The sequence below is a fragment of the Neolamprologus multifasciatus genome, chromosome 17 (genome assembly GCF_963576455.1).
Source record: "Neolamprologus multifasciatus chromosome 17, fNeoMul1.2, whole genome shotgun sequence".
Classification (NCBI taxonomy): domain Eukaryota; kingdom Metazoa; phylum Chordata; class Actinopteri; order Cichliformes; family Cichlidae; genus Neolamprologus; species Neolamprologus multifasciatus.
In genome coordinates, this window is record NC_140455.1 from 51908 (window position 1) to 196086 (window position 144179).

General features: G+C 39.7%; 4 protein-coding genes and 2 long non-coding RNA genes across 10 annotated transcripts in view; 3 read left to right on the forward strand and 3 right to left on the reverse strand.

Annotated features, from left to right (window-relative positions):
* LOC146498612 (NXPE family member 3-like) overlaps positions 1 to 12077 on the reverse strand; it is an 18834-nt gene extending 6757 nt beyond the window's left edge. For both annotated transcript variants that reach the window (XR_014870128.1, XM_085137460.1), the window contains exons 1-7: positions 11986 to 12077; positions 11254 to 11427; positions 9708 to 10160; positions 7966 to 8258; positions 7630 to 7700; positions 5475 to 5681; positions 1 to 5387 (exon numbers count right to left, since the gene is read on the reverse strand). The exon at positions 1 to 5387 is cut by the window's left edge. Coding sequence is in view for 1 of the 2 variants with exons in the window: in XM_085137460.1 (XP_084993586.1) it covers positions 4831 to 5387; positions 5475 to 5681; positions 7630 to 7700; positions 7966 to 8258; positions 9708 to 10160; positions 11254 to 11367 (1695 nt within the window). In the remaining variant the exon portion in view is untranslated. The remainder of the gene's footprint in view (positions 5388 to 5474; positions 5682 to 7629; positions 7701 to 7965; positions 8259 to 9707; positions 10161 to 11253; positions 11428 to 11985) is intronic.
* A 5029-nt stretch (positions 12078 to 17106) lies between these two features.
* Positions 17107 to 82075, forward strand: LOC146498613 (anoctamin-4-like). Of its 2 annotated transcripts, XM_085137458.1 has the most exons (29): positions 17107 to 17655; positions 20421 to 20495; positions 31411 to 31635; positions 43116 to 43316; positions 44000 to 44148; positions 44310 to 44459; positions 45543 to 45643; positions 46268 to 46312; positions 46390 to 46521; positions 46742 to 46848; positions 47543 to 47598; positions 47776 to 47897; positions 48116 to 48250; positions 49279 to 49375; positions 50173 to 50233; positions 58118 to 58200; positions 59332 to 59472; positions 59677 to 59841; positions 60120 to 60156; positions 60250 to 60361; positions 61958 to 62015; positions 62665 to 62762; positions 63578 to 63720; positions 65228 to 65380; positions 65467 to 65614; positions 65700 to 65819; positions 66147 to 66252; positions 68283 to 68486; positions 71274 to 82075. In XM_085137458.1, the coding sequence occupies exons 1-28, from the start codon at positions 17430 to 17432 to the stop codon at positions 68472 to 68474; spliced, it is 3438 nt and encodes a 1145-aa protein (XP_084993584.1). In that variant the 5' UTR covers positions 17107 to 17429; the 3' UTR covers positions 68475 to 68486; positions 71274 to 82075. The 2 variants fall into 2 exon arrangements, with proteins under 2 accessions (XP_084993584.1, XP_084993585.1); XM_085137459.1 differs by lacking the exons at positions 17107 to 17655; positions 20421 to 20495; positions 31411 to 31635 and adding an exon at positions 33209 to 33740.
* On the reverse strand, positions 49833 to 55916 carry LOC146498614 (uncharacterized). Of its 2 annotated transcripts, XR_014870129.1 has the most exons (4): positions 54999 to 55896; positions 51867 to 51984; positions 51313 to 51456; positions 49834 to 51059 (listed from the first exon to the last, which is right to left on the reverse strand). XR_014870129.1 is itself a non-coding variant. In XM_085137462.1 (3 exons), the coding sequence occupies exons 1-3, from the start codon at positions 52006 to 52008 to the stop codon at positions 50920 to 50922; spliced, it is 426 nt and encodes a 141-aa protein (XP_084993588.1). In that variant the 5' UTR covers positions 52009 to 55916; the 3' UTR covers positions 49833 to 50919. The 2 variants fall into 2 exon arrangements, 1 of the variants encoding a protein (XP_084993588.1); XM_085137462.1 differs by having other exon boundaries at positions 49833 to 51059; positions 51867 to 55916.
* A 14107-nt stretch (positions 82076 to 96182) lies between the features above and the next one.
* On the forward strand, positions 96183 to 103946 carry LOC146498615 (amphoterin-induced protein 2-like). 2 transcript variants are annotated; one of them, XM_085137950.1, is made up of 2 exons: positions 96183 to 96720; positions 98133 to 103946. In XM_085137950.1, exon 2 carries the CDS (start codon positions 98212 to 98214, stop codon positions 99724 to 99726), a length of 1515 nt encoding a protein of 504 aa, XP_084994076.1. In that variant the 5' UTR covers positions 96183 to 96720; positions 98133 to 98211; the 3' UTR covers positions 99727 to 103946. The 2 variants fall into 2 exon arrangements, with proteins under 2 accessions (XP_084994076.1, XP_084994075.1); XM_085137949.1 differs by having other exon boundaries at positions 96191 to 96720; positions 98127 to 103946.
* A 24941-nt stretch (positions 103947 to 128887) lies between these two features.
* Positions 128888 to 132166, reverse strand: LOC146498616 (uncharacterized). The gene is made up of 2 exons (XR_014870141.1): positions 129801 to 132166; positions 128888 to 129644 (listed from the first exon to the last, which is right to left on the reverse strand). It is a non-coding gene; the product is annotated as an uncharacterized LOC146498616 (long non-coding RNA).
* Positions 132167 to 135839: 3673 nt separating this feature from the next.
* On the forward strand, positions 135840 to 139496 carry LOC146498617 (uncharacterized). Its single transcript, XR_014870142.1, has 2 exons — positions 135840 to 136930; positions 138388 to 139496. It is a non-coding gene; the product is annotated as an uncharacterized LOC146498617 (long non-coding RNA).
* Positions 139497 to 144179: the final 4683 nt, after the last annotated feature.

A 144179-nucleotide genomic window follows, 5' to 3' on the forward strand; every position in this document is an offset into this window, starting at 1 on the left:
TGCTTAGATGTGATTTCCCTGCCTACATAGATATATGTGTATTCTTCAAATAGGGCAATGTATTCCTCCACCTCAGTCATTGCCTCTTTGAGCCACTTTTTATAACCTGTACAAACAGGTCGTCCCCTGTCCCTTAACATCATTTCTGCTAAGAACATCAAGTCATCCCACAACAACAGGTAGGTGAAACTCCCACACTGAGTCAGTTTGAATGAGAACACACTAGTCACAACATTTGAAGGTGTAAAATGTTTCCATTCAAAGATCTGTGAAGGTTTCTTGTTTCCTTCTTGCTTGTATTCTCTTCTCTTTATCATGAAACACATTTATTAGTTTTTTTTAAAACAGCCAATGTATTACATTGTTACACTGTGATATTTTGTCATGATTGAGTTCCTGCATGTAAAAAAAATCATTTGTTGATGCTTTGTAGTAACATTATCAGTTAAAATCTATGCATGTATCCTTGTCTGTATATTCTCTGAAGCCACATTGGAGTCATTGCACGACCTTTTCCATTTCACTGCTGTTACTTTGCTTCATTGTATCTGTTGCCTGACTCTTTGTGCTTCTCTCTTTTTTTCTGTGTGCTCTCTTTCTTCCTCCTGCAGTGGCTGGGCTCATGATTGTGCTCAGGCTTTCTATTGATAAGGATATTAATAGGTACCAGTGACCAGAGAACATAAGGCTCCTTCACTGAAAGACCTTTATGCTTCTCATTAGTCCCATAGACTCATAGAAATAAGCTCTCCACAGTTTGTGTGTGCTTGTGTGTTGCACAAGATCTGTTTTCATTCATGCCTGTTGTTATTAAGCCTCCTAAGCTCCAAACCAGTAAAAGCAATCTTTGGAGGCAACACCCTTTTTAGTACCTTTCTGTATTTGTTTGTGATTGTGTGACACTGAACCACAGTGCTATGTTTATCCTCTGTAACACTCAGACGTTTCCAGATCAGTGTTTTCCCCCTCAGCTGTTTCTCACTATAGAGCAGGGGTAGGCAACCTTTCTGATGGCGAGTGCCATTTAAAGTTTCCTATTTTGCCATATGATTGCATTAGCAATAAATTTAATAACGCTCTATATTAACAGTTACACACTATATACAACCACTTTCTAGAATTATATTTGTTCGCAGATGTTGGCAGCTATCGGCGAATAGTTATCAGCTGTTTTGAAACAAAAGAAGACACTTTTTATCCATAACAAGAACTCCATAACAGCAAATGGACTGTACAACAGAAAATACAAATGCTATTTAAGGTCTCCTCACAAGAATGATAAGAAAAATAAACTAAGCCAATATGGCATGTTTGTTAATGGATTGGATTTATATAGCGCTTTTCAAGGCACCCAAAGCGCTTTACAATTCCACTATTCATTCACTCTCACATTCACACACTGGTGGAGGCAAGCTACAGTTGCAGCCACAGCTGCCCTGGGGCAGACTGACAGAAGCGAGGCTGCCATATCGCGCCATCGGCCCCTCTGGCCAACACCAGTAGGCGGTAGGGTAAAGTAGACCAAGGACACAACAACCAGGACAGAGAGCCCGGGGATCTTCCGGTTACAGATATGCTTCCCAACCACCTGAGCCACGGTCACCCCACAATACAGAGACACACGTGTTAATATGATCTCTGGTTTCCCACTCAGAGACACAGGTCTCCGAGTGTCCAGCATTCAGACGGCTACCTGAGGACACTCATGTGAGAGAAAATCTGCTCACAGATATGTAGAGCCAAATACTGTCAATAAGGCCTCTTCAATGTTCTGAAGACAGTTAAACTTGTCAGGTAGTGACGTCCAGCAGGTGAAAATGCAAGCTCCATGAACATGCACAGCTGTGGATTCCAGCTGCTTCGATGAGACAAATCTAGCTGCTCATTAAAGATTTCTGGTTTGATCAGAACATTGGTCCTTACACCTGAAAGTCCCAAAAATGCATTGTGTCTCGAGTCTACGGATGTATCCGTGTATCTCCGTGGTGCTGATGCTGTGCTGAGCGGAAAGCTCCTGAAGCTTTTGAAGTGTCGGAATGTGGAAAGCTAACAACATCCCTCTCACCAGTAGGTGAAGTTATTTTTAGCCAATTACAAGTTGAATCTGCTAGTTGGGGTTGTTAGCTAAGATACTGTCATTAAGAAGAGGCACTAATGTCTATAAATGTGTCTATGCGAGCTGATTTATGATGTGCACCGCTGGCCCGGCCATTTATTTTTTGATGCACCTTCTCAGATTAATTCACTGCATGTCGTGCCCAGGCCTGGACTAGGACAAAAAAACAGCCCGGGCATTTTGACTAGAGACCGGCCCACCAGGTATTACAGCCTTAAAGCCTTTGAATGAAAACAAACGCTGTTGTGACAGCGATGTACACTGTCTTGTTGGTATATGTATGATTTCTATACATTTTACATCAGATAAAAACTTTGGTTGTAAGATTCAGATAATTATTTAATAACAGCCAGACATTTTAAATGAAAATAAGAAAGTATTTCTTTGTGCCCCCCTTTCCCTGTTAATGCCCAACCTGGCCCCCCTGGCAAAACTTTGCTAGATCCACCCCTGCACAGTTACCAGCTGTCAGCTATTTAGAAAAGGATCCTGGTGTTATTAGCAGTGTTGGGACCAGTGTTGGGTAAGTTACTTTAAATTAGTAACTTAGTTACATTACTAGTTACTTCTATCAAAAGTAACTCTGTTACTTGAAGTTACTCGTTACTTTCAATGTAACTTGTTACTAGGGAAAGTAACTTTGGTTTTACTCAGAATTCTCTTGTTAATGTGTTGCTTCCGTAACTGGATACCCAGCGAGATTGCCAGTCTTCGCGCTTGCTTACTTGCCACAAGTGCACTGTGCCACCTACCAATAGAAAGGAAAAAATAATCTGCATATTTCCACGAGAGAAATCCCACGCCTGGACCGTCATTGACTGCTGCCATGATTCTAGCCTACGTCACAGCGTCATGTGCGCCTTTTACATCCAACACAAAAACTGCAGTCGTGGTGCTTTCGATTGTACTCAGAACTCTGAAATTCTGCCTTCTGAATAGGAAGATGTAGGTAACACCAGACTGCAGATGAGCTGCATACAGGGCTGGACTGGGACAAAAAATTGGCCCGGGCATTTTGACTAGAGACCGGCCCACCATTATAGGAAAAATCATAAAGCCTTTGAATGAAAACAAACGCTGTTGTGACAGTGATGTACACTGTCTTGTTGGTACATATGTATCAATCTATCAATCGTTTGTTGTAAGATTCAAATAATTATTTTTTTAAAGCTAGACATTTTAAATGAGAATAAGAAAGAAAAGTATTTCCTTGTGCCCACCTCTCCCTGTTAATGCCCTACCTGGCCCACCTGGCAAAACTTTGCTAGACCCGCCCCTGCACAGTTACCAACTGTCAGCTACCTAAAAAAGGATCCTGGTGTTATTTGTCTCTCAGAAACAGTTCATAACTTCCCTTCAACTCATTCATGTCACCTAAAGGGTAAACCTGTTTCTCCATCACCTGTTCAGCTCTGATGATTCAGTAAGGACATCTCCTGGTTTCATCTTCATGTTTCCCTCTCACCAGATATACAAACCGATATCAGGACCAGCAGCTTTTACAGCTGTGGCTCCAGCAAACATCAGCTGATACTAGAAATTAATATTAAATAAATTCTAACAACAGCTGATAAAGGTTAAACATGCTGCTGTTGTTTAGCACGACATCTGCTTGTTTCCTCTTTCTGGCGCAAAGTGGGCGATAAACAAACAAGAGAGAAAAGCCGATCAGCTGATCATTGATCAGTTTCATGATTGAAGTAGCAACAGAAGAGGGAGGGGGAGAGAATGAGAGAAGAAGAGGCAGCTGTGCAGCAAAGACACAGAATAACTCCAGCTTTGTGTCTTTTTCATTGTAGCTGAAGTCCAGGACAAACTGCTCCCTTCTTAGCTCAACACGAAACGCGTAATAATTTCTCTGAATGCGGGAGGATTCCATCTTTTTACGGAACAGTTGGCAACTCTAATAACTAACCTTATGACTAAAATAAAGTTCACTATCAGTAACATCATAGCACCCACCCAGCTGTATAGAAACTCTGTCATGCTAGCTAGCACGCAGTACGAGTTATTGTAACTGACTGTAAAAAGTCAGCACAACAAAAATAAACTCCACCTAAACTTGGTTTATATCTGACCCAGATAGACTGCAGGTCATAACTTCTTACCTGAAGTTCAGTTCACCTGATGCTCGGACCGGCGGGCACCTCGGGTCTCTCCTCGTCCTGCCTCCGATCTCCCTCATCCACCTGCTGGCCTCCACCACTTGTTAATTTTACTGAATCTGTGGAAGCTCCGCGATGCCACCACCAAACAACTGAGTTATTTTTACACACCGACCAATATCTGGCCAATCCACCACCTTTCATTGTTTATACCGTTACAAAAATAAAATAAAATAAATCGTCGGTCCACCGAGCAAATGGCCGATGGCCAGTCCAGCTATAGCCGTGCCACCAATTAACCCTTCAGGGTTAACTGCCACAGTTGGCACGCGTGCCTAGGGTTGCTGACCCCTGCGCTATACAAATACAGGCCATTTACCATTTACCACTGCTAACTAGGCAGCTCATTCTCTTTCTATGAAGATATAAAACATCTCGAGTTCACCTTAAATATGTATAAACCAAATTCTAATGGATTGTTAACACAATCCCAATCCTACACTCTACTGTTTACTGTAGTTAATTTAGTTCAAGTAGATGGTAAATAAATGTGTGTGCATAGACTGCTACCCCCCCCCCCCCCCCCAACACACACACACACGCACACATCTAACCATCCTTTTCAGGGCATATGTACGACAGGAGAACATTAATCATGTTCTTAATAATGGGAGGTTGTGGGTGGAGTTCTTGGGGCAGGTGGTGGGCAATGACCATCTCCCAGGCATTCACCAGATGGACATTCAGTCCTTTGAATATGGCCTTGAGCACTTTGAGTTGCTGCAGCGTGTACCAGTCACTGTTAGTAGATGAGTGAAGGAAACATGTTAAAGATTTGGGGTTTCCGGTCCGAATAACCACCAGTGTGTCTGGAGCCCTGGACAGCAGCCGCACCACTGCCCTGCGGATGGACAACATCCGCCGGATGTAGAACTCCAAGGGAAAAGTGGCAAAGTGTGCCCAGATTCCAAGTACTACAACAGTTTTGCTGCCTCCAACCATGTTGTCTAACTCGTTGGCAATATAATGCATCTCAATGGCTGGGACAGTAGTGCTCCGGAGAGGAGGACCGTGGCAGCGGTACTTCACCATGATGTTGTGTGTAAAGTTCAGGGCCATGAAAGGTCCAGCTTGTTTCTCACTATTCAGGTCAAACTCCTTGAGATCTGAAAGTATTACAGAGGAAATAATGCGTGTGATAAGGTGTCTAAAGAAAATCAGAGGGGTGCCTGAAAGGGTTGTGGGGTAGTTACCTGGTAATGTTGCTGTAAGGTGTTCAAACCACTGCCTAATGGTGGAGTCTCCATACATATGAACCACCTTGCCTTTCAGGCACTGAGTGATGGCCGAGGAAGTGTTGAACTGACGAATTTTTGTGCCACCTAGTCCTTGCCAAACATCTTGGTAGTAATAGCCCGAGGGTCCAGACTCCTCACTGCTGCTCTTCTCCTCTGACTGTCCTGAGAACAAGTCAACAGACACGCTATATGACTATTTTTGAGTTATTAACAAGAAAAGACCCAAACAAACTCTTTCTTTTACCTGTATGAGTGAATGAAATTTAATATTACATATAATTGTAATTTTATAAGACAGCTGGTTGCTGTAGTTTTCTAACCTCACTCAAGTTGAAGTACAGTTAGTTTGTTTATGACTTTTTTTTAGTCCCAAAAAATATAAGTACAGTACACTGGTGATTACCTAATTTAAATGTTTACCATCCACTGTTTAAGATCATCTTATCATGCTTTTATGCACCACTATGACTACTGCTGCTGTTATTAGATCACTTCCTGGAAGTCCAATCACTTTCATGTGCAATCTTAGAAACGTGGCGTCAAACCAGATACTTATTCTAGATGGCATTATTTTGACCTCCAGTGACACTGTAAGGAAACTTGGAGTCATGTCCCTCAATGCACATATTAAACAAATATGTATGACTGCTTTCTTGCATTAGTGCAGTATCTCAAAAATGAGAAATCCTGTCTCAGACTGATATGGAAGAATTAGTTAATGCATTTATGAATTCTAGACTGGACTACTGAGATTCATTAATATCAGGATTGCCTAAAAATCTCAGAAAAGCCTTCAGTTGATCCAAAATACTGCAGTGAGAGTACTGACAGATACTTAAAAAAGAGAACATATTTCTCCCATATTGACTTCTCTTTATTGGCTCCGGTTACAGCCTTAATCAAATTTAAAGCCCTCCTCCTCACATACACGGTCTGGAATTATCAGGTCCTCTCTTATCTCAAAAACCTCATAATACCATATCACCACAATAGAGCACTTCAGAGACTGCTGGTTTATTTGTGGTTCCTAGGGTAGAACAAATTACAAAAATAATTGCCTCAAGCCACTTTGTATGGTAACGTGAAGTCCCTACAATAATACAGAGAAAACCCCAACGATCAGATGACCCAATAGGAGCGAGCACTTGCTGACAGTGGGAAGGAAAAACTCCCTTTTAACAGGAAGAAACATCCAGCAGAACCAGGCTCAGGGAGGGGCAGACATCTGCTGTGACCAGATGGGGGTGAGAGGATGAGGACAATATAAAATACACGCTGTGGAAGACAGTCAGAGATTAATAATAACTAATGATTAAATGCAGGTGAGTCAAAAAGAAAATAGTGAATCATAGGAAGCCCCAAGCAGCCCAGACCTATTGTAGAATAACTAAGGAAGGCTTCAGGGTCACCTCATCCAGTGCTAACTATATGCTTTAGCAAAAAAGAAGGAAAAAAGCTTTCAGGACCCACCTTTGTGGAATCAACTCCCAGTTTGTATTTTGGAGACAGACACCCTGTTAAGATCCAGCCGTGACCCAACACTTTTCAGTTAAACTCTCTGTAGTTTCTAAGCCCTTCCTCCAAAATTGTAGATAAAGTGGGAGGTCAACCAGGAGTTGTACAATAATCTCCTAAACCGCCCGAGGGAGAACATTCGGCAGACACAACCTAAACCATGGGCCTTGACGGCACACTAACATGTCCTAGAATGGAGGGCATTGAAAACACAGGAATTTTTTTTAACTACACAGACATATCTGACCCAAAATAAGTGCAAGGGAACAGAATGGGACATCCAGGGAGCAATCTATAACAAACTAAATCTTTGAAAATGGGCTTAAGATGCACAAAAAGACAACACTCAAAAAGATGGATCAGCCTAATATAAATCAGTTGAGGTCAGTTCCCAGAACTTTCTGATCATACCTCACATTCTTATAATAAACCTCTTTATTCTGGGAATAAGAACTGTTGAAATTCATTTCATCCACATGTTATGAACTATCCATGCAGAGGAATAGTTACACTGTTAGTAGTTAATTCAACATCCATGAACTATTAAATGTTCTATAAATGTTTATTTAATATAGGTGTTAACATCTGGCTTTACCTTTCATTTTTGGAAAAATGGTGACCCCTGCAGGTCCTGAAGCTCGAATGGAGACTTTCAAGTTGACGCCACTGAGGCAAAGCACACACAATAAAAGCTCTTAAGAAAAGTTTAAAAGGTTTTTAAACTAGAAATTTATTAGAGACGGCAGGTAGCAAAAACAGATTAAATCATATTAAACATTAAATAGTTGACAGGGAAACTGGCTGACACACAACAGTGAAGCATTTTCCAGCTGGAGAAAAAGATAGTTCCCTCTTTTTGCTGTGGAGAGTAAAACAAAGAAAAAGATTGACGTTTATACTTTTACACTAAGGACATAAAAGAAATCGTCACCTCTGAAAAAGCTTCTCCATGGTTGTGATGCTTTGTTGATATCCTCCATTGAAGTAATTCATTCTGGCATCACAACTCAGGTTATCTGGCTTGTAGCAGAACCAGGGCTCGCCTGTATGGAGGTCAGTGTAGTTGCACAGAGACTTCTGGGTTGGACGCAAACATATGTTACAGGTGGTAGTTTCAGTGACTGAGCCTGACTGGAAGACGCTCTTAAAGAAAATCCTGTCAGGGTGTTCTCTGTTCAGCCTGCGCAGCTCCATGACCGCCTCACTGGGGTGAACCAGTGTCACCTGTAGAAAACAGACTCAGAGTTTTGCAACCAGATTTCAGAGAAATACGTATAATTACTACAACCTTTGAATACAGCATCTTGATTCATGCTCAATCATCCCAGTAAGGAAATCCCAGAAAGTTGATTCAGTTCATCTGGATGTTTTCAGTGGGAGAAACGTTTCGTCGCTCACCCAAGTGACTTCTTCAGTCTCAGCTGACTGCAGGTTTCCCCAACCTTATAAAAAGGGCATCTCCATGAAACTGAAGAAGTCACTTGGGTGAGTGACAAAACATTTATCCCACTGAAAAAACTACATACAGATAAATGGAATCAACTTTTGGGGAATTTGCATTTCTGGTTGGTGGTAAGTAATTCATTCAGATTATATGCTGGCAAAAAGAAACAGTGCCAATGGAAAGAAAACTTTAACTTTTGTCAGGGTCAGCATTCCATTCCCCTGGTTCAAGTAGCATTAAAGACTAACTATTTAGTAAGGGCTATTTACAGTGGGTGGAGATACACAGCAAACGACCTTGGGTTGGAATTTAACCCATCTGCTCTATTTAGCCTTGGAAGACATGGTTGCCTAAACTGGTGCCTAAATTTCTTAGCATTTTATTAGAATTGTCTAACAGCTATGGCTCAGTGGCAAAGATGAGTTGGCTATATTTCATAAGCAAGCTATGATCATTAAATATTGCAGCAAAGGTCTGTTGGGGAAGCAGCAAAATAATTTGTTTTGTAACAGATAGAATTCTTGTTTCCGTTAAAGCATATTTTGTCATCCAGCCCAAACCCAAGCTAGTGGAGACTCTGGAGGAAATAATTTGTTTTTAAAGCTTCAGCTTTTGGCATTGAGGTCATGACTATACCTTGCTAGTTAGCAAGGAGCACCATACTTTGCATTCATTACATGGGCTTACTACAAACATGCTAACTTTAGTGCTAATAGTTTTCCCCTTCTGCAGAAACTGAACACGATCTTGAAGTATAACCCGAAACCACATTCCCCCTCCATTACAGTTGCCATTAACACAAAAATAAGCAATATAAACATCACAATCTATGAGAACTTTGGAAGTCAGTCTCAGTTCCTTTTGGGGAACACATTTTTGCGGCACCTCCTCATTAGTTTCTTTTTTCACCCCCAGATTGCTGCTCAGTATTGCATAAGAATGAAGTGACTGTTTGGTCTTAGCATTTATCCTAATGTCAATAGCTAAAAGTAGGGGTAACAGACAAATTTGCAAATTTGCGAAGTAGGTTTCTTTATGCCAACGCCAACAGGAAGCTAACATTTTACATCAGCTTGAAACCTTACTTTACTATTAAGTCTTTGTCTAGAGAAATGGGAAGATCTATTTTTCTAAACATTTCAGTGACTGAAAAAAAGAAAGAAGGGATGTTGATGTTTAAGCTTACAATGCCTTCAACCACATGTAAAATGATACATTTTCTTAATCACCTGGACTTCTGCACTTCCTTTCCAGAGTAACAAGAATACAGCTGTGTAGGAGCCATTTAGATGATCCACCACTTCTCCTGCAACACCCGCACCGATAGTTGGGTTGTGCAGCCGGGCAAATAAAACGTCTCCTCCAAACTTTTTTGGTCGGCCCTGAAAGTCCTTCATGTTAATCATAACCTCCAGCTTATCTCCTATTCGCCACTGGCCCCCTCCACTCTTTGGAAGAATGGTGAAGGTGCTGTGGTCTGGATCACTGGTCTTTTCCAGGGAAAGAGGAAATGATAAAGGTGGCGTTTCAGGCCAAGTAATAGACTCTAGCAGGAGGTCTTCTTCTTGAGCCTCCTTAGGGGACAGCAGTTTTAACTTGCAGAAGTCATAATGCATGTCAGTAGACAGGGTAACAGCGGCAGGCCTTGAGAATATGCTGATGGTCTTCATTTTATTCTGAAACTGCAATATTAATCATTGAATTAAAACATGCAATACAATTCAGTACACCTAGAATCAACATGTTCCATTATCCAGTTTAAGACAATGAAATCTGAAAAGGGCTCTGAGAGCTGGAAACAAAAACATTTCATACAAAGCAAAAGTTGCAGATTTTGAAGCTGCTTAGTTGCCATGGTAAATTTTAAAAAGAGGTAAATACTAAACATAGTTGAAAACTGTTAAAAATTCTTCTCATGTGATAAGACAACAAAGCTATTCTTTGTACATAAATGAATAAATAAAAATCCTTAAAATATATGCATTACCAATTTAACTAAGCCAAGAAATACACAGATACAGATTACACTCCGCTCTCTATGATAAGGGAAACTAAATGCAGTTGTAACAAATGTGGTTACCGGCAGAAATGTTGCCTTTCAGAAAATCACCAGGATTTGAATCTTATAATACCAATGTTTATAATGTGAGATACAAAATTGATTTAAATTGATTACTAGCTTACAACAGGGTTGCCAGGTCAGGGTGACACATCCTTCCTAACAAGAACTAAAGGACTAAAAAAAATAATTAAATAGAAATAAATAAAAAAGTAAGTTTAAAAAGTAAAAAAAGTTATCTCGTGTTGCAGATTAAATATTAGTATATTTAGTATTTTTGCACCACCAACAAGATGATTGTCGAAGGGCTACATCCAAAAACATGACTATTGTGGGGAGTGGTTTGTGGCTCCGCTGCAGGGGAGGGGTAGAGCAGTGGGTTTTCAGGGTGTGGTGAAAGATGGAGGCTGATTCACACACCTGACCTCATCATCTAATCATGTTTCCCCTTTTAAGGATGTTTCCGGGAGAGTGGTGTGTGCTACTTTAAAACTGGAAAATAAAGGATCTTTAAAAACTACAATTCTGTGGTCATCGGCTCGTTCATTGTCACATTTACCTATTTAATCTAAAACCTATATAGCAGATGAAAGTCGTGTGAAAGCACTATATGACCTGAGAATTGCATCTGACACATCATACCTACATTATTCATTTAATCTTTTTTTTCAACACAAAAAACTGTAGTCACTAATTAGAAAAACACAAGTTCTTACCTCCAGGGCGTTCATGATAAATAACACCAGGAAAAAAAGAATGAAGAAAAGGAAAATCCAGGCACATTTTGGGAGTCTAGTAAAGGCCTGTCGTTTACAAACTTGGAACTTCATGATTGGTAAACAGTCCACATCTCTGGCTGCAGTGTTGCACTATGACCAGTTCACCAGATACTAGATGTTATGAATGAAATTAAAACAAAAACAATAACAAAGTATATTCAAAGTATATGTTAAAAAACAAAACAAAATGCAGTTGCAAATCCTCTCTCAGTTACAAACGGTTTAATTACTGAAACCAATATATTCTGTTAAACTGACATTATTTATTTTTATTTTTTTATTGACTCATCAGAATGTGCAGCTGTGGAGGACGAAAGTCTTGATGTAAGTAGCAGTTAATGTGTAAAGAGTTGTAAAGACATAAACTTTTTTTTGATTTATCAAACAAGTGGAAAAGAAAAGTCTGGTAGAGATCGTAGAAATAAATGCTCCCTAATAAATGTCCTTGGTTCAGACATGTGTCAAAGATGTACACGTCTACAGTTTAAGGAACAAATGAGTAAGACACAAGCAGAAGTGAAAAGGGCAATATTTTTCTGTAGAAAAATGTCACACAGTGTAAAATCGCACAAAATCCCCTACAAAGCACACAAGTACATTAATAATGTATTGTAATGCTAAACGAATCTCACTTTCACATTTACTTCTCAAGTCTATAGCACATCTTACCTCGACAGAGGAGATTCTTTTAGCGAGAACCAGCGCTGAAGCTGATTGCATTGATTTGCTGTTTGCCCAGTTGTGACACAATGAATCAAATACATACTAAAAGTTAATTATTATCCAAGAGCGACTGTACTCTGTCCACTGCAAATTAATGCAAAGGGGAAAATGCAAATCTTCCCCTGAATCCCTGGTAGTCTTTTTCTTGGCCCACCCTGTTAAATTTACTGAAGTATGATGTTTATACTAACCTTACACTTTGTAAATTTATAACATAAACAAAAAAAAATCAGAGTGAAGTCATACTTTTTCACAGCAATGTAGTTATGTTCAATCCTGCTCTGATTTTTTCTCCTCACTCAAATGTTTCTGGTAAAAATCTCTGTGTTGATGTGCGCACATCTTGTCATGGTTTTAATTGAATATGTAGGAAAAGAGTTCATTAATCCTGTTCTTAATAGTGGGTGGTGGTGGGCGGATGCTGTGGGCCAAGCTCATCTGCCAGGCGTCCACCAGATGGACATTTAGTTACAGTTAGTAATTGCCTCATCAAAGCTTTGTGGTTTACAGTCCGAATGACTACCAGTGCACCTGGAGCCGTGGATAGCAGCTGCACCATCGCCCTGTGGATCCTCTGCAGCAGCAGCTGAACAAAGACCTCAGCAGGCACAGCTCACAGCAGTACATCACAAAGATATTGTTTGCATAGTCCAGAGCCGTAAAGGTCCAGCTTGTTTCAGACTTTGCCTGTCAAACTTGTTGAGATCAAAAAGTATTGCAGAGTGTGGAAAATATATTCTATAGAAATATATTAGCAAATGTCATATTAATCCAGCAGCTAATAAAATGTGCATAATCATGTGTTATTATTATAAGTGATCTGCTTGTAACAGCATACGTGGCTGCACAGAACAGGATGTACTCAGGATGTGCTATATACATCATAGTGAGAGACAGTTGAGATAGCTTTCTAAGTGTTATAGAAGATTGCCGGAAAAAAAATTACATCTAACTGTCACTAACTGTAACTCATGCATGTTATGTTATCTGCCTACGCATGAAGGGGCGTGAACCTTGATATATAAAACTGTGTATCTAAGTGCTTCCTCTTTTAGATCGACACAGAAGGTAGTATTGTGTACATCTCCACATGCATGTGCTTAATAAATGATTGTTGATTGACTGGACCTGCTCTGAGTATTGGTTGTTTGTTCTCAGCCCAACATCAAAGAATTTGGGACAAGAGGGAAAAGGTTAAGCTGCAGTGTGTGAATAAAAATCAAATTCTTGTTAGAAAGATTTCAAGGTAGTTCTGCTTTAAGGTGTTCAAACCACTGCCTGATGGTAGAGTGCTGAACTGAGGACCTGTGCCACCTAGTGGTCTCTGCAGGGACTGGTTACTGGAGAACCAACAAGCCAGATGTTTTAACACAGGTGCACGTCATTGCACGATCTTCTCATGCAAAGTGGCATGTATTACAACTGAGCAAGCACAGCTGACTGGTGTTTCATTGGAAACCGTGGCTAAAGTGCTGTCATACAGATTCTTAGAAAAGATCCCAGTAAACACATTGGAAATTGCAACATCCCCAAAAAAGAAAAAGTGCAAGAGCAGCTCATCGTCATGCTGCTGAAAATGTCAGCGCAGGATGTGATCAAACTCAAGAATATTCTGTCAGTGATTACAGAGAGAAGGATATGGAGTCATTCCATAAACCACGAGAGCGAATGTACATTTGTCAGTTGTGTGCTGCAAAAAGAGCCAGACACTTATAAAAAATAATAGTTTGGTTATCCTTCATCATATTATTGAATGACAGGCAAGTACAAGTGTGCCTACAAAGGGCAGAGGTCTGACCCTGATCCGATCAGTCTTCATCTCTGGTTGATTTTTGTGGTTGAGTAAAAGGAAAATTAATTAAGTGACATAAACAAACGACAAGTCTTTGAGTATAACAGAAATTCAGTCCACTAAGAAATTCTCTGAAATAGATCAGCTATTAACTGAGGCCCCAACAAGAGTTTGGACCTTTTCTAACATAATGTCAATATTTGAATAGATTTTGACTCCACTGTCTGGCACCACAGTTACCCTTAAAAAGAGCACATATGTGTTTTCAGTCTCAGGCACATGTCTCTCTGCTCATGGTAAAACTTTTCTGCCCTAATTTAACCAGCTGCATTTTTACGATAGCTGCCTGTTTGGATCTAGTTCATGTGAATGTTGTTCAGCCAGTCAACTGAGCCATTTGTTGGGCCATGAGTCAATGCTGACATCACAGTTTAAATTAATTGCACAGTTCATTTTAAAATTGTAATTGGCAGCCAACATTAAAATACTAATCAAAGTTTTTTTTTTCTTTTTTTGTTGCTGTTTTTAAAAATTGCAGCTGTTAAATTTGAATGTTTGGATTTTAAAAAATCGATGGATGGATGGAATTTAAAGTAGTTCAAACAGCAGATAGTTTCACAGTGTTTGCACTGACAGCAGATTTGAACATTGTGTAAAATATAAATAAAAGCAGAATGCAATGATCTGCGGATCTCACAAACACAATAAAAAAAACATGAGGAATATTAAAATTTCAACTGAAACATTTACTATGTAATGAAAAATATTAGACTATTTTGAATTTGATGGCAGCAACACATCACAATAATGATTAAATGAAGGAAACAAAAAGACTGGAAAAATAAATGGTACTGAAAACCAGCGGGGGTTTTGCTGTTAATTGGGTAAAATGCCATCAGGTCAGTTCGTAGGATGATTTGCTCCTCCAAATATGGAAACAGAGCTAAATGCCCCCCAAAAGATGAATTATTACATTACACACTTTTCCAATCTAATTCAAACTAAATCTATAGTAAGTTTGTATTGCTTTCATCTTTAACCCATTTATCGTTGGGTTGTACAGAATACAGGGGACGGACAAAAGATTTTAAACACTCTTTGTTGCTATAGCTATTTGCTGGTTAGTGTGTTTTCTTAAACTCTCTCTCTCTCTCTCTCTCTCTCTCTCTCTCTCACACACACACACACACACACACACACATGCACACACACACACACACACACACACACAGAAATCACATGTACTACCCCAAAAAACTCTCTTGAATCATTGCTGTTAGACATGGTGACAAGGTTAGATATAAAACTTGAAATGATTTAAGGCTAAACACACCGAAGCTGACATGCTGCTTTATTACAGAGCAGCAGATTGGACCTTGCTCAGCTGAGTCTGGGCCACATTCTGCTTGTGAATGTGGAACAGCATAAAGGATCTCTGCAGTAGTTAAGTTATTATCCGACAGATCTGGGCTGTTTCCCTTGAGCCAAAGGGACTTCCTCGAGTGAAGTGTTTTCTACCTCAAAGGCTCATCAGTTTACACTGGAATCCATTTTTTGTTTATTATATTTAATTGCCATTATGATTACACAAGTTTGTACTGATTTTAGCTTTAACATCCAGTTTGGATCAGATTTTGCACTTGTGCAATTATTTTGCAACTCTCATAAGTCCATGTTTTATTCATAACAGAACACAGAAAACATATCAAATGTTAGTTTTGAATTTGATGAGAGCAAAAAAGAGGACAGGTTTGGCCTGTGTTTACCACTATGCAGCATCCCCTCTTCTTTCAATGAAAGGTTTGCACTGCAGATTCTTCTACTATGATGACATACTGCAGTATGCAGTTTAGCATTGTGTTGCTGAAATATGAAAGGCCTTCCTTGAAGAGGAGGTTGCTAAAACTTGTGTATAAGCTTTCAGTAGTGATGGTGCCTTTTCAGATGTGCAAGCTGCCACTTCCATAGGCACTAATGCACTCCCATGCTACCAGAGATGCAGGCTTTTGAACTGAGTACTGATAATGAGCTAGATGCTTGGTCTCCTTTTTAGTCCAGAGCAGAGGGCAGATCTAGAGAAACTTTTTAGGGCATCATGAAAATCAGATGGAGTAGCAAAATACAAGCTATTTCTATACACATTCTTTAATATGTACTATATATGATTAAAATATATAAAGTGCAGTAAGTATATTCATGTTTCATATAGACAAACTCTGTGACTTTCTTATTAAAATTAGCCCAAATAATAAAGCATTTGTATTTAAAAATGACGTAAATGAAATGATATGTCAGTTTATTTAACAAATAAGCATACAATCAAAAAAGTATAAAGTCCAGAAAGCCAAACGAGGTGGATCGATTAAAAATGAATTTAAAATTAAGAAATGTAAAAAAAAAATAGCATTTAGCCTTCATTGACATTTGACATACTCTCTCAACTTTTCTGAAATTTTGATGTTGATGTATTGATGTGATATAATTTTTAGGAATGTGTGTACAGCTTCCTAACAGGCTGCAGCCTCTGCTCCCCGTGCATGTCAATGATCCTTTGGCCAGTGTTACAGCTCAGTGCTTTTCCTTTTTTGAACTAGTTTTACCATCACATGTTGGCCGATATCAAAGTCAGTTAGTTCTCCGTCCTGATGAAACATGATCTTTTTATTAACTTTATTGCTGTTGTTCACACATGAAACCATGGCCCACCAATTCAATTCAATTCAATTCAATCTTATTTATATAGCGCCAAATCACAACAACAGTCGCCTCAAGGCGCTTTATATTGTAAGGTAGACCCTACAATAATACATAAAGAGGAAAACCCGAAAGTCATATGAACCCCTATGAGCAAGCACTTTGGAGATAGTGGGAAGGAAAAACTCCCTTTTAACAGGAAGAATCCTCCGGCAGAACCAGGCTCAGGGAGGGGCGGTCATCTGCTGCGACCGGTATTAGAACATCTTAGGGCTGAGGTATATAACAAAGCCTCATCCTCTGGGTTCAGATCTGAAATTAGTGTGTGTTGATTAACCGAAAGTCATGCATTACTCATCTTTTTATTTAGTTTTCATTTCTGCATGCTGAGCTGCTGTGTGGTCATTCCTACAAAACATTATCCTCACTATCCTCCTCCGATTGATCGACCAGTCACAGCTCAAATTGTCTCTCTAAAAAACCCAAGCACCCTGTGCCAATGGATACTGGCTGGATGTTTAAAAGTTTAGTTCTGGTGTCGGCCTCTGCTTTGATTCTCTAAGTCCAAGATACTGACAGTGTTACAGGAAGGAATCTAAATTGATCCTATGATCGATTGTGGGACTTTAATTAAATATTTATTTTAGTATCATTGTTATAACCCCTAAGAACTTGACACTGCGACCTCATTAACCACGTGAAACAGCCACGCCTGCAGTCGTGCGTAAAGACTGCAACACTAACCGCTTACACGAGCCGAAAGAGGCTGACACGATGGAGCCGAGGTGAGTGCGGGGGACAGGTTAGAGTAGGTGGGGTTAATGTTGTTTGAGGTACAGGACAAGTTGATGCCTCCTCATGCCGAACCCATGCGTAATAAGTGCGATCGTCGCCGGTGAGGAGGATGCTGGATCATGAGGCTGGAGCTGACATGCGACTGGTCCGTAAGATCAACACAGGCATGAAGATCCACGCCGGGGGTGAGCACATGGGCTGCAGCAAGGTGGAAGACAACCAGGACAACCAGGTCATCTGTTTGCAATGTCAAGATGAGGTGATGCGGGTTTGCCCGGGGAGTCCGCGCAGTCCTCGCCGCGCTATCGCGACGCGCCTCTCATCCGGATCCGCAGGTAACGGCAAGCAATGCAGCACACGAGGTTAGAAAGAAAGCGCGACGCATGCTGTCAGCTGCAAGCCTTAATAACACTGTTTCTTCCGTTCATATCGTCAATTACTCCGATTTCAAGCTGAAATGTGGGTGTGGTGATCCACTGTGCTCAAAGTGAGTCCACGGGACGACCCAAGGCACACACACAGTAGTGGAACACCTCGCAAATTCTCACAGAGCAGACAGCGAGAGCTGCACTACCACAACACATACTAGTCCTTTTTTATTTTAAATATAATTGCATGTTGTACAAGAGATACACTGCCTCCGAGTACGGGTGCTATTTTTTCAGTGAACATTTTGCTGTGGTGTAATTCATTCATCTGATGTTAAATTAATGATGTGGCTGGAAGCTGCTCAGAGGCTGATATGGTTTGTTCAGCGGTGTGCTCACTCCAAAGCCCATAGCTTTGGAAATAAATGATACCTGCAGCTTTATCTCTACACCGGGACGGAAATGTGTGTGCTTAAAAATATTCCCAGTCGGTGATAAATGTCTACACTCTGCTGCATTTGCTCTTTTTTGATGCATTTGTAGGTGTTAGATAGGAAACTAAAGGAAATTAGAGTTTGTTTTTTTTAAAGTTGTCTTAGTGCTTAAATGAGAAAAAGCAGTTCAGGTGTTCATTTATCAGTCCCAGGCAAAAATGTTGGGTGGTATCTTTCAGGAGGTGACTGCAGTGCCAGAGAAAGTCTTCTGCTCTGCTGAGGCAGATTAATGACTTAACCTCTGTCTCCCAGAGGAAAGTTGGTGTTCCACATCAGGCCTTCAGTTTCCACTGTCAGGTTTATCTTATTAATTGGAGCCTCGGTTAACAAAGCCCCTCAAAATCTCCTCCCACAAGTTTTTCAAACTGCGCTAATCCAAATAAAGGCGCAGATAAGGTTGCTTAACTTTTTTTCTTTTCTTTTTTTTCCACTATTTTTGCTTTTGCAGAGCTCTCCCATAGATTTAAATGACAGATTCTGTGAGTGCAAATTGTCTCTGTCTTATAACAGTTCTGACAGTTACACTGTACTCTACTGGACTGAATTATTGTTGAGTTGCTTATTGTCAGTGATGGTATGAAGAGAGTGCTAAAAAATAGAAAATATGAGCACATCTATAACCTGCAAGAGTGGTTGGGTTAGGTTTGCCTTTTTATTACAACCAAAACTGTAACATTAAGTGTACACCTACTTTTCATCAAATAGTAATGCACATTGAAGCCATGTCTTAAATCATGTTGCTGGTCACATGATGCACACAGAACATATACATTAAACTCATGGTGTTCATTTTGCCATGATGTAATTTGGCTGCGAGATCAAAACAGTAGGAAAACGTACTTCAAAAGAACATTTCTGTGGTAAACACTGAACAGCTAGCTGTTGGCTAGATAGCTGCTCTCTGGGAATTTGTCATTGTCGTTGCTGTTATGATCCAGTTTGAATCAACACTTGATGTACTGAGTGCTTTTGTATTTTCTGTTTAACTGAATGTCCTCTTTAGTCTATTGTTTTGTTACCTTTTTGATGCAACTGATCCAATATTTTATTTATCGTATTGAACTCATCGTTTTACCTGTTTTGTATGCTATAATGCAGGAATTTCACAACAATTGGGATCAATAAAGTCCTTTTCATCTTATCATATCTTATCTTATTGTTACATAGCACCCCAACCTTTTGTAAATCGATACACAACTTAGCCAATAATTTTATTCTTGTTTACACTTATATTGTATATTGTCAAATAAAATAGTATTTAGCAGTGTAAGTAGCTCATATGGTGATTTATGCTTTCTATATAGTTAATTAATGAATAGCTAAAGGACTTAAAAACCATTCTGTTTTTCTTTGATACTGAAAATGTTGTTTTTTCCTTGGAATAATAGGATGAATGAAAGAGAGAATCAAATGAATCATAAACTCTTGATTATTATTATTATGGGTATCAACAGAAGCTTTCATATTTAGTGCATCCCTAGATAGCATTTAACAGGCTTTCCATTATATATGTGGCTTTAATTGTATTAAATATGAATAATATTGTTTCAGATGTGCCACTTGGGTCAAACTTGTACTATTATAGCAGTTCAAAAAGAAACTGAAGTTAAATTAATGTAAAAGTTGTTAATCATTAATCTTTTTTGGTCAGCATCACAAAGACTGCAAAAAGTACTGCAAAATGCTTCACAGTTAGATCTTACTCCATTCAGTCTCGTATGAGTTTAATTATTTTCTCTTTGTTTTGTCCAGCCTGCCCTGCAGGGAAAAAAGGTGAAAATCACTTGCAGTATTCGAGGCATTATTTCTTAAACATTATCAGGCTCTTGGAGAGGTTTTCTCCCTGTAATCCACAGAGTTCTACCACAGTGAAAGCTTTTATTCCCTCTATATAAATCGGTAGACAAAGGCAATAAAGCTGTCAGACTCATGCATTTTATTTCCCTACCTCTGCCAAGGTCAAGAGTTTCCTCCCCTTGTGTAGCTCAATGTGGATCAGGGCACTAACATTGCAGGATTACGGGTTTGATTCCTGTAACGCTGCTGGGTCATGGATTTTCACAAGCCCCCAGGAAAAAGGGAAGCTCAAAAGCTTAGTGGGCACATTTGAAATTGCAAGATACATGTTTCTCTGGGACTCCATGGTACTGATGGTCACCTGTGCTAACAAAAAAACTCTACCTTAGTTACACTAAATATTTGCCTTCACCTTATACGTGATGTCTTCTCCATTCACAGATCGCGAACCCAGCAGTAGCAGCTACAATGTCTCCTCAGGAACCTTCTACAGTTGTGTCAGTCAGATCACCATCGGTGAGTGCACTGCTTTTGAGTTGTCTCATGGTTCCTTCAGCGTGAGGATTTGGTCAGGAGATTTGGTATCTCCTGCATGTAGTTAGTCTTGTCTCCATGTTTGTTTACATTCTGTCTCACCATGTCCCCTTGTCTGTGCAGTGCCTCTGTGCCCTCTTGCTGTAGTTTCTCATTTTTCTCTCTCAGTTGTGTCTCCATGTTTACTTTTCCTTTTGTCTATGTCAAGTTTTTATGTCTCTGCCTCTCAGTTTTACTTTTCTAACGTGTTCCCCAGGTGTGTCCTCTCTACCTTGATTCCTTCTTATTGTCTGAGTCTGAGTAGTAAAAAAAGTGAAGCGTCCATGTGGACAGTTTTATGTTTGTACCTAACATTTTCAGAAAACTGTAAGCAAACTGTAAGCACCCCGGGCAAAACCCATCCACAGAGCTATTTAATCTAAGCACTGGCTTTACACTAAAGGGAAGTTCATTTCCAAACTCTGCAAAACATCACTGGACTTTATTTAACTGGGAAAAGGCCAACACAACACTCTCCTTAATCAAACACAAATGTTTATATCAAGCTCGAACATTTTGGACTTAAGGGCCACTGACTGAATACATTCATACAACCTGAATTCCAAAAAAGTAAATATAAAAAAATGCAAAGATTTATTTACAAATACCCCAAAACTAATATTTTATTAATAGAACTTAAAAAACATATCAAATGTTTAAACTGAGACATTTTACTTTTTCATGAAAAATATGATCTCATTCTGAATTTGATGACAGCAACATGTCTCTTAAAAGTTGGGGCAACAAAAGGCTGGAAAAGTAAGCCCTAAAAAGAAAAAGCTGCAGGAACGTTTTGGTAATAATTAGGTTAATTGCCAACAGATCAATAGCATGCTTGGGTAAAAAAGAGCATCTTAGACAGGCAGAGTTTCACTTATCTGCAAAAAACAAGAGCTGTCTACAGATTGTGGAACAAATTCAGTGTTTTTAAGTATAACATTCATTTTCTGTTTCATAATCTATACCATCAAACCCTAAAAAGATCCTGAAAGTGCTGTGCAAAAGAGATGAACACTGAAGGCTGTGATCTTCATGTCCTCAGGTGGCGCTGCATTAAACACAAGTACAGGCCTATCAAGGTCTATCATGCAATTGCTGCCATCTTCTCTGCATCTCACACTAGAACAATCTCGATAATAAATTTTTTTAAAAGGCAAAATTGACATGGGGAAAATTTTTATCATCATAAATAAAAAAGGAAGACAGAATGCGCATATTTACTTTAAATGTTTTAGCAATATAATGGGTGTTATATTTTATTTTTATTATGTATCAGTGCAGTTTAGTCCCGTATGGATTGTTAGAGTTCTGACAGCAGAGGGGTTAGGGGAAATTTAACTTGGGATTTGCTAAGCAGTAAGAAAATTAAAGATTTCTGCTGACCGGGAAGTTTGTTTGTATGTCCAAGGTTCTTGATGGAAAATTGTACAATGGTGACAAAGCTGTTCAACATAATTTTCCTGCCTGTCACAAAACTGCAACTGCCTGCCATTTGGAATATTGAGGCCTTGGCTTTCGACATTTTTTCAATGAATATTAACACAGTGTGTGGTTGGCCTGTAAGCTACTGTATAGGTTGTTGACAGCAAGGGCATTCAGACTGTGCTGCTGCTGCATGCAGGTGTTCCTCTCTTCTCGAGAAGCTAAATTTAAAAAAAACCCCAACTAACTAATGAACTGCTGAGGGGGAGCTTTGGACCGCTGAGACTCACTCTGTTGGTTTTCACAAAAGAAAGATCTATAGTCTTGTCCCACACTCTGACATCAAAAAGATTTACTGTGCTGCCTGTGATTTTAAAGCCCCGGCCTTTGTTTGAGAGGAAAATACAAGTCAGCATCACCGTAGGTTCTTAAAAGTTTTAATCGATTATAATCTCACATCAATTCTACCCTCCTTTATTGTTGTAGGAATCTACTGGGATAGTGCAGCTTATAGACAGAGCTAATATTCACCCTGAGGTAGGGATTCAGTGAAGGATGAAATAAAACATTAAATGCGTCATGCTGGAAATTTTAGAGCACTACTGCACTGAGGTTGGCTCTGCACTGGCCAGAACCAAAAACACAAGTTATCCTTTTTTTTTTTTTTTACAGTTTGAAGTGTGAGATTTTGCCGTCCGAGAGGATTCATGGTGTTTTGTAAAAATATCAGGTCATCACAAAATTCAAGTTCAGTACTTTGAGGAAAGATCCCCAGCTCTGCCATTCATTCGACTCTGCCCTCTCTATAACTGATCGCTTTTCACCCTGACTTCAACTAAGCAGTGTGACACAGCTAAGAGCACTTTTCACTCGACACGTTGCAAGAATTAAGCTGATATAAAGCATATACAGTAAGTGGCCCCAAAAAAGTCTTTGTTGGCACTGAATGAAATCTGAGAAGAGAACCACATAAAGTGGCATTTTTAAAACCCAGCAGCCTACAAGAAGTCAGATAAAGGACAACAGAACAAAAAATAAATAAATAAATGGATGAATTGATGAGGAGGGACAGGTATGTTTTTATACCACCAATGAAGTCCAGTGTTTTGACCAGCGAAGATGTTTATTGTCAGAGAAAGCAAGATGAACAGAGACAGTGCAGTCGGAGGGACAGGGAGCGATGGTGATCAAGTGAGCTAGAAAGTGAATAAAGAGAGGAAAGGGTGTTATGGTTTGTTCTAGATAAACAATTTAGGTTTGGGTAAAGACACAGGGTTGGACATGAAGGTGGCAGGAAGAATGAGTCGAGTAAAGTTTCACTTGTCTGACTCTTTTGTTTCACTTAATGCACCTAATAATCCGGAAAATACGGTTACTTCCGCCTTCCTTTAGTATGTCCAGAAGTCCAAAACATTTCGTCAACATTGTTGTGTTTGTTGGGGAGAAAACTTATGAAAATACAGTACAGTGGCCCCTCATTTATCTTGGGAGTTACGTTCTAAAATTAAGCCGCGATAGGTGAAATCCGCGAAGTAGTTAGCTTTATTTTTTACAACTATTATAGATGTTTTAAGGCTGTAAAACCCTTCACTACACACTTTATGCACTTTTCTCAGACAGACATGAACATTTCCATACTTTTCTCTCCTGTTTAAACACTCTCAAAGTTCAAACCTTCGTAGAAAAATAAGTCCAGTATTATAGAACGAAACCAAAGATCAAACCCTGTTTTCAGGTCCAGAACATGGCAATAGAGCAGCTGCCAGATTATTCAACAATAATGAATCAATGGTACAGAAGTGGAGGAAGCAAGAAGAATGAGTTGAGTAAAGTTTTACTTATCTAACTGTTTTGTTTTGCTTAAGGCGTCTAATAATCCAGAAAATATGGTAACTTCTACCTTCCTTTAGCATGTCCAGAAGTCCAACTTTTTGAATGACGGTTAGCATCTTCCTCTGCCTTTTGGGTGCTACCGCAGGTGCCTTTGACGGTGCAAAAATTTTGTCGACATTGTTGTGTTTGTTTGGGAGAAAACTTACAAACATATAGTACAGTGCTTCAGAGTCACACTGCTAGCGATCAAAGATTTATGTAAATTATATAAATTTGATAAGTTGACAAATCATGCAAAATTGCATACAAAAAAATACGCGAAACAGCGGTGCTGTGAAAGGTGAGCCGGGTTATAGTGAGGGACCACTGTATTGCCAAAAGTCTCAGATCACCAACTTTCTGCAGAGTCAGAATTTATGTGTTCAAACCTTTAGTGAAGGTTACAAATGATCTTCTTATGGCCTCTGACAGTGGACTCATCTCTGTGCTTGTCCTGCTAGGCCTTAGTGCAGCGTTCAGTACCGTTGACCACAATATCCTATTAGAGCGATTAGAGCACGGTGTAGGTATTACAGGTACTGTACTGCAGTGGTTTGTATCATATCTATCTAACAGACTCCAATTTGTGCATGTAAATGGAGAGTCCTCTTCACACACTAAGGTCAATTATGGAGTTCCACAGGGTTCAGTGCTAGGACCAATTCTGTTTACATTATACATGCTTCCCCTTGGCAGTATCATTAGAAGACATAGCATACATTTTCACTGCTATGCAGATGACACCCAGCTCTATCTGTCCATGAAGCCAGATAACACACACCAATTAGATAAACTGCAGGAATGTCTTAAAGACATAATGACCTTGATGGCCGCTAACTTTCTGCTTCTTATTTCAGATAAAACTGAGGTTATTGTACTCGGCCCTGAAAATCTTAGAAATATGGTATCTAACCAGATTCTTACTCTGGATGGCATTACCTTGGCCTCCAGTAGAGATGGACCGATCCGATATTACGTATCGGTATCGGTCCGATACTGACCCAAATCACTGGATCGGATATCGGCGAGAAATAAAAAATGTAATCCGATCCATTAAATATCAAAAAAGCACCTCACAAAACTTGCTACACGTGTAACTCCGCTCATAACCGTAGCACTTAGCAGCAGTGTGCATCACGTGATAGAGCGGCTGTGTGTATTTGTAGCCTTGCTACCAAACCAGCATTTCATCTATGAGGAAGTTTTCCCAGAGAGAAGTAAAGCAAGTGTGTAAGTTCATCTCTGAATGTCTGTAAAGCGTTCCCACGTTAAGCTTAACAACCATACCTGGAGACTGCCTCTCTCTCTCTCTCTCTCTCTCTCCTGCTGCTTCAATCGTGAAACAGCTGATCGGCTTTTCTGTCTCGAGTCCGTCTCTCTTCTTAGTTTTTGGCCCACTTCTCACCAGAAAGAGGAAACCAACGTGCTGCTGAACAACAGCAGCACGTTTAAGCTCGATAAGCTGTTGTTAGAATTTATTTAATATTACTTTCTACACCAGGATCTTTTTCTACACAGCTGACGGCTGGTAATTGTGCAGGGGCGGATCTAGCAAAGTTTAGCCAGGGGGGCCGATAGGGCATGAACAGGGAAAAGGGGGCACAAAGACATACTTTTCTTTCTTATTCTCATTTAAAATGTCTAGTTTTTAATAAATAATTATCTGACTCTTACACCCAAAGTTTTAATCTTGTGTAAAATATATAGAAGTCCATTACTGTATATAGTAACTGTTAAGTCTAATATACCCTAGTAAGCTATAGTACTTTTTCCTTTGGGAAGATACCATCTGTGCAGTCTGCAGTTCTGTTGAAGAAAGATGTTGAATCTATTTAATTATTCTTGAAAAATAATTTATTTTTGTGCATTTTCCCCCTGCATCAAATTAAATTTGATTACATCGATTAAGCATCATGAGGTGGAGGGTGGTTCCCTATTTTTTATTTTTTTTTGCTGGGAGTTTGCAACCCTATTAGTTAGGTTGCTTAAAATTTCTTCTAAGTACTCTTTAAAATACCAGAATAGGGAGGATGGAGCAGGTTTAACTTTATTAGATTGATCAGTGTTGCTGAACTATGACATATTTTGGACGCAGTGTATTTTTTACATACAGGTATAACAGAATAGCTTTAGTGTTGTTATTTATTTAAACTTGAGTATAAACTTATACAAAATGCAGCAAGATATTAAAAAAACGTTTTGTTGATTAAAAAACACACTATATCGGATTCATATCGGTATCGGCAGATATCCAAATTTATGATATCGGTATCGGACATAAAAAAGTGGTATCGTGCCATCTCTAGCCTCCAGTAACACTGTGAGGAACCTTGGAGTCATTTTTGACCAAGACAAGTCCTTCAACGCACATATTAAACAAATATGTAAGACTGCGTTCTTCCATTTGTGCGACATCTCTAAAGTTACAAATATCCTGTCTCAGAGTGACGCTGAAAAACTAGTTCATGCATTTATTACTTCCAGGCTGGACTACTGTAATTCATTATTATCAGGATGTCCTAAAAACTCGCTGAAAAGCCTTCAGCTAATCCAAAATGCTGCAGCAAGAGTACTGACAGGGACTAGAAAGAGAGAGCATATTTCTCCTGTTTTGGCTTCCCTTCATTGGCTTCCTGTTAAATCCAGAATTGAATTCAAAATCCTGCTCCTCACATACAAAGTCGTAAATAATCAGGCCCCATCTTAATGACCTTGTAGTACCATATCACCCTATTAGAGCACTTCGCTCACGCTCTGCAGAGCCTTCAGTTTTCAGGCCCCTCTTCTGTGGAACCAGCTTCCAGTTTGGATTCGGGAGACAGACACTATCTCTACTTTCAAGATTAGGCTTAAAACTTTCCTTTTTGCTACAGCATATAGTTAGGGCTGGACCAGGTAACCCTGAATCCTCCCTTAGTTATGCTTCAATAGACGTAGGCTGCCGGGGGATTCCCATGATGCATTGAGTTTTTTCTTTCCAGTCACCTTTCTCACTCACTATGTGTTAACAGACCTCTCTGCATTGAATCGTACCTGCTATTAATCTCTGTCTCTCTTCCACAGCATGTCTTTATCCTGTTTTCCTTCTCTCACCCCAACCAGTCACAGCAGATGGCCCCGCCCCTCCCTGAGCCTGGTTCTGCTGGAGGTTTCTTCCTGTTAAAAGGGAGTTTTTCCTTCCCACTGTCGCCAAAGTGCTTGCTCATAGGGGGTCATATGATTGTTGGGTTTTTCTCTGTATCTATTATTATACGATCTAACTCAAATATAAAGCACCTTGAGGCGCCTGTTGTTGTGATTTGGCGCTATATAAATAAAATTGAATTGAATTGAATTGAATGTGGCCTTCAGATTAGCTCAGGAACATATAGAGTGTATAGGACTATAGAGCTTCATTGAATGGGTTGCCATGGCTGAACAGCTGCAACCAAGTGCAATGGAAACCATCCGGTTGAAACTACGCCACCACTGAACTCTAGGGCAGTGGAGATGTTTTCTCTGGAGTGATGAATGATGCTTTGATGACTTTGGCAGTTGTCAACGGTACCTGTCTGACACCATTGTGTCTCCAAGTGTCAAGTTTGGTGGATGGAGATTATGGTGTGGGGCTATTTTTCAGGAGTTGGGCGTGGCCCCTCAGTTCCAATGCAAGGAACTCAACTTAATGCTTCAACATATGAAGACATTTAATGCTCCCAACAGATCACCAGTCTTTTGCAGGTTGCAAAAAAACTTTTCTTTTTTTTAAATGTTTATTTTATTTAACTTCCTTAAGGTTGGTACCTTGAAATAGTGTAAAAAGCAAAGAATGAACATTTTCATTCATTGTGTTTGACCCTGAATTGAATGTATGGATATTTTTTTACTGTATGAAGATTTTTTAAAAGACAGCTAATGTTATCAAGAATAATACTGTACATAGATTTGCAAAACTACAACTGTGTTTCTGACCTTTTACTTAGTTTTGTCCTTAAAATGATGAAAACCATTCATACAGTATTTAATATAATGTATGACTTCAACTGTGCAGCACTTCTTAGGCTGTGTTGCTGCAGTTTCAGACACAGGCTCATTCACTGCTCAAATTAAAGCACCAGTAGTTTCCTGTAAACTCCAAGCTCAAACCTGTTAATGCATTGTGCCGCATGTGGCCCAGATAAATGCACCTGTATTTGTTTTCTTACCTCTGAGGGCATCAGGAAGTGAGGGGGGGGGGGGGGGGGGGGGGCGGTATCTAGGGCTCTCTCTCCTCAGAGAGCCACAGGGGCACTTTTTTCTGATGACTGCGACATAGATAATGCTTAGAACACACTATGCCCGGGCAACATGAGTTTTGGAGGTCGTTCGGATACACGCCAGGTGTAGATTACAGCACCCACTCCACCCTTCCCATCGTTGTGGGTGACTTTTATGAGATGATGGCATTGATGGCTCAAAGCACTTGTTAATATCAGTTTAAAATCCAGAAGCCACTTACAGGTTATGGAGCACTGTACATTGACCACATAAATCATTCAGCAGGGATGTAAGCAGGTACAGGATACAAAAACTTCAAAGAACACTGTGTGCCTGTAAACAAATTCTAAAAGGCATTAATGGAGCCATACCTCCCCACATAAATCAATAGATTCCTTTTTAAGGCTTGAAGGCATCAACTAGACAAACGGTATAAGCTACAAGATTTTTGAAAAAATGTAAATTGGCAAAATTATACTAGTAGCAGTTCGTAAAGTAAAGTTTACATTTAACACCCATCTTAAAGGCTAACCCACTTCTAAAGTTTAAAACAAAACTATGCATATATAAACTGCTGAGGTGCTCTTTCTGTTTGTGGCCATCGAGTAGACGGGCTGCTCTGGAATATCTTAGAAAATTAGAGCAAACATGCTTCATATTATTTATTAAGTCCCCACAAGAAACAACAGATTTAGTATACATAGCCCAAATAACAAAATAGCCTCCCTATGTCTTAGGGTCATTCTCACTGCCCTGCAGTGCGCATATGCCTGTGTCCACCTCACACTGTACATCAGTAACGGATACATCTCAGAGACTGCAGTGTAATTTATCCATCCATCCCTGCTATTTTCATCACCTTCAGTAATATGAGCTGCACATGACACATTGTTTCATATCTTCACTATTCCTTATTTCAAATCATACACTGAAATGAGATCAGGGGTAACAAATCCCTATAGTGTGAGGGCATGTCTGTTACACTGCAGTAGTGTTTGTAATGAGTTAACAAACACAGTGTATTTTAACAAGGTGTCTGTGCTTTAAAAGAGTTGAAAAAAATCAAGTTTTCATCATTATTACAGGTTGTCTTTTTAAAAAATTATAATTCCACACCTACGAAATCAACTATAAATCATCACTATATTATAAATGGGTTCCAGTATTTGCTCTACATCCTAATTAATATCTCACTATGTCAAATTTTCACCTACCAAAGATTTGTCTTTCCAGAGGTGATGCACTTACAGTTTTCTCCCCCGGGGTGAATAAAGTCCTACTCACAGTTTTTGAAAGTGCTGACTTGAGCACATCATTTTGGGGGATGCCCAGCCTTACACTCTTACACTTCATTTGTGAAATCCCTCCTTTCATTCTCTCTGAAAACTGGAGGGTGTAAAAGATTAGATGAAATATAAAGTATGGCTTAGATTTATCCCGTCACTCCTCATCGCAGTTTATCCTCCAGCTGAATGTGCATTGCAAGGAGCGAGCCAGAGGGCCCGGAGACTGTGAGGCGTTCCACTTTTCTGCTATTGATTGGGGCTGTGTTTGTTCATTGCTGATGTACATCTGAAATCTGCTGCGCTTTGTGTTTTCCAGGAGGTGGCATGGGTGGAGGTGTTCCCTTATCCCACCTGCCAGTGAAAGATACCAGAAATATTAAATATACAAAACATTAAAAACATACTTTGCTGCTCTTTATATTTGGTACTATGTGTCTCATCTATTCAGTTCAGTTCAATTTTATTTATACAGCGCCAAATCACAACAACAGTCACCTCAAGGCACTTTATTTTGTAAATTGGACCCTACAGAGAAAAACCCAACAATCATATGACCCTCTATGAGCAAGCACTTTGTCAACAGTGGGAAGGAAAAACTCTCTTTTAATAGGAAGAAACCTCCTGCAGAATCAGTCCATTCATGTAAGCAAACGCAACATATCAGTTCAGATTAAAAATGCAAAACAGGTAGTGATGCTGCTATTGAAAAAATAATATTGTGATTTAATTAATAATTTGTTTTTAAAATGAAATTAAAAAAAATTAAGGTTTGGTTTGTGAAGTGTAAAGAAATAGTTTTATCATTTTTCCTTCCTTAACGAGACTTATTTTGGAAAATAGGACATTCATTTGCCCGTTATTTTGTGTAGAGTAAAAAACATACATAACATTGGCATTATGGCATTGGCATATCAGAGATTTCTTTAGAATAAGGCATAGAATAAAGTCAAGGTTAATAAAAAAAAAACACAAAAAAAAACAAGTAATCAAAAAGGCTTAATAAATTGAACACAATTAAATAGTAAATTGAAAAGAACACAGATTATTTACAACAGAGCTCATCTACTGCATCTGGATCTATTGGATCTCTGATTCCAAAGTTTAAGCCAACATAGATCAAGTGTTCTAACAGCAGGTACAAGAATGTACATTGTGGTCCTAATTGAAGGGTAAAGTAGGGCACCATGACCTGGAAGACAAGCATTTCAATTGACTGCAGCATTCTGAAGGTCAGCATGGTCCCTGTAGCCACCCAAACTGCACTTGATAATTTAATAATGGGGTCAGCAGCAACTTATAGGATAGCTATGTACAATCAGATCTGCTGCATCTATAATGCCCTACTGAAGAATTATAGATAATAAAGGTTTGGGGGGGCAGCTACATCTGGACGATCCAGCTCAGTCACTTGTCAGAGCTGAGCTGAAACAGGGAGGGAAGCCTGCTGAGGAGAAATCGAAGGCCGGAAGCGTGCCGAGCTGGTTCAGCAGAGGGCTGGTCCTCAGGAACTCTGGAGAGCAGCAAAAACTGACAGAAAAATGTGGAGGTTCTTCATGGCCCTTCTCATTATTATTATATTTTCATTTAATATAAGTCAGAGGTGTTTGAAGTATTCCTGTGTATTAACTTGTTGTTTTGCAACTTTTAGCTATTGGAGGAAAATGCAAAATTATGCTTAATAATCTATCTTTTAACTATATGCTTTTATGTCTATTTGTCTGTGTGGCTGTATTAAATTGTCATGAATTTTATCATAATTACTTTGCTGAACTAGAATCTCGTGCACTGAGAGTCATCTTTTGTGTGGTTGCTGCTGAGGACATGCCTGGCAACAATGAAAATTCAATGTTTTATTGAAGTTGGTGAAGTTTCCACCACTAGGGGGCAACATTACAACATCTGTTTGCTGTTATGTTCAGCATACACAGTCCCAATTTGTACATGTAGCAATGCTCCCATAAGATGAATGTTAAAGTTTTCAGTGTCCTCTTCCCTTCTTGTTTAGAATCTCATTATCTGCCTCAATTGTTGTCACTCAACAGGGTTTGATCTCGGGGGTCAAGTGGCCATCGAGTTCTCACACTGGAACAGTCCTTTTCCAGAGAGCAGCCAGAACCTCCCGAGTCCAGACTGTGTTCATTCCGAGGCCTCCGCTGTCCCGCCCATCAGCGAGCATCTTGAGCCAGTGTCCTGCCCGGCGTCGCTGTCCGTCACCCCACTCCCCACGTGCAGTGCCAGCCAGGAGACGCTGTGTGACAGCAGCACGAGTACGCTGAGAGCTGTGACAGTACATTCTTTTCAACTATGATACCTTTTTTTTTTTACAGCAAATCTACATTTCAGTTAGTAAAACACTGATTACAACAGGTCAGATGGTAACATCCTGTAGCTGTGTTGATATCAGGAGTTATGATTGACCCTCTACGCAATCTCCATAATGCTGAAACTGGCAGTCTGTGGGCCACACAACAACTGTTTACTCTTTTAGCTGAAGACAGTTCTTAATGTCTTTGGTTGTACATATGAGCTGATTGTCATGCTGCAGAATTAATCTATAACCAGATAAACTGCACGGTGTCTGTACTTTTCTAGCACAAAGGAAACTCCGATCACATCTGAAGCTAAATAAGGAGAAACGTGGTCTCAACCTCCAAGTTTCCTCCACCATGCATTTCTGTTTCCTGTTGACATTCATCTGCTGTGCTCTCTGGCCCTGGATTGAATAAACTGCCCTTTGTCGACAAGTGATTCAAATGTTATGGGAGCACCCTCACTGCTCAAGCTTGGCTTCAGACCAGGGACCCTCCAGTGTTTGTAAATTCTCAGCTAATGGCAGTTTTAAAGTGGAGTCAGCTTATCCTGTCATCCATAAGTGCGGGTTTTGTTTTATTTGAACACCATCAGGTTTTCCCATTCAGTGTAATCAATGCTGAGTCAACACACATATGGACATGATTTACTCTTCTGCCCTCTTTTGTCTTTGGCTAGTACCAATATCGATATCTGGTCACCCTTGAGCCTTTTGTTTGAGAAAATAGCCTCTTTAATGCAATAACTCAGGAACATAGGAGTTTCAAACTGATACCATAGATGCAACTACTTAAAATCTTGGACAAATTCAAATCTCAGAACCTCGACCTTGAGGTTTTCTGAAAATCTTGAAATGCGATAACTTGAGAACAAGGCGACGTAGGATTTTGGCATATGTATCTACTAGGAGCCTGGTGGTCACCAGTATTTTGCCTTCTGACCTCTACAGTTTTAGACCAGAGAAGATGAGGCTGAGATAATGTTTATATCGGGGACTTCATTCCTAAATATTGGTCAGAGTGTTCTGGCCCTTCGACCTCTGTGTTCACCTCACTTTACCACGCTGCAGGTTTTCCAATCGTCTGTTCTTATGTCTGTACACATCTGCAGAAGAGCTTGGGCAGCACATCTGCTACACCTCTATGACGTGGTGTAGTACACTATCACTTCTTCACCAGTGTCACCTTTTCAATATGGCTGTCCTTCACCCAGATTTGCCCCCATCCCCCCCCCCCCCCCCCCCCCCCCCCCGCAGCTGTTTTTGCTCCACTTACTTGTTTTGCTTAACGAACTGCAGATCTTTATATTGAAATCAATCGTTCTTATAGGGTTTTTATTATGACATGATAAACCTGCAATATCTGTTAATAGGTTAGATAGATTAATGGATATATTTATTCCCAGGTGTGTGTGTCTATGTGAGTGTGTGTGCCCTTCAGTCTCCATCAGAGGACCATGCTGACACTGTCATCAGTGCCAACTGTCATTGTTTTGGGCTGCAGCAACACTGACTAGCCGGCCCTTTTTTCTGATTGGCCGCTGACAGAGCAGCTTGACCCCCGATTGGCTGCCAGAGAAGCCCGATTAAGAATGCCGATGAGTAGCTCTCCTTTCTCTCTCTCTCTCTTGCTCTCTCTCTCTCTGACACTGTAAACATCCTGCTCATGCTTGTTTTTTTTCCTTCAGTGAGGATCTGTGACAGCTTTTGCAGCTTTCCTGCTGCCAGATTTGAGCATCTTTCACTATGACAGATCCGATCCGCATGTGTGTGAATGTTACAGTGATTCTGGACCGACTGATGCAGGGATATGAGGAATAAGGAGTAAAAAAAAAATAGTGGGGATGCTGGTTGCTCTCGCGGGACATCGCACTTGTTTGTCGCCCTCAGCGAGGGGCTGGAGGTGGAGGGTGGTGTGTGCATATGTCAGTGTGTGTATGTAGAGGAGTCATCGGGCTGTTTTGGCATTTGCTGCGGCTCAGCTGTGAAGCCTCTCCCCCCCTCCTCCTCCTCCTGCCTTCTGAGGAGCGAAGCTGCCTCTCTGCCTCTGCCCACCTTCACATGGTGAGTGTCCTCAAGTTGTCTTGAAGCAAAGGCAGCTTGATCTCCAGAACGGATTCTCTTCTTTTTTTTCTGCAGTGCTCTCACTCATTTGTTACCGTGTCCTTCCCCCCGCCCTTACACTGCTTCATCTTTCACCCGCAGTTCCCTGAACAGTGTAAGCATTTGACCTTCATATGCACACACACACACTCTTTCTTCCAGCTCCTCATAATCCCCTTTCTCTTGATTGTAATCCTACATGTTTTTTCCCACACGCTCCACCAGCTCTTTCGCTGTGATTCATCAGCTGTAACGCACGGAAACTAGTCATGTCTCTGTGAGCAATGTCCGTGTATGAGTGTGTGTTTGCTGTGACTGTGGTGACTGGGCACCAGTAGCAGCTCGGCAGGTGCAAAAATTTCCATCCCTTGGCCGCTAGGGAGAAAATGCGCCCCTGGGTATGATTCGCGCATCTAGCTAGAACAAACAATCCCTCCTAACTGGTGACTGACACCTAATCCCCCTTGACAACACACACATCCCCCCCCCCTCCCATTTCCCATTAACCCCCCCCCCCCCACACACACACACACATACACACACACATTCACACACACACACACACACACCTTTCTTCTCCTCTCAGCGTGAGCTGTCATCTCCATGTTGTGTTGTGTTATAAATGGAGCCGCACTGTTGAGTGTTTTAAGCAAATAGAAGAGAAGAAGAAATCCTTTTTTACTGGAGAAACATCTTTAAATGTTCTTGTGTAATAGTAATGTTATGCTCTTTTTTAATATGACCACCACCCCAGTCTTCAATAGGTTCTAAACACTGCGTTTTCCAGTGTATTTAAGACCAAGTTAAGATAAATTGTGTCCATTTACTGCTCTGCATGTAACATTTCAAAACTAATTCTCTAATCAACTGGGACTCAAGGTCAGGCACATAAAGTAAGAATAAGGTGAGTTTGCTTACTAAAAGACATTAGAAGTCTTGGTGTAAGTCTGAAAGAGATTATCTAAGCCAGTGAACGGGTCACAACAGTAATCTAAACACAATGGCACAAAAACATGGACGCTTAAATCTCGTGGTGTGTCCACAGATGTGACCATAAAGCACCCACAGCATTTCAACTTCAAACAGCTCATGCTTGGAAACTGTCAGGTTTGCTACATTCTAGATCAAAATAAGAACAGCTCATTAGCCACAATCTGTAAACGTCAATAACCTTTATATATGCTTTTAGCTCTAGTTTATATATTGTATAATATTCATAGCCATGGGGCTATTATTAGGCTACTATTTTGAAGCCAGTGGCATTTAGACATGATGATATTTTAACGGAAGGGCGAAGCTAATCAGCTAGTGTTAGCTTGGTTAGCAAAGCAAATTACTAGAAAAACTGAAAAGCTTCTTTAAGCAGGACTGAACATTCAGCAGCTGAAAGCCAGTGACACTGCACCAAAGACTTGCCTCTAACCTATGCCATCTAATAATGAAAGCTAAATCACAGTTTAAATATGGAAGCAGCAGTGAATGTTAAAACTGTGAAGACTGACATCATGGAGAGTTGCTTTAAAGCAGTTTTTTAATTCAGAAAACTTCAAATATTGTCTGCTTCTGAGTGACTAAAGTTATCTAGCAGTCACATTGACACCCATGCGAAACAATGTGCATAAGATTTTCATTCACCATTCTTGACTGACAAGGCAGGAGCAGTGGCTCGAAATGAGAGGAGCAGCTCAAGACATGTTGATTAAATATGTACCATATCTGACACTGAAATAACAAGCATGGCCTACTTCTCCTCACATTAATTTTGATGACTTACTTGCTTCAAATACCGGAAATCTTGACTCCAAACTATTTAGCAGACAAGTTTAAATGATTGATATGACATCCTGTAAATGAAAAAAGTATTCGGGCTGCTCAAACTGACACGGTGGAATCATATTATGTTAACAGAGAAGGCTCACCACACTAAAAATGCAGAAAATAAAATACATAATCAAACCGAGGTTGTTTGAAGTTATTCAAACAGGCTACCCAGATTTATGTGTCACTTTTGCATCTTCAAAATCAATAAAGTCCTGTTTGAGTGACCACGTGAAGCTCCAGTGTTACATCAGTTTACACAGTTTTATGAATTTTCTTCAGACGCAGACAATTTCCCGCTTAATGTTTTGCACCATTCCACTGCTGGCGTCTTTTTTTCAGCTTTTGTGATCAGCTATTTTTAGTTCAAGCTTGTGTGGTTGGAAAGTAGCAATCAGTTCGGAAAAATGACCTGCATTAGCATGAAACTATTGGTTTTGTTACAATGGTGGCTGGTCGTACTAAACATGGCTAAAGTTTCATATAATCAGGTCAGTGTATGTACAAGTAACCTGAAATGAACCAAACTCTAGCTTCAGCTCTGGCAGTGAGCACCAAAGCCCCTCCAACCTGATGCTTAAACCTTTTGTTTGCTACGGCAACCAATTGAAAGAAAGCTGGCTTGAAGTGAAGAAGGCCTTAAAGGAAGTGGAGCTAAAGCAGCATGGTTCAGGCAGAGGATGAACTGAGGTGCTGCACCAAAGCTGAGTCGGAAAAATAAAGATTGTTACATTTCAGTTCTTCTTGGTGGACATTAAGGTATTTCCAGGCTATAGAAGATATATCATTTCTCCACAAGCACTAACTTGCAATGACTTGCAGTGACCACTTGGAAAACTTTCTAGCACATGTGAGTGAGATTAACCTGCTCTACATCTACAGTAAATAAATAAAAAAGGTAATATCTAACAAAAACCCTTGGTCTGTTAGCTGATCAGATGCTTCTGACTGTTTTCCGCTTTAAATTGAAACTCAGAGAGCATTCTCCAGACTGTGGAACAGCATTCCCCTCCCAGTCAAATCTGCTCCATCCAGCCTGGACTGGACTTAAAACTCATTTTTACTCACTGGCATTTGAATCAGACTTGCTCATTGTGTCTTCACTCACTTTTTCAGCTTCATGTGTTTAGCACCTACTAAAATGTAAATGGTAAATGGGCTGTATTTGTATAGCATGGATGACTGGTTGTGTAAAGCGCTTTGGGGTCCTTAGGGACCTTAGGGACCCCAAAGCGCTTTACACAACCAGTCATCCACCCATTCACACACACATTCACACACTGGTGATGGCAAGCTACATTGTAGCCACAGTCACCCTGGGGCACACTGACAGAGGCGAGTATGTATTTTAGTCATTTCTGATCCAAAGGAAATGATTTCCACGTGCTTAAATTGCTTTATTTGAGCATTATGCAATTCTGATGTTCCAACTTAATTCATTAATTGTGAACCAACTTATATACTGCAGTTGAGTCCAATTTAATTAAATTGAGTTGATCCTACCTTTCCAAATAAGAGTAGTCCTGCAAAAGTACTTAATGCTAAGAAAAAGACATTTATAAATGTCAAAATACCTTTCCGTGATTATTTTAAAGTTAATTTAAAGAGTTATTTCTTGGAGTGTTCAACAAAGTCTAGAGTCCGGTTGACATAAAACCTGTGTAGACATTGTGTTTTTAAATAACAAAATGTACATAGCTGTTCCTCCAGCCACTTGTCCTTATCAGGCTCACAGGGGGGTGAAGGGGGCTGGAGTCTATCCCAGGTGTTATAGGGCAAGGTATAAGCTGGACAGGTCTAACACAGCTCGGACAATTTAGAAAAATCAATTAACCTAACCCCACTAAGCACATGTTTGTTATGTGGGAGGAAGGCAGAGTACCCAGAGTGAACCCACAGGGAGAGCATGCAATCTCCACACAGTTGGTGGAGTTGAACTCAGGACCTTGCTGTGAGGCAGCAATGGTAACCACCATACACTGAAAAAAAGGGATTGGCCAGCTCTTGGATTTACGTAAGCATCTTGCGTGTATTTAACACAATTGCCTCATGCTTTAAAGTTAAGTGTAACTATATAGTGTAGAAACTACATAATATGCAGAGAGGGTAGATTAAATTGTTCATATCATGTTCAAGTGAAGTAAGTCAATAATATAGCAATGTTAAATCCCGCGACACTGCACGGGATTTCAGTCTCGCACTCTTTGGATCGTGGTTTCAGGAAGGCATCCATCTCAGTCAAGTCGAGCAGCCACCTCTACTTTTTTTGGTATACCAAAAAAAGTAAATTGGGTGGTTGTTACATTAAAAAAGTCTACCTTGTAATTTGAACACAATAATTTCATGTTTCTATGAACGTAATTAAATCATGTAGGATTTGCATGGAATTCAAAAACTTAATTTGTTCTTGTTGAGATGACAGGATACAATCTAGTAAGAGTGGTTAGTTGCTGAACTCATGAAATTCACAAGATCGCACAAGATTTCAAACTGCAGGAAAATCACTGGAGTTATAAGAGGCAGAGAACTACACACACACCACGTGCATGCTATTGCTATTTATTGTGGATTAACCTGTCGAGGACAAAAACAAAAAAATTCTGCATCAAATACAGGAAATCATAGCTTTCCTGTATTTCCTAGATTGTTGGCATGCTGGTTAGTGCTGTTGCTTCACAGTAAGAAGGTCCTGGGTTCAAATCCACATTCTGGCTAGTTTGCAGTGGCTTCTCTCTGGGTATTCTGGTTTCCTCCCACAGTTAAAAGTCATGCAGTTATTAGAGTTAGGGTTAACTGGTGATTCTAAATTACCCGTGAATGTAAGTGCACGTGGTTGTTTGTTTCTATGTGATAGACTGGTGAGCTGTCCAGGGTGTACCCTGCCTCGTAACCTATCACTTCAGGGTTATTTCCCAGCCCTCCTGCAACCCGGAGGATGGTAGTCATTGTAAATCCATTCAATTTTTATGGTAACCAGACTGTAGATTTTGTTGAACATTATGTAATATGAAGACAACATGTAGTATTTAAGTGACCAAGTAGTATTGGGGTAAAAGTTATTGAATAGTGTTGAAATAAAATGACAAAATTGTGAAGGATTAAAATATTCCAAGAGCTCAACTTACTTCATCTGAACATGTTTCAATCGTGTTTTATGAACACAAAATGCACAGGTTTACTGAATATGAAAAAGTTGTGTTGATTTAACTCAGTTGTTTAGGTTTCTGCCAAAGCAAAACATTTGTGTGCAACAAATGTCCACTATTGAATCAAGTAAATCCAACATGGCCTTTTTTTCAGTGTAATGTCATTCAGAAACAATATGACTGCAAGGCTTGATGCAGAATTTTCTTTACATTTTTGTCCTTCACAGGTTAAACCACAACAAAGAACAATAGCATACATGTGGTGTGTGTATGGTTTTCTGCCACATCCAACCCCAGTGATTTTCCTGATACAACTACTACGAGTTGACGAGTATTAAAACTACATTAAGAGTATGAATATAGTTTATAGTGTACAGTACTTACTTGTATACAGCAAGTAAGTGAGCACATGAGGCACAGGTAATACTTTATGAGAAAACTTGACACAACATATTTTTTTTTTCTAATACAAAAAACTGCATTATGCATACAAAACTAGTGAGAATAAAATAAATAATAAAGCAACAACTTGCAAGACTAGGCTGCATGTAATGGCATGTTATATAAAATCTTAAAATACAATTAACAAATTCTTCATCTGGTAATTGAAAGAATTTAAGATGCATTTTTCTTGGATGTTCAAAATGAAAGAGGAAAAGGAAATAATCTACAGTGCCACTGCTGAAGTGTGTCTTTATTGAGTTTAAGGAAAACAGATGTGTGTACACCCAAAGCTTTAGTACCATGTGACCTCAGTTGTGGCTTGGGTTACAGAAGCACCATAAGGTTGTTAAAGATTGATGAATACATTGTTTGACTGGCCACTGCCTGGCAAGACAGCACGATGTAGGCTAATATCTGGTGTCTCAGTCCTCCGAGAGCCAATATTTATAGTAAGCAATTCTCCTTTCCATTAACGAGAGCAGCGTTGGAGTGCTGAGGAAATGGGGTCGGGAAGTGTATGAGGTCATCACATACTGCCTGGGTTTAAGAGTTGAAAATAACATGCTAAAAAAGCTTCTCATGTCAGAACTATGGAAGCTAATTTCCACCAGTAACAAAACAATACTAATAATAATTTTTCCATTAAAAACTATAATTGTTTTTTTTTTAACTGTGCATGTTACACAGTAGAAAAGTACACCGATTTAAACTGATACAAAACTGGTATACTTTCAGGTATTGAACAAACTTTCGATTTTGTTGTGAGCAAAGCACAATCCATATGTTGCGACTGTTTCACTTAATTTTTATGCACGCCCTCCTGAATACAGATTACGTGTGCTTGAGTCCGACTCCTCTAAAGACACCCAGGCACAGTACAATATAAGTATGACATCAAAGGAAAAGAATAGTAAAATTAGGACTTTATTTCAATTTTTCAATTTAAATGAAGCGTAAAAGGTTGTAAGTAGGGATGCACCGATACCGATACTGGTATCGGGTACTGTAAAAGGTGTGTGTACTCATACTCGTAAAAGTTAACCGATACCATGAACCGATACTAACTTATTTCATTAGTCAGAGGGTGGCTGGTCATTTCTGTTGTAGTTTTTTAGATTGGTCACTAGGGGGACATCTCGGCTAAACAGGCACAGGGTTAGGCGAGTGAGACTGGCGGCTCCAGATAAAAAAAGAGAAACTGGAGGCTGCTGTAGCTAGGCTAAACAAAATGTCAGCAGTGTGGACTGGAACAGCCAACTTTAACTCAGGTTTTGGAAAAGCGATGAAAAATGTCAAGAGAAAATCCATTGGCAGTTAAAATAAAAGAGGCTCTGACTCGTTTTATTTCTCTGGATGACCAGCCAATGCCGGTCGTGGAAAGCATAGGATTGAACCGTCTTCTCAGCATACTCGAGCCGCGATATGAAATTGGACACTCTGCAATAATTTAAAAGTTTATTTTATTCTCAAACCTAATTTGTATTTATTTTATTCCAAACAGAAGTGTTTATTTATTATTCTGAAAGCTCGAGACAGTGCCCAATAGTTCAGTGATATTTTGTTAAATTACAATGTGGAGACTGCAATAATTTAACAGAAGTGCTTATTTTTCACTTCAAATTTTTTTTGTGGTCATTTTTATTACGATTTTATTTTTTATCGGCAGAGAATAAAATAAAACCTGTCTTCCAATTCATTGCATTTGTGTGTGTGTGTGTGTGGTAGAAGTATCGGTTTTTGTACTCAGTATCGGCAAGTACTCAGATCCAAGTATCGGTATCATATCGGTTTGAAAAAATTGGTATCGTTGCATCCCTAGTCGTAAGTATTCATACACTCTTTAAAGTTCGTGATTAATTTGATCTTTTTTCACTTACTGGCAGAAATGAGTTTCCATAGAAGAACTTTTAATCTCAAATCTTGAGATTAAACTTTATTCATCTTCTTTGAATAAATAAAGTGTTTTTTCAGTGTGCCCTCTCTGAAGGTTGCAGGTTGAGTTGGTCACCGTGTTTTCCACTAGTATCAGATTGATCATCTTTCCATTAGCCTCGTCCATTGAGTCCAATGTTCCAAAGCATCAACGGCTGATTAAAAGCCGGGACGCCTCCCCAACCTCTATATCTCTGACCCTCTTACCACGGCTCAGCAGAAAAATATAGCTGAGTCACCTTTGCTGTCACAAACGTAAATTCAGCGTGCAGACCTTCAAGACAGCCAACCGCCTCTCTCGAAATCTTCTCACTCTCCAGAGGGCTGAAAGTAAGAGACGCAGACCTGTTTAGATTGTTCGTTTTATGCTAAGCTTGGAATAATTTCTCCCTCCCAGACGGGCACAGTCTAGCTGACCAATAGCTCCAATTAGCATATGTGTTCCCATGTAGAGTGTCTATCCTTGGAGGGTCTTTCAAGGTTAATCTTTGCTAAGGAGATAGAAGTTACAGAGCTGTGCTTTTTCTTTTTTCCCCTCTAATTTTCACACAGCTTCCTCTGCCATATTATCTGTCGCTGTACATCTGTTCCTGCTTTTTTTGTCTTCCTTTTAAATTTTGCTGTTACACTTCAGCAAAAAAAAGTGTTTGTATAGTGGGAATCGCTGTCTACGTCTTCAGCATTTATTGCATTCTACCCATTGGCTTACACCTTGTATGATCTACAGCACGGCTGTTCATCAGCATTTCCTCTTAGGGACTGCTCCTTTCCAATCTACACTAAACTCTAGCTACCTTTGTAGGTGTCAAAACCTCCATGGATTAAAGATTTAGAAAAGACAGTCTCGATTGCCTGTGAAGCTGTAGTTTTAAAAATATTTCTTTTACAACAAAGTTTTATTCATTTTATTTGCAGAGGGGGTTTGTTGTTGTTGTTTTTGGAATACCCAGAGTGACCACTTGGAAAACTTTCTAGCATATGTGAGTGAGATTAATCTGCTTTACATCTACAGTAAAGGAATAGAAAAGGTAATCTTCTCTAACAAAAACTCGTCTGTTAGTCCAGTTAGCTGATCAGATGCTTCTGACTGTTTTCCGCTTTAAATTGAAACTCAGAGAGCATTCTCCAAACTGTGGAACAGCATTCCCCTCCCAGTCAAATCTGCTCCATCCAGCCTGGACTGGACTTAAAACTCATTTTTACTCACTGGCATTTGAATCAGATTTGCTCATTGTGTCTTCACACACACACTCTTAGCACCTACTAAAATGTATTTAAGTCATTTCGTATCTCTTCCCTTTTGTGCTTTTTGCTTTTTGTTTGTTTGTTTGTTTGTTTTTTTTAAGAAATCCATTTTGTCTTTTGAACAGGGTTTTGGTCAGTGCCGGTTGTTAACAATGTGTTAAAAATGTGCTTTATAAATACATTAAGTTGAGTTTGAGTCGAGTAATCTAGCCTTAACTGCGAGTGAAATATACGTAGAAACATTTCATTTGTTTGAAGTTCAACATTAGTTAACTTAGCTAGCTGAGCAGCCTTGTATGTGTCGAGCTCTACTGGCCATGATGTGATCGAGTCAAGTGCGCACAGGCAGAAGTCACAGTTGGGACACCAGCAGTTGACTTGTTAGCTTAGGAGTTAATAGTTAACATTTTATAACCAGTCAACTTGGGCATTGTTTGTGAGGTCAACATGGTCTCTGCCATTTCTAGAATAACTTTAACTGTGTTTTTGCAAGGCTGTCAGATGATGCTGGCCGGAGGGGCCCTTGTGACTGACAGAAAGTCTTCTCATGTTCACTGTCACAATAGTTCCAAGTCCAGATGACACGGTCAATACTCGACCAGTTGCTGGCAAGTTTATTACTAGACTTTCTGTTGTGTCTTAAGCGAGAGCAAGTAAATGGAAAAAGATTACAATAGGCACTAAAAGATTAATTGCTATCTCTTAAAAGGAAGCAAAAAAAACGACAGTAACGTGCTGTGTATCCTTACAGGTGCAAGTTTATCTCTACATGGGTCTGAGCTCCAGCACCAGAGCCTCCGCCGACACAGAGTCCAGCTGCAGCCCTCGGCCTCTGGCTACCGGGCAGCAGACAGACCTCTCGCCTTCCCCACCTGCGGGGAAGAAGACATCATGGAGGAATCTTTGGCCACAGCCCCAGATTCCAGCACTCAAGATGATGTGCCTCCACTGGGTGAGCACCACCAGCAGCAACTACATTTATGTCGACTTCACTCAGCTTATTTTCTCCCAGCAAGTTTAGCTGACAGCATTGTGGTCTTTCTAATGAATACCTTTACATCAGCTAATAAAAGGCCATCACTGTTCAGAGAAACTTTTTCAGACTTGTGTGCAGGTTGTTGGCATTTTCAATTACCATATTTCGAGTCTTTCCCCTATACCTGATATAAAAATAGTAAAATACGATAGTCCTCTCTGCTGAAGCCAACGTACTTGCTTTTTGTGACAACACAGATTAATTAAAGGAGTTAGATACAGTACCGAGCATCGTGAAAGAATCAAAAGCCATTTGATTTGGAATTTAATTTAAAGTCCCTTTCCTCTCATACAAGCTCTTGAATAATCAGCTCCTGTTGTGTCTGAAGATGCCACTTGTGGTTTCTATAGTTCTTAAAAGTAGAATATGAAGCAGAGCCGATTCTATCTCGGAGAAAATCTTCTAACACTACGATCGTGTTGATGTTTTTGAGCTTTTTAGCTCATTGTTTTGGATTTTTATAGCTAAAAATAATAAGGGATGAAAAGGTTTTCTTTAGCTGTCTTGTGATTGCTCAGTTATTGAATAAGAACAGATGAAGAGTCTGGATTAAAAGTTAGTCAGCTTGGATTCTATTCTCTTTTCCATTTACTCTCCAGTTGTGAAGGATGTTAAGGTGCTTCTTGAACGAGAAAGGTCAGGTGGCATCAGCAGCCCGTCCAGAGACGACGACTCCACTCTGCAGAACCAGGGCACCCACAGCAGCATCCTTGATGACAACATAAAGTCCAGTGCAGGTCTCCCAGAGGTCAGCGGTGAAAATAAAAAATCACGACAGCCAAATGTTTGCTTATTCATCCATCCATCGTCAATAATAGACGATAACTGAGTCAAAACAGCGGAGATAATGTTTCCTCTAAATGGCCAGTTGCTATTCTTTGCTGACTCTCTTTATCTGCGTGTCCTCAGGGGAGGAGTAAGTCCAGTGGCCTTTGCTTCAGTGATGGAAAGAGCCGCATCGATTACATCCTGGTCTACAGGAAATCCAGTTCACAGTCAGAGAAAAGGGAAGTATTTGAACGGAACATCCGTGCAGAGGGCCTGCATATGGAAAAGGAGGTAAAATAGCTGGCTTGCACAGTGTTTGTTAACCATTCACTAATCCTTTCTAGTATTTTGCGCTTTGCAGGTAAAACAGTTTCTAAGAGTTTTTCCTTTTCTTTTTTTGACGGCAATAATAAAAGCAATGTGACCTAAATTATTCTGAAGCATCTCTTTGTGGTTTGCAAAATCCAAACAATAGACTCAGTCAATGAATGAGGCAAACTTTGGATTATAAATCATTTATGATATACCGTATTTTTAATTTTGTTTTGGAGGTCAGCAGTGTAGCAGTCAATTCGTTCTTTGGCCATATATTTATTGCTCAAGAGCAATTCTTATAATAACAGGACATTAGCAAAGCAAACGTAGTCCAGTTCTTTAAAAAGTGATGACTCCAAAGTAAACGAGAAGCTCGATAGTTTCCGGTGCTGACAGAGAACCGGCTTCTTCAGCCAACCTGCAACTGCATTTATTGTGAGCCTCGCTCAACAGCGATACCATTTTGTGTGAAGAAGTTATTTAATGCACAGCCCTATTATGCATGTAATCTAAATGGCCGAAGTGCTGAATTTTAAAATGCTCAAAGCCTTTGTGCCAGGTCTGACAGCTGGGGGCTGTCGAGACGTTCAGCACTCGTAGAGCAAAATCAAATGTGCTGATCGCAATTTTCTCTGCCGCTGCTTCTCACTGAGCAAAAGTGTCACTTGATAGAATGGAGAAGGTGGATGTTGTGATGCTGTGTGTTAACCTCAGCTCTGTTTGCTGATGATGTACCACCAAGGTCGTCATTATCTAGAGTGCGCAGCGGAAGGCGACGGTTGTTGTCTCCTTCAACCTTCAGCCCACTTGTGTGTATTTCTTGCATGGAGTCATTTAGTTATTTTTAGGACTCTGCAGTTAGCTTCTGATTCATGTGCCCTTAGACAGACTCCTACACAGTCAGGAAGTACAAACAGGTGAGGAAAAGAGCAGATGCTCAACAGCCTCCAGTGAGATATTTTGTCGCTCTTCCCTTTAAAAAATAAATTCTGCTTTATATATATATATACATATTATAAAACGGTATAGTATATTTATGTGTGTTTGACTTCATTACAGGCCTCGCTAACAAACAGTGATGTGATCTTCCTGAAGCTTCATGCACCGTGGGATGTTCTCTGTCGCTATGCAGAGCTCATGAACATTCGCATGCCTTTCAGGTTAGACAAAACTTCTAATGATGCTAATGTGAAAATAATTAAAGCTGCCCTGTCGAATTTTCTTGTACACAAACAGAAGTTATTTGCATGTAGTGTAATGTAACCCCAACAGATCACTGAGCCTGATTCTTCCAGGGGTTTCCTCCTGTAAAAATTGAGTTTTTCCTTCCCAGTTTCACCAAGTGCTCCCTCATTTAGGGTCAAAATACCCTGAGGTGACTGTGCACTCTATAAATATAATATTTAATAATTACTATTCAAACATACATGAAAATACAGTATAAAAAGCAAAAAAGCTCTTCGTTTTATGTTGGCTGCCCTGTTCCATTTCTGTCTAGGTGATGCCCCACTGTTTTAACACGGTAATATAAAATCGCCAATAAAAACAACACTTAACACTTAATGAGATCCATTAGCTGAAAGTTGTTGCTTATTTCTATAAAAACATCTTAAAACCCAGTGCACACAGTCATTTTAAGCTCTGTGGCATTTATTGCACTGTTGAATAGATGGAAGCCCAAATTGGTTGTAAGGTTGTATTTATTTATTTAATGAATTAATTATCAAGTGATAGCATCCTGAATGAATTTCTTCTTGTCTTCTTATCAACATTCCGTTTTCCAGGAGGAAAATCTTCTACATGCACCGACGGCACAAGTTTATGAGCAGGTGAGTGTCCATGGCAACGTGTAAGTGGACTAAGCAAACCCCCACTGCTGCAGCTTCAACAGAAGCTTCTCTTGCAGGATGGAGAAGCGCATCAACAAATTCCGCGGCTGGCTTCCCCGCAAGCCCATGAAGTTCGACAATGACAGGCTGCCTGACCTGGAGGAGAACGAGAGCTTTACCGCCCCCTTCAGTCGATCGAGGATCCATCAGTGAGTTGTTGAGGAATGCTCCACCCCGAGAGACTTTTTGAACTTAATCTTACACCGCCAGCTGGTGCATTTCCATTCCCTCTTTTGTAGTTTAGCCTCTTATATGCAAATTGGTGCACAGTGTAAAACACACTTTTGCACCTACATATGTGCACGCATATACAAACAACCTGTCAGTCAGAGCAGACAGACTTGTTCTAACCAGTTTGTTTCACTCCAGTTTCATCATCCACAACAAAGATACATTTTTCAACAACGCCACCAGAAGTCGCATCGTTCACCACATCCTCCAGCGGGTCAAATATGAGGAGGGGAAAACTAAGATGGGTAAGATTCTGTAGAATTAATGAAAATGACCAAAAAATAAATTTTAAAAAATACATATCAATGCACTAAATGCACCAGAATATTATTGTATATAAGCACCGTATATTTGACTAAGAAATCCATTTGGTTTCCATTCTTTGTTACACTTTAAGCTTATGTGTAAGTTTTCTGACTCTAAATATGGTTTTATCGCATTTTAATATTACTATTTCCTGTTTATCAATGCCTCTATATAAAAAGAATCAAACAACTAAAAGTCCTATCTGATGCATATTAATCCAAGGCCCATAAAAAATGGCGGCTCATGCTGTCTCTAAAACTCCAGATGAATTCTCGAAATCCTTTTATGACAGACTTACAGGCATTACTCCTGATTTTATCCCAGTGGTTAGTTGTGGCATTTCATCAACAACAATGAAAAAATCCTCTTTAGCTCAAACAGTGTTTCTGCAGGGACCAGAATTTCAGGCGATATCTGTAAAACACCCCCAGCTGCAAAATTTTGACTCAATTTTCATAAGGTTTTTCATGAATGTGTTTGCATGAAACCCGTCTTCTCATGTAAGGCTTGATCTGATTATGCATTCACACGGTAAATTCTAAATGTGAACACTGAAACGGTATGGCTCCACCTGACTTCACTCCTTTAATGATTCTCTTTCTTTCTTTTATTTATTTATTAATTTTTTTGCAGGGCTTAATCGTCTTTTGAGCAATAATTCATACGAGGCAGCTTTCCCCCTTCATGAGGTAATTTGGCTGCTAGAAACCTTTCACTCATTCATTCCCACCACCTGTTTTGAAGTAATCATCGTTTGCTCTCACTTGCGCTACATGAGGCCAGTGGTGATTCTTTGCTGTGATATTATACCACACACAGAGATCATGTCTATGTGTACATAAACATATATATGCATGCTTTAACAGGGGAGCTACCACAGCAAAAACTCCATCAGAACGCACGGAGCAGAAAACCATCGGCACCTCCTGTACGAGTGCTGGGCTTGGTGGGGGGTTTGGTACAAGTACCAGCCGCTGGATCTAGTCAGGTAACTACATGCACACAATTAGATCTGAAACTATATTGAGATGAAAACATCATCATCATCAGGTAGCGATAGCTGAAATATCTTTACATTATCTTTACATAGTTAAGACATCATGATGTGTTGTGTAGCTTTTACCACATACAGGTGTAGTTTCGAGGCCATTCTGAGGGAACAAACTTGTTTTTTCCCATTCCTCTTGCGCTCGGCTGTTGTTCCAGGAGGTATTTTGGAGAGAAAATCGGACTGTACTTCGCCTGGCTCGGCTGGTACACGGGGATGCTGTTTCCTGCAGCTCTAGTTGGCCTGCTGGTATTTCTGTACGGGCTTTTCACTCTGGAGCACTGCCAGGTCAGGTAAAGACACCTCCTCTCTGTAGTGATAAACATGTGTGTCCTGCTATTTTTTATTCTGAGCGTCTCCAGAAGAAGACGCATTATTTTCTTCAAACTGCTGCATCTTTCCACGAATCCTCGTGTGCAGAGCAGACTAAACGTTAAATTATTTTTACATACATTTAGCTCTATAATGTGTTGAAAATGTTTCTATTTCAGTCAAAGACTATAATTTAATGTTTGCTTGATTCATGAAGATTAAAACTAACACGTTTTAAAAAGAGACTTTTTCATTTCATTCAAGTTTATGTGATGGATTATGCAGAAAAAATAGAATTGGGCTGAAAGGTCTGTTGCTTTATTACGTATTCAGGTTGTGTAGCATGTAAATAAGTAATAATTAACTAATTACTTTTGAAAACAAGTCACCAGTAAAGTAACAGGATGTCTTTCTTGGAAAAGTAATCAGTAATTAATAACTAATTGCTTTTTTCAAGTAGCTTGACCAACACTGCTCCTAGGGAATTTGCTGTCTCTCTCAGTCAGTACTCAAATGAATATTGAGCCTCTTTGTTTAAACTATATATATGTTTATATTTACAAAAACTTCAATCATATGCTGGCTGTTTGATTTAAAATCCACTGCAGTGATAATACGGAGGCAAAACTACAAAAAATGTGTGTTTGTCCAACAGTTTATGGAGCTAACTGTAATTTGCAATTTGAGATGAGGCAACAGAGTGTGAAATTGTCCCCTGTACGTGATTATACTGGATGCTGCTTAACTGAAACAGAAAATCCAACGTGCGCAGGTTTCTCTGGCTGAAAGATCCCACACAGAAGCAAATGTTCTCTGTAATGACTTTTCTTAAGAACATAACTTCATTTACCTGAACAGAGATCTCTCACACACTTACGTTTTGCACTTGTATTTTTTAAGAGAACTCAGACTTGCGTTAGTCTGGGTTTTTCTGTGACTTTGTCTCTTGCTTGTTGTTATAATTCTTGTCCTACTTGAATGCTTCGGTCGTTTGTTTGTCGTCCTCCAGCAAAGAAATCTGCCAGGCCAACGACATCATCATGTGCCCCATCTGTGACCAGTACTGCCCCTACCTGAGACTGTCAGACAGCTGCATCTACGCCAAGGTACACGAAAAGGGGGACGAAATGTTCCCAGCAGCTGATACTTGTGATAGTAGCCAATCTCAGTGTTAGTTAAATAAATATGTGTTAAGATGCTGTCTATCGCTAAATGAGTCCAGTAGGATTGAAATATTTGTATATTTGAAGTATCATCAAAAAGAGATTAATGAGGGTATGCTTTGGGGTAGCCCTATGTTTTGATTCACAAGCTAGCAGTTTAGGAATGAATGTGCAGTGTCCTCAGTTTCTCACCCTTCAATCAACTCATCCTACTTGGAAACACTGTGATGAAAATGATATTTTTATCATCCAAAAGTATTCTTAGGAACATACTAACTGCACATAAACCGGCACTAAAATCTTTGACATTTATGCATCTCATTGAATCAGGTGTGTAGATTTTTCCTAAATTTGCTTTTTTTTTTTTTTTTAACACTTTCTCTTTATTGATTTTATGTTTATTTAGTTCTTTATGTTTATTTTACATAAAGAACTAAAGAGAGCAAGGGAAATACATTCACATATGTTCACATATTCCAAAATACACAACGGCTTGTTTTACTTACACATATTACATATTACACAGGTGCATGTTCCATTCAAACAAATTCGTAGCGGTCCCTCTGCATCACAGAGGTATCAGTTTCTAGTCTCTTGACGTATAACGATCCCATCGTTCCCAAAATCTCTCTCCTTTATCCTTCTGTAGCCGCAGTGAGAGGGTAATCAGTTCCATATGATGAATTGTGTCTAAATTTGCTTTTTGACATAAAAATGTGTGATCTTATCTTCGTTTTAAGGTCACCCATCTATTCGACAACGGGGCAACTGTTTTCTTTGCTGTGTTCATGGCTGTGTGGGGTAAGTTGACGTTGAACTGCAGCAGGGAAACACATAACTACGATGTTCGTACTGTGCTGTGCTGCTGCACTGTCTAATATCCTCTTCTGATGTTTTCTAAAAGATAGAGATTACTGTGCAAAAGTCTTGAGCCATCCCTCATTTATTTGTATTTTGCAGGGAACATGAAAATTAGGCTTCTTGAACTATATTCAGGTTGGCTGTCTTTTGTTCCATTCAGCCTCAGGATTAAATAAACGTGCAAACGTGTTTGTTCCCACTCCTGGTTAATATGTAAAGCAGATCAAAATAGGTGGACAGATATTGGAGAGTGTTTCTGCTTTAATTTTTTTTTCCTAAATGACTCTCTGTATATTATTTACATGATAAAATTAACTGAAAAACAACAACAGAAACAAAAAAAACAGATAATTCCCCTAAAAATCATCACGTACAAGGAATGGACTGAAAATGAATGAAGCAGCAGCCAATAGCTGAAGACACTAAAACATTTCAACACAGAGCTGGTCCATTATCAAAGATTTTCACATTACACAGTAACGTCAGTTGTTTGTATTTCTTTTTCAATTAGTATTAATACTCTAAAAACAAAACATTTCCAAATTTTATATATTTAAAAGATTAAACAGACATTTACAGTTTCATTAACACTATTTAAAAGCCTGGTTGAACTGTTAGACACGTGACTACTGAACAAGGTCCCAGTATATGTGCGGTGCACTTAAGGAACCTGTGGGCTGTTCATAACTTTCCTCCACTGCTGACACGGCAGGTGATGAAGAACCAGCAGCATCATACAGGTGATCCCTGGACTCTTCATAAATGCCTTAGAGACAGAAAAATGGAGCACAAAAAATGCACAAAATAAAGAAAAAATACTCAAAAGTCACATTTCTAACAGCTTAAACTCAAAATGATACATATCAAAAAATGTTGATGTTTAAAAATAACTACCATCTTTAACTGGTGTTCCTGCACATTGATCTTCACATATATAATCAGAAATGTTGTTGAACTGTGTTTAATTTGAGTACCTATGTAAAGGAAGAACAAAAAATAGAGTAGCAACAGATGCTCACCAAGGATTATTTTAACAGCGGTCGGCTGTTTGAGAGCCTCTCGTATTCTGTTGTCATATTGAAAACATCTCAGCATGAAGAACAGAGCTAAACACAGCTGGAGGATGAAGATCAACACACACAGCACGATGACAATGTTGTTTACTGTTGAGGGTAAAAAGGAGGGAAAAGGTACAAAAAGGCTTTAACAAATCCGACTGACAGAGCAGGAATAAAACTTGGACCTTTGTTTCTTTATAATTATTATGGGTTAGGGTAATTATGAAGGTAATTATGAATTACCATTGATTACTTTCATAAATACAATGTACAGACAAATGAGGCGTAGCTTCATTCAACGTGAACTAATTATTGGATAAATTAAAAGATAATGCCTACATTTAGTGTTCAAAGAGGCACAAAGTCATTATTGATACTTTCATAGTTTTCTAGGGCGGGCCTAAGAGTACAAATGCACGGTTGAATAAAACAGTGCAAACAAAATCTCATTTTTCTATTTGTTTTCTGAAGTTGTACAGAATCAGGACCCTTTTGCATTGGAAATATTATAGTACCAGCTGATTGTTGTGCTGTGGACTCCAAGTGGATGACCTCTGGTTGAGAAAAGACCAGAGACTGGTTCTGGTTCTGGAGGAGCCCCATCAGGCAGATCTTATTGCTCCAGGAGATTTGCTGTGAGGGCAAAACGACAGACATTTGGATTTTGATCAGCTGGGCTTGGAATTTTATTCCAGCTTGTCATTGAAAAGAAGTTAAATTAAAAGCTCCGGTGGACGAGTTACTTGTGTTTGTGAGCTGTGTATAACTAAATAAAGGAAAGCTCAATATACATTCATATAGAAGTTAAATTTGCCAGAAGAAAACAAATACTCTACAGCTTGTAAAAGCTCAGACCAGCGTTACAGCAAGCTACCACATCCTTTCAACTAATCGCTGGCTTTTTAACTTTTCAAAATGCAATTTAAAACTTGCTTGGGAAGGCACGATGTGATCAAAAATGATTCCTTTGATTTTCTTTAATACAGATTTTTCCCGTTTTTATAGATGTCATTTGCATACTTTGTTACCAACTGAATCATGGCTTATGGCAATGTCTATTGTCTACTCTGCATGATGAAACAAAAAAAAAAGTTAAGAAACAACCTGAGCATATGGAGTTCTTATGAAAAGACATCCTAGTAAACTACAACTTCAGTGAAAAAACTTATTGTCTATCGATCAACCATTTCCTGATTTTTATAGTGCTGATGATGTCGTGTCTGATGTCATTGGACTAGTCTGTTTTTATGTAGGAATGTCTTTTTTGCTTTTATTAGGAATTCAGATGTTATTTACTAAGATCATTTACCCTCATAGAGAGCCACTGAGGCACGTAAAAGAGCTCATCATGGTTCAGTCAATGTTTGATAATCTGATTTGTTGTAGGTCTAGCAGTTAGTTACTAGTAAGTTAGGTTTGAAGCAAACACAATTTGAGCGTTGCTTCAGATGAGCACAATTTGGTTTAGTGGTATGCAATACTGCAAAATTTGGTATTGATCCATTACCACGTAATTACAGGACCATTATCACAGATGTTTAGTGTTTTCAGAGGGAAAAACATTTCGTCACTCATCCAAGTGACCACTTCAGTCTCAGCTGACTGCAGGTTTCCCCAATCTTATAAATAGTACATTTGCACAATGACCTCACCAGCCCACTGAATGAACAATGGGCTGTGAGGTCATTTCCTTGATCATTAATATGCAAATTGTCATGACCATTGATCAACAACCACTGATCAAAGACCATTGGTCATTGATCAGTGGCCATGAGTACCATTCACAGAGAATTGGGACATGGCTGCAGTCACAGCATTGTGAGATGGTGACAGATGTACCCTTAGGCCCCCTCCTTCTTGACTCCCCACATCAGACCAGTCCTATATCCCTGTCCAGGATTAAAAGAGTGTCCACTGGCCTGTAGGTGTGAGTAGATAGTAGAGTCCCGGCCTGACGAGGTAGCTCTTCTGTGTTGTGCCATCCGCTTAGTCAGAGGTTCTTTGGTTTCCCCGATGTATAAATCCTGGCAATCCTCCTGGCACTTAACAGCGTACACTATGTTATTCTGTTTGTGTCAGGGGACCCGATCCTTGGGGTGGACCAATTTTTGGCGCAGCGCAATTTGGGGTTTAAAAGCTTCAGAGACGCTGTGTTTTCGAGAAAATTCGTCTCAACTGTTCCGATACTCCTGAGACATCAAACGTTTCTCCCACTGAAAACGCAACGCCCAGATAAACTGAATCAACTTTTTGGGATAACAGCAGCTTACTTGTTATAAGTTTTGAAGTATATATCCTCAAAATGCTTCTTCTGAATACACCTAGATGTCTTTAAATTTTAACTCCACTATTAGTGTGTTTTGTTGTGCTACTTAATAAAACCAAACACAGCTTTCACAGTTTTTACACAAATTTTAAAACTGGGACTTTCACAGACCTACAATGTAACGACTTGACTTCAGAGTCAACACAAAAGTATCCTTGTATCCAGACATTTTCATTCATGATTGAGCAAATTAATGAACCTAGAGGAGAAAATCAAACTAAAGCATTGATCCTGTCTCGCTAGTATCGAGCCGATAACAATACCAACATTGGTATCAATACTATGGATATTTAAACTGAGCAGCCCACACCTGGTGGGGCTGTGCTGTCTAGAAAATATGCCTGTAAATCAAATGCTCCTCTCTGGGAAAACAAAAGGCCTGATGACATATGCATGTGGCATGTTTTTATTTGTTTAAGATTCTGACTATGATCCTAGGTGCACCTTCTAATGCTGCTGAACTGAGGAGTAATAATGTGATAGTCCAACACAGCGGTTAAAAATTAGGTTTAAAGTCTTACTTTAACATGTTAAAGTGTTGCTGAAGATTATATGGTACAGCACAGGCAGCGACAGTCTTGACAGCAAGGTGCTAAACATCACTGCTGATTATCTTTTGGCTGCTTTAATTTGCATATTTAATCTGTGCTGTGGGAAGAAAGGGGCAGCTTTGATTGTGTAGCTTCGCACAGGCAAAAAATGTAAAAACTGCGGCACTTTAAATAATTCACTTTTCAGTAGAGTATATAATAACAGTCACCCAGTTAGCATATATATATATATTTAGAGAGAGAGAGAGAGAGAGGGCATTCCCTGCTACTAAAGATGTTTAAGTTTAATATAGTTCTGCAGACAACCTCTATAAACAACTTACTAAGACTGAAACTGTTAGTAATATGGTGTTGTACAGGGCACTGGGATCTTGATAGGGAGCTACAACATTTTTACTCTACAATGAAATCTGCAATCCTAGTCCCTTATCTTATCAACTAACAAAGTTAACCAGCTCTTACGTAATTAACAAATAAGCACCTAACTGAACTCTAAATAGTACAAAGTTAAACTCCACATAATAGTTTTTTTATTTCTGTATAATAATTGATAATTCCTGAATACACATAGTTGCATTTATTAGACATTGAACTACACATATAGAAACACCTGCCAAGTTTAACAACCAGTGTAGAATACTAAAGCTGTTTTCACAGCTGCGCTGGCATGTCAGAGCACTGTTTGAAGTCTGCAAATACAGCAAAAACATTCCCAGTTTTCTATTTTTATTTAAAGAAAAGTCTAAAAGAAAGCGCATTAATGTACTGACCTTACATCCACTGCTTCTCGCCGCTTGTCCGAATTAATTTTTGGGTTTGATTGCAGCACAGAATCCACTGAAATCTCCTCATTAAGGTTCCTCAGAAGTTCACTCCCCTGCTGTTTGCTCATACAGCTGAGTGTTCGCTCTGAAAATACCTTTCTCTTATGCAGCTTCAAACGGCATGTGGACATGACAGAGAAAATAAATGAAAAGCTTGTGTTTGAAACACTGAGGATTAAGGCCTCTGATCTGAGCAGTGTCTGCAATAAGTAAGCTATCTGGAGGACTTTGTTCAGCAGGATCTAACTTCCATGGCTCAGCACTGTTTCTGAGTTGTCATGCACTGGATCAGAAAGCACTTTGACACGTGACATTTTCAACACAGTTGAATAACACGGGCATCATATCAACCTCTCACTATTTACCACTCTGCAGTTAGGATTAACTTAATAGTGCACAATATAAAGATCCAGAAGACCAGTAGGCATTTCCCTACACAGTGCAAGATCAATTCGGAAGCAATAGTAAAGATTAACTCATTAACCAGTGTTGGCAGTTTGTGTCAGTAATTTAAACTTCATTGAGATCTGTGGTGTAGAGCAGCGGTCTCCAACCTTTTTTGCGCCACGGACCGGTTTATGCCCGACAATATTTTCACAGACCGGCCTTTAAGGTGTCGCAGATAAATACAACAAAATAAAACTAGTACCGGTACCGAAAAAAAGAAAATTTATTCATAACACGTGAAAAGACCAAGGAAAACCGAGTAAACGATAAAAACACTAACAAAATAACGCTGAAAACCGATAAAAGCCCTGAAAACTATACATTTCACACCTGAGCCTCAACTCTCGCGGCCCGGTACCAAACGACTCACGGACCAGTACCGAGGCCCGGGGGTTGGGGACTGCTGGTGTAGAAAATAATGGCCAAAACACTATTCTCTTACCCAGAGAGTGATGCAAGTTATTTTTATTTAGTGATGTTTTAAAATTTAAACAAATAAAAGCTGAAATGTTTCATCTTTTGTGCCTATTTTATATAAAGAGTTGGTCAAATTACATATATACAGTGGTCCCTCGCTATAATGCGGTTCACCTTTCGCGGCCTTGCTGTTTTGCGGATTTTTTTGTGCAATATTCCATGTTTTTTTTGTTTGCTAGTTTAGTTTTTTTTGTTTTGATTCTTTTACATCCTGATTGCCTGTAGACCATTGTCAATCAATCTCATGCCATGTCTCCTGTACAGAATGTGTTCAGCTTGTTAAATTTACGTAAATCTTTCGCTAGCAGTGAGACTCTGAAGTGCGGCTCTGTATGTTTGTAGGTTTTCTCCCCAACAAACACAACAATGTCGATGAAACGTTTTGCACCGTCAAAAGCAACCGCGGGTGCCTTTGGTTTCATTCTACAGTATAGTACTGGACTTATTTGAAGGTTTGAGCTCAGAGAGTGTTTAAAAAAGAGAGAAAGGTGTGAAAATGTTTATGCATGTCTGAGAAAAGTGTATAAAGTGTGCAATGAGGAGGTTTACAGTCTGAAAACATCTATAATAATTGTAAAAAAAACTTTTACCTACCGCGGGTTATTTTTAGAACATAACCCCCACGATAAACGAGGGACCACTGTATTGTAAAAAGGCATAATTTGTAGAAGCTCCCCTAATGCAGACTTACCTGCGCTTTCTTATTTTTCTATTACGAGTTTGAGCATCTGTAGGCCAGGTTTGTTGTTTCTTTCTTTTTCTTTGCAACACCCAGCAAGGCCAGCTTTTGCTCTTGCGTCCTTCTACAGTTTGTCACAGTCTGGCTGAGAAGCTGACTGTGTGGAGTGAGGAGGAGGACCCGAGTGCAAACACGCAAAACAAATCTTATCTAAGGACAAGCCGTTTATTCAAGGCCGGAAAACATTACAAAAGGCAGAGGCGAAACTAAACAATAACCTAAACTTGGTGACCTAAGATTAAAACATAAAAACAAACCTAGAAACATGACATAGCATGAACATAGCAGACGACCCAAAGAAATGAATGAAAACACACAGACTAAATGCACACAGGAAGTGATCAGGGGAAGTGGAAACACATGGGGAAACAGCTGATTAGAAAGAACATAATAATGTCAGAGGGAAAAGTAAACTTAAACCTCACTGAATACAGAAACACAAGACTTTCAAAATAAAACAGGAAACATGGAGAGACAGGACAACACAAGCTTGACAATGACATGACAGACTAGACAAGAAACAAGACACAAAAACCAAGGAGACAGATGATAGTAATGGCTAAACTAAAACTCCACTAGACCCCAAATAAGACTAACACAATAACTTATAATCACAAACCTTACATAAGAAACTCAAAAATACAGAATAAACTCAAAACGCTGGGTCAGAAACATGACACAATTCTTGCTAGCATGCTTTAAGCAAGCGAAGTTGTTGCAGTCCAAAACTACAAGATGAATCTGAGGGGTGTACTACACTAATGGGTTGAGCCATCTCTGTGTCTTGAAAGTGGTGCTTTACTGGCCAAGTATGTGTACGCATACAAGAAACTGGGGTCCAGACAATAACCACATATGGAGGATATTATTGGAATAATATGTGCAGATATGAAATCACCACAGAACAATCAGTTCTCTGGAAAATAACACTACTAATCCTGTTGGTCTTCTAAGCACGGATGGTAGGAGGGTCTAAAGTTTTTCTGATCATCAATTTTAGGGTAAGTGAATCCAGATACAGGAAAACTGCCCTCAGTATACTGAACTTGCTTCATACTACAAAGCCTGGATTATGTGTTTAACAGAAAACTCAGACTTAGCTTTCTGACCCATGCACTTTGCTTTTTATTACAAGTATCTGTCTTGTTGATTAATATCAGGCCAAATATTTAAAGATTGTGACGATTTCTTCATTATTCAGACTTGTACATCTAAATTTGAAGCATGTTATCTGCAAAAACATGACGAGCTCATCAATAATGTATTGTTTACATAATGACAGAAGAAGCATCTAACAGAAGAAATTTAATAGAAAGTTGATTAGTGCTTGGTAGGAGCCATATAATCCCATCCTGGGGACTGTTTAGGATGCAATGCAAACGTTTTTGTTCATGTCTTCCAGCAACGGTCTTCCTGGAGTTCTGGAAGAGACGCAGAGCTGTCCTCGCATATGACTGGGACCTCATTGACTGGGAAGAAGAGGAGGTAAAAGTCCTGTAGCTTATCTGCTCCCTTTAACATAAATAAATAGTATGAAAAGAAATTAGGAGGGAAAAGATAGTCGATTATATTTCTAGTTGTTTCTTTTTTTCTTGAACAAGCACTTCTTCCCTGAAGAAATGTTGGCCTACTCATACCCTTTTCAGTCCATGTCAATCTCAAAGCATATATTTAAAAAGGTGGAGATGGTGTACTAAGAGCTTGTGTCAAGTCTGTCTCAGTTCATTTTATGAGTCACTGAAAATCTGCAGCTCTACAATGAAAGCTCGAACAAACTAAAGACCCACACAGCTGTCATAATGTAATTTCTGTGGGTTTTTATGTTCTCTCCTGTCTTGTGTATCAACCTCCAACCATCATCTGTCAATCACATAATAGATAGTGATTGTGTTCTTTGAAGGCTGCTCTTCTTTCGATGTAAATGTGATTCAGAATTTCAATCTGCTTTGTAGAAGACAGGCTTTTGTTCAGAGCTAGAGGATATAAGGGTGGTTTGCAGCCACTTGGTTGTGCCTCTACACTGTCCCAGCTTGGCTATTATATCCTGTTGCTATGTGTCAGGTACCTTTGGACACAGCCTGCAGTTTGAGTTCTGTTGGCTGTGCTAGACTCTTACCCAAATCTGGTGCTTAGGGCCGGTTCTTGTGCTGCCATGATCAGAACCTCTGTGGCCTTTTCTAGCCACTGGTAGGATTTCTTGACGTCAGAGACTTCCTCTATCTGTTGGTGGTACATCCCATGATACCCATGATCTGTGCTTTACACAGTTCGTATTAAATATTTGTGCTGATACCCTGAAGAAGAAGCTTTCTCCGTGGTAACCCTTTTTAAAAAAGGTAGTACTTGTTCAGTCTTTTTCTAATTGCATTGACATGTCATGTCATTTATCCCACTAACTGAAGTCTGTTGAGTCCTTACGCTTTCCACTTCTTTGAAGATTGTGTTAATACGTACCTCAATGCTATAGTTACTTTATCTGTGAACTGCCTGTGACTTGCACCCTCAACTATGCAATCCTGTGAAAAACTTCTCAGCAGAAATGGCTGCTAACCAGTAGCTAAATGTGCGCTTTCTTACTGCAGTTTATGCTCATATGTGTAGTCTGTTATCTTTCAGGAAGAAATACGCCCACAGTTTGAGGCCAAATACTCAAAGAAGGAGAGGATGAACCCTATATCTGGAAAACCTGAACCTTACCAGGCCTTCTCTGACAAATACAGTCGCCTCATCGTTTCCACATCTGGAATATTCTTTATGGTGAGTTTCTGGAGCAAGTGAGCATTAAGTAAAAGATGTGTTACTAAATGTGCCAACTGCTTTTTGTCTGCAATTACAATTTCCATTGTTCCATCTAAAACTAGACCTCTCAGTTTATAGACTGAAATATTCAGTTATCATATATACATTCATATGTATTTACAGTTGAAATGTTCTCTTTTTCTTGTCACTGTCACGTCACAGATATTGGTGGTGATTGCTGCCGTGTTTGGCATCGTCATTTACCGAGTTATCACTGTCAGTACCTTCGCTGCCTTCGGCTGGGCTCTCATCAGGAACAACTCTCAGGTAGCGACCACGGGCACGGCAGTCTGCATCAACTTTTGCATCATCATGCTCCTTAACGTGGTACGTTTCTGCTCTTTTTTTCGACTGCACTGTGCAGAAGTAGAGCAATGACGAAATAGTTAATGCATTTATTTCAGGTTGCAGTAATGATAAATACTGTTTTAAATGTAACGGCTAATTCATGCATTGTATGAATAGTTACACAGATACATATAAGATTATCATTATTTTGATAGCTTTCTAACGCTTTTAACAGCATTTTTAGACAATAAATTTACTGTATGGAATTTAAATGTAAAGCCTTGAGAAATACATTTAATTTCACCTTTTTTTTACAGCTTTATGAAAAAGTTGCTCTGCTTCTTACCAATTTAGGTAAGCTGGTGACACACAATTTTGCAATTTCTTTTTGTATGAATAATGTTACGATATTCTTAAAATAAACTCCTTCTTTCTGTTTAACCACAGAGCAACCGAGGACAGAGTCCGAGTGGGAGAACAGCTTTACTTTCAAGATGTTCCTTTTTCAGTTTGTCAATCTTAACAGTTCAACTTTCTACATCGCCTTCTTTTTGGGAAGGTGAGTAAGTCACAGGCAATTCACGAATACAGGACAGGACCAGTATTAGTTGAATCATGTAACCAGTTTCACACAAATATACGTAGCTGAGTTCCTATTACTTATTCTTACACTGGCTAGTTGCCTTGTTTAGCAAGGGGCCTGTATATTTTACTGTGATATTAAAGTCATATATAATTAGGGAATATCCAAAAGTCTTAAACAAAATATACTGAATCCTTTAGTACAGCTGACCTATAAGAAAGACAAAAAAGCAATCACCTGTCATGGTTTCCCTCCACCAGAGTGTGAATGTGAGAGTGAATAAATAGTGGAATTGTAAATCGCTTTGAGTGTCTAGAAAAGCGCTATATAAATGCAATCCATTATTATTATTTAAATCAGAATAGCCTTCATACATTTTAAAGAGATGTTTTTGGGGGGGGATTGCTTGAATTGCTTGTATAGTTGTGAATAACCCATTGACAGTTAGCTGCAGAGATTAAGTTTTATATTAGTTTAAACAGGAAGAGCATTTGTAAACTTTTGAAAATAGAAGTCTGTGGGGATTGCCTTTTTTTTTTAGCCAGCTTCAAGTGGCCGTTCGAGGAACTGCAGTTTTTGGTGCATGATCGTATGCTTCATCTTTCAGCCTTATAGGCTGCTGCTTGGGGATAGTTATCCTGATACCCTTTGAAGAGTTCACCTTTTGTGTGATTAGGGACCAATTGGAATTTTCCTGACGGTCAATGATAGTACTGTATGTGTAAATTATACCGTTGACGTTCAAATGCTGGTTGGTTGTTGGTTAGGTAAAAAATGTAAAATGTAGCTTACAAAATGTAACCTAATGCAGCGCAGTGTATCTCATTGAATCTATAACAGCATTGTATATTTAGTGTACTTCTGTTCTCGAAGCCTATTTGTTTACACACATTATTGTGAGCACTTAGATCAGGGGTGGGCAATTCCAGGCCCAGAGGGCCGGTGTCCTGCAGGTTTTAGATCTCACCTTGGGTCAACACACCTGAATCACATGATTAGTTCGTTACCAGGCCTCTAGAGAACTTCAGGACATGTTGAGGAGCTAATTTAGCCATTTAAATCAGCTGTGTTGCTTCAAGGACACATCTAAAACCTGCAGGGACTCGTGGCCTGGAGTTGACCACCCCTGACTTAGATTAATCTTCCAGCTTTTATTTGTTACATGAAATAAAATGCATTTAAAGCCATCAAAACTGTCCTATTAAGTACAGTTAGGAATAGGTTTAAGGTTTTCTGGATCTTGCAATTATCCAAGAGTAATAAGGTGTCACAGGAAAATTATTTAATCTCTCTTAAAAGGACAACCAAAGGGATACAAAGATTTCTCAGGTCTTTCAGTACCAGAAAACTGCCATTTTGCATTATCAAGGCTTTCAAATCTAGAAGAGTTTTTATTTTTCAGTGACATCTATAATTTCAACCATCGGGTCCATTTTGATACATTTTACAGACTTTGAGCAAAGCCGTCTCTGGGCTTAACGTAGCTTATAGTGACGCTAAACATGTAGCTCTAATTGTGTGCTCTTTTATTACTCCTTACTCCTGTTGTTTTTTTCGACCCTTGGTCTACAGATTCACAGGTCGACCTGGTGCATATCTGCGTCTCATAAATCGCTGGAAACTGGAAGAAGTGAGTAAAGACTTCCCTTTTCCCAGTGGGGAATAATCTCAAGGCATTATGGATTGACATATTTCTAAATTGGGCATTAAGCTATTACTGTATGGCTAACCACCAGGCATTTAACCCCCATCATTAGTAAGTGGTACTTCTGGGAACATGCAGGGAAATAATACAGTGGAGTGGTCTAAGGGGACAAAAGGCCTGAGCCGACGCTTTTAGGTGCTGAGCTAATGTTTTCCCTCAGCAGCAGAAATGGAAAAAGTCTCTATAATGTGACATGTACAGTACAAGTGTAGCCTCAGTCAGCCTTTCATTCCCATGCAGAACCATTATTGTCCTTAAAGACATTACTGCCTCGGTTGCACATTTAAAAAGCTGCTAAAGTTTGCAGGCATAAATCATAATCGTAAGTGTATGAAAAATAATTACAGGTTGTGACTATAGCCTTTCCAAAATAAACTCCACTTGCATTGCTGCAGTGGGTGTTTTCCAGCAAGTGATGCTTGCAAATCCTGTTAGACTCATGCTTATAACAGTGACTAGTTCTAGCCATCCTGGATTCCTTCTTGAAAAGGAAACTCTTTTGTTTACACTTTAAAACACCATGTTGGCAAAGGCTAAAGTTTGATTTCATGCTATCTCTTTCTTGTCTCCTCAGTGCCATCCTAGTGGCTGTCTCATTGACCTCTGTATGCAGATGGGAATCATCATGGTGCTAAAACAGACGTGGAACAACTTTATGGAGCTCGGCTACCCGTGAGTTCCGTTTGCCGCTGTAACCTTAAAATAATATAAACCTGTTATGTGTTTAGACAAAAAGCAGCATCTGGTGTAAAAATATATGGAGCTAGTTACTATGGCAACCTCTTACGTGTATGTATATGGAGTAACTACAAAAATATATAATTCTAGCCCATTACTAGCCCATTTTATTTAATGCTGAATTGCAAATGCATCTTGCTATCCAAGCTAGCTAGCCAGTGCTAGCATTAGCTGGCAACTCTCTAACTCTACGTCATCTGAAAACTTGAAAAAAACAAACCAAAAAAAACACAGTTATGGCAAAATTGTCAAACTGTTGTTCACAGCTGGGTACATCACAGTGGGTACATCCGCCGTTTATGTTATCTATGTTGTTTATCTATGTTGGTCAAGAAACGGTAGTGTCAGACTGAAAAGATGCTGAAAGCATCTGAATCTATTGCCATGGTAAACATTCATGATCCCCAGGCAATGAATCCTGCTTTTCTAACTTTGTGATTCATCATCTACATCATCATAAAGTGTTTTTCTCTTTCGTGCTTTTTATAAATTTATTTATTTATTTATTTTTAAATCAAACATTTGGCCAGTACTTACTTATGGTCATTTACCTAGCTAATAACATACCCATATTACTCAACTGTGCTTGTGTGCAGCTCCAGTTACCATATGGTTACATGTACTGTGTTTAAGAACAGATCCGGAGAGCTTTTAAACTTGAAAACAGCAGTCTCTCGTGTTCCGAAGCACCTGGACTTAGTGTAGTTACACAAGAAGATCATGCCCAGTTGTTGTTGTTTTTTACTCAGACTGATGCAGAACTGGTGGACGCGGCGGAGGCTGAGGAGAGAACACGGCCAAAATGCAAAGGCCGGCTTCCCACAGTGGGAGAGGGATTTTAACCTGCAGCCAATGAATGCCTATGGACTGTTTGATGAATACCTGGAGATGAGTATGTTGGATGCAAGCACAATATGAATGAAATACGCTTTGCTGGTAACCTTTGATATCAGTTTTGTATTTTAAGGTTATCCTAAAATGCACTCTACAGTTTAATCTTCAGAATTTATCTAAACAGTTTTTTTTATCTTGGTCCCAGCAGCTTCAATCCATGTTATGTAATTCTGACACTGCACTATATTGAATTAGAGCTAGAAGCTTTTCCACGTGCTTTAAGGAGCTTTAAGGTGCATTTGATGTTTTTGATCATTGTTTTGGATTTTCATCCTACAGTTTTTAAGTTCACCCATTCCCAGATTTGAAATTGCTCAAATAAATCCACTATACGCTTTAGTCATAAAGAGCTGAACAGGACAGAAACTACTGTCTACATTCCACTACATTCCAGTCAAAAAAAAAACAGTTTGAAAGCATGATGAAGATCTAAAGGAGATGTTGTTCAAGGTAGCTAGTTTACCTTTATACAGTCTGGCTTCATTAAACCTAATAACCACAATCAGGCCAAACTTTCTCACAACACTGGTTTTCAACTCGATAAATAAAGGTCAGGGTCAACAGTATCATTCCTTCATATTTGTGCATGAGTAGATATGATTGTAAAGCCCTTAAATGTATCCCTATTCTTTATGATCCAGCCATGGTGATGTCAAACAGCCAAAAACCTACAGCCAGTAGTAAACAAACAGAGCCTTTTTTAATATCTGTGCACTGAGGTCTGCTCGATCTTTGAGTGGTCAATAGACAGAGATTTTATAAATGTAGCTTGCTCAGGGTAGCAAGCTACTGTGCAGCATAAATGTCTGGATTTACCATTGTCAATAGAAAATTGTATTTGTTTAGTCAGCATAAGCTTTTAATGATATAAGTTTATTTGTGATAGAATGCTGCATGATGATCTTTTCCTTGCTTAGAACTGATTGTTCTTTATGAAACGTGTTCTTCCCACAAGCGATAGTAAGAAGTTGAACAAGCAGTTCTGACCTTACACACACACACACACACACACACACACACAATCACATATGCACATGCTTATGTCACTGAACGAATGTTTTCTTTTCTCTTGTATAAATAAAGAAAGCAGGACGGTGACAAACCACAAGTCCGTGAGTGTCTCTTACATGTACGAGCGCTCTGTCACTTGTCCTCGCAAGTAAAGACAACTGCAGTGTTTGTGTTTTCTAACTCAAGTGTCTCAGGAATTGCGGGGTGATTTTAAGAAATCCCCTCTCAACCATGGCAACCACAAATCCTGCTTGTAATTAAATTGAGTAGAAATCACAACAACCGTCGCCTCAATGTGCTTCTTATTGTAAGGTAAAGACCCAACAATAATGCAGACAAAACCCCGTCAATCAGACAGCCCTCTATGAGCAAGCACTTGGCGACAGTGGGAAGGAAAACCTGGCCTTTAACAGGAAGAAACCTCAAACAGAACCAGGCATCTGCCATGGCCGGCTGTAGTGCAGGCCTCTGAAGTCTTGCACTGTTTGTTTCAGTTTTACAGTTTGGCTTTACCACCATCTTCGTGGCAGCTTTCCCTCTGGCCCCTCTCTTGGCGCTGATCAACAACATCATCGAGATCCGTTTAGACGCTTACAAGTTTGTCACACAGTGGCGACGCCCTCTGCCATCACAAGCCAAAGACATAGGTAAAGAGTAAAATGCAGTACGTTCCTTTATTACAGAAACACTTTCCTGTTTGTGGGGTGTCTTTGAAATCATTCTTTATTGGCAGGGATCTGGTATGGCATTTTGGAGGGCATCGGCATCTTGTCCGTCATCACCAACGCCTTTGTGATCGCCGTTACCTCGGACTTCATCCCCCGCCTTGTTTACGCCTACAAATACGGACCCTGCGCTGGTCAGGGCCGAGCAGGGGAGGGGTGAGGAATGATTTTACAGTTTTTGCTTTAATTCTGTGTTGCTGCACGCTGCAGTTGGTAAAATCATTTCCCATATGTGCCGCAGGTGCATGATGGGTTACGTCAACGCCAGTCTCTCAGTTTTCCGGGTGTCAGATTTTGAGAGGAGGTCGCACCCCAGGACGAATGGCTCGGAGCTGTTTGGAGAAGCCGTGAAGTACTGCAGGTGGTGTGAGAAGTGAAAAGCTGTTATTTTGAGGCAGCTGTATGTAGAAAACAGAAACACTGTGGAAAGAGACGTTGTTTATTTTAAAAAGGCTTCAGCTTAAAGCACAGGGTCAACTATAAGATAATCCACTACTTTATTCACGATTCTGGTAACTGAGTGATCTTACTGAGATCCACATTGAACTGAAGTTACAGAACATCATTTTGGAAACGCCCCATTTGCTGCCAGTATCCCAATTTTCCTGCTCACTAATACGAGTAAATGAGTCATCAGTGTTTCTGTAGGATGAACTTTGACCTTTCTCTTTTTCCCCTCCCCTTTTAGGTATCGTGACTACAGGGAGCCTCCAGATTCTGCCGAGCCTTACTCTTACACTCTGCAGTTCTGGCACGTCCTGGCAGCCCGGCTGGCCTTCATCATTGTTTTTGAGGTCAGTCTTTTGTACTCACTGACAAATGACAGCAGGCTGCAGGCTGCCTTTGGAATTGGATTCCTTCTTATTATTTTGTCAACGGGTTTTCACCTTTCTCTCTTATTTATCAGGACCAACCAGCAATGCTGTGAAAAAGTACTTGACTCCCTTCCTTCCCCCTTCAAACTAATTCAAATTTTATAGAAAGATAAAAAAGAGTAAATGCAAATTTCATTTTTTAAATGATGATTTCATTGATCAAAAAAGCTATCTTACCTCGACCTTAGTCTAGGTGAATTAGTTGTTGTGAACCATAGAAAAATTAGTTTTAGATTACGAGCCACACACAGGAAGACCTGTTGAATCAAGAATTCACTTAAATAGAACCTGTCTGAGAAGCTGAAGAGGTCTAAGAGATCTGAAAAAGAGGAACATCATGACACGATCTGAAGAAACTCAAGAAGATCTGAGAGAACAGATGAGAAACAAAGTCATCGACACCGGGGTGGAAGGGTTACAAAGGCATTTCTAAGGCTGGGGGATCATTATTCACAAATGGAGTAAACTTGGAGCATTCACAGGAAAGTCCACCCTTCCAAAATTTCTCTATGAGTGCATCAGCAACTCATCAAGGAGGTTACAAAAGAAATGCAGGCGTAAATTGTCCCTAAAGGTCAAAGGTCAAGGCTCAAAAATAAGAAAGACACTGGGCAACAATGGCACCATGGGAGAGTTGGTGGAGACAGCCACAGCTGACCAAAAATAACATAAAGGCTTGTTTCACAATTGCCAGAAACTATCTCACATCTGCCATAAAACTAACACAACATCATACAAGCAGGCAGACATGGTGGTAACAGTGTGGTGATCTGGACCTACCTTGCTGCTTCAGGACTTGGACAACTTGCTGTAATTGGTTGGCCATGAATTATGCTCTCTACCAGAAAATCCTGAAGGAGAATGAACCATCAGTTCATGCCCTGAAGCACAAGCTCACTTCTGCAGCAGGACAATGATCCCAAATACACCAGAGAGTCCACCTCTGAATGGCTAAAAATAACAAAACTTCAGGTTTTGGAGTGACTAGTCAAAGCCTGAACTTAAATCTTTGACCTTAAAAGGCCGTTCATGTCTGAAAACTCTCCAGTGTTGCTAAATTAAAACAGTTTTGCAAAGAGAATGCCTCAATTTCTCCACAAAGAATTGAAAGACTCATTGCCAGTTGGCACACTTGATTGCAGTTCTTCCTACCAAGGGCGGCACAACCAGTCATGTTTAGATGGATTGTTTTCCCCTTAAAAATAATTTAAAATTGCATTTTGCATTTACTGGGGTTACTTTTGAATAATAATAAAAGTGTTCAATGATCTGAAACATGCAAGTGTTACAAATATGCAAAAAAGTAAGAAATCATGAAGGGGTTAAATACATTTTCATAGAACTGTATTTTTCTCAATATTTTTCTCTAATCTAAAAAAGCCTAATAGAGACATGGCTCTAGTGAATATTTTTAACCATGACCCATCAACTCAAATCATTTAGAGACTAAAGATTTGATGAAGTGCAGAAAAGTGCAGCCTCAGAAGCCCAGTCATGTTCTAACGTTGCTGTGACCAAAATAGAGTCATGCAATTTAAAAAAGCATGTTCTGCTTCTTGTGTTTGGCATTCTGATCGACCTGTTCCAGCTTTCAGCGGCTGGATGAGTGCACTCTTCTATTTTAGCTCGCACACTCTAAGTAACATTGCAACTAATCCAGATTTAGGAGGTGTAAAAAAAGCATTTTATAAATCCAGATTAGAGCTGCTCGGGTGCAGTGTATTTATCAGAGAGGCTCAAATAAACGTGTCACTCGGAAATTTTTACCATCTTTCAAATCATTTGTTATGCTTTGGTTTGTGATGCATTTAACTGATAAAGAGGCAGTCTTTCCTATTAGGACATAACAATCAAAGAAGAAAACCATTACTGCATCTTATCACTTCAAAGTGCTTAGCATAGTGGAGATATAGCTCTGGGATTTCTGATAAAGTTCTGTGTTTTTGTAGCATATGGTCTTTGCCATCAAGACTCTGATCGCGTACCTGATCCCCGACCTTCCCAAGGACCTGCGAGACAGAATGCGCAGGGAGAAATACCTGATTCAGGAGATGATGTATGAGGCTGAGCTGGAGAGACTGCAAAAGGAAAAAAACGAGAAGAAGAAGAAAGACAGGGTCCACCATAAGGAATGGCCCTGAACACACCAACAGGTACATGTAGAGAGATTTTCTTCAGCTCTATTAAGGCTGTATATCAAAAATGGCTACCATGATGTCATTTATTTGTTTGTGAAGACCAGCATTGGGGTTGTTATTTAGGAAAAGTATTGCTTTATTACTTTTATTAAATGTAAGTATGTTACTGAATTACTCGTCGGAAAGAGTAAATTTCTTTTACGCTACTCGTTACATTACTTTAAAGTTACTCTGTAAAATGGCCTGAAACACAGTGTCATGTAATTACTATTTAACAAACCTCAGGCTGCAGTCCCACACATCAGCCCAAATCCCTATCCTAATGAGGACAGGCCTACAATCTTTCTTTTAGTAGTTGCATATGAACACAACTCAAAGGGGCTGCTGCAGTGATTCTGCTTAAGTGGCATGAACAGGTGGAAACAGAGGCTTCAAGTCTGATGACTCATCATTTAACTAAGTGAAGATCAAGCCTATTAAAGGTCAGCGTTTGGTTGCTGGGTTGGGGTCGGCATATACTCTGGGTTTTTGGCTAGCTTTGCCTTAGCATGCTGTCTGTGCAGACATGTGCAAAAAATAAAGTTGCTTTATCAGTAAAATGTGGCTATTTCTTATCTACATGCAGTTTCCACTTTTCTCATTCTCATCCTTTTATGAAATTAAAATAAAAGTGATGCACATAACTCCTCAAAGCTGATGCTGCTCCACCATTTTACTCCACCCAAATTCAGTTGATTGTAGTGCAAGTACACAAGACGAAAAAAAGTGTTTGATGTGGGGTGTTTGTTTGTTTTTTTCATTTCTGCTGCTGATAACTGAAGAACCTTTGTAAAAGAAGTAAAGAGATAATTGTAACTGCAATATAATTGCTGGATTTAGTATCATATTAACATATTACATTACAGTATTATGGACAAATGTAATGTGATGAATCATATTACTTTGCATGTGTTGTATTAGTTACTGGTGTAATGTTTACTTTGTAATGCGTTACACCAGTACACTGGTGAAGACCCATGTTGATGATTTAAAGTTATTAATTTGACCACTGCTGTTATTTTAGCCGGTATTTAGTGCCTAAAATTAGAATACCATAAAGTGGATGGGCGACATATAATAACCACAGAGAGGTTACACTGATTTGTAGTGGCATTTACCACTTTACTCACCACGTTCTCATCCCAACGCATAACATACTGGCGCATGTGACAGAACGTCGGTATGTTACGCATTCTGAGGCATGAGAGCCAAAAGGAATGAATCTATACATGTAAATGTGTTTTATGTTCTGATCATGAATCACTCTAGAAAACACTATGTGATAGGTTTAAGCTTATGGTTAAGGTTCTGGTTCAGGCTGGAAGGCAGGGCTGGAGCGTGTGTTCCCACCACGAGCGGCATTCTGTTGGATTCAATTGAGAATCTGGAGAATCTCATAAGGACGCAGAAGGGTACCTCTCGCGTCACTATGAGACTCCTCGGGCTGTGACAAATTGTCGGTATGTTGCGCGTTGGGAATGAGAATGTTCTGGTTTTACTACTTTTTAAAGATTTTTACCGCTAAGTTGTAAAAGTTTAAAAAGTCTGAGTTATTAAATACTTAGCGGTGTGACTCAGGTATAGAGACCAAAAGGCTGTAAACATCCCTGTTTCCGCTATGATGTTTTACCAAGGGGGTCTTTGGAGACAGTCTTGAGGAAATGCAGTATTTGGCATTAATGCATTAGCTTCCATTTTCAGCTCTGGTAGTTGCCATTTACTCACAACTAACATCTTCTTATGGGGATGTCAAGAGATTTATTCTAAAGACACTTCTTCAGCTAAGAATCTAAAGGTAGAAACACACAGACGCTGCAGCTTTTACTTGCAAGGGCATGATCACAGAACGCTCACACCAGAGTGGGGGCCCTGTGATGTGCGCTTTGTTCCTGCACTTGCCTTTATTTATATACAAAAGTAATACAACAGTGAATACGTCTATTCATTAACAGAGGAATGTTAGTATGTAGGGAGTGAAGATAAAAGTGGTTCAGGTGTATGTGTGTTTGTGTGTGTTATTCTGAAGGATGTGGCCCCTCTTCTTGAAGATAAGAGCAACCAGCTCCCCTCTTCCTGGCAGGAGTGAAATGATAACAGCTTGCTCAGCTATTATCACTGTGAGAAAGAATTTATAAAGCAAGTCTTGATTCCAACAACAGTCTAAGTCATAAAAGGGTCATCATGCACTATGCTATAATATGCAAACTTATATCAATAAAAGATTATACTGACTACTAAGTACAATTTTATATTGACAGGGGACTACAAATTTCAGTCCACCAGAACAGCTGTTGCAGTCTTGTATTTACTGTAGCTAACTAGCAAATTGTGCTAACGTTTAGCTCTGACTGAAAATGTGAACTGATTGAAAGCCTGGTTTAGGTTTTTTTTATCTATATCCAGTCTATCCACAGAAATTCAAAAGCCCATCTAATATCGACTTAATAAATGTACAGTTGTATGACCAGGAAATGAAGGTTCTTGTGTTTAATAAGTGTTATAGTCACTTTTAATTGGCATTTTCTGTTACTGGACTAAAACCCAGACATTTAAATTCATTACAGAGTAAAGTTACTAAGCTACAGTTCAAGTTATTGCTCAAAAGATGACATTAAAAGCAGTTTTCTTCTGCCATGGATGAAAGCCGTGTATATTCAGTACAAAGTGTATTCAAACTGCGATCCAAAAAAATGTAAATAAAGCTGTTTGTTTGAAATGTTTCTCGGTGTTTGCAAGCTTTACACGAGTGTCTCTTATTTCCAGGTAGTCAGCAGGTCTTTGGTTTTCACAGCACAGTAGAGGGAGGGTGCCGGGTTTCCTGCATGTACTGGACTCGTCCCTTCCTCCTGCTATGTCGGACCAGCCCCTCCTGTTGGACAGTTTCTGAACTGCATCTAGCTCACCGTAACAGTGACTTTGGAGCTTATGTCTGCAAAACTAAGAGAAGTGCTCTGGAACATTTGGCAGTGGGATTTGCTACTTTTTCCCCTCCAGTTTGGACTCTCAGCAGGGTACATCTTCAGATCCTGAATGTAGATTTTAAGCAAGATGAAACTTTTCCACATTTTCTGTTTTAGATGAGAGGACCTACTCTCCTGAGCTTACTAGGTAACAAACCCTGTTTACATTTCTTCTTGCTAAGGGAGTTCACATTTTGCTTTACTGTAAATAAATGTATTTAAATGAATGTCAGGCTTATATGCTCTGCTATAGTGTAGTGCAAGAAAAATAAAGTAATGTAAAGACCTATTCTATCAAGGCTATGGCACTGTCCACAGTTTGCCTATATTGGAAATGCTTTCCACTTGAATTTAGATTGATAACTGCAGTAATAAATATTATTTATTGTAAAGACATTTGACTTTCCCTTTCTTGATTATATCTTGAGTCAGTAGATGTTTGTTTATTTAGACATTATAGTCATTAACACTGAAAAAAAAAACGTCATGGTAAGTTTAATGCATGGTTTAAAAGTACAGGGAAACAACTGCAAAAATTGAATATGGAAAATTCTTATTTTTTATTTTTTTTTATGTATTTTTACTTTTTTTTCATTGTAGGTAAGTCAGCACTCACTAAAAAGTGAAAAAGGTGTATTTATTTAATTGAGTTCCTACTACAAGGAAACAGACTCATATATATTTCTAGTTATTTAATTCCACAGTAAAACCACAGAGGCAAAAATGTCAACTTTCTTTAGAGGTGCAAACCAATACGAACCAATGGGATAAAAACAGTCAGCAATAATCAAATGGATAATATCTTTATTAATGAGTATTTACTCTCATACTTCTTCTACAATTGGTTCATTATTTTCTTAAAATATATTTCCCAATAAAAAGGTTAAAATAAAAGTGAACATGGTAAACTATTTTCTGCTACTTCATAGAGTACTTTTATTACCCCGCATTTTAGAGGAAGATATCAGACTTCAAGTTACTTTTTTATTTTAACAGGAAGTAGAACTCTTGAAATTAACAGTCTCTTTTCGAGAGTGCTCTGAGCCAAGACAAACAACATGAGGTCCACAACCCTGATTTTGACCCAGGGCTCTCTTCCCGTGTGGAAAAGCACTCACCACTGGGCCACATTAACACACTGAGGTCAAAGTCATCACTGAGAGCTACTTCTGGCTGCTCCCCCACCACCGCAGGTAGCTCCACATGTTTGTTTTGACAGTTCCTGATGCATCACCAAAGGGGATTATTGTCCCCGGCTAGAAATGAAGTAACATTTCACTTTCGAGGCAAGTGTAAAAACCAATACTTTTCTACTAACAGTACACAATCAGAAAATGTAATTTTTTGTTTTATTGAATCGTTCTCCTGAGTCTTGGTAACCAGGGAACAAAGAAAATAATCATTCTAACATGTTTGGCTAAAAGGGAAACCAATGGCTGTAACTTTTTTGATTGGTTACTCTTTACAAAACTGTCACTGACTTTTCCAAAGGCTGCCATCTCAACCTGATATCGTTAAAATGGTGCCAGATCCAAGTAAATTTAACACAGAGTCTTCTTTTTTATTCATTCTTTCTTGTATTAAGAAGAGAAACTTTATCTGTAATGGACTCTGTTTTGTAGGGTTGTATTGCTGTTTTTTAACATCACTTTCACTGCTCAAATCTTTCATGACACCACCAGGTATTGAGTTCAGAGGTGCGAATTGTTGCGCATTTGAAATACTCTAATCCTGAGTAACGCCAGCATTTATCATCCCACACCAACAGAGGGAGTCAGAGCCTTAATTTGCAGTTCACATTTTGTTAACTGGCCAACCTCTTGCAATATTAATAATACCCCGATGAAGACAGAGCCATAGCTCAAAGCAAATTAATGAATTCCTATAAATTCCACGACAGCCTCTAGATTTGCACTCTTTTGTAGTTCATACACAAAAATGAAGGAATCATTGCTATCACCAATAAGATGTTTTTCTATGCCCAAACACATCTGTTTGTCAAAGGTCTGTCAGTATCTGGTCATTTTGAACATGCAAATAATCATAGATTAAAGAGCAGAGGATTGTCCTCCAGCATGGATTACTTTGGTGTGGTGGCCTTTGCGCAAGCTGCAATTTGATTATTAAAAGCAGGGGACAGAGGAGGCAAACTGTTTTGTTTCCTATTAAGGGGAGTTTTCTACCCTGTAAGAGGATTAAGCCTGACACACGCTCAGGAGTTACATAAGGCCGTCAGAGGATAACATCTGACATTTCCTCATATCCTGTATTTTGGCAGTTCGGCACTCTGTGAAATCACTATAGTTAAAAGGTACAAGGTACGAGGTTTCAAAACCTCAGCGTTTTCTCCTCTCACTGACAACATTTAAAAGAATCTGTGGTTTTCAGGTTATGTTGTTTTAAAGCTCTGTATTCTGTGGATCTCAAATGGATCAAATGACTAAGTCTAACATGAAAGGTGCTGCTTATTGTTTAGTGAAACCACAGAAAGTTGGTTGAAACCCTAAAGTTCCATTCACTCCTGCTCATTTAAGTGCCATTTTTAAATGCAGAATGCTGCTGTTTTGCTGGTTTTTTTAGCCAATAAACCCCCTGAGAGGAGGTTTCTGTGGCAAAACAGCCAGATTTTTGTCTCCAAAGGCGGTGGAGGAGACCAAAACAAAGATAAAAGGAGAGTTCACTCACTGGGCCCACGTCCTCATTTGAGGTTTGACAACGTTTTAGTAGATAGAGGTGAATGGCTTAAATATGAATTGGCGAAGGCCTTGAAGGGGGTTGGCGGTGGCTCCCGGACCCCATCTCCAAAAAGTATTCTACTTACATTAACCAAGCAGACAGAAACATAAATGCTTGTCAACACTGTGATTGTTGTGTGTGATGAATTTAATTGTTGGTAACGTGAAGGTCTTAGTCTCCTCATAGCTGCTTTAACAAGAGTCACTGGGCTGTATTATAAGACAAGGTAGCTTGGCTGATAAAAAAAAAAAATACAGAACATTGCAAACTTTCTTTAAGCATCTCACAGAGAGCTGACTTCAGATATTAAATACTAGGAGTTGTATTCCCCCTAGCATTAAAGTAAATCAACAATTAGGAAAGCCAGACTTTGAAATTAATGCATTCATTATTGTGGCATCATGCCAGCTTCTGTGAGTAGCTGCATCAGCACCTAAACTTTTGTGGATAATTTTATTTTACTGCTGGCTCTAATTTGGTGGACTTGCACAGTGATTTACATACAAATTTAGAGGAAGGGGAAAAGACAGTCATTTGTTATAATGGCTAGTCAGTTCCCTGTTCTATTTAAGCACTGTGGTGTGTAACCACAACCGGTGGGCAGCCTGCTGAAACATTGCTACATCTAGTTCACAGCTCCCCTGCTACCTCCTCCACTACATACCCTGGTCTCCACATATCCTCACTGCTTCAGTGATTTTGACTTCTTTCCCCCAAAATGAATTCTCTCGCTCTCTCTCTTTTTCTCTATCTCTCTCTCTCACACACACATACAACACACCCAAGGTTCTGAGGACCTGCAGCTAGCCAGGAGTCTGTGATCCTAAGTTGTCACATTTACAACCCGAGTCAGCATGAAGCCATTGCTGTGTGGTGGAAAATGTCTTGCCTGGATCCTGTACCAAAGTTGACACCATAAGTATCAGGCGGTTGCCTTCACATCACATATGATGCAAACATTTGATTATCTGCAGAGATCCCGAAGGAACAGCTGCATGTTGAGGATGGCCTTCTTTGATTTCTTAAGTGCATTTAATACAATTCAGCAGCTGCTGCGGAGAGAGAAGCAACAGGAAATGTCAAGGAACATGCCCACCATCCCATGGATCATTGACTACCAGACAGACAGGCTGGCGATGTGTTGTAGAGGAGCTCTTCAGGGAACTGCGCTTGCTCCATTCCTGTTCACCTGGTTGAATTACTGAGTGATGGACAGGAGGACGAGTGCAGGGCACTAGTGGAGGATTTTGTGTGGTGGTCTGGAAGAAATCAACTTCAGAAGGAAAAGGATGAGGTCTACACGGTCCATGTCTGGGGTCTGTTTCTTAAGTAAACTGAGATGCTTCAGTGTCTGCAGTGATGGAGATTTTCTATCAGTAGTGCTGGTGAGTAAAGTGTGCTTTGCTGTGTTCTGCCAGGGGGAGCAGCATTGGACATAGTGACACTAAAGACTGAAATTCGATATTTTTGATTCTTGGTAGAGAGGTCCCTGAACTGTTATCCCTCATGGATCGTCCTGACCACCCTGTGCACCATTTACAGGCGGGAACACCTCATTAATGAATTATTAATGAGAAAGTATTATATAAAATATGTAATACATTAGTATTATTAATAACAAATATTTTTTAAATCTTTTATAAAACTTTATAAAAGTTCATTTATACAGCTAATTGTTGTTGTTGTTGTTGTTACAAAATAATTTCTGAAATATGGGATAAATAACATATTTCTTATTCTTCTTATTATGAAACTTGCGTGATGAAATCCAATGCACATACAAAATAAAGCTCACAGCTTCATCATGGCTTCAGGTACAGATTCCTTTACAAATTCTTTCTCATGTGTAATATTTGCATCAATCAGTGGCTTAAGCAGAAGGCCAGGTGGCTGGCAGCACATGTTTTCTCCCCCTCATAATGTAGACAAATCTCGCCGTGTGCCAGTAACCCGCCTTCTTTAAATGTCAAGGCTCCAGCTGTTTACTCTGTACACTGTTAACAAGCACCTCTTGGAAGCTGCCTGGCAGACTGTTTGCACACACTCAAGCCTTAGACAGCAAGTCCCTGAAGTGACATCCCAGATCATCACAGCAAATACCAGGAAACCAAAAAAAAAGAAAAGGTAACTGAACACTCCTCACTCCTGCTGCTTTGCGGTGTGGTTGCCACAGCGACACGGCTGACATGTCCATCTCTATTTTCCTCCATCTACTATTCTTCACTCTGTTTCTCCTCCACTCTTCTTAGGACTAGCACAGACACACACACAAACTCACATTCTCATATTCTTGGAGTCTACTACTGACTACATAGTAAAACACTGAAAGTAGAGCTTTTATTTCTCTTTGAAAACACGGGCACATGTCCGAGGCATTTTAGTCAACCATCTTCCTTTTGGTTTGGGCCATGCTGGTAACAGCGCAAAATCAGTCTGAATGTCACTTCAGTTTCAACTAACAGCAGCATTTCAGACAAGCTGGAGACAGGAAATAGAAGACTGACTGAGACTATTGTAAAGTGAAGTGCAGTAGCTCAAGCAGGAGGACATTAGAGCATGAATAACAATCTCTCACAGAAAGGAAATGCTTAATTTTTGATATGAAGTAGAGATGATGCATTGAGTATTTATTTTTTCGTCACCTTTCTTACTCAAATATGTTGGTAGACATCTCTGCACTGAATCATACCTGTTATTAATCTCTGTCTCTCTTCCACAGCATGTCTTTTATCATGTCCTCCTTCTCTGACCCCAACCGGTCGCAGCAGATGGCCCCGCCCCTCCCTGAGCCTGATTCTGCTGGAGGTTTCTTCCTGTTAAAAGGGAGTTTTTCCTTCCCACAGTCAGCAAGTGCTCGCTCCTATTGGGTCATCTGATCGTTGGGGTGCTTGCTCATTAGGGGGTCATATTGTTGGGTTTTTCTCTGTATGTATTATTGTAGGGTCTACCTTTGAGGTGACTATTGTTGTGATTTGGCGATATATAAATAAAATTGAATTGAATTGAATAGAAAAACAGTTTTTAACCACTGAGTCAATTTACTCGTCAAACTTAAAGCCAGAGTCAAATATTACACAAAAGGGCTTCAAATGGGTGGAGAGAGGATGGCTTTGAAGGCTTCACAAAAATTGTTAGCAGTGAAGGAATTAATATAACACGATCAGTTGAAAGGCGGCTCGTTACAGGAAAGACATAGCAGCGCTTGAAAAATGAAAACTATCAAAAGTGAACTGTTCATGCCCACTGACATTAACTGCAGTTCAAAACTGACAAAGTGAAATGCTGATGTAAACTGAAGACACCTTTGTTTTCTCAGCTTGTTTTCTCGCCTGACTGAGAAGGTTAAATGCTTCCTGGCTTTTTGGATTGTTGTCTCTGGGGTTAGCCCAGGGCCCTTTAGGTATACTAATGATTAGAGAGCGGAGAGGGCATTTCTGATAAAAAAAAAAAAACGAGGAGGATGGGAGTTCATAAGAGTCAGGCAAGTTTGGTGTGACAGCTAAAGTTTGGCTGAAACTGGCTCACGCAACAGACAAAATTCCCAAATAAAACAGAAAATTTACTAAAGAATGAGCAGAAAAAGAAAAGAATGAAGGCATTGCTATCAAAGTCAAAGTCCAGACCTTAAACCTGATTGAGGTCTGGACTGATCGCTCTCGCTCTGCAGGCCTACTTGTTGTTCCTAGAGTATTTAAAAGTAGAATGGGAGGGAGAGCCTTCAGTTTTCAGGCCGCTCTTCTGTGGAACCAGCTTCCAGTTTGGATTCGGGAGACAGACACTATCTCTACTTTTAAGATTAGGCTTAAAACTTTCCTTTTTGCTAAAGCATATAGTTAGGGCTGGACCAGGTCACCCTGAATCCTCCCTTAGTTATGCTGCAATAGACGTAGGCTGCCGGGGGATTCCCATGATGCATTGAGTTTTTCCTTTCCAGTCACCTTTCTCGCTCTCTATGTATTAATAGACCTCTCTGCATTGAATCATATCTGTTATTAATCTCTGTCTCTCTTCCACAGCATGTCTTTTATCCTTTCTTCCTTCTCTCACCCCAACCGGTCGCAGCAGATGGCCGCCCCTCCCTGAGCCTGGTTCTGCCGGAGGTTTCTTCCTGTTAAAAGGGAGTTTTTCCTTCCCACTGTCGCCAAAGTGCTTGCTCATAGGGGGTCATATGATTGTTGGGTTTTTCTCTGTATCTATGAAGCACTTTGAGGTGACTTTTGTTGTGATTTGGCGCTATATAAATAAAATTGAATTGAATTGAATTGAAATTCTTTAGCAAGATCTTGACAAAACTGTACATATCCTTAATTAACTGGAAGTCATAAAGAACAGTGTGCTGACATTCCTCAAGTTATTGCTGCTGAAGGTGGTTCTATAAGATACTGAGTGAATGAGCTTCCCAGGCCTCAACAGAGTGCTGTGAAAACTTTCACATGACTGTAGGAATGGGACAAATGTGTGTGTGCCTGTTAGAAACAACTCAACAAGCACTGGATCATTTTCAGGTGAGCAAACAGTTTCCCATTTTCCACATTAAAGCGCTCTTACTCTTTCACTGCCATGTGAAAGAAAGAGAAAAACAGGACTACCCTTTTCAAAAATAGTGTAAGATCACATCACTGATGTGAGAAGCTGTTTGTGACTCAGCAGGTGTTAAAATTATCTGGATGGAAAATAACATCATTGTAGTAATAAAATCAAGAACTCTGTTGAAAATGAAGATATGTGACTGAGAGGGAAAAACATTGAACGCAGCAATCATTATCTAAAACATGACAATACAGCTGCAGAGCTATTGTCACAGTTAAGAGAGCTCAAACACATGACACAACTGAGTGGCTTAATGAAAAAACTTTAGATTACTTCACAATACCAGGAGTTCACAGGTGAAAAGCAGAATCTCAGGTCAGTAAGTGATGTCTGTGATTGTTAGAAGAGTCTTTCCTGTTATTTCTCTGCTTTCTGTCTTCCTTTCTTAAAAATGGGTCAGCTCCTACACTCCAGATTTCCAAGACAGGGTTTCTTTTCCAGAAAACACATGAGAGACAGAGTCAGGTAAGAACATCCAGCAGGCACAGCTAATGGGAAGAGGAGGTGGAGACAAGCAGGCAAGTCCATCAAAAAGTAGAACTGAAAACAGCAAAAGCGACACATGCGTATCGTTCTGGTGAAAGCCTGACTGAAATGGTACCACTGAATGGTAAACAGGTGCACCTGCCTGGGATGCAAACTGATGGGAGAGAGAAAAGGAGATCAAAAGAGGAGGAAAGGGAGACTGAAAGCAGGTCTGCAATGGAGGACATGGAGACCATGATAATTGCCTTGATATAAAAATATTTATTATCATTTTCCCGCTAAATGTCGAGATCTGGGCACAGGTAGGGCTCCAAGTCAAAGTACAACAGTTGTGATGGTCCCAGACTCCACTAGGACACTCCACAGTTTCCAAACTCTCTCTCAAATCCAAACAAAGACTGCTCACCACTCTCCCGTCCCCAGGCAGACCTGAGCACAGGGAAACAGCTCTTTCACAGGTAAGTGGAAACATTAACTTAAGGCTTGGAGCCTGGCTGCACTAACTGATGCAAGACAATGATCCAGTGAGGACTGAACAGGACATCAGGAACAGGTCTGTGATTAAACCAGGTGTTTGGAGGCAAAAGGAGAGTCCTGCTTTCGCTAAACACACATCTACATACAAATGAGTTGGAGAGAGAGAACGCACAAGAGGAGAGAAGGACTGTGACACAAAATGCTTTAACTTTGACTTTGGTCAGGTGAAATAAAACACTTTTACATATAAATATTATGATTAAGCCCAGGTCTATCTCTTTATATTGTGATTGGTTGGCAGCCAGGACTGAAGAGATGGGCAAATAGGGACCGAGACTGAGAAAACTAAAGCAAGTACAAGTACAGCAGAACTTATAGTACAGATCTAGGAAGCATCCCAGAGAAGTTTCTGATACTAAAAAAAATGTAGTTAATTTTTAAAAATCCTTTAAAAGTCCTTCAAGCTGAGAACATCTCATTTATTTTACTCTTGTGAAGCCATTTGGCTGTGATAGTCTTTAGTAACAGAGACACTCGCACATCTGCAGTGTGCACCACTGGACAGATAATGAGGATTAATAACATGCCTTAGCAGATCACATCTTCTCCAGACACCGACCCTACATTCAGACTGAAATATTTGATCAGACAATTTTAAGGGCAAAGCAGCCAGTGTTTTTCTCACAGAGGAAATTACTTTGTAGATGAGACTCTCTTCTTGCCTTCTTCCCACAGAATCTGGGTCAGCTTCATCTGCTGTATCAGTGGCCCCTCGATTGAGTCTCTACAGTCTCTTACTGTCTCATCGCATGCTGCACCTCAAACTGGCTGTCTTAGAACGAGTAATTGCCTTTTGAAGGGCAATGTGCCAGCCCAGGAGAATATGTGAGCCACGTTGAAACCTCAGATTGCACATACAGATGTAATATAACAGACATTTAAGCAGACAACAACAGCAAAAGAGCAGCAGCTACCACACAAAGTGTTTGGCTTTATGGAGGTGGCAGAGAGCACTTTCTGTAGCATAAAATACAACCCATACACTAGGTCTCAATGGTATCAGATACAAAAACAAATTCTTATTAAATACTTTATTTAAACAGGTATTGTCACTGGGTTTGACATCTCTTTCTCAAGATAGACAGCTATCACCATATATAAAAAAAATTACGTATTCCACACAATCAAAAATTAAGAAAAACAACGTTTAAAAAAAAGCAGGTTGTACATTTGCAATAGCCAGATCAAAGGAAGAGCCACTGGCATATAAAACTGTGTCATCTGCATAAACATATATAAAACAGTTTTGAAGGCTTTGCTTCAGGCTTTGTGCATGTTGACAGAAGAGAAAGCATTTGTACGTCATTTGATTTTTTTAGGGGAGATTCAGTTGAACAGCACCTACTCAAATCAGAGACATTATCAAAGTCAAAGTTAGCTTTATTGTCAAAGACCATATTTACAATCACACACAGGAATTTGAAACTGCAATGCTTCCATGGCCCTCAGTGTACACTAAAACAATATAAAGATAAAAAGATAAAAATAAAATGGGAGCCTTATGTGCAACACAATACTATACAATCTTATTTAAACAGCAGTGTCCAACGCAATAATAGTGACTGTGGGCAAGTTCGTGTGCGAGTGGGGTGGGGCAGTCAGTGAAAAGGAAATGGTGGCAGTTCAGAGTTTTGTATGTTTCAGAGGGAAGAAGTGAACGCAGGAGTTCGTGTGTGAGAGCAGGGAGTGAATTCAGCATCCTGACAGCCTGATGGTCAGAGCTGTCTCTCAGTCTGCTGGTTCTGGCCAAGAGGCTCTTCAGTCTCCTTCCTGAGCAAACTGAAGAAACTGTTAGACGGATGAGTGGAGTAACCTGTAATTCAAAATCCTGCTCCTCACATACAAGGTCTTAAATAATCAGGCCCCGTCTTATCTTAATGACCTTGTAGTACCATATCACCCTATTAGAGCACTTCGCTCCCGCTCTGCAGGCCTACTTGTTGTTCCTAGAGTATTTAAAAGTAGAATGGAAGGGAGAGCCTTCAGTTTTCAGGCTCCTCTTCTGTGGAACCAGCTTCCAGTTTGGATTCGGGAGACAGACACTATCTCTACTTTTAAGATTAGGCTTAAAACTTTCCTTTTTGCTAAAGCATATAGTTAGGGCTGGACCAGGTGACCCTGAATCCTCCCTTAGTTATGCTGCAATAGACGTAGGCTGCCGGGGGATTCCCATGATGCATTGAGTTTTTCCTTTCCAGTCACCTTTCTCGCTCACTATGTATTAACAGACCTCTCTGCATTGAATCATATCTGTTATTAATCTCTGTCTCTCTTCCACAGCATGTCTTTTATCCTGTCTTCCTTCTCTCACCCCAACCGGTCGCAGCAGATGGCCCCGCCCCTCCCTGAGCCTGGTTCTGCCGGAGGTTTCTTCCTGTTAAAAGGGAGTTTTTCCTTCCCACTGTCGCCAAAGTGCTTGCTCATAGGGGGTCATATGATTGTTGGGTTTTTCTCTGTATCTATGAAGCGCCTTGAGGCGACTTTTGTTGTGATTTGGCGTTATATAAATAAAATTGAATTGAATTGAATTGAACTGTAATGCAGAGGGCTTTCCGGATGAGGTGGGTGCAGTAGATGTACTGGAGAGAGGAAAGAGAGGTACCTACGATCCTGTCCGCTGCTCTTACTACCCATTGTAACTAAGGCAGGAGACATACCACACACAGTGATGCAGCTGATGTGGATACTCTCAACGGTGCTCATAGTTGGGGTTGAGGCTCTTGCTCTTCCCAGTTTGTGGAGGAAGTAGAGTCAACATTGGGCTTTACTGACCAGCAATGATGTGTTTTTTGACTAGGAGAGATCTTCTAAGATGTGCACACCCAGGAACTTGGCTCCATAGCAGCACCACTGACAGTGCAAGATGTTCAAGATCTATTAAAAAAAACATTAAAATGTATCAGTAAAATTAATTGGTTACATTTAAAATGAAATAAAATTTACTTGATTAGTAAATGTTCATTTTATATTGGCCATATTTTTCTTAATGATTAATTATTTGAATATATAAGCCCTTGATTTTCTATATTTCATTTGTATTTTACTCACATTTATTGCTTCATATTCATGATAATGAATTGTGATATTCGTGATAATGACTATCAGGACAGTGGTTATTAACTTTGTCTGTTTCTGTGATTTCTGCTTCAGGCTCTGTGCATGCTCCAATCATGGATGTTTTCAGATAATAATGACAATACTGAAAAAAGCTATATATATATATATATATATATATATATATATATATAGCTTTTTTCAGTATTGTCATTATTATGCTACGGCAAGGAGGAGTCAGGACGCCAGGTCAGGGGGGAGATTTCATCACCCCCACCCGAGATTGGGTACATAGCCCCAAGTGCGACAGGAGAAGGATCGTTGAGTGCGAGAGGAACTGACCTGAAATATAGGATCATGGCCAAGCTTGAAACCTGGATCCCCCGAAGCCGGTTACCAAGATTATGTGAAGTACCCTCAGAAGGTCTGCTAGATGATGTTAATGCAGCAATACGGACGATACCTACAGCCACGATTACCGACACTAACAAGCTGATCTACAATACGGCAGCAGTGATCAGTGAGATGCTTGGCTACAAGTTGAACAGCCACAAGGGGCAGTGCCCTCCATGGAGAAGGAGACTAGAGGGCAAGATCAAAGTAGCACGGAGGGAGGTTAGCCAACTAACGGAGTTGCAGAAAGGTGCGACAAAGAAGGTGCATAAGAAATACAGCAAGCTGTCCATACCTGAGGCCTTGGAAACTGCCAAGCAAAGACTCACAGCCTTGGCCAGCCGCTTGAGGAGGTACACCAGAGAAATAGAAGGCAGGAGAATAAACCAGCTGTTCTCCACAGAACCAGCAAAGGTGTACTCTCAGTGGCAAGGGAACAATAATAAGAGAACAGCACCACCAAGGCTGGAGACGGAGCAATACTGGAAGAGCATATGGGAGAAGGACGCAACCCATAACGGCAATGCTCAGTGGCTAGTGGATCTGAGGGCAGACCATAGCGACCTCCCTGAACAGGGTCCAGTAACCATCACAGTGGCAGATATCCAAGAAAGGGTCTCCAGTATGAAGAGTTGGACAGCACCAGGGCCCGACATGGTTCACCTCTACTGGCTAAAGAAGCTGACTGCACTCCACGAGCATCTGGCAGCACAAATGAACCAGCTGCTAGTTAACGAGGGACACCCGGAATGGCTAACCGAAGGTCGGACGGTCCTGATCCCCAAGGACCCCAAGAAGGGACCAGTCCCCTCCAACTACCGACCAATAACCTGCCTCAGTACAACATGGAAGCTCCTGTCAGGCATCATATCGGCTAAGATGAACAGGCACATGGGTCAATACATGAGCGGGACACAGAAAGGAATTGGCAAGAATACCAGAGGCGCAAAACACCAGCTACTGGTAGACAGAACAGTCAGCTGAGACTGCAAGACCAGACTGACCAACCTGTGCGCTGCCTGGATTGATTACAAGAAGGCCTATGACTCAATGCCCCACAGCTGGATACTGGAATGCCTAGAATTGTACAAGATCAATGGGACCCTAAGAGCCTTCATCAGGAACTCAATGGGGATGTGGCGTACAACACTAGAGGCCAACCTCAAGCCCATAGCACAAGTCACCATCAAGTGCGGGATCTACCAGGGAGATGCTCTGTCCCCACTGCTGTTCTGCATAGGCCTGAACCCCCTCAGTGAGATCATTAACAAGACTGGCTACGGATACCGACTACGGAACGGAGCAGTTGTCAGCCACCTCCTGCACATGGATGACATCAAGCTGTATGCCAAGAGTGAACGAGACATCGATTCACTGATCCACACTACCAGGCTATACAGCAATGACATTGGAATGTCGTTCGGGCTGGAGAAGTGTAGTCGGAGGGTAACAAAGAGAGGGAAGGTAGTCAGAACTGAAGGGATTGAACTACCAGAAGGCAACATTGCAGACATAGAGGACAGTTACAAGTACCTGGGGATCCCGCAGGCGAATGGGAACCATGAAGAGGCCGCTAGGAATGCTGCAACCACCAAGTACCTGCAGAGGGTCAGGCAAGTCCTGAGGAGTCAGTTGAACGGTAAGAACAAGATCCGGGCCATCAACACCTACGCCCTGCCCGTGATCAGGTACCCTGCTGGGGTAATAGGCTGGCCAAAGGAGGAGATAGAAGCCACTGACATAAAGACAAGAAAGCTCCTTACCATGCATGGAGGGTTTCACCCCAAGTCCAGCACCCTGAGGCTGTACGCTAAGCGGAAGGAAGGGGGCCGGGGACTGGTGAGTGTCAGCACCACAGTCCAGGATGAGACAAGGAACATCCAAGAACACATTGGGAAGATGGCCCCAACTGACCGAGTGCTCAGTGAATACCTCAGGCAGCAGAAACCCAAGAAAGAGGAGGGAGGAACCATCATGGAAGGACAGGCCCCTGCACGGTATGTACCACCGGCAGATAGAGGAGGTGGCTGATATCCAGAAATCCTACCAGTGGCTGGACAAAGCTGGACTGAAAGATAGCACAGAGGCACTAATCATGGCAGCACAAGAACAAGCTCTGAGTACAAGATCCATAGAGGCTGGGGTCTATCACACCAGGCAAGACCCCAGGTGCAGGCTGTGTAAAGATGCCCCAGAGACAATCCAGCACATAACAGCAGGGTGCAAGATGCTAGCAGGCAAGGCATACATGGAACGCCATAACCAAGTGGCCGGCATAGTGTACAGGAACATCTGTGCTGAGTATAACCTGGAAGTCCCGAGGTCAAAATGGGAAATGCCCCCAAGGGTGGTGGAGAATGACCGAGCTAAGATCCTGTGGGACTTCCAGATACAGACGGACAAAATGGTGGTGGCTAACCAACCGGACATAGTGGTGGTAGACAAACAGAAGAAGACGGCCGTAGTGATCGATGTAGCGGTTCCGAATGACAGCAACATCAGGAAGAAGGAACACGAGAAGCTGGAGAAATACCAAGGGCTCAGAGAAGAGCTCGAGAGGATGTGGAGGGTGAAGGTAACGGTGGTCCCCATGGTAATCGGAGCACTAGGTGCGGTGACTCCCAAGCTAGGCGAGTGGCTCCAGCAGATCCCGGGAATAACATCGGAGATCTCTGTCCAGAAGAGCGCAGTCCTGGGAACAGCTAAGATACTGCGCAGGACCCTCAAGCTCCCAGGCCTCTGGTAGAGGACCCGAGCTTGAAGGATAAACCGCCCACAGGGGCGTGCTGGGTGTTTATATATATATATATATATATATATATATATATATATATATATATATATATATATATATATATGTATGTATAAGATTTTACCAGTACATTGAAACACTCTTGCTAATAAGACATGAAATTGATGCTGCAGAAAGCTGCTATTCTTGGGCTTTAGCGCACATAGTGGTAAAATTTACATTTTCATTTTAATGAAATATTTTAATGCTCAGTGTGCTCTCATTGCTTTATTTTCACGCACATTAGAAACCTCAACAGGCCTGCCTGAAGTCCAGACCAAAAACATTTGGAGTATAGTGAAACTAAAAATACAACACAGAAGTCCACAGCTGGACTGTTAAGCAGCTGGAATCCTGTATGAGACAGGAATGGGACAACATTCTTCTCCCAACAGTCCAGCAAATGATGTCATCAGTCCCAATTTGTGTATTGAAGTTAAAAGAAGAAGGGCTGTTACGTTGCCAATTTTCTTGAGACGTGTTGCTATCATTAACTTTAAAGTGAGCAAATATTTTACGTTTATATTTCTTTATATTAGAATGGTGCAAACATTTGACATAACTGTGTTATTACCCCTGTAAGCAAGCATTAAAAGACATCCATGCACCCTTTGCCCCCACTCTTGTTAATGTATATGTTGCACTGCCATTGTCATTAATTCTGAAGGAAACTTTGGTGACTGTCATGTAATACACATGAATTATTGATGGCTCTTTTTTGTTCTGTGACATTTAATTCTAGCCTTTCCATTTGCTTCTCCTGCCCATTTCCCCGTGTCCTTGTTTCTCTCTTTGTATCCCATTTGTCTGTGTTAGCTGCTTTATAGTCACGTCCAGTTTTATTTTAGTAGTAATGTGTGTCTGTGTGTGGGGGGAGCTGCTTTGCCTCCTTCCTTGTGATTGTGTGCCTTGCCCTCATAGTCCTTTGTCAGTTGTCAGTGTGCGTTTGCTGTCCGCCTGTCATGTGACGGCCCAGTATCCCTCTTGTCTCCATGTTAATCCCTCTGAGTTTATGCTTTCTTTTCTGGTCCTAGTTGTTTGCTGGGCTTTCTGTTAGACTCTGGGCTTGTTGACTATCCAGCTCAACCTGTTTTGTTAAAGTGACCTTTTTACATCCACCAGCCTGTTGTCTTCAAGTCTTTGAATTTTACCCTAACACACAGGATAACGTTTCCTAGCATTTCTATGTGGGAGAGTCCTTTTGCAAGTGCTAAGGACACACACATCCAGAACATAAAAGTCACATTCTCACACAATCTATTTGCTATATGATATAGTAGATGTCTGCACCATCGTTTAGGGTGCATGTGTACTCAATCAAGTATGACAGGTCCCTCATTTAAACTACTCTCTGAAAGTCAGGTTTCAATGTCTGAGGGGCATTAACAGCAGTACATAGAGCAGCTAGAGTAGATGACGATGTGTAAGATGAATCACTGAAGGCCAGGGAAATTTTAATACATGGTATTAAGACACTATTTATATCCCTCTGTTTGATGTCTTATGTCAGGGAAATGACACAACCTGATCCTTTCAGTGGTTTTAAATCCGGAGCTGCGGTTTTGCATGATGAATAAATTTTAATTTGTGCATTTATTTATTCTCACCTGGTGTTTAAAACCACAGTTCAGGTTTGGATACTCAGTCCTTGAAGTTTGAGTGCTGCAAACGGAGACCATTAATGATACCTGACGGCTACGATCTACAACAGTTACTTGAAATGCAAAATTTGCACATTTGAAAATCCTTTGGCAGTTTATAAGTGTAAAAAAAAATAATTGCACCTCATTTCTGCAATTAAGTCCTGTGCTGTTATGTCTTTTTTCAGATGAGGTACTCTTACTGGTTTTATCTCTAAAATAGGAATGTGTTTCTTGCTGGTGTTTCAGTGAAACTTCAAGGCATTTGACATTTCTGTCCAACCTGGAGACACTTGCTTATTCAGTTGCTTGCAGCATAGGAGTGTGCAATACCAGTCAACTAAGGTCAACAAATGACTGGCTCATAGCCAGCATGATCCTCCAACATTATACGGAAATACAAAAATCCTTTTGACTATAATGTTAAGTACAAGTATTTCATTGAGCAAACGTGATGCTGCCTTCACCAGCATATGAATTTGATGACATCACATTCTTAATCTATAGGTTTAATATAATGTTGACCTACACTTTGCAGCCATAATCACTTCAGCTCCTCTAGGAAGGCTTTCCACAAGATAGTAGGAGTGTAGGAGAAGAGCATTTGTCAGGTCAGACACTGATGTTGGATGAAAAGGCCTGGTTCACAGTCTCTGCACTAATTCATCCCAAAGGTGTTCTGTTGGGTTGCGGTCAGGAACCTGCAGCCCAGTCTCGTTCTTCCACACCTAATTTGCTTTGTGTATTTATGGATCTTGCTTTGTGCAGTCATGCATAGTCTTGTTGGAACAGGAAGGGGCCATTCCCAAATTGTTCCCACAAAGTTAGTTCACCAGAACTAAGGGGCTAAGCCCAGCTCCTGAAAAACAACCCCACATCATAATCTCCCCTTCACCAGACTTTAAACTTGGCACAATGCGGTCAGACAAGTATTGTTCCCCTGGAAACCACCAAACTCAGACTCGTCCATCGAATTGCTAAATGGAGAAACACGATTCGTCACTTCAGCAATCACATCGCCACTGCTCTAGAGTCCAGTGGCGGTGTGCTTCACACCACTGCATCCGATGCTTTGCATTGAACTTGATGATGTAAGGCTTGGATGCATGGAAACCGATTCCCGCAAATCTGAAGTCCACAAGTTTGGAGATCTGTTGTGATTGACTGCAGAAAGTTGGCAACCTTTCTTTGATTTGACATGGCTTCATGGCTGAGTTGCTGTTGTGCAACCAGTAGAGTCAGCTCTATTGGTTGCACAACAGCTCTATTCTCTCTCTGTTGATATAAGTCAATGTAGCTCACCCAACAGTCTCTTTTTTTCTGTCATAGATAAGACTCCTTATTTCATTACACTTTGGCCCTGATCTTCACAATGCACAGCACGTATAATGCTTATAATACATCAAAGCAGCAGTATTGAAAACTTTATCCTCTGTAATTACAAGGCCCATGATTTCTTCAGTTTGTCCTGAGTGTCCACATGCCTGAAACATCTCACCTACCTACAAGGTAACTAGGATGCATCTTAGTCAGATGCCTGGAAAATGTGTGCAAACCACAGTCCCCAACCCAAATGCACAGGGACCCAATCATCTGGCCCACTTGGGGAAACTCATAGGTACAGCACTGAGCCTGTGGGATACAATCATACTCACCATTCCAAATTGGAAAAAAGTCCAGCCCCTCTCCAGGTAACTGTTTCTAGAGACTGTTTCAAGTGTTTAACAGTTGCAGATATGCAAACTCTTCACCACCACCATCTAAGGTGGTTAATCATGGAGGAGATATAAATATTAAATATGCAGTATAACAGCACTGAAGTATATAAGTTGGCCTCACAGTAGCAACTTGCATTACATTCAGGAGTTGCTGAAGTTGCTTCCCTTTTTTTTTTGGCTGATGCTCACTACACTACATACCTGCAGACACAAGAAACACATGGTCATGTGATTACAGCTCGTAAAATCACGACTGTCATAAATAACCACATTACTGATAACAACACAATCTCTGTAACATCCCGTAAACCTTTTAGAAAAATACATTTTTAGGCATTCCTACTTAGACTTACGACAGTCGTCTGATAAGGTACTGCTTTTAAGTCATACAAAACACTAAATGCAATGCCAAACAAACCTGCCTGCCTTCAGCCTATCTTAAGCAAGAGTCTTCCCATATTTCTGATTCAGTAAATTCAGTAAAAGGACTAGATGTTATAGTCCCTGATATTGCATTGCTTTAAATGGGGAAATTTTTGAGGGATGGCTATTATGAGGAAAGGCAGCCCAGAAACTTTACCAGCAGCACACATCGTTGTGTGCCTCAACTATTTACCCAAGCTAATCTGCCATTTTTGGGGGATTAGAGATCTGATCTAGATGATCATATTAAGATTTGGGACACATCGTCAGTAGTGGACCTTGGATTCATTGGGTGTTTCGGCCATTATTACTAGACACCCTCATCCAAGGAGGCCCTGCCAGGGTTGATCAGGCCCCAGACTGTGTCACTGGTTCATGTTAAATTTTATTTCTCTTCTTCTGTTTAGTTTTCTACAGTTTATTTTCTCCTATCTATTCACTGCAACTGAGAAATAATACTTAGCTCTTTAGCATTTATGGAGCCTCACTTCTTCAAAGGGATAGATAAGGTGATAGAGAGAAGTAAGACTAAAGGGACATGATAGGAGAGAGCAGAGAGGAGAGCCAGAAGGGGGTGCCTGATCTGGCTTCCCACAACTCCCCGCCAGATCGGGCTGTACGCTCTACCTCCCCACTGCCTCCCAGAAAACAGAAGAAGAGCAGAACATTTTCTTTTCTCTCGCGGTTAGCTGACTGCCTTAGCTGCCCAAGTGATGTCAGCCCTTTTTAACCATAGCCAGCGACTGGTCCTCTCAGCAGTGTTAGCTAATAGATTATCTAGATTAGATTGAAACATAGATTCTGCATTCAACATATTTTCCAAAATGATTAAAAACCCTTTTATAAGACACGTCCTGTAACCTGCAGAACATCAGAAACTGACTTATTCTCAGTGCCCACTGGAAGTGTGCCATGTTCTTCTCATCACCCTTGAGAGTAATAAGTGGTTAGAGCCCTGAGTGGACAGATGGCTTGTTGAACTCTAGCTAAACTAAAACCCATCTAGACCAGTACTCTTCAAAGCTTAGCTTCAGCCAGCAGTCAGAACCCAGCTGGTGTTGGTTCTAACCGTGTAATCAGAGGCTAATTTACATCAAGAATGCAAAATGGATCCAATGACAAATATTTAACAGCCAGGCGAGATTAAACACCTGCAGGCATTGGCTGAGTGTTTGATTGATTTCAAACATTTATATATAAGTAAAAACAAACAAAATTTGTTGTAAACAGAAAAAAACAAAGTAGAAGACATCGAGTTGCCATGATTATCTCTATACACCACACAATCTACATGTTCGAAAAAGAGTAGGATGCAGTTCCTGGCCCGCTTTAATACTGTTTAATAAACGGATCGACTGGTTAAAGCTACAAACCACCTGTTTCTGATTAGACAAAAAACCAAAAGAGATTTATGATGAATATGCTTCATATCCTGTGCATCTTTAACAGCAAGTTATCTGGCCATGAATAAGTAATTGGAAAACTGTTGGACCATCCGTCCCATGCATATCAACAACCTACGTAAGTGATCGCAGAGCAAAGACGGACACTTTGGCAAAATCCCCAGAAGCCATCCCCTTTGATGATCGGCACCATGGAAACATACAGCGATTTATCTCCCACTGAGTCCCGGGTGGAAAGCTCATAATTACCAGTGCATTGTGATTAGACTGAAGTTGGGATTATAAGAGCCCTCACTCTCACTTCTCTTTCAGCTAATCGAATTGACTCATCTTCAGAAATGAGAATTCCATTGATTTCTTTTCCTCTTTCATGTTGCCAGATATTAAGCTGGACGTCTACATCTTCAACTCAAGAGGGGAAAAAAACACAAAAGCTGTCAGAGCTTCAAGCTTAGAGTTTACAACCTTGACAAACAGATACAGTAAAGAATAATTCTGTGTGGCATGAAATACTCCATCTGCTAGTGTCAAACTAAAGCACACACACACAACCACAAACACACACACACGCACACACACACACACACACACACACACACTGTGGTAAACTGCATAGGCAGAGAAAGAAATTTCAGAAGATTGAGCCCCATCAGAATGGAGCAGACCAAATGTGAATCCCCTGCATTATTTATTCACTTATAAATAAGGCAGGGGATTCATACAGTTTTTTCATACGTTCATTTTTTTATTCCAACACTTTACAGATAAACGGAGTTTTAAAAGAGAGGGGATTATGTAAACCCTTTGCTCAGCTTAACGCCATCTGAAATATTCTGCCTCAACAAGCAAATCCTAAAATGCTGCTCTTCTTTTAAAATAAAAAAGAAGCCTAGGGGAGTTATTGTGAGCTGCAGCTGCTTGTTTACATATTTCCCACAACTCAGTGCACTTTCTCTGGCGCACATTTTTGCTGTGCAATGCGACTGAGCAGCGATGAAGCAGAGGCTCCGTTGGAGAAAACGCCACAGGCATCTTTAAGGTCACAGATGTTTAATTACAATGATGTTATCGCTAATGAACCAAATTGTCCTTGGCAAGCTGCCATTAACGGCATAATGCTACGACAGCTCTGCTGCCATGGGGCCGGCTCAGAAATCTCAGCAGGCGTTATAATCCTTGAGCTTCCAAGAACAAAAGTAAAGTTTCCAAATTGCTGTATACGCAGGGGAACCTTTACCAGGCATGGGCCTTAAAAGATTTGAGGGTATCAGTCACACGATAATACTCTCACTGTTAGAGATTTCTTGAGTTAATCTGACCTAGGAGATATTTGAGGAATTCATTTTGTGGTGCAGATTTCCATTTCTTTCCATGACAGTTGACCAGTGTTGGGACTAACGCGTTAGTTACAGTAACTACGTTATTATTGTGGTAACGAGCACGGTAACTAGTTATTATACCAAAATCAGTAACGCGTTACTCGTTACTGGGGTTTAGATAGGCTCGTTATTCGTTACTTCATGTGGTGGCGGAGCTTCCACAGATTCAGTAACATTAGCAAGTGGTGGAGGCCAGCAGGTGGATGAGGGAAAGGGGAGGCAGGAGGACGAGAGAGACCCGAGGCGGCGCCGGTCCGAGTGTCAGGTGAACTGAACTTCAGGTAATAATTTATGACCCGCAGTCTATCTGGATCAGATATAAACCAAGTTTAGGTGGAGTTTAATTTCGTTGTGCTGACTTTTTCATACTGCGTACTAGCTAGCATGACAGAGTTTCTATACAGCTGGGTGGGTGCTATGATGTTAGTGAACTTTATTTTGTTCACAAGGTTAATTATTAGAGTTGCCAACCATCCCATAAAAAACGGAATCGTTCGGTATTCAGAGAAAATATCACGCGTTTGGTAATGAGGTGAAAAGGAACGCAGTTTGTCCCGAACTTCAGCTACAATGAAAAACAGACAAAGCTGGAGTTATTTAGTTTCTTTACTCTGCAGCTGCCTCTTCTTCTCTCATCCTCTCCCCCTCCCTCTCCTGTTGCTACTTCAATCATGAAACTGATCAATGATCAGCTGATCGGCTTTTCTCTCTTAACACAATTAGAAGATACTGATTTTACTTTTGCTTGTTAGGCAAACTGAAGTTTTCTGTTGTGGGCAAACAATGCAAGGAAGGCCTGATTTACTCTCTGAACTATACTTTCAAATGATTTCTATCTGTAGTCAAAAGTTATAAAAAGTTGGACAGCAAGTTACCGCTTACTATCCAACTTCAGTTGCAGGATGGTTTATATAAATGTCATGGTCCCTGTGCCTCATCAGCTGATCCCGTATTAGGCAACATGTATTTTTGTTGTTTTTGCTCTTTCTCTCTCTCTATCTCCTGCCGGGGCGGTTCTCATTATGGGCTCCCGCCCCTGGCCCACGCACCTGCCATCTCCACACCTGCTACCTATCTTCGTAATCCCGAGCCCTACTTAAGATGGCAGCACGGTGCTACTCATCGCTGGATCGTTGAGCTATCAGTGTCAGTCCCCCTGCAGTCAGAAAATTAGAATCTGTGAGTTTCTTTCTGTCAGTCTGTTTCTAACTGGAGTTTCTGTGTACAGATCTTTCCCGGACCCGCCTGCGAACCAATGTGTGGCGTGTACGACATTGTGGTGGAGAGAAGAGAGAAATTTGGAAACGTTTGGAGTCTGTTCGATCCCCCTCCTTTTCCCTCACGGACCCTGGAACCCTGGACCTCCTCCCTTCCCCCCACTTGTACATGTACATATTATCACCTGGTGTTGTCTTTTTGTAAATAAATTCACTGTCTTCCTTGCAAGGATCTCTGGTCTGCACGTGAGTCCGTTTACACCCCGTGACAGTAAAAAGACAAACTCAAAAGAGCATACGCAACAAGAAAAGCTCTCCTGGTCTGTGTGCAGTAGAGTAGAAACACAATCAAACATGGACACAAGTCACTTCAATACTCAGGTATTGTATAGATCACTTCTACCATGAACACCCTGTTTGTTGTGAGAGGAATACATTACTTGCGAAATAGGTAATGCATTATATAAGAACTAACATAAAGTGTCATGTAGTGCTAATCTGTTATGATATTTCAGTATTTATTAGTGGTTTATTATAAACTTGTCATAAATGTGAATATTCTTAACCATCCTTGTCTACTTTGGTATAACTGTGATATAAACATACGCCAGTAAACACACTGATTAATTGGTTAACGATTACTGAATAAACAATAGCTATACTTCTCACAGTGTTACACAGGTAAAAATTCAGTCAAAATAGTCTTGAACGATCAATCCATTCACACTCACATTCACAGCTACAGCCAGTTTACAATCATTAATTAACCTAACATGCATTTCTTTGGCTGTGGGGGGAAGCTGGAGGACCTGGAGTAAACCCACTCAATTGCTGGGAGAACATGTAAACTTCACACACAAATGTCCCAGCTGGTTGGTGGATTAGAAACCAGGCATTCTTGCTGTGAGGCAACTGTGCCACCCCTAGTTTTATAACAACTGATTTCACAAAAATCACCAAACATCACTGTTTATGTGCAGCAGCCAAAGCTGTAAGCACAACAGGGATGTCTTATCCAGTTTTACCTTCTACTGGCTGTGATAAAAAAAAAAATGGGAGCAAAAAAGGAAGCAAGGTGATTGCAAAGCCACAAAGTTTTTAAAGAGAGGAGGTCAGGGTGGATGGACGAGTTGACAAAACACTGGGCAAGCGCAGATAAAGGAGATTGTTTCCCAATTCGAATCAGCATTGCTTTAACTACAATTTCCATAAGTCTTTCTTGAAGTAAGTTCTTTTGGGTTCTTTTATTTTTTTATTTGTTTTATGGGGGAATGGGTAAGAACAACTCATATTAATTTTAGTGATCATTAGGACATGCAGCTGAATTAAAAATTATGTAAACAGATTTAGTTTAGCCCAGAAGAAGGTAAACAATTGATTTTAAAATTGACATCTTTTCTGTGATAACAAATAGATTATCACCAGTCAGTTAAAACTCACTGAAAAGTCCTGTGAACCTCTTCTGTGCACATGTGCCCAACAACATGACTTTTTGGGAGTAGGGGCAGGGTGACACCATATCTGCTATTACAGGAATCTCCGATAGCCCTCAGGATTCTTTGAGTGCCATGTCTCCCACATTGTTAACCTGGGTATCAGCTGTTAAATGCTGGGCAGGTGGTGTACAGCAGGTCCACAGATTTTCTATTATTATTTCTCTTAGGTTTTGGCACTTGCTTGCATTTAACAGCTCACAGAAACAATTGACATGTGATGGGTTCAACATATCATTTGGGAATGGAAAAACTTATGAGGTTAACCAACAGGGAGCTATTCAGAGTAGTATTTACATGGTGACAAATCACAACAACAGTCATCTCAAGGTAATGTATTGTATTGTAAGGTAAAGCTCCTACAATAATACAGACAAACCCCAACAATCAGATGGCCCCCTATGAGCAAGTAGTCCCTTTTATCAAGAAGAAACCTCAGGCAGAACCAAGCTCATGGAGCCATCTGCTCACGGGAAGAAGACAGGACAAAAGACATGCTGTGAAAGAAAGGCAGAGATTAATTACAACTAATGATTAAATGCAAAATAATGTATAAACACATAAAGAGGTGAGTGAAAAAGAAGTGATCAGTCCGTTAAAGGAAGCCCCCAGCAGCCTGGGCCTATTGCAGCGTAACTCTGGGAGGGTTCAGGGTCACCTGATCCAACCCTAGTCCTGAAGAGGGCTCTAAAACTTACCTATTACATTTCTAATACTACTTTCCAAATTCTGTAAAATCCAAATATTGAGCTACATTTTGTCACTTTTCACAATACACATGCAATTTGAGCCATGTTTAAAATATTATTGCAAATGGATAAACGGGAAATAACGGGAAGTATTAATGGAAAATCCTGGAAATACTTGATGATCGTCTGATCGCCTTTTAACTGAAACAATAAAATCTAAAAGACTAGTCTACTTTTATTATTATTGTTATTGTTATGATTGACTTTTATTGAGCTGCACTCACCTTCTGATAAATTAGGCTATAAAACAGTGGATTTGCAGAGTGTGTGGTGCTGATGCTGTCCTCTCTGCCTCTGCCGCACCTTCTCCCTCTCCTTCTCCTCCTTTTCCAGGGTGCCCTGTCTCCTCCTCTTGGCATCATCCACTCTCGCATCGTCGCTGTATTGGCTGCTGTTTTGTGTTTCGTGTTTACTCGCAGGACGACCCCTCCCACGGTGACATGTAACCCGAGCTTCAGGTGAACAATTCTGCTCCGGCACCTCTCCGTGGATTGCTCAGAGGGTTGAAAACGATGCGCTTTGTTGCGAAAAGCTCCAAGTTGCTTTTGAAAGACTCGTGAAACAGGACCCGGTCGCCCCCCAAAAGAGCGGGTCTGGATAACGGCACGATGATTTGAACGGGCAGCGATGTGGATGTAAAGGTGAGCTGGGTTTATGCTGTGCGTCTGCGTTTTGGTTCCTTCAAAGTCGCAAAAAAGCCGGTTAATATTGTTCTGCTGAGCCGTGTGTGGGGGAAAGAGCAGGAAGGACAAATAACTGATTAACTCAGGCGAGCATTGTAGATGAATAAGTATGGCAATAATGTAGACCCACGGTCACGTTTCTATATTTTTAAACTATCTTTTTCAAGTTTTCTGTGCATTTAATATAGTTTTTGCAGTAATTCTTTAAGATTTGTAACTAACAATCAGGTTTTTGTTTAAGTAAAAGAAAATCTTATTTAGAATACATATTTGTAAGGCTTGATTATGGATATGCATTTAAACGTATATCCAAAGTAGCTAAATACATTTCTGTAACAAATAATAAATACAAAAATACAAGTGAACGGGATTATTTTCTTCACTTGTTTATTTCTGAGTTAAAACATGTCTGGGTTTTCAAATTGAAATTAGGTTTGCAAAAGGTGGCACAAGAGCCTGTAAACACAGAATGATTGGCACTGCTGCGTAAGAAATTATTTAAATGTTTGTTGATTATCACATTAATTTCTGTCAGTTGTTTAGTGATTGCTTGGCTGTCTCCTCTCTGAATTGACTTCATTTATTTATTTTTTCTCCCGTGCCTCTCTGGTATTAATCCGCTCTTGCTTTACTGCTCATTTCTTTAAATTACCATTATGAGAGAAATTTATCAGGGAAAACAGCTGCTTATGGTGATTTGAAGAGTTGTATATCCGAATTATTCAATGACTCTTGATTAACATAATAATTAATAATAGTTCTGACCTATTCTTGGTGTTTATATTATCTGGTACCTTGTTTTCTGAATGGATGAAAAGGTCTACATAGATTTACTGATGCATTTGTTAAAATTGAGGGGGCAAGTAGAAAGTAACAATTGGAAAAAAACATATACTAATCTCTTTTCTTTATGTGTACAATGTGATACTAACCTGTAAACAGATGCATTATTACAAAAGATGTGGTCTTGTGAGCAGTGAAGTAAGCAGACTGTATTTGTATTGGTGGGGAATAGGGGAGGAGTGTTACTGCTGTGCACATATCAGGTTACACTTGTTCCAGTCTTTACTACCAGTTGTCATGTATGGGTGACGCCAGCAGCAATCATTGTTGTATTCAAATGTGGATTATAAATTATTTTTAGAGTTGCATGCATGTCATGCCTTTACCTATTTTATCCATTTCCTTAAACAGTCTTACTGTGTGTTCCTCTTGTCATCTCGGTGCCTTTAAAAAAAAACTTTAAATAGAAAACACTTTATTCTGATATCGTCATCTACTATGTTTTTTTTTATTCTCAGGTAGTATAATGCATTAATTTCCATTGTCTTTCTCTTTCACTTTTCTTGTTTCGTCTCTTCAAGCTGTAGACTATCTGAGGATTATAAACCTGACATGTGTACATCTAATGAGACGGTAACCTGAGGTCCATCCTGAGGAAAAACCAGGATGTATTCCATTACCTTGGAGCTTTTAGGCAAGACCGATGTCAGGGGTTGCTGTAATCCGTCTGCTGCAGGAGTGCTGTTCCTGCTGTGTCTTGGCTTCCCTCCCTCTATGGCCACTTGCCCACCTTCCTGCCTTTGTGCCAGTGATATAATTTCCTGCAGCGGATGCAATCTGTCTGTGGTGCCCTTTGATCTACCAGGTTATGCCACACGGTTGGACCTTAGCCACAACAGACTCACTGCCCTGCATGTGGGCTGGATTTCCCAACCGCTGCAACGGCTCGTTACGCTGATTCTCGGCAAAAATTTCATAAGAAGCATTGATGTGAACGCCTTCAATGTGACACCACATCTCCTCCACTTGGACCTCTCGTCCAATCAGCTGACAGTGCTGAACTCATCCATCTTCAATGGGTTGAAAGAACTGAAGGAGTTGCTGCTGTTTGACAACCAGATTATTCAAATCGATCCAGGCGCCTTCAGGGACCTCTGCAACCTACAGAGGCTCTACCTCTCTACAAACAGGCTGTCAGTCTTCCCCCTAGTCATTTATGAAGAACCCGAGGGACCTCTAAATCTGACATTTCTAGACTTGTCATATAACAAACTGACTAAGGTGCCTGTCCAAAGCCTCCTGTCCCTCACTCGCCAAAGAGGAATTTATTTGCAGGAAAACCCTTTAGTCTGTGACTGTGCGTTGCTTGCCTTGCTGGAGTATTGGATGTGGAAACAGTATCCCCCTCTACTGGATTTCAGAGGTGACTACCCATGTAAAAAAGGAGCAGAGTCAGGAGTTCATTGTAAGGAGCATGAAATGTCAGATATGCCCCTTGAGACACAGATCTACCAAGTAGAGCCTGGTGAGTGGTTAAGAGTGCCATGCCCAGGGTTGACTTTGCCTGCTCAGGAGGGGCTTGTGGTGTTTTGGGTCACCCCTACAACGGTACTGAATTCCTCAAACAGTGATCTAAGTGCCCGCCTCGCAGTTCTTCCCAATGGCACCCTTGAAGTTCGAGAAGCGCTGACGGAAGATTCTGGAACATATGGGTGTGTCATACCCCGTGGACATAACTACAACCCCAGTCACTCTCTGGAGGTCACAGTGGTAGTTGGAAATTTAAGCATTACCTCCACCAGCGGTTCAGCGCATCGCAATAGTGCAGAAAATTTCAACACTGCATTTACCACACTGGCTTCTTGCGTGGTCAGCATCATATTGGTGCTCCTCTACCTCTACCTCACCCCCTGTCGGTGTCGGGATGGCCGCGGCGGAGACTCGAGAGGCTGCGGCGGACGAGCCATCACCCTGTGTTCAGACCCCAGAGATGTGGAGACAACACAGCAGCGGTCAAATGGGAAGAAGGTGGTTTTCTTAGAGCCTCAGACCGAAGACTCTGACACTGGCTGCACCAAAATTGCAGCAGTTAACTTGAGTCATGTCACTTCCGAGGGCATTCTTAAAAATGGAAGTAGGACAGTGGGACAGCCCCTCACAGACCCCACTCACATGGCATAGCAAGAAAAAGAACCTTTTGCACATTTCTGTACAGCATGAACCCAAGTTTTTTTTTCTTGCTGTCTTCTTTCAGTACATCATGAAAAAATCCATTTGATGTGAGTACTGCACAGTGATTCTTGTGAAGTAGTTATGCACTGTGGGGTTTGGGTGTTTGGTCTAAAGCAGAAAATGCAATCCTTTTGTGGGCAGAATTTTAATTATGTCTCGACTGTAAGTGGTGTCTGTTTTTTTAATATTAAGAGTTCATATGGAAATTTCAGTGTTACCGCAGAAAATTGTTACAGCAAAGATCACAAAGATAGAAATGTGGGTGGGTTTTTTATATTGGGCCGAGAGAAATATCCACACCTGATGTGATGAGCTGTTAGAGGCAGTGGCGGCTGTTGGGAATTGTGCTTGCATTTTCAATGCATCATGACCATTCTTTTAGCATCTGTCTTGTACCGTGGGGCATATTGTCTTTGAAACATGCCAGTCGTACTTGTGAATTTATCTTAATGTTGTTTAACAATGTTGTGCAGATGAAACTATGTCTGCCATTCACCTTTAAAATCTATATGAATCTGTAAAAATTTCTTCTTAGACCAAAATACACACAAAACCCATTGTTTTGCTATTGTTGCAGAAAAAACACTTGATGAACTGTTACAGGGGTGGTTTACTTCAAGAAGAACACATTTCCAAAATACACCATGATGATATATAGTTGTTATTGTCATGGCTTTTGTAAATAAATGATGGATGTAGGTAAAAGTATGTCATCCGCAGATTTGTGGTCTGCAATTTTGGGGTGGGGGAAAAAAATCTATACGGGACAGAATCACGTGTATGTATTGATATAAGGACACCAAATATTGACATTTCCTTAAATGAATGAAAATCAATAAATAATGAATATATTAAAATGTTCTGGGAATACTGCTCTACCAACAAGAGGGCTCGTGTCCTTCAACACCATCCCGAGACAAAATTAGCCGAACAAACTTACAATAAATCCGTTCAACCAAAAAACCATCCAACATATAATTCTATAGTTTCCAACTTGACTCCATTCAATTGAAGACTGAAAGCAAACTGACTCTGCATTATGGCAACATTTTCAGCAGGTTTTAGTGACATGTTTGTATGGTTGGCAATGAAATTTTGAAGCCAATAAAACAAAAAAACTGAAAAACAGACATGAGATAAATATCTTATTGGGTAAAACAGACATCGACAAAGTATAACTTTTAGGAGATAGCTTTTAGTTGCTGTCATTTTGACTGATTTCATCCTAAATTTTTTCTTTTTAAATTGAACATAATCAAACGTGGGGAAAGGGGTAGTGCTAACATTAGCAACAGCTAGCTAGTATTATTTCGAAGATGTGCAATTCACTTTAAAATGAAATGCTAATTTTCTCTTGTAAAACACTGCCAGTGTAAAAATATACAGATGCTGATCAGGGCCAATGTGTATCATGTGTAGTTCTCAATTATGCCTTAAATTAGGTCTTCAGTAAAACAATAACAAAGACAGAAATTAGCCATGAAGACAGGAACTGTTAAAAACTGGGTTTTAATCTGTTTCTGCTGCAAAGTTTGATATTTTAACATATCTGTAGGGACGGAGTCGCTGAACCAAGACGTTCTCACTCCCAAAGCGTAGCATATTACGTTATGTGACAAATCGTCAGTATGTTAAGTTTTTAACCACCCAACACGTTCCTATGTTACGAGGTTACTTTTCGCGTTCCCATGGGACGCCTCAAAACGTGACAAATTGTCGATATGTTATGCGTCAGGAATGAAAATGCTCTGCCTGAACTGACTCTCAAGTAGCCATTTAAGAAACTGCAGTTTTTGGTTCTTTGCCTCATTTTTTAACCCTGTAAGGTTCAGAGAACTCTGTCTTTGAGATTTCTCCCTACATATCCAGAAGCGCCTTGAGGCGACTTTTGTTGTGATTTGGCGCTATATAAATAAAATTGAACTGAATTGAATATCCGATGTGGACTGGATTTTGTTTTTGGTAGCTCGAAGCATATAAGCAACACAGTTTGAGTTACAGTGACAGCATTGCTGGTCTCCTGAGATCCATCCACAGGGCTTTGTTGTGTCTTTTGACTCATTGTTTTGGTGTTACAATTTGCAGCTTTAGTTTTTTTGGTTGACATTTACCGCAGTTATTGATCGTGTGTCCAGCAATCCATATTATGTTTATAGCAACATGAATATTTAATAAATGTATATAAAAGGTAAAAAACTACCAATCAGGACATGTTAAACTTTTTTTCAAACAATTAATATTTTATATTCAGGATCCATTTGTTCACCACTGTGCCTAATTACCCACAAAAAAGAGAAAAAAAAGAAGATCCTCTTTTTTCTTTTTTTCTTTTTTTTAAACAAAGTAATGAAATGAACGTTAAGTGAAAGTTTATCAAGTTAATCTTTCTACTAAGGCTAACTTTTGCATCTTTTGCCTTTGTGATTACATATTCTTTATTTTAACAGATCCAAGTTTGCAATAAAGTTGTTCCAATTTGCACATTTTTCAGAGAGATATAGAGATAACCACCTTTCACTTATAAGCTGCTGCTCTACAATGGTTAAAAGTGTGGTTGTATTACCACATTGCTGTCTGAAAAATAGTGTTCATTTATTTGAAATTATTACTTAGCAATAAAATTTACAGGCATATTCATGTGTCTATTGGCTTCCTTGGGCTCAATCAATGTCCCCTGTTTTTCATCCGTTAAACTTTTGCAGGCAACAGGTCACTTGGGTTTAAAGTCACTGAAACGAGTTGTTTAACACATTCTTGACACATGGCAGACTTACTTGCTACACAGGGGTAATATAAACTCTGGTACAGTGACCTAATGTTTATACTTGTAAGTGTGTACATCAGCACTGTGGATTTTAAATGAAACACTGAAGATGTGAGCTTTAATTCAAGGAGTTTTACCAAAACATTTTATTAATTAAGAAATAACAGCCATTTTCATACACAAGTCCCTATTTACAGAGGCTCAAAAGTAATTGGAGGAACTACTATCATTTTAAATATAAGACTTGTTTTTAATACTTAGATGAAAATATTTTTGCAGTCACCAAATCACCAAATGTTGTGTTTCCTCCCAAGGGATGCTCTGCCAGGCCTTTACTGCAGCTGCCTTCAATTGCTGTTTGCTTGTGAGTCTCTCCGTCTTCTACTTTGTATATAATAGCTGAAAAGCATGCTCCATTGTGTTGAGATCAGGTGATTAACGTGACCACTGAAGTGTATCCAATTTCTTGACAAACTCCTGTGTAGCTTTTGCACTGTGCTCTGGGTCATTATCCATTTGCAAATCCTGAATTTGAGCAGAGAGTACAGCCATATAAACCTCACAATTCATCAATAAACACCAGTAAAGTGGCTCCACTGACAGCAATACAGGCCCGAGGCATAACACTGCCTCCACCAGGTGGAACATAACAGATGGTGGTATGTTTCATAGTCTCCATACTTTTCTTTTCTTTGGTTATTTTTGGTTTTATCAGTCCAAAGATTTTCTTGGCTCTTGTATATGTTTTCTGGCAAAGTCTAATCTGGCCTTCTTGTTCTTAGGTGTAACCAGTGGTTTGCACCTTGTTATAACGTCTCAGTTTTTCCATTCAAGAAGTCATCTCCTGATTATAGACAGTGATATACCTACATCTTTGCATACATTCCTTACTTGGTTAGATGTTATGAAGTTGTTTTTTCTTTTTTTCATTCAGGCCTTTTGGTGTTGGTGAGCTGCCCAGTGCATTCCTTCTTTTTAAGAAGATACCTGATTATTGATTGGCCATTTTGAATGTTTTTGCTATCTCTTGAAGAGATTTATTATGATTTTTCAGCCTAATAATGGACTCCTTCACTTGGATCAATATCTCAATATATTGATTGAGAGTTCGAAGGAACAGCTACCAAATTCAAGTTCAACATTTGGAATTAACTCCAAATCTTTAATCTGCTTAATTTGTAATGAAATAAGCCATGCAACTCCTTGTCAGTCAATTGTCCATTTACTTTTAAGCATCCAAATATAAGGCACATGTTAAAATCCTTTAATTAAACCTGGTATTCTGCACTTCAGTTACTTTGTAACTGTTTGCTCTGGTAGTGATGTTCTTTTTGGATGTAGAGCAAAAAGAAAAGAAAAGAAAAGAAAAGAAAAGAAAAGAAAAGAAAAGAAAAGAAAAGAAAAGTGTCATTGTACAACTATTTATGGACTTGGCTGCATAAATAGCCACTACCATATACTAAGTATGTGGCTGTTGAAATGCAAAATCAGCCTAATAATCGTTCAAGAGCTAGTGTCAGGGCTCTCACCATTTATACAAAAAACAAATTAATATTGATTACTTATAACCTGCCTCTCGCCCTAACACAGCTGGGATAGGCTCCAGCCCCTGGACCCTGAAAAAGGATAAGCTTAAGCGAATGGATAGATGGATAATCACTTATATAAAATACCATCACACAGATATGATTAGAGGAATCAGAGAAAATGTTTTGGTTGGTTGGTTTTGGTTTTGTAATATTTCAGTTATGAAAACTACAGGAACTATATGTTGCCATGATTGAGCACCATATCAAAACACACTTCCCAAAGGGAAGAACTATTTTGGACCTGAACTAGAGTTCTGGTCCAAGCACACTGACCCAGAGCTGGTGTGACTGGGTTGGCAGCCTGGACACCAACTCAACTTGATCTCAGTCCATCCTTTAAAAAATGGACTTGGTCAGCCTCCACCTTGTTACACTGACCTGCAGCTAAACAGATTCACTGAGGAACTGATCCTTATTGGTTCAGACAGGAACAGAGTTTGGGCTCTACAAAGAAGCACACGCCAGCTCGGATCACTGTCACAGACATCAGAAGGAAGTTTGCCAATTCAACCCCGAGCCTTCTGTGACCCACATTCCACAGACTGTGTTTGTTTCATTTTTATAGGTATGTGGAAGTTTTTCAGTCTGTCAAGAAGGTTAAAGTTTGTTAAGGTAAACACGTTAGCCTAGTGCTGTCTGCATTTGAATTTTCTCTATTTTTTCAGTTTTATTGTGATTAAATGAAAAATATGTCGTCGTTTAATTGTTAGTTGTGACTTTTGCTGAGTACATTGCCTAATTGTTAGTCTAAGCTTCAAATTGCTCAAGCCTGCAGCATGTAGCTCAGCTGTGATTGGGTGCCTGTAACCATCACTAGACAGCTGCAGTAGTGTTTACTCAGTGTTCAAAAGTCATTACATGGATATTCAAAAACAGGCAGGCTTAAAAAATACTTTACAAAGCTAGAATCACCAAGACAAAGGAAAAAGACAGCAAATCAGCAAAGTTGGTATGAAAACCTGATCCAGCATTAGCCGAGTCATCTCAGGTTTAGGACCTCGTACCAGTGGTCCATTTGCCCCAAAACTCAGACATTGGTGCTGGGAGTAACATCACTTCTGAGTTTATCAAGTTCCAGCAGTAAAATCAGAATAACAAGAAAACAGGATTTGTTTTGCTCCTTAGCAACCTATAGCCACTCATGCAACTCTAGCAATACAGCACAGTGCTTGTTTTTTTGCACATAATAACACAGCTGCAGCACATTCATGGGTAGAGCCTGGTCATTGCTCTGTGTATGGCTTATTTAACCAGTCACAAATATACAGCAGTGGCAGTACTGAATACAAGTTTTATAGTTTTACTGATGTTTATGTGTACTGCAGCTGGTTTGACTTTCCGAGTTGGAAGTCTGACTTGAGGCAGAACTTAGAATTTAGAAATTCTGACTTTAAACACACCATAATTCTTTCTACCAGATTCATCCTGGTCTTTTCAATAAGATGATCCTGATAACAAGACCTTGTGCATATTTGTCTGAATAAACACGCTCATCTATTCAGGTTCATAACCTGTTGCAATAACATATTCTTTTGCAAAGACAGGGACACTGCTTTGGACTAACACGTTTTCCTATTTTCTATCGAACCCATCCATAAGTGGTGTTATTTCAGTTTAGTCTGAATATATTTTAATTATGTTTTGTGTTCCTGCGAGTCCACTAGGTTCCACTCGGGTATGAGTAATGATAGATTTAAATGGAAAGATATATGTGTCTGTTTTTGTGACCATGCGGACTTGTCTGCAGAGAATTTATATTGCAGTGAATGAACCACACATGCACCCCAGATGGCCGACTACAGGAATAAATACTCATCTGTAGTGCCTATGTCTGTGTCTGCACTAGAGCATAGGCTAGGCTTTTGCGTCATTATTTTTCTTTGATTGGGTAATAAGAAATTTTAAGGTTTCACAAAAATGAAAAATGTTTGCTAAAGATAAAATCAGTTGAAGACAATGTGAACTTAAGTGTCCAAGCAGGACCTCACTTCAGCTACAGTATTAGCTGAAACAAAACTTTGCCTCAATTGAGTTGAAGTGTTCTCCCTGTTCCATGAATGAAAGAGAGATTTATATGTTTCACTGTTACTTTGTCATGAGTACAAAGAGGCAGTTTGGGTGAAAAATAAAAAGTAGTGTTACATCAGAAGGATTTAGGGATGACCAATGACCTCTTAGTGAGTCAACAAATCGCCTTTTCAGAAATCCTCTTATAGTACAAGCGCTTTCTGTGGCTGCTAGGAAAGATAGAAAAACCTCTTTAAACCTTTTTTTTTGGTCTTTTGTGCTTTATTTTTTAAAAGACATTTGATGTCATCCAGCGTTAAATGCATTAAGAAAGTAGGTAAGGATATTTTATAGCAGTTTCATGATTTCTTAAGTGAGATACCAGTGGCAGTCGTTGAACTGGGGGCTTGGGTTGGAATAGAGATGGTAAATGGTCACTTCAATGAAACGTTGTGATAAGGTGTTATGATCTTGCATGACTGGATTTTGACTCTTCTAGATACAGGGCTATAATTTTTATAAATAAGTGCATCTACACATTTATATCATGTACAGCTCACTGAACATCTTATTAGAAACACCATGCTAATAATGAGTTGAGTTTCCTTTTGCTCTGAACATAGCCCCAGTTCTTGGTTTATGGATTCCACAAGATGTTGGCAGAATCCCTTTTAGACGCAGCTCCACACTGCCATGACAGCAACACATCATTTCTGCAGATTTGGCTGTTGCACAGTCATGCTGCCAGTTTCCATACAAACTGGGGAGACTTTTTCTTGCTGGGAGTAGCCATTAGAATTTAGCAAACATAAAGTAGTGCATGTGGTTAGCAACAATATTCAGATGGAGTGTGGCATGATGATTGGTGCAAAGGAGTTGTTGTGCACCAGGGCAACATCACCATGATTGATTGGTGCAAAGGAGTTGTTGTGCACCAGGGCAACATCATCACTAGCCTCACATTCATGTCCTTGTCTGACAGGAAAGAGTTGAGTTATTATTAGTCTATCAGCTTCAAATGGCCATCATCAGCTCAATCACCATCAAGGCATTTTGATTTTCAGAGCTCAAAGGGAGGTTTTTGTTTTTGTTTTTTTGTTTTTCTCGTTAACTAAACAGACATTTGTGCATCCAGATCCCTAATTGGCATGTTCTAAGGTACATTTCCTATGTTGACCACCCAGCAGTGTTCAAACCATTAAAAACATTCGTCCACCCACTCGTTTCCAATCTCCAGTTGATATGCAGATGACTGGAATTATCTTCAAGCTCATTAGCATCTCATTTGTGGTAGACTGTGCCCTGCCCTGAGAATCGTGATGCTCAAAGCGACTGCCTGTCCCTTGGCTCTTGTCTGACATTTTCATAATTGCTTGGTTGTGACTTGTAGCCAATGTTTCATTTTCTGGCAAAGTGTTATCCTGTTCTGTCTATGAAATTAGTTGTTTTTGTTCATTCATAGACACGTTTAAATAGTAGCAGTAGTACTAAGAAAAGGCTGGGGTAGTAGGAATTTATATCATTTAATTTAATTAAAATTACATTCTGAGCTTCTTCATACAGCCAATAGTAAGACACACAAATATAGTCCAACACCACAGAGGCATTTAATTTCCTCTGAGCCCAATATAAATGCAGTAATTTCCTGACTATTCATAATTGAAATGACAGAGAAATTTAATGGATGTGTGGGTCGTAGCTGAAACAAGAGCATTAATGTGAACACCATTGAGACAATGGGGCCATTTAGCAAATTGTTTCCACTATTTAATTAACATGATTTTATTAATGTTGGCCTCTTAACTCTGTGGTCAAGCTGCCACATCCTCACAGTTCTGTCCAAGCAATTGTCTTTTCAAAAATCCGGGTGATTCCTACCTCCTGCAGACCTGCTTTGTGTCCACTCTCTTTCTGGAATCAAACAGCAGGATATGCTGTAAAAAGTAATAAAAGAGTCTGTCATTAAAAGTCTACATTCAAAAATTAATGACATTTGTGGGGTTTGAACCTGGAGCCTTGGTACCACGGTGCCTCATTAGAGTACCATGTGAGAGTTTCCTACTCTAAGTTCCACTGAAGCAGAGCAGCAGGGAAAAACGAATGAATGAAGAAGTTTCTACTTCCAGTGCATTTGTTTGTATAGCAGGTGTTATCAGCTGTCCTGTGCTCCTAGTTCTGTTGAGGTTTATTGTTTGTGGACTTTGTTACTAGACTCTAAAATATATAAGCTGATGTGCTGCTGTCCATCACTTAACCAGTATAAAGATGGAATTTGGTAAAAATCATTTGAGTTCTGCAAATCCTGTTACTCACCAGCCCCACTCAACACCAATCCAGCTTAGTCCATCACTGAAAACTGCAGCAAATTACTGCAAACTACCCAGCTTGGCATGCACTTACTGTCCTGAGTAACCTTTGATTAACATGATTTCTTTGTTGTCAAAGGCAAATATCTTGTTATCTATGAAATAAAAAGATATCTGGAGCAACAGGTCCAGTGTCTGATTTGTTTTTAATTCTACAAAGAATTAGGAAAATGCATTTAAATATTTTAAATCCACAACAGTGAATCACACATTAACATTTTGCCAGGGTGTACCTTACCCTGGCAGATCCTTTGTGTGCCAAAGTAGATGCAGAAACAGTGCATGATTGCAGATTTTTGTTGGGATTGATGTCATTAAATGAAGGTCCCAAATCATTCCAGCACTAATCATAGCTTTTACTTTGCACAGATACATCAGTAGGTGTCTTGAATCCTTTTAGCATTATTATTAGTAGTAGTAGTAGGAAGTATTATTCAAAGAGTGATATCTTGATATCGTCTAATTGGAATTTTTAGCTTTAATTTAGTTTTTTAGTTAGTAATGGGGCCCATTTGCAAGTAAAAAATTATATTTTGTGCCAGGGCTGATGGAACGGACTCATGCACAGACTCAAAAATCAGGCAAAACAGTCTATATTTACAAAGCACCAGGTGAACTATATACAAAGTGGGGGGAAGGTCGTGTCTCCAGGGATCCAGAGCAGGTGGGAGAAAACACACACTCCACACTTGCTCCTCAATCCTTTCGCTGCACAGGCTCCACTCCTGTACTCCGATACACTCCACGCAAACTGGTTACACTCCTCGGCTCACACTCACGCTCAGGCATCCAGGAAAACTCAGGAACAGGTTTTGGGAAATCTATTTACAGACAGATGGAATAATTACAACTGTGGATTTAGTCACTAGTTATTTACTTACTGAGAAACACAAGAGATTGCTTTAGCCAGGGTTACACTAACATGAGTCAATACAACGGCACTGAGAAGCTCCGCCCAGGCAGGGAGGAGACAGGAGAGAAAGAAAGTGAGAGCAGAATAAAAAAAAACCACATGTAGCCTCACTGAGCCAGCCAGGTAGACACAGTGACCATGACATTTTGTTTCCATGGAGTCAGACTTTCTCATAGTTTTTACACTGGTCTAGCTCTCAAGGCTTGGTCCTTTGGGCATTGGCTGCATTTTCATCTAGTCTTATCTGTCCATTTTCAGATTAATGTTTTGTGTTTGTTAAAACCAGTGAAGGGAATAACGGCGTTACAAGTAACAGCGTTACTAACGGCGTTACTTTTTTCAGTAACTAGTAATCGAACTAATTACTATTCCTATCGCTACAACGCCGTTACAGTTACTAATTTTTCAACAAACAGACGGTTGAAGCTGTGTTCAGCTTACCGCATCTTGTATCAGTTGCACGGAAGTAGCTGACTACATAAGTAATCTGGACGCTACAGCTTTAAGCAGCTGCGCACGCTTCCGCGGACGGTAATTGCAATTACTGTCTAGCACAGGGGTCAGCAACCTTTAACACCCAAAGAGCCATTTGGACGAGATTTCCACGCAAAAGAAAACACTGGGAGCAAATGCAGATAACACTGTATATATTGTTTTTTTTACCTTTAAGTTTTGTGTGAACAACTAAGGTGTGTTGCTTAAATCCAGGAAGTGCTACAGAGAAAATTACTTTTTTATTTATGTAATTAACACATTTTGAATTCTTAAAGAAATATAACAAAAGGAAAGACACCCAGCTGAACTAAAATGATCCATGTAGCAAACAAAAACTGTTGTGAGCCGCCACCCTTATATCGCCTTTGGGCTTTTGGAGCCTTGACCTGACTTTTTAAAAAAAAATAATTGGAAAAAAAGCACTATGCTGCTAAAAGATGAAAAATGAATTCTGCCTAAATATGTATTTTACCTGATTAACGTGTGTGGTGGGGCGTGGTCTGCAGCGCCGCTGCAGGGGAGGCGGACACACCTGAGCGGCACCCGCAATCACGCCTCGCCGCCTTAACGTCTGTGCTATCTGTGCTAGTATGTGTCAGGCTGTGAGCTTTAACACCGGCTGTATGCGTCAGCAACCATGTGTGAAAAGTGGTCAATAAAGAGATGCTGAAAAGCATGTTCATGGAAACATCGTCGGGTCTGCCGTGGTATGTTTACAATGGGACTTCTGCTCCCGAACCTTTGCACACAGCGTCTGCAAATCGGGGCTGTACGAAGTCACTTTCATCTTTACGCAAGACTGTTAGCTGTCATCTGCGAGGCGTGAGCTGTAGGGATGGGTATTGATAAGATTTTCACGATTCCGATTCCATTTTCGATTCTGTTTAACGATTCAATTCTTTATCGATTCTCTTATCGATTCTTTTTAAAAAAGAAGAACACTAAGGTCTAATAGCTTAGAACTTTGTTTTATATCTTCTCTTTGAACAAGATAGAAATTTAGGAGTAACATGGCCTTACAAACCCAACAGTGAGATCTTAAGAGATCCACAGCCTATGGCTCTTCAATGGGGTGTCACAGGGTCCCCAGGAAAAAAATTGTAAATGTAAAATAATAAAATAAATATTATTCTGTAGCAATAACAAAGTATAACATAAATGATTCTGTAGCAATTACACAAGAATATCCAGTAATGTCCCTGCCTACAATTAAACACATTCACTTACTGAAAATCATCTGCTTTGGCAAATGGGTGCAAACCTTTGACCACAAACTTAGTCACTGCTCGGTGACATTCGTCTATCCTGGCCTGAAACGAGACGCTACGGTAGACTGTGGCGAGAACTGCCAGCATCTGAGCCAGACTCTGTCTCTCTCATCATGGTCACTAAATGCACAGTAATGGCAGGTTTGTAATAAGGCAGATCGCGCTAACATAATATGCACTGTTAGTTGATTATTTACCTGCCGCATTAACGGGAGAGGACGTGCAAACGTTACCGCTGCTGCTGGGTTGAGATTCACGAGTCCGGAGCGGAATTAAAAACACGACATTCATTTAAGGTCATCGTGTGTTTTGTGAGCAAATGCTTTTGCATATTCGTAGTGTTTCCTCCCTTAAATGAAATATCTACTTTGCAAGTATTGCAAGTTGCCCTGTTGTCATCCGTTCTCGTAAAGCAAAACCAAACTTTTGAGCGTTTGAGCCGCTTGGGCGCCGTGTTTCCTGCCAGGTAAATGACGCTCCGCAATGTGGTGACATCATTCGGGGCGACTGGAATCGATAAGGGAATCGTTTGCAAAAATGGCAAACAATTCCAAGGAATAGAAACACTGGGAACCGGTTCTCAACAAGAACCGGTTTTCGATACCCATCCCTAGTGAGCTGTGTTTGTTTTTAACATAGTTCACGGTGGAGAACAGCTGCTGACATAATGTGGATCCGAAGGTCCATAATTGGTCTCGATAAATGCATGGCGTTTCGGCGGGTACACCGGCTTCCGCAAGTGTGACGCTTATTTTGAGCGATCAAAATATATAATTTAATAATATAATATATTTATATTTCAATATCACAATAATCTTCCAGTTTAGAACTTCAAGTTAAAAAAGAACTAACATAAATAAAATACACTTCCGCTAATTACTTAAAAATAATAATTTATTTTCCCAAACCACACGGAGCCGCACTAAAAGGACTAAAGAGCTGCATGCGGCTCCGGAGCCGCAGGTTGCCGACCCCTGGCCTAGCACAAGAGCTGGAGCTAACGGGGCAAAACAATCGCATGAGTGCTGCTGTTTGACTGAGGAAGAATAAAGTAGTCGTTGTAAGCCAATCACATGACCACTTAAAGACAAAGCAACAAGGTGATAATATACCAATTTTTAAATTGTGTTGATAGGCCACATAAAACCAGAGTCATGATAACAGTATATACACGGCATCTTACTGAATGCAGAACAGCTGATTGTTCTGTAAATAAAAGGTAAATGGGTACAAATAACTTTGTTGTTTGCAAAACTTGTGCATAGGATTTTAAAATTGACCATTTATATTTGCATTTAAAGTTATGAAATATGATTCATTAAACTGTGGTTGTTACAGTAAAAAAAATAACTTTACTACTCTGATTTTATGTTTTTTGTCTGATTTTTGATCAATTGTGTTAATACAGTATATCAAAATGAAAACATAACTGTAAATTCAGACATGTGAGGTTGTGCTGAAAAGAATGATACCAAACAAGCCAAAATAAATAGTTTTTAAAGGAAAAATGTGGAGGGAAAATCAAAAGTAGTTAAAAATGGCCAATTATACCCTGGACCCCAGAGGATTAAACATGTTTTTTAAAGTAACACAATAGTTACTTTTCAAGTAATTAATTACTTTTAGAATATTTTAACTCAGTTACTAACTCAGTTACTTTTTTGAAGTAGTAACTAGTAACTATAATTAATTACTTTAGTAACTTGCCCAACACTGGTTAAACACTTGACACAGACCTATGAATCATTCATGCACCTAACTCAAGTGATGAACCAGTTTTATCAAAGATCCCATTTTAATCTTTATTTGTTACCAGCAACCTGTTGCAAAAATACAATCTGTTCACATTTCTATGAAAATAGCCAAAGACAACACAAAATGTTTTATTGCTCAGGATGGTGTGCAGGGCATCTTTAAAAGATTTTGATAGCCATGTTTGTAACAAAAAAGAAAAGATCTGAGAGAGAACCAGAGAGATCCATCCGGCATTGCATAAAGGTGGTCATACCAAATACTGACTTTCAAGGTCATTAGAATTGTACACAGTCTGTTTCTGCTTTATATAGTGTGTTTCGATTCATGTACAGTGAGGAGATTCAAAGGAATTCAGAATGAAATGCTCAACAACCTGGACGTCTATGGTAAGCATGAATCGTTTCTCAAGATTGTTGTATTTAATAGAATTCTATTAGCACACATGCTATTTATTATGATAAAAGCTTCTTATTCTCACTTTAGGCATCTATGACCAGTGTTGGGGAGTAACGGAATACATGTACCGCCGTTACGTATTTAAAATACAAAATATGAGTAACTGTATTCCGTTACAGTTACCGTTTAAAAAGGTGGTATTTAGAATACAGTTACTTTGTTGAAATAAATGGATTACACGGTGGTACTTTCCTGTTTCATATTGTGGCGGCTGAGGCCTGTTTGGGTTTTGTTTGACAGCTACGTTCTGTTGTTCCAGGCAGCAGCATTACGGTTGCCATGGTTACAGGGCGACGCTCTCTCTCTCTCTCTGCGACTGTGTGTTTCCTGGGTGAGAGAGTGCCTTTTTGTTGTTGTTGTTGTTGTTGTTGTGCTAAACTAACAGCCAGAATGCTACAAGCATAGCTCTAAAGAATGTAGCATCATGGGCCGTGTAGTCCGTGTTGCAGGGAGAATGGACCGCCATACATGTTATGTGTTATGTGTGAGCAAGAGGAGGGAGAAAAAGGATAGTGGAAAAGTACAGCAGTCATCGAGCAAAAACGGGAGCTGGAAGCATGTAAATATAATAATAACCACTGCAGCCAAGAAGAGTGCCTGACGAGCCCAGTTGTAAGTAAGCTATTAAGACTCGACTGTACACCGTGTTCGTGTTTTCCTCCAAAAACAATAAGTTCCGTTGGAGCAGCCTTTCAACGCCTCTCTCTGTCTCTGGCAAGAAAAGTTGACCCACACAACAAAGTAAAGCTAGTTTTCGGCTACGAGCCCGACACAGAACCTGACGTATTAGCCAGAGGTCCCTTTACTACGGTTCGGAGACGCGGACCTTCAGTAACAGTAATAAATCACAGCAATAGTACATTCATGTAGTTGTAAAAAGCATGATAATATATTAAGTAATCCAAAGTATTTAGAATACGTTACTGTCATTGAGTAACGGAACGGAACACGTTACAGAATACATTTTGGGGCATGTATTCTGTAATCTGTAATGGAATACATTTTAAAAGTAACCTCCCCAACACTGTCTATGACTTTCCATTATGGCAACATGAAGGCAGAACTGCCCAGAATGTCCAGCAACAAGATTGAAATTCCATACGAATCGAAATGCTTGAACATATTTTTGCAAGCTTACAGTGATAAAGTGCTTGAGCTCAGAACACTGAGAGCGTTGGAGAGAGAAAGGATGTTTTCAGTGGAGGAGGTAGACAGAGGAGGGAATGTGATTCAGTGCTGAGAGACTGATGCGAGCTCATCCCTTTCGTTGAAGGGATGAATATTTAGCCCACAGTGAGATAGGGAGGAATTGTAATGCGGCAGACTGACTTGATAATCTACATATGTAGGATAAGCTTTACAAAAGCCAAGAAAAGTGTTGAATGGGTGGTATGATTCTGAGCTTTAAACGCAGAGTAACCAAAGCTAAATTTTATGCAGCATATTGCATGCTGTGTGAGCTAATTCAGTGGGATTTGCGGGATAAATGCAACACATTACACATGAAACTGCCATTGATTTGTTTCTGAAAAACTAAAAAGGAACCATCTGGTTAGTCTCAGTGGGGGAAAAAAAGACATCAGCATTGTCATACTAAAAAATTGATGCTAAATATAACTACATTTGGAAGCAGTGATTTTGTGGAGAGCACACTGCTCTTAAGCCCATTTCCATGAGATGTCTGTGTGTTGACGGTACCTGCAGAAGCTTTAGATCAACAAGTTTTTCTTACATTTTAATCCACGAAGGTCAAGCTGACCCCTCATATTCCTCCTCCTCTGAATACACGTCAAAAAATGCACAAAAACACAACATAAAGAGCTTCCATGTCATGTAAGCTACAGCAAGGTTGGGGGAAAGTGTCACTCTGCTCAGACCCTAGTACCACTGACTCTAACTAACCATTGCTAATGTAACCTTGCCCAGTATCTGTTGTATCTATGTTGCAGGTTTAAACGTTGTTTGTGCTTTTGTTATGAGTCTCCATGTTAGACTATTATTTTAGAGGCATCCCCCCTCCCCATCATGTCCGACATTACTAGGTTTAGACCCAAGGGGCACCTCTGGAGATGGAAAACAAAACCAATGACAAAGGAGTTAAAAACTGCAGTTCCTCAAGGCTGGCTGCATAAAAGAGTCAATCCCGAAAGATTAGGTATTTTCAGCTGCTCTCTAATTCCCCAAAGGGTCACCACAGCAGATGGACCCACATGTTGCACAGACTCCTGGGTTGAAAGTGACAACTAACAACACATTTAAAAAAAAAAAAAAAAAAAAACATATTTACAGCCTGATGCAAAAGATTGCTTTGGGTTTTGGATAACTTCCACTTTCATTTATGATGTCATTTCTGACATCACTAGGTTAGACCCGAGGGGCAACCCCTGGAGCTGCAAAACAAAACCAATGACGAAAGGGTTGTTCGAAAATGGCTCCAAAAGGGAGTCACTCCCCACAGACTTAATATTGGGGGGGTTTTAAATATTAGAAATAATTTTCCTACCATAATTAGCCTTTCCTAGGAGCTTTTCAGTTATGTAAATGAATCACTGAGTGTCATTTGATTCTCTATTAATATTGTTTTGTACTGTAGGTATACTGGCTTTGCATAAATACCGGCTGAAACGAATCAAATGTGAACTAAACATCCGATGCATAGTCAGTTGCCTTTTGTTTTCAACTATTAGAGGTAATTTGGGTGTTCTTTTGTATTAGTTTGAGTTTCCCAAGTAAATGCTGGAAACTCTATTATTATTAAACTATAATGCACTCAACCAAATGGAATATTTTCAGTGCAATAGAGTACAATGAAAACAATCTGACGAAAATAAAAGAACTACCAATGTTAAAAAAATTAAGCCTGGAAGATATTTATAAAGCATTTATGTCCTAACCCTGTGAGCGTCATCATAGGTGTTAACCATTATTCTGACCCTAACCGCATATGTTGCAAACAGCCAAAACAGACATTGTGGAAATGTCTGTTGGACATCACTCTTCCACCTAATCACATTTTGTGTATGTGGCTAGAGACCCGATAAATGCGTAGTACTTCAAAGGCAGAGAAGCCACAGGCGTTCATGTGCTGTGGACGCAATTTTAATTCATGTCTGCACCTTCAGACTCAAGACGTGAAGCATCATACCTTTGTTTTATTATCTAAGAAGGGAAAGGGAAACACAAAGGAAAGAGATGTGACTGGTATCTGAATAAAATGTCATCCTCTTCCTGCTCACCTGAAGCCACGAAATATAAATCAAGTATGCATAAACATGCAATAACTTACTCTCAGATTAGATTAGATCAGATTAAACATGCAACCCCTCTCTGTACAACTCAGTGCACAAGAGTCAGCTAACAGCAAGAACAACAACATTAGCTGGTCAACACAAAGCCAGCTAATGTCAGGCTTGAGTGTCCTAAAAATCAAACTTTCCCTCCTTTCACTTTTCCCTCTGATAAGCAGTTTGATTGTAGTCGCACATCTTATCAGAGTTTATTGCATGTCTGAGTCCAACAATGTTATATGCACTTCAAATAAAGTTTTTCAACACGTGCTAACTCAGGCTACCAGTAGCTAACAGTGGCAAAAACAAGTTCAGGATGTCCACAACACCTCACCTTGCTAGCTGGGTACAGAATATTGAATTGGCACAAATCTGTTTTTACCGTGTTGCTATTATTATTACATTCTAATAATAAAGTGATAACAAAAGTGTTCTTTTTTACATAAACAGTAGTAGAAACACATCATTATGGGGTACAATTTAAATTTAATGTTTCTGGTCTGATCTAATCTCGGCTGACTAAAAGAAGCAGCAGAATTCAGTCGACTGAGATCTAGTGGTGAAAACTTTATACATTATGTCTTGAAGCATGTCTTTGAGTTTTTCCGACTGTATTTTTCATAGCACAATGAAAAGAAAACAAGTAAACTGGAAGAAAGACCAGAAGACCAGAGGGAAGACATGTAGTAAAAGATTTGGGGATAGATTTAAACCATGTCCTCTGCAATAGTCATGCAGCATATGGATTGCCTGTTCAACACACTGAGCTAAACAGGCAACTCTAGAACAAGCAATTAATTTTTTAAAAAAAGACAAAACAATCACCGATGATAACACGGTTAATTTATTGCTACTGTTGTCTGTTTGCCAAGGTGTTTGCCAACAGAGAGCCTGTTGAGAGAACCAGAGAGGGGTCTTGAACCAACTGCCCCCATCTGTAAACCGACACTCTCTGCAGGTAGATGGGCAGCCAACAGCCTGCCAACACACTAATACTGCTGAACCATAATTTCCACATTAGATCTCAGAGGGTTAAAGCTGTACCAGTCAATATTTTCTTGGTAACAATTACATTCAAAGTCAAAGAGGAAGCTCACACAAAAGCAAAGATGTGCACATTCTTTTAGTGTTTTTCAGCTTACTGTTTCGGCTCATCCACAGCTACTGTTTCCTTCCCCGTGTACGTGTTTTTCTCAAATTCAGCTGTATTATCTCTTGATGCAGACAGTTTTCATGCTTCCACTCACTTTACTGCTCTCAGCTGTGGTGACTATAGTGTTATGTCTATGTTCATACACCAAACTCTCCTGTTTTGCACTTAAAACACTGGTGTTACACATTTCTCCCCTGTTCAAAAGCTGCCTACCACCACCTCCTCTTTCTGAGTGTGTGTGAGGTAGTGTGTGGGTTAAATAATGCATGTAGCACCTTGCAGGACCCTCATGACATTAAAAGTGCTTTGTAGTGAGTGTCCAAGCCCACATTCTCACAGTGAATACTATTAGTATTAGTAATACCAATAGCATTTATACTAAATAGTAATCATTTCACTGTAGTGGTAAGGAACATTTTAAATGGGATTTAGTCATTTCGTGTTAGAATTATAACAGAACCAAATTGACAGACATCAACAACAACGCAGTGGCATTATTTGGGGGTGTCCAAATTCATAGGCTGCATCCTCCTGGGGCTGCATTTGTAGGCCGATTACGTCACAGCGACGCATTGAAGGCTGTCCACATTCTTAGACAATTCCCCAAATTTGAAGGATGGGTCGGGTGCATCCTTCGTGGCCCACCATATCCCAGAATTCATAGCGCAGCCCAGCCAATTCCAGTTTCAAACAATTGTGGTAGCTACTTAGCTTTAATAGTTTTAATAGTTAATAGTTTTAATATTACTCTAAGTAGTATTACTAATAAACCTTTAACATATTTTCAGAGGAGAATGTAGCTGTGTAAACTTCAAATTAGGGATGCACCGATACCGATACTGGTATTGGGTATCGGGGGCGATACTGTAAAATGTGTGTGTACTCATACTCGTAAAAGTTAACCGATACCATGAACCGATACCAACTTATTTCATTAATCAGAGGGTGGCTTGTCATTTTTGTTGTAGTTTTTTAGATTGGCCACTAAGGGGACATCCCATGCTAAACAGGCACAGGGTTAGACGAGTCAGACTGGCAGGTCCAGATAAAAAAAGAGAAACTGGAGGCTGCTGTAGCTAGGCTAAACAAAATGTCAGCAGTATGGAACAGCCAACTTTAACTCAGGTTTTGGAAAAGCGATGAAAAATGTCAAGAGAAAATCCACGGGCAGTTAAAATAACAGAGGCTCTGACTCATTTTATCGCTCTGGATGACCAGCCAATGCCAGTCGTGGAAAACATAAGATTCTTCTCAGCATACTCGAGCTGCAATATGAAATTCCCAGCCGCCCACACATCAGGGAGATAATGGTGCCAAAACTTTCTAAAGAGGTAAAGACAAGCAGTGTGTGTGCGATGTCAGTCCTTGGTTTAACGGCACAGCGGACTGATGATCCACGGGCAGATGAGGAGTTTATTCGTCAATGCCAAATACTTTCGTTATTTTGTTTGTTTGTTTACAATATGGACACTCTGCAACAATTTAAAAGTTTATTTTATTCTCAAACCTAATTTGTATATATTTTATTCCCAACAGAAGTGTTTATTTATTATTCCGAAAGCTTGAGACAGTGCCAATAGTTCAGTGATATTTTGTTAAATTACAATGTGGAGACTGCAATAATTTAACAGAAGTGCTTATTTTTCACTTGAAATTTTTTTGTGGTCATTTTTATTAAGATATTATTTATTATCGGCAGAGAATAAAATAAAACCTGTCTTCCAATTCATTGCATGTGTGTGTGTGTGTGTGTGGTTTTTGTACTCTGTATCGGCAAGTACTCAGATCCAAGTATCGGTATCGTATCGGTTTGAAAAAAATGGTATCGTTGCATCCCTACTTCAAATATCTGCTCGGTTTATCAAGATATCACATATTTGCAAAAGTGCTCCAACGTTTTCAGAGACGTCTGTTACCCACCAGCTTGATAGCTAACCGGGTGGTCAAGGCTCACTAGAGCCAGCAAGAACAGCGAACTCCCGGCACATCGTTTTCAAACCCCTCGCGGTCTTTTGCTACTCAGGTTATACATGATTTAAAAGTCACTTAGATAACTTAAAAATGTTATTGTTTGGCTTTTTGCAATGTTTGGTTTGTTCCTGAGTAAATCGGTTTGGCTGAGATTACAGCTGAACAAACTTCAAACGGAAAACTGATTAAACAGAAGTGTGAGATGATAGAGAATTTACGCCAGTGTCCTGATATATTTTACATAGCAAGGAGCAGACGGCTGAGTTTATTAAACGCCACCGAGACAGCTGGTGACGCAAATCTGAAGGCTGAAGGCCACTCCACAGCCGCACACTTCTGGCCGACCCAGCCTTCGCGGTCTACATGAGCCGGGCCCACCGAAGGCCGGGTCCTCAGGAGGTTGCAGCCTATGAATTTGGACATGGCTCTTGGCTTCTTCTCATGTGACCTTTGAGCCTTTTCAGGTCAATCAAGAATGATTTGTCACATGATCCTAAAACCAAAAACTCCCTCTCACATTATTATTTACTGTGTGACCTATATCATGGGTTGAAATTTGATATTTGTGCTATTATAGGAATTTAAAAGACACCCAAAAAAGCAGAGACTGTTTTTAAGCTTTGGCACTTCATTAATTTTCCATGCACCTGTAAAACATTTTAGAAGATCACAGTTTACCTTAAGGTTAAGTTAAAGTTATTTAATGAAATATGGGAAAAGTTAAAAAATATATATATATATTGAAAGGCTGGAAAAACCAACCTGCTATAGTGGGGAATAATGAATGCGTTGGTTTCTTTCAAACCCCTTCTTCTGTACAGAGTCAATGCTTACAAAGGAAGAGAGGCTGGTTGGTCTGTGGTTCATTCTGCAGCAAGACCATTACTCTAAATGTTGGAGAAACACACAGTCTGTGGCTGAGCTGTACTGGGAGAAATTGGACAGCAGGGTGAAAGCAAAGTCCAAAACATTCATTTCCAATTTCATTGCAGTTTGCCAAAAGCATGTCTGGCTGTTCAATACAGAGATGCTACCTTCAGGTGCTCCCTTATTCACTCGGGGTTGCCACAGCATGTAATAACATTCTTTTTTAACTTGCATTTAAGATGTAGCGTTCAGCAGTTCTATACCAAAAAATCGTTCTTTGTTATAAAACTCAAAAATAGTTGTATACTTTTTTCTACAAAAAGTCACTTTAATGCCCAGCAACTCGAAGGCAACCAGCTGTGAATAACAGATAAACGAAAAAAACATCCAAAGCATCAAATATTTGCGAGTATATGACCTGCTGTGTTTAGAGTTGTCTTTGGAAATGTTTTTTCCATCAGCTGCAGGGGCTCTCTGTCTTTGAACCGCAGTCGCCTGGCTGACAAAACTGCGACGAGGTTTCTAAAACGGGACTGTTATGCCAAGGTGGCCAGTGTAGGAGCGGCTGATGCATCAGCGCACCGATGCCAAAGGACACCTTGACAAAACCGTGCTACATCACAGCCCAGTGACTAACTTGACTGGCCTCAGACCTTTCAGCTTGTTGGGGTCATTGTCTTCCTGCTGAATAAACTGCTTTGAAAAATGTGACCCACTTGCAGAAGTGTGGGCCACGTATTCTCTCCTGTGTGTGTGTTTTTTAAACTGATCTGTTGTTACCTGCTTTCTTCTCTTCCATAGTCAGTCCTCTGAATCTTCAGATAGGTGTTCACCTTCTGGTTTGAAGGCAATCTCGACATATAGAAAGAAATGATTTGTACATTTATGTGTGAACATGTTTTTAAAGTCCCTCGGCTTATTTAACTCATTAGTTAAATTTCTTTTGCACATGGATAAAAAGCTGCAGGAGAAGTTTGCCTTCAGTGCTTTCTGATGAGAAGGGTTCTGTAAAATGAAGGTTTTAAAATGTTGCACTGGACTCAAACTATGATCTTTTTCCCAAAGTCATCAAGATAGTTACGTGCCTTTAAAGCCATTAAGGCAAGCCTCACCCGCCAGCAGAAAACGGGGACATAAAACATGAATGGCTCAAAAAACAAGTTTTTAAATCCATCTTCACTCTAGTGTTAAATTACTGTTGAAGAAATCTCAGAGGTGTTAGAGGCCCTGAACTTTCCGATTTAGGATAACACATCACATACAAAGTACAGAAGCATATAAGCAAACAGAGAAGCACAGACTATCCTGTGCCTTTTAAAGAGTGATTTACTGATCCAATACAAAATATCCACATCACCAGATTATTGCAAAAATAACCAAATGTTCTTGTTATCATTAAAGCTAATGAGGTGTACCAAAAGCATTTCACAAACACATGATGAGAAGAACTAAAAATGATTTGTCCCTCCATTAGTTCTGCTCGTTTCTCTGGATAAAATGATCTTCATGGCTGCTGCTGCTGCTGCGCTAGTTTATGTGTTTGGCAGATTTAGTTCTTTGTGAGGGAAGCTATGTGCTTCAGCTTTTGCTGTGTTTTTTATTGTGTAAAATATTACCCGGAGATTAACAGTCTCAGCTCTGATCCTCCAAAAGATCCTCCAGTCCACTGCCAATCAAAGCTTAAAGAAAATCACATTTCATCACAGGGTCTTTGTCCCATTTAAAACAATCCTTTTGTCTGTCAGATGAACGACTCTACCAGCTGGAAACAGCTTTCTTAAATGTGTTGACAAGGCATTTTGCCTTTATGGAGAAGGATTTAACATTTTCAGCGATTCTGCAAACGCTTTAAATAATGTAAAGTTTTTCTTTTTAAAGGCACTATCTGCTTAACTACATTGAGCAACTCAAATGGTGTTATTATTATGGAGAAACAGCGCACTCTGGTGGATATATCAGGTACCTCTCTCTACTGCCTACGAAGCAACATGTATAGTGACTCATTTTACCTTTAAGATATATATATATATGTTAAAGGTAAAATGAGTCACTATACATGTGTTGCTAGATATATATAGATATATATATGCAAGATATAGATATATATGTTAAAGGTGTATATATATATATATATATATATATATATATATATATATATATACACACACACAAATTATAGCCTAACTATGTTGACACCTATTAGCTTTTGGACTTACTTTCTGAGAGTCTTCCATTTTGGTTGTCCTGGTCTTGTTGAGAGGGTGGAGCTGGGAAATTGGAAGGGTTGGTTTTGACTGAGAGCCCAACTATGACCTCCACACCCAGATGTTGACTTTTAAGTTGCAAGGTACACAAACCCTTAATTTACAAAATTATGACTAGTTAGTAGTGGGAAAAGACTAGTAGTAGTGAAGACTTGAAATGTGAAGTAGTAAGGAAATATTTAATTATAAATCACGTTAGCAGCTAGCTAAACATAACTACCTTTATCTGCTTTACATACCTAGGAGCTGACTGCCCAAGCTTTCATAACTTATGTTCATCAAATGACAAACAAGCAGTCCCTCTCAGTTGAGCAGATAACAGTGTCAGTGGTAACAGATGTCAAAAGGGACATTTCTATCAGGTTTATCAGTATTGTTGGCGTTTTAGTCAGAGATCTTGCACTGCCTCATTCTAAATCACATGGGTACGGAAGAAGATTAGGGCCACTGGGGAAAAAAAAAGTGGACACGTCTTTTTTTTCTTCTTCTTTCCTGAATTCTGAGGAAAAAGTCAGAATTCTGACTTTTTTCTGAGAATTCTGACTTTGATCTCAGAATTGTGACTTTGATCTCAGAATTCTGACTTTAATCTCAGAATTCTGAAAAAAAAGTCAGAATTCTGAGATTAAAGTCAGAATTCTGACTTTTTTCTGAGAATTCTGACTTTTTTTTCACAATTCTGAGAAAAAAGTCAGAATTCTGACTTTGATCTCAGAATTCTGACTTTTTCTCAGAATTCTGACTTTGATCGCAGAATTCTGACTTTAATCTCAGAATTCTGACTTTGATCTCAGAATTCTGACTTTTTTCTCAGAATTCTGACTTTTTCTGAGAATTCTGACTTTAATATCAGAATTCTGACTTTGATCTCAGAATTCTGACTTTGATCTCAGAATTCTGACTTTAATCTCAGAATTCTGAAAAAAAAGTCAGAATTCTGAGATTAAAGTCTGAATTATGACTTTTTTTCTGAGAATTCTGACTTTGATCTCAGAATTATGACTTTTTTCTCAGAATTCTGACTTTGATCTCGGAATTCTGAATTTTTTTTCAGAATTCTGACTTTGATCTCAGAATTCTGACTTTTTCTCAGAATTCTGACTTTTTTCTCAGAATTCTGAGATTAAAGTCAGAATTCTGACTTTTTTCTCAGATTTTTTTTCCAGTGGCCCTAATCCTCTTCCATACATGGGTCCCTGTGAAACCTCTGTTTTTAAATTTGTGACTCAGTCACTCTGTACAATAGCTAGTTAGCTTTGTTACAGTTAACTTGCCAAGTAAAAGGGTTTAGCTACTGGTATGTGATTTTATGATTCAGGGAACAGTATCATATGAGTGTGATTAACATCACATCCACTGGCTGGTGTGTAAATATAATTCTGATTTCATAAGATCTTTGAATGGTCCTGTTTTCTAAATCAGGACATTATTCTTTGTCAAACATAAATAATATCAGGCTGATCCTGCCACAATTTGTTCCCCCTGTCCAAATCACAGACAAACAGTATCCCACAGTTGTTAATCATTTTGAACGTATTTTGCACAGAGAGACATTTTTTGAAAAATGTATTGATAGCAATGTTGAATATTATTACACAGGAAAAAAAACAACTACACATAAAATAATTACACCGTGACGCCTCTGCCTTTCTAAATGGAGGGACAGTAACTGCGTGTGTATATGTAAGCGTGTAAAACCTGAAGATAGTAAGATTAACAGTAACAGTATTTTGTCTCTATCCGCCATTGTAGAAATTCATCTCATGTAAACAATAACGTGGTGCACAGCATGAGGTGAAAAGAGGCACATACCTTTGATTTTGTGAGACAAACTCCGGGGTAAAACAAAGGGGGGCCTAGCAAAAAAAGTTGAGAACCAGTTTTAATGCAAGATAAATGTCTTTATGTCTGTGTAAAACAATTCCTAGTATTCTAGTGGACTAGATTTTAATTATTTGACATTAAGGTTTTTTTAGACAGTCTGTGGTGGGACTCTAACAGCAGAGTGTGAATGTTAGATAGAAAGTATTTAAGCATATGCTTCTATGAATTGGTGAATGAGGCAGGCTGTATTAAGTGCTTTAAGTGCTTGAACAGAAAAAGGCTATACAAAAACTAGACCAAGGACCACAAAAGATATGTTGAGAAATAGAGATAAACTCAAATGTATTTATAAACCAAACTGTGTTATACAATCAAAGTGTTAAAACATCAAATAAATAAAAAATTTAAAAGATAAGAATTTATAGAAATAATGTTTCTAGTCATATAAACATAACATTACCGCAAAAACATGTTATTTAGACAGAATTTAAGAACAGGCAATGTTGAGGCCCTTTCAGCTCGCAGAGATAAATCACATTCCCCCCTGTGGTTCAGGCTGGATCTTGGGATAACCAGACCCAACTGGTCAGTGGACATGAGTGACCTTGTAGGGAGGTTGGAGCTAGCCCATCGACTGATTTGTAAGCAAATAGTTAAGTGAAAATCAATCTGAAACCGTACAGAGGGCCATAGAAAAGAGGCCAGTGCAGGGGAATTGAGCTCTTGGCCATGTGCTTATGTGAAAAAAAAACATGGCAAATTATTACCAAGATGACATAATAGCATGTATTCTTCTTTCAGAGTCATTAAGCAATACAAAGGACTTCAAGCTCCACATGTGGGACCAACCCCACAGTTTAAAAGTGAGGAGATTATGTAACAATTGGTTAAATGAAGCCTATGTTCCTTTTTCATTTCTAGTTATACCACTATCTGCTTTTTTTTTGTAAAGGATACGTTTACTACATTTAGTTAGCTTGAGTTCTTCAAATTTCTGTACAGCATAAAATGGTTAACCTAGCAGAAACAGGCTTTATTAGACATGCAAGTGTTTTTAGCAGCTAACCAGGAAGCAAATTTATAGAATAACCTGTTCTGGTCATAATCTGTAATCACATCAGATACATTCTGCCTTGCCACTGTTGCTTAACATACCCGCTATCATTTTGGAAATGCGTAGCTGTATTCTCTGTACGTCTATGGCTGTTTGTCAAGATTTGTGTGTGCTTGTGTGTGGCGTTTCCTGTGAGGCATCGTTTTCTTTTATCGCTGTGTTGACACATGTGTGCTCACCCTTAAAACTATGTGGGGGGGAAAAACAATGTGCAAATCATACGTCATGCTACGGTTGCTGCATGGGAAGACAACTCCCCACTATACACTATACACACACTCTGAGAGACTTCCCAGCATTCAATGGGGAGAGGTATAGGGCACTGAAGGTGAGAGTTGGCATTCTAGATAGAAAACATGTAAACTGAATGTGTCCTTGAGAGAAACGAAAAGCTACAATGGTTTGTGTTTATTATTCCAGCTTTTCGTTGATGCAATTTTAGAATTTGATCATTGCAAATCATGAAAAATGCTGTTTTCAGAGACACGTTTTTTATTCCCCTCTGCAAAGTAAAATGGTTTGCCCCCACTTGTGGTCAGTTTATTAAGCCAAATGTTCATTTCTAAAAATATCATGTTGACAGGAAGGTGGGGGGCCCCATTTTGCAGGTGGCAGGCATTTAAACAAAGCACTGGCCTCACACTCAGCAGAGTCTCCCTCAGTCGCCAAGAAGCATGCCATCTGTAGCTCCGGAAACAATAACATTCTCGCTCAGGGACTTCTTTGAATCCCCTCCTAACCCCTCCTGACCATCCAGGCAAAAACTCAAGGAGAGGAAGACGAGGGGAAAAACTCATTCTTCTTGATAAGACATGGCTGCTTAGAAAATTCCAGAGGCCTTTGCAAGTTGTTTGACTGTCTGGTGGAAAAGTACAGGTCTTTGGCCTGCCACCCACACGCCTAATCATCATCTGTATGGGAGCATCATCCTCCTGAGCCGCTGCTCTGTGTATAGAATTAGCACAACTCAATTTGGGAAAAACAACTGGCGCATGACGTTCCATCGCACAAATCCCTGTTTGTGCAGACACTCTCACGAGGGGCGACTTCTCATTATGAGTGGTGACACAGCAGAAAAAACAAGTCGGGGAAGGACACTGGAATATTGTGTTCTCGATCCAGGTGTTTTGAGAAATTAAAACCTTTTTTCTTAAGTACAGGTTATTAAGGAAAGGATCTACACAGCTTTCTGCCAAGAACAGTTTTGATTATTTCACTAAGTTCATGTTTTCCTCATCTGACCTTAAACCCTGTTGTACAGTCCCTGCTGACAGTTACGCCCATAACTTCTCTGATAATTGCACAGTTTTTGTTGTTTTGCCTGTCTACACCACCACAGTGGATTTCATACAATCAATATATGACTGAACTGCTGACTTTCAACTTTAAGTCAAGGGTTTTAACTAAAGTACTGTATTTACTATTTAGGAAATGCAGGCATTTTTATATGCAGTAATTGTCATTTAAGGATTGCTGCTAATATTTTTATAATTTAGATTAAAATTAGTGCTGTCAGCGTTAATCTCATTAAAATGGCGTTAATGCCATAACCGCATTACACGACAAATCTCTGTTAGCGAGTTCACCCTGTGCGTGGGGCTGCACAGCGCTAACGCATTAACGAACTAACGCATTGACGCCGTGCAGCCGCCCGCACCGGGCGATCCGTGGTAACTCACTAACAGAATTGCCACGTTAATGCGGTTATGGCGTTAACGTCATTTTAATGCAATTAACGCTGACAGCACTAATTAAAATCCTTTGAAGTTTGTTGCCTGAAGTCTAGAAGCCCAGGGACATCACTAAATGTTTCTTCTCTTGAGATGATCTGGAAGGCCTTTATTGCAGCCACCTTACTGCATGTTTGTGGGTCTCCCTCTCCATTTAGTTTTCTATTTAATAACTGGAAAGTGTGCTCTATTGGTTTGAGACCAGGTGACTGCCTTGGCCATTGAAGAATATCTTGTTTCTTTACTTTAAGAAACTCATAGGATGCTTTTGCAGTGTGTTTTTGGGTCATTATCCATGTGCACTGTGAAGCAATGTCAGATCGGTTTTGCAGTTTTGAGTATAGCCCTGAACACTTCACTGTGCAATTCATTAACAAGGTCCGCGTCAGGTGTCAGGTGAACCAGGACACTCTGATGATAAGTGGGCTACTGGAGCAAGAAAACATAAGTGGAGAAGGGATAAAGCCATGGCGGACTACCAAGACTTTGTGAAGTACCCTCTGAAAGTCTCCTAGAAGAAGTGAATGCAGTATTACAGACAATCTCTACTGCGACCATCACTGAAACCAACCAGCTGATATACACCACAACAACAGTGATCCTTGAGATGCTTGGCTACACTGTAAAATCTAATTAGTTCCCAGAACTCAAAAAAATTGAGGAAACTCGTTGCCTCAAAAAAATTGAGTAAAGCTTAGCTAAAAATGAATAAATTAGGACAACTTATTTATTTGGGGTACTCTGTACCCCAAATAAATAAGTTGTTTACGTAAGATGACCAAGTTAGGGCAACTTACTCGTTTTGAGTACACTGTACAGCCTTGTTAGTTCCCAGAACTCAAAAAAATTAAGGAAACTCGTTGCCTCAACAAAACTAAGTAAAGCTTACTTAAGATGACTGTCAGGACAACTTATACAGTGCAAGTCTGCAGTATTAAGAATAACTTGATATTTCTGACTGTACAATACTAATTGTTTACCTACTGACAAACATTTCAAGTTCAACTAAATGAAAAAACAATTTGTGGTAACCTGAATATGATTAAAAATAATTAACAACATTTTTTGTAATGATGTTAAAATCAGCCCAACTTTTATTTTCAAACACAACAAAGTATAACAGCCAACATACTGGACACTGTTCTGCTGAACAACAAACAATTATATTGCCATCACTGTTATAATCTTACAATGACACAAAGTCTCAGATGTAATTATTCTGAAAATAAGTTTAGGTCTACCACAAGTTTGTTTTGTACTTACATTACTTATATAATCAAAATAAAATATTTATTGTTCTGTCACAAGTGCAGTCTCTGATTTAAACAACACATTTGTTTTTCATTCCAACACATGAGCTGGAATGTTGTATTATTTTAAGGATGGCTTGTTTCCAGTCCAGGCATTACTGCCTGAATGACTGTCATGGATCAAGGTGATCCAAATGTAGGTGCAGAAGAAAGTCTAACTTCCCTTAAGTACAGTGGCAGTGGATGTGGGTTGGAGATGCAATGAGCTTGAACCTGCAGGCGACCATCTTCACTGACCACACCATCTGTGACGGAGGAGTCGTCTCTCCTGTCTGCAAGCAAACAATCATATTTTTTGGAACATGAACTTAATTGCTTTCTTAAAACATTTTTTTCTGCATTTGGTATAAAACAGACTCCAATTTAGACAATCTCAGGCTCCCTCCCCACCGGAGAGGTGACATTCAATGTCCCAGTTGTCAGTCTGGATAGCCGTGACCACCACCCAACACACAATAATGTCATGAAAGCATCATTTTAAAAAGGGCTATGCAAACATGGCCAATAACTTTCATTCTAATGATGTGCAAAATGATTTGGGCACAAAACAAATTTTGTTGTTAGAAAACTTGCAGACTTCACTATATACAGTGTAGACCCTCTAAACTAAGTTTGGGGGATGTGATCTTTCAAGAAATGCAGACCAAACTGTTGTTGTTTGTTTACTTACACAGCATGTCTTGTAGAATTAACTAGAGTCACCAGCAACAGCATCGCGCAGTCATATCTCAAGTCTAATAACAGAATACAGGAAAAGATTAGTACAGAAACAACTTTCCCAAACCAAAGCACAAATAAAACAATAAGTAAACCAGGCTGATCTAAAGTATGATTAAAGTTCAGCCTGATTAATATAAATGTCACTGACAGTTGCTAATACATTGGAAAACCAAAATACTTACTGGTGTCTTTCTGTCCAACAGCAGGAGTGCTGGTCCCGATCGCTCTCAAAGACAGTAAGAAGCAAGCAGAGGGAGAAAAAACAGAACATTTTTTAGAAACTGATTTGATCCTTAATGGCTGTGCAATCATTGTAACATAGAGTTTGCTTATGTCGTTAAATAAAGGCTAGATTTGACATTAATAGATGCCACAGATGTTCAAAAGCTGCCACAAAGCATGAAAAAAATTGACGTCTCTGAAAACGTCTGAGCATTTTTGCAAATATGTGATGTCTTGATAAATCGAGCAGATATTTGAACTTTACACAGCTACATTCTCGCCTGAAAATATCTTAAAAGTTTATTTTGTGACCCAGAAAAAGTAATAAGTTTTTTAGCCTCCGCCATTGCCGCGTTTACAAGTACACAGGCTCCAGCAACCCCAGCCGACAAATGCGGTCCTCCTTTTCCCCAGACTACCCTTTCTGGGTCACAAAATAACCTTTTAAGATATTTTCAGGCGAGAATGTAGCTGTGTAATGCTCAAATATCTACTTAATTTATCAAAATATCACATATTTGCAAAAGTGCTTCCACGTTTTCGGAGAGCTCTATTATCCACCAGCACGATAGCTGACCGGGAGGCCAAGGCTTGATAAGAGTCTGCGAGCACAGCTAACTCCTGGCTTATTGTTTTCAACCCCCTGCTGTCTTTTGCTACTCAGGTTAAATGTGATATATATAATCAGTTAGTTAGTTAGTTAGTTAGTTAGTTTTGGCTATGGATTGAAAATACCCCCCACACCACACCACACCCCTAACGGCTGCACCTCCCGAAGAATTTTGTCTGGGCTCTTATCTCACTTTTTTATTTCAAACAATCAACAGAAAATTTCACAGACATAGTTTTATGTAAGGTTTTTAAGGCTGTGTTAATTTTTAAGTAACATGAGCCCAGCGACAGCAGCAACGCTAGGCTAACACTAAGTAGCTAGCAAGATTATAAACCTGGTGCTAAACTAAGAGAAGCCACAAAATCAGTTTGAATAAGAGTAAACATTTACTCACCAAGTCAGTGTATCAGGTAAAGATTCACAGATATGACAATAATCTCTTGAGCTAATGCTTCTCCAGGTTTGCTCAACATATTACATAACAAATGCACCATGAACATGTGGACTGATCCAAGAGGGAGGAGGACGGTAGTGACGTGGCATTTTCAAAACACATCTTTCATCCTTCTGCACTGAGAAGCAAAACTTCCAGCTTATTTAGTTTTTCTAAGTTAAGACAACTCAAATAAATTGAGTTTATCAGCGTTTTTGCATAAAAAGTACTTGTAACTTATTTAAATTGAGTTCTAATAACAAATTGATAAAAAATTGCGTTCAGCCTATTTAATATTTTTAATTAAACACAATATTACATTTTACAGTGTACAATATAAACGCCTGCAAGGAGCAGGACCCTCCATGGAGAAGGAGACTAGAGGCCAGACTAGATCACAAATACTGTAGATTGCACTAAAAGGTATAGAAAAAGGTGCTTGCTTAAATTAAACCTTGGCACACATGCTAGACGAAGAGAAGTTCACTAACTATCAGAACTGCAGAAAGGTGTGGTAAAGAAAGAGGTTCTTTAGAAATACAACAAGCTGAGGCCTTAGAAACTGCCAAGCAATGACTAACAGCCTTGGCTAGCTGCCTAAAGAGGTACCGTGTTGGGAAGGTTACTTTTAAAATGTATTCCACTACAGATTACAGAATACATGCCCCAAAATGTATTCTGTAACGTATTCCGTTACGTTACTCAATGAGAGTAACACATTCTGAATACTTTGGATTACTTAATATATTATCATGCTGTTTACAACTACATGAATGTACAATTGCTGTGATTTATTACTGTTACTGAAGGTTCGCGGCTCCGAACCGTAGTAAAGGGACCTCTGGCTAATACGGTGGGTTCTGTGTCGGGCTTGTAGCCGAAAACTAGCTTTACTTTGTTGTCTGGGTCAACTTTGCTAGCGAGAGACAGAGAGAGGCGTTGAAAGGCTGCTCCAAAGGAACTTATTGTTTTTGGAGGAAAACACGAACACGGTGTACAGTCAAGTCGAGCCTGGGCTCGTCAGGCATTCTTCTTGGCTGCAGTGGTTATTATTATATTTACATGCTTCCAGCAGTTTTTGCTCGATGACAGCTCGTACTTTTCCTTTTTCTCCCTCCCTCGCTCACAGACACATAACGTGTATGGCAGTCCATTCTCCCTGCAGCACGAACTACACTGCCTATGATGCTACATTCTTTAGAGCTATACCTGTAGCATTCTGCCTATTAGCTTAGCACAACAACAACAAAAAGGCCTCTCTCACCCAGGAAAGAGAGAGCGTCACCCCGTAACCATGGCAACTGTAACGCTGCCACCTGGAACAACAGAATATAGCTGTCAAACAAAACCCAAACAGGCCTGACCCGCCACAATATGAAACAGGAAAGTACCGCCGTGTAATCCATTTATTTCAACAAAGTAACTGTATTCTACATACCACCTTTTTAAACGGTAACTGTAACGGAATACAGTTACTCATATTTTGTATTTTAAATACGTAATGGCGGTACATGTAATATTACTCCCCAACACTGAAGAGGTATACCAGAGACAGAAGCCAGGAGAATAAACCAGATTTTCTGCACTGAACCACCCACGGTGCGCTTTCAGCGGGAACAGCCCCACCAAGGCTTTAGACAGAGCAATGCTGGAAGAGCATATGGGAAAGGGCAACACGTTCTCACTCCCAAAGCGTAACATTTTACGCTAGGTGACAAATCGTCAACATATTACGTTTTCGGCTACCCACCACTTTCCTAAATGACGACCTCGAAAAAATGAGGAAATATGAGAACCGTCTGGACTGAATCTACACATGTTTGCTCTTTTTCTTCAAATCGCTTACAAACACGCTATTTAACGTCATTAAAGTCCTGGTTAAGGTCAGGAATAAGGTTAGGTTTAGGACTGGAATACAGGGCTGGAACGTCTATTACTGTAGGAGCGTCATTGCACTGGATTTCAGCCATAACCCGCCGCGTACCATAAGAACGCCAAAGGTCTCCTTTCGCGTTCCTCAGGAACGCCGCGGGACGTGACAAAACGTCGGCATGTTACGCCTCGGGAGTGAGAACGGGCTGGAAAGGGACGCAACACATATCAACAGTGCTGTGGATAGTGCATCTAAGAGCAGAGCACAGAAACCTCCCTAAAAAGTAATCCAGTAACCATCACAGTGGCAGACATCCAGACAGAGTCACAAGCATTGGCAGAAACACCAGAGGGACTAAACACCAGCTAGAAGTAGACAGAGCAGTCGCTCGAGACCGTAAGACCAGACTGACGAACATGTGCACCGCCTGGATTGACTACAAGAAGGTCTTTGCCTCACACATGAATCCTGGAATGCCGAGAACTGTACAACAGGAATTCAGGGGGATGCGGGAACCAACACTAGAGGGAAACTTCAAACCAGCACTCTGAGAAATCCTGAAAGAAAGAAAAGGAAGAAAAGACGTCCTGACTAATTTTAGACTTTTAAAGCTTGTGGACTAATATGTATGATATGGTTTCAAAAAGGCAAATCTAGTTTGCTTTAACTGAAAAAAGCATTTTTCTTTCCTTTCTCAACATATGTCTTAAATAGCCACCATTTTGAGTTTTCAAACAGCCAACGGGGTTTTATCATAAAAGTAACCATAAAAGAGTCTGCACCAGTCGTTGTCCTTGTATTTCACTATTAACGATTTCCCTGTAACAATACCTGTTACCAGGGCTGGACTGGGACAAAAAATCGGCCGGGCATTTTGACTAGAGACCGGCCCACCAAAAATGTGACGTCATTCAGGGGTAAAACCGCAAAGGATTCTGGGAACTTGTGGCAAGCGGTACTAGCGCATGCAGGCTTTCAATTGAACTCAGTTACACAGCGATAAAAAGAAACACAAAAAATGGCAAGAAACTGCCATTTTTTGTCCGCTCTGCCACCTGTAGCTCAGGTGGCAGAGCGGATCAACCACTAACCAGAAGGTCGGTGGTTCGATCCCCGGCTGCTCCAGTCTGCATGCCAAATATCCTTGGGCAAGATACTAACCCCATGTTGCTCTCCGATGCATCCATCGGAGTGTGAATGTGTACGAATGTTAGATACTCAGCACTTAGAAGTGAATGGGTGTGATTGGGTGAATGAATTAGCTGTATAAAGCGCTTTTAGTGCTCGGACAGAGTAGAAAAGCGCTATATAAGAACCAGTCCATTTACCATTTACTGTTGTATTATTAACTGCAATAGCCGGTGTTGTGCCAAAAAGTGATTGTCTGCCAAAAACTGATTTCCGGTATTTGCCAAAAACTGATTGCTTGTATTTAAATTGCTATAAGTCACTTGTTGGGCTAGAATATGTGAAACATATATCAAATCAGCCCGTTCTCACTCCCGAGGCGTAACATGCCGACGTTTTGTCACGTCCCGCATCGTTCCTGAGGAACGCGAAAGGAGACCTTCGGCGTTCTTATGGTACGCGGCGGGTTAAGGCCGAAATCCAGTGCAATGATGCTCCCGCTGTAATAGACGTTCCAGCCCTGTATTCCAGCCCTAAACCTAACCTTATCCCTAGCCCTAACCATAACATTTTTCCTGAGCTTAACCAGGACTTTAATGATGTTAAATAGCGTGTTTCTAAGCGATTTGAAGAAAAAGAGCGAACATGTGTAGATTGAGTCCATACGGTTCTCATATTTCCTCATTTTTCCGAGGTTGTCTTTTAGGAACGTGGTGGGTAGCCGAAAACGTAATATGTTGACGATTTGTCACCTAGCGTAAAATGTTACGCTTTGGGAGTGAGAACGTGTTGGTCAAATGCATCCCTCATGGATGACATAAAGTCATATTGAGCTACAAACAACATTAGTGTAACAAGGTAGAAGCCGCAATCAGTCTTTGGCAGTGACATTTATATAACCTTTATTTATGCCGTTAAAAAAAAGTCTAATTAACATTAAAAATGTCTTTTGTAAGAAGTAGCTGGACTGCAGAAATGGCTCAAATATTACAATAGTTCTGTAAAAATATTTAAAGTGGGGATAAAGGACCGGATTGGTTATAATGTAAGTACAATAACACAGAGTTGTAAAGATACTTGAAAAAACAGATAATTTTTTAATTCCATATATAGCCCCTTTGTAAACGCTGTTCACCGAAGTCTATTTACCAACATAGATATTACACATAAAAAATACACGCAAACATTGGAAATCAGTTTTTGGCAGGCAATCACTTTTTGGCACAACACCTGTTGCATGACAGCCACGGGAAGCCGACGGGTAAAGAGATCGGTTGTTATCGGATTACGTCGTGGAAATTGTTTAAGCCATGTTTCCGAAGTAACAAAGAGCCGATGGATGGCCTATAAGATTGCTAAACAAGGGGGAGGGTGCATCCGACCTCCTCGGCTGTAATTGGTCCAGCCCAGAGTCGATCATGACCAATTGGCCAATCCAACACCTTTCATTCATAAAGTTTCCAAAAGAAAAAATCGATCGGCCCATAAAAACAAAAAATCGCCAGCGGCCCACCGGGCAAATGCCCGGTATGCCCGATGGCCAGTCCAGCTATGCCTGTTACACTCTTTCTTTGGGCCTTATAGTTAATATACCCTGAAGCAAAGTCTGGACTTTTTGATTCTATGATGTAAAATCCACTGTGGTGGTGTACAAAGGCAGAAGTATAGAAAACTGTGTCTTTGTCGAAGAAATTATGGACACAACTATCACTGAACTTAATCTCCAATGTGTTCAGCTCAACAAAGCATTCAGACTATGACTCTGCTTGCTAAATTGGCTGGATGGAACAGGTCATAATAAATAAATAAAAATAAATAATAAATCTAATAAAGAATTACACTGAAAAAAGTCTAACATGCAGTCATTCATTCAATCTAATAAGTGCCATTCAAAACAGAATAAAATCATCGATTTGATTGTGAAACCCTTTCTTTTTGCATTTTAAAATACCACTTTTGATTTGGATGAAACTAAATATCTGTACAAAGGACACAGCGCAAAGTTTTTGATTTCTCTCAAAACATATATTTCTTTTCATGTTGAACAGATAATATCTTTAATTTAAGTCAAAGTGATTTGCACTTGAACACGCCCACCAGAAATAGACCGGGACCCATTTTTATTCTGCATGGCTGCTGGAAACATCGTGTCACATCTTTGATTAATTTCATCTGAAAATAAACGTAAGTAAAGCCAAGTGTGTTACAAAAGCTTTTATAATTTGTATTGCCAAAATTGCAGAAAATAACCCCATTTAAGCTGGGTCGACAGCCACCCCCAATTTTTGCATGATTGTAGCTGCTAGCTACAAGCTAGCTAGCTATCCGGCGCGACGTTAGAACTGGTTACCAGCAACCGACCATCACAGTCGGGAATGCAAGTTAGGCAAAAAGCCGTTTTTTACCAGTATACTAACTAGCTAGCGTTACCACGATGCATCGGTGGTGGAGACAGCTAGCTAGCATAAGTTCATAGTTCATAACATTCATAGTATAACTCCGTGCTCCGCTTCGTTTGAATTTTTCTGGTGAGCTCGCGGTTTCTAGACACAAGCTTGTGTTTGTGCGCGCACGTTTGTCTCTGTCTCTCTTCATATAAATATCTGTGTGTTATGTGTGTGTACACCGAGCGCAAAAGATAATTATTAATGTGCATGATTTAGAGACAGAAATAACAAGCCAGCATATAAGATCAATGACATAAGACTAATTCCTTCAATTGACTTTCAGGCGCGGCTCGGAAAAATGTGCATTTTCTGAAGAAATTTAAATTTTAACAGCAAAAAAATTGACCCTATGCCAAACTTAGTCGCTAATGGCTGGTCTGTAGACTGTTTGGTAAACCTAAATCAAATTATAGTACTAGCTTTTTATAAGGATGTGTATGTCATGTTACGTATTTCTTGGTTTTTCTATGTTATGTGTTTTATAGAGAAGTAACATTATTCTTTTTTTTCTGTATGCTTTCAGAACCACAGATCGCTCCATCCATTCCATGGCTGAAGCATACATTTTCATTTAATCTGAACAGGTATCATTTTGCATTTACACTGCACATCCTTTTTAAACATTTCATAATAATCTAGACCCTCCCTCATTATCCTCTCATTCACCTTGCTGATGTGTTGGCACTATTGTGTGCAATAATTGCTCTCTCGGCTTCACCCAGGTGTGTGCTCAGTGCTGGTTGTGTAGGGAGATGTGCCCCATTTCCCCTTTTCTAGTCTTCGTAATTGAAAAGCACTCTGAAAATCACTTTTGTAGTAGTAAGTAATATTGCTATTGCATTAGTTACATCCGTTGTGTGAGTTAGTAAGAGATCCTTGTCCACTAATTTCCTCTGTCCAGTTCTAAATGCAGCAACATTTTCTATGGAGGGCAAAGGGAACATTTCATTTTGGTTGTGTCCTGTTATTTTGGAGTGTAACTACTTAAAGAGTAACTGAAGCCTAACAACTTGTTTTGCTTAGAAACTGTTATAATGGGTTTTTACAATGCAATCTTTCAGTTTTGGGCAGTTTTTGACATTTCTGTGTAAACTTGTTAAATTCTACCCTTTTTGGTCTAACTCTTACACATGGTTTACATTGGCCACAGGAACACTTCGAAGTGGTGCGCTTAGGAAAATCATACACTGTCAGCTGCTCCGCTGTTCACACCAGATGCATATTTCTCCACAACGGTCCAAAAGCACTTCTGTTCATCTGTTTATTCAGAGCTAAAAAAAAAACCCCACATTTACTATTATTACTCAAAGCCAGTAACTGGCTTTGAGTAATAAAATACCTGTTTGAGACCAACCACTTGTCATTCATTCGGAAGCTACATTCATTTATATTTTTCCAAAATGATTTGGCGACCCCAAGAATTATCTCGTGACCCCAATTGGGGTTGGGACCCCAAGGTTGCGAATGTGTCTTAGAGATGATGCTGGTGACTGGCATGTACCGCTGACGTAGGCATGAACTGCTTTCAGCCAATCACAAAATTCAAATGCAATAGCCACCTTTCAACCCTAAGAGGGCAGCACTAAGACATTTTTAGACCAAAAAGTGTAGAATTTAACAAGTTTACATGAAATTGTAAAAGAAATGCCCAGTAACTGAAAGGTTGCATAGGTAAAGACTCACTAATACAGTTTATAAGCAGAAAAAAGCTGTTTTGAGGGTGAATTGCTGTTTAAGTAGTGCGACGTGTCAATCACAGCTCAGCCTGCCACCCACATGAATGCTGATCCATCAGGCACCGCCCCCTTCTGAGGCATTTCTTCAAACAGAGTTTGACTAGGGATGTAATCTTGGGGGGGAATTACTCTCAACACAAAGGAAAAGCCCTCCATTATTTTCTCATTCTCATACTGATGGAAGGGGGTGGTCAAATAAATTGTCATTGCAGCAGATGGACAAATTCATTTTTGGAATTCTATATATCGAACCAATACAAACATTACCTGTTTGGGAATTTAATATATTCCCTTTGTTTCCTCAGTTATCGGATGTGGAAATGCAAGGACTGCAGCCTGTCATTTTCAGGAAAATCTGAGCTACTACAACATTATCGACTTGATCATCGGTTTCATGGCAGGCACCGTCCTTACCCATGCATCCATGAAAATTGCCCCTGTTCATCCAGGACATGGAACGGTCTACAAAAACATCTAGCTAGGAACCATCTTTCTCAGGAGTCCACACAAAAAGCCTCTTCATTCAAGTGCTACATTTGTGACCACAATCAGCTTTCCACAGAGTATGATTTTTTTTCAACATATCAATCAACATTTTAAAAAAAATGAACTTGTCTCTTGTATGTTTAATGGTTGCTCATACAAAAGCAATATATATGGCAGTTTCAAGACCCATAAATGGAGAAAACATAATTCATGCACTGTTAAAGACTTAAAAAGTGGAATATTTGTCACATCATCTATCAGCTGCTATCCTACAGACTCGTTGAACTCTGAATTGGATGAGCCAACCATCACAGACTCAAGAGATTTTGAAAAGGAAGTTGAACTGAAATTAGCTTTAAGATTCGCAAACTTAATTGTGAACTTAACACTGCACAGTAGTGTGTTTGCATGCATGTGTGCATGTGTATGTGCACATGCATGTGCATGTGTGCTTGGTTATTTTGCTTGGTTGGCCTGCAGTGGTATTCTACATTCAAAAATTATAAGAACACCCATTTGAAAGGGAGATTTAAGTTGATTTCATTGATACATGTGTAGATTTTTTTTACATTGTACAGGCACAGTGCACATATAAATGTTTTTGAGTACTTGCAAATTGGTTTAAATAGAGTTTTTATAATGGTTTTATGCCAGTTTTAGACAGGTTGCAGGTTTTATACTGGTTTTCAAAAGATTGCAGGTTTTATACTGGTTTTCAAAAGATTGCAGGTTTTATAAAACAAACATTTCTCTAATCATTTCTGCCGTAGCACTAAATCTGTATATTACTAATCCTCTCTATTGATTATAGTTAAAATGGTTTGGAACAATAAATAATTTTGAAATAATTGGTTGGCCATCTGTCTTGTTTTTTATAGGAAATGCAGAGCATTTTTGAACTGAAATAAAATGAAATGTAAAAAATATAGTTTGAATATATGTAAATCAATTACCTGGCTTCAACACAAACATATTAGTTAATGTTAATTTGGTTCGATGTGAATACATTAGGTTGGTTAAATTTCAATATATTAGCTTGGTTCAATAATTAAAATATGGTTCTATGTAAAAAAATCAATTTGGATCAATGCAAAATTTAAAGTTTCAGTCAAGTCTAGTAATATTGTTTATATCAACATAAAAGTATCAGGTAATATCAAGTGACTCAATTTGGATTCTATGAAGTCAAATATTTTGGATGTGACAATTGGACATCATTTTTTTTAATTTGAGTAGGGTTATTCTTTTTACAGTGTATATCAGAAAGACTAAACCTAAAATTTATACTAAAGTTGCTTGTGTATAAGTAAATACAAGTGTTTAAACAAGTGGCTGTTTTACCTTCCTACTTCCCAGTCACTGGCTGGTGTTTATTAAAGGACAGGAAGTGTTATGTATGACTAAACACATCTATACCCTTAGCACTCTTGAATGGTAACTCCCAGAAAGGTTTGTTCTTTCCATATTCACAGTGTTACTGATTGAACTGTCATAGTAAGAGCTGACATTTAAATGGAATGAGAAGGACAGATCCACTTCTGCTAGTAAATATCCTCTCTGCTGAAGGATCTTTGAGCAATATATATACTTCCCACTGGTTCGGGGAAGGCAAAAGACTCCTGAGGAACCAATCGTATTTGCTCATGTGAACAGTGAAGGTAGCTAGAAGCTGTTTTTGTAAGTCACATGAGGACAAAGATAGCTAATGTCTATTTTGGTGTCCCCGTTGCCCCTGTTGATTCCTTGTATTTATTATATTACAAATAGTGAACATTTTCATTATTGCACATAACCATTTTTAAATGTAGTAATTAAAATAAACAGAGAGCTATTCGATACTACAAATCAGTGCCAGATCAGAAATATTCTGTTTTAAATCTGACGAGTATTTACAATCAGTAGTTGTGGTACCTTGAGTACAGCATATATAGCCAGGATAAGGTGTTCTGCCTGTCAGGGTCCACTAATTACTTTTCAGGCTTTCTCCCAGCTGCACCAACCTCTAAAGGAGAGGGAAAAAATAAAACAAGTATCACATTATCACAGTATTACCAACTAGGAAAGGAGGCTAAAGTTCATTTCCTTAAAATAACCCCAGAACCACACGGCGAAATATGTGAACATATGACAGTTTTAAACCTGCTCTTGTGAATATTTTTATGTTGTCAAAGGTAAAGATGAGTGACTAGAGACATGTGGACGATGCTGTCATTGAGGAAAAACAAAAAAATGTACTCTCCTTTAAACCTTTATCGTCTTTGAGCTCATTGTTTCAGTTTTAGCATCATAGTTTCAGTCTCATTGACTGTATTAGTGTTAAAGTTCTCAAAAATCACCTGTATTTGTCAGCCTATAGACAGCAAGTAGCTGATCTATCCATTATACTCCCACTTTGTGTCATCAAGAAGTTATTACTAATTAATTATTTCACTTTCCTTTATCTTAACAGACAAAACAGACACTGTTAATCCAGATTACAAATATGTCACACCAGATTGCTCATGAATCATTCTTTTGTCTGTCGAGTTTCCAAACAAACATAAGTCTACCCACAGGATAGCCCATGCTGCGCTGTAACTGACAAACTGCATACGTCCCCTGTTTTCTCCAGACACGTGTGGATCGTGACCGGTGGGCTCTCCGACACAGCTGACTGTTTATGGCCTGTTTGGGTTCATCAGAGCCAAACATCCACATCAGGAAGGGGAGCAGGGGGTGAGCTTTTGAATATAAACAACATCTTCAGCCATCAAAAATGTGCCCCCGGACCTGTTAGTGAGCAGAGCCCTGAAAAATAGACATCAGACATTGCATAATATCTTATGTAACAAGCCTCAGAAATTAATGGATGGGGCAGAGAGGCGGAAGAATTGGGAAATTATGCCATGGCCTTGCAGTATTGTATCAGTGCCCTGGCATGAGGGGCACACAGGAGGGCTCAAAGGATTTTAGGGGGAATGTCAACTGCTTGATGAGGACAGAACGTTTGAAGAGTTTCAGACTTTCAAGATAGATTAAAAATTCACAAATTATTAGACTAAGCTTCTTTTAGACTAAAACGACGTGATGCTTTCCAATTCCAAGTCTTTTGGTTCATCATAGGTTGATAAATTCCTGACTAGTTAAGGTAAAAACATGCCATAAGAACAGAGTAAGATAGGAAATGTGATCTATACCTTGTTAAACATTTTAACTCAAGACTGAGTTTGAGTTAAGAAGAAACTTGCTAGTTTCCTGTCTTTGGTTTTAGGCCAATGACAGTTCTCCACACCAAGGGAAGTGGGGTGATTGGTATTGATAACAATGCATCGAAGTAATGTGGTGCAGCACATGCATGCTTGTGCAGAAAAGGGAAGCATTGTTTTTGAAATTTTATTTTGACACTAGCAGGGCTAGCTTCTGCTTTAGTAAGACCAGAAGGGAAGTTTTCACTAATCTAACCCATAGCAAGCCTGAAGACTTTGTTTTTCATGATAATGAGTGGTGCAGAATGAACAGTATAAAGTGGCAAGTGTAAAAGATTTTGATGAATTGACGGCTCAAGGCACCTGCTAATGAAAACAAACTTTGAACTTGGAGCAATTTCTGTGTCTTTAAGTTACTACTACTCAGTCACCAAGCCTAGAGACTGAAATCTGAACCTCTTGGCAACCTCTGGTCAGTCAGGAATAATGTGTATTCACCAACTACTTTGCAAGTTGTGAATTTAACTAAACCTCGTGATTCCTTTGGTCATTAGCAGATTGCCATAGTCTCCTCCAGTTTACATAGAAGATGCATACTTGGCACTTAAGTGTGACTGAGATTTCTATCAGAAATTTATTTTTAAACCAGAAATTCCTTATAGCCCGACACTGTAACCTTTCCACACCATGGGGTATGTGTCGACGTGATGTGTAGTTACATTTCTCAAGAGGTGCACATCAAGTTATGTAGAAGGTTGTGGTGTAGGGTTAAAATGGGGTTCAAGGTTATAATGTAAATTACAACGTGGATCTGATGCAGAATATGTATTGAGCTTTGACAAAGGACATAAACCTATGAAAGAAATTTGTAATTACATAATTAGAGTTAAACATTATATTGTTAATTAACAACTCAAGTAATGTTTAGAATTAGGTAAATGTACGAAGTGCATGATAATAATAATAGTGTAAGAATATGCATTACTATAACTAATGTAAAAACTAATTTAGTTATGACACTGCTTTTTCTAATCTTAAGTGGTGTAAGTGTAACTGAAATGATATTGCAAATGCAAAGTACAACATCTGTAATGCACATTTATGAACCCTTTCTAAAATGCTTTGCAATTAGGCATTCACATTTATTTAGCAGCACTTGATTCTTGAATACAAAACAAGAATGAACATTAAATTGGTTAAATGTAGTTAACTCTAGGTGAATTAAATCTTTAACCACAACTCATGTGCAGGTCTGTGTACTTCACACACAGCAGAATATATTTCCTACTTTAACTGCACTGTTTTCACTAATGCAAACTGATATCAACCTATGTGAGCTCAGCCTTAAATAGCTGATAGCATTTTATTTTTGCATTGAATGAAGATGTGTATTATTCTACACATAATATTATATATCTAAAAGGAATATTGAACAAATTATATACGCATAATTTGCATGTTTTGAAGCATTTTAGGATCAAATCTGACAAGTGCTAAAATAAAAAGTAAAAACAGCCTATTATACCAAAATATTCAACAAAACTGTATGAAACAAATTTACCATATGGACACACTGCATAATCAAGGAATTTATCTTCTATCAGATATAGCTTGACATATACATATGCAGTGTTACAGGGGATGTGGATTTCATGCCAGCAGATCTCATTTTGTTTCCTAGTACTATTGCACAACTTTATTTGGTCTCATGTGTGCAGTACATGTGAGCAGCCAACACTGACGTTCAATTAATTAAATGTGAGTTAACCAGGAATCTGATTACTATTATTTATGATTTTTTTGTGCGACTTTCTTACCACAAGTGAGTCATAAATAAAGTTTTATCCTCTGTAAATCAATTATGTGCTTTGGCTCTTATGGTCAGAAAACACCCATCTGGATAAACATCTATTTGTAAGAGGTGAAGGGTCTTTGTCAGGGTCTCGCTTCTCATCTTCAAACAGTTTAGAACTTCTTTTTATGCTAAATCGGGAAGACAGATGTTAGATTTAACAAAAACACTCTGGGGTCCTACGCGTTTGCCCTCCCCTTTGATTTTTGTGAACATTGTTCAGCCATGTCAAAACACAGATGTGGTTATTATTCAGAAAACAGGGTCTGACATTGAACAAGAGCCTTCAGGGCCCAAAAGTTCCAAATTCCAAATCTAAAGTTTTTATCTGTCCCAGCTCACGTGCAGTAAACTCAACCTGTCCCAGCGATCACTCCAGCAAAAGTTCAGAAAGTTGGCAAATGCATTTGTGCAATGTCTTTCTCAGTTTGTCAGTTACATAACGCAAGCGTTCATTTGACTGGTTTGCTGAGTGGGAGTATTATCATGCAGCAACAGGTATGTTCCAGTCTAAAGTTTATCTAAGTTCTGTTTGCTAATATTACGATCCAAGTCCAAGTTATGAAGTTCAGCA

Excerpts from the sequence above, each read along its gene's own strand:
- LOC146498613 (XM_085137458.1), top strand. The coding sequence starts at position 17,430 with ATGCTGGATCATGAGGCTGGAGCTGACATGCGACTGGTCCGTAAGATC. Across the intron at positions 17,656-20,420 it reads CCTCTCATCCGGATCCGCAG|ATCGCGAACCCAGCAGTAGC; the intron begins GTAACGGCAAGC and ends CTCCATTCACAG. Across the intron at positions 47,599-47,775 it reads CAGCTTTCCCCCTTCATGAG|GGGAGCTACCACAGCAAAAA; the intron begins GTAATTTGGCTG and ends ATGCTTTAACAG.
- LOC146498614 (XM_085137462.1), bottom strand. The coding sequence starts at position 52,008 with ATGTCTGTCGTTTTGCCCTCACAGCAAATCTCCTGGAGCAATAAGATC. Across the intron at positions 51,457-51,866 it reads CACAGCACAACAATCAGCTG|TAAACAACATTGTCATCGTG; the intron begins GTACTATAATAT and ends TACCCTCAACAG. Across the intron at positions 51,060-51,312 it reads CGCTGTTAAAATAATCCTTG|GCATTTATGAAGAGTCCAGG; the intron begins GTGAGCATCTGT and ends TCTGTCTCTAAG.
- LOC146498615 (XM_085137950.1), top strand. The coding sequence starts at position 98,212 with ATGTATTCCATTACCTTGGAGCTTTTAGGCAAGACCGATGTCAGGGGT.